Below are 144,179 nucleotides of genomic sequence, written 5' to 3' on the forward strand. Positions count from 1 at the left end.
CTCCCTGTGGGCTTGACCCCTAAGAATAATAATAACTAGAAATGCACTCTGTCGAGGTGCCAACTTGCGCTTTGCACACAAGTAGGCCATACATGGCCTACTTGTGCGCAAGCAGAGCGCGCAAGTATACTGCTACTAGCAAATGTCTATTACAACTGCTGTTCTAAATCCTTTAGACCCGTTATTGACCTTATAAACTCATTCGTCTCACACCTTGCGCACAAGTAGGCCATGTACGGCCTATTTGTGCGCAAGCAGAGCACGCCATGAGGTGCGCTCACCACTGGCATTGACCTTATACCAACCTTGAAATGTACCTTAGTTACGTCACCAAGAATGGGGGTCCCTTATTGGCTGTTGATGGTGACGTAACCAAATCTGTTTCAATTATTAATCCTATTGGGATTGAAGTAGAGACGTCCGAAGCTAATGTGAGTAGCCTAGATCGGATGAAAACATGTATAAAACTGAATTAATGTAACTTACGTGTATTGGTGGTCGGCCAGGCTAATCAATTAACGTAGCTTACGTTTATTGGTGCTTTATGGGTTAATAATGACGTTGCCAGAGATGCTTGTCCCTGATTGGACGAGAGAGGACACCGACATACATACCCTGACATACATACATATTGTATTGTATTGTATCCAGACGCTGATCTGAGACCAGACAAGAGGTTCAGGCCAGGGACAACCTTAATTATTTTTGATTGATTGATTGATTGATTGATTGATTGATTGATTGATTGATTGAATACTTTATTAGTCATAAATGTAAACAACATGTGGTACAGTAATACATAATTAAGGCTAAAAATATAACACACAAAAAAAAGATCCTGGGGACTTGTTTCCATTGTGATTCCATGTGTATTCAATTCAAAAATGTACACGAGTACATTTCCTCAACAATACAAACACTGTCTATTACATGTACAAAACAGATGGGATTCAGGGACAACCTTGAACGTTATTCATTTCCTTGCACTGAAACAGGTGTGGTGTCTGGTGAGACTGCTGCAGCAGAGGAGTGCTATCTATCCTGGCCATGCATACCGTTACATGCAGCCAGGTACAGTATACTGTACTCTGACTGCTATTTGTGATGTATTTTCTGCAGATGAGGCATTCATCATCGGCACCGTGAGTGTGCGCTCGCTCGCACGTGTGTGTGTGTGTGTGTGTGTGTGTGTGTGTGTTACTTTACTATACTATACTTTTGAGGACCAAATGCCATGTCATGACCAAAGTATGATAGACTCTGACAAATAGTCCTTGTGAGGGATTTCCTTGCCCCCCAAAAAGTCTGTTTTACGGTTGAACAAATATTTTGTAGAGATACATTTACGATTTAGAAAAAATATCCAGTTGGGATTGGAGTAAGGCGTTTTAGAGGTTATATATGCTTAGGGGTTGGAATAAAGAGTTAAACATGATCTATGCTTAGTTGCATCAGAGTGCCAGTTTCATGCAATGCACCCAAAAATAGCTGATCTGCTGTGAACATCAACTCTTTTTCGGCTTCGGGATGTAATAAAGATGGCATTTCGCTGTCCTAAAATGTTCATGTCCTCACAACTACGGTAATACAAATGTGTGTGTGTGTTTGTGTTTGTGTTTGTGTGTGTGTGTGTGTGTGTGTGTGTGTGTGTGTGTGTGTGTGTGTGTGTGTGTGTGTGTGTGTGTGTGTGTGTGTGTGTGCGTGCGTGCGTGCGTGCGTGCGTGCGTGCGTGCGTGAGAGCAGGCAGCCAGAGCAGGCTGAGCAACAGCAGGGAGAAGTCAAGCTGATCAGGAATTCCATTTCTCTCTCTCTCTCTCTCTCTCTCTCTCTCTACAGGAATTGGAAAGTGTAGCACAGACTCGTGTTCCTTGGGGGGAATCTAGGTATTTTTAACAATGTGTTTGGATATATATATATAATTATATATATATATTTCTCCATCCATCTTTTGGCAGAGGCCCAGCGTTATCCAAAATTCCTGAACGCAACCCCCAAACCCCACCCTCCCCTATGCACGCACGCACGCACGCACGCACGCACGCACGCACGCACGCACACACACACACACACACACACACACACAGATGCTGTACAGAATTAACACAAATGCACACTTGCAGCCATGTTTGTGCAGGCTTGTGCACTTTGGTGTCATGGATGTGCTTGCAGTACACACACACACACACACACACACACACACACACACACAAACATGAGGAGCTTCATTACTATGACCCCAGTCTCCCTTTGATATCCCCAAGGGGGGGTTGTGTGTGTGTGTGTGTGTGTGTGTGTGTGTGTGTGTGTGTGTGTGTGTGTGTGTGTGTGTGTGTGTGTGTGTGTGTGTGTGTGTGTTTAATTGGAAATATCTGATTATTTTTGGAATGCACTGCATGTGCAGGACGTGTACACTCTGAATCAATGTGTGGCCACTGTACAGTGTGTATGTGGGTAATATGTGTACATATTCGGTGTGTGTGTGTGTGTGTGTGTGTGTGTGTGTGTGTGTGTGTGTGTGTGTGTGTGTGCACGCACGTGCGTGCGTGCGTGCGTGCGTGCGTGCGTGCGTGCGTGCGTGCGTGCGTGCGTGCGTGTGTGTGTGTGTACAGTAAGGGTGTGCATGTATGTGTGCGTGCGTGTGAGACTTCCCAGCCAATTACCACATCTCCCAGACAGACTCAGACTGCCTGGGCCTGGCCAGCCAATCGGAGGCGGGCTGCGCACTACTTGCCGGGCCCGGAGGTGGTTGCCATGGTAACCGGGGAGGCCTGTTTGCATGGTGGTAGGCTTGATGGAAAGAGTGATGGATTACAGTAATGGGATGGAGGGAGGAGGGGTGGGGGTGGTTGGGGGAGAGGGGCGGGTCGGTAGGGGGGTGCAAAAAAGGAGAGAGGGAGAGAATAGTTGGTTGGAGGAGGAGGGGGAGGAGGAGGAGGAAGGGGAGACAGACTCATACATAAAGATATTGGGAATGTGTGAATGCTTCTGAAATAAAGAGACTCCTAAAGATGAAGAAGAGAAAGGGAAAAAAAGGAATGGTGGCGAGGAGGAGACTGATATTGGATAATGGGGTTCTCTATATCTTTTTTTATTTTATTATTTGGGGGGGGGGGGGGGGGGGGGGGGTGTTGAATTGTCAGTTTATCCCCCCCCCATCTAATTTTCTTATTCTGTCTGGGGTGACCTGCCTCTGTCTGTCTGTCTGTCTGTCTGTCTGTCTGTCTGTCTGTCTGTCTGTCTGTCTGTCTGTCTGTCTGTCTGTCTGCCTGCCTGCCTGCCTGCCTGCCTGCCTGCCTGTCTGTCTGCCTGCCTGCCTGCCTGCCTGCCTGCCTGCCTGCCTGCCTGCCTGCCTGCCTGCCTGCCTGCCTGCCTGTCTGTCTGCCTGCCTGCCTGTCTGCCTGTCTGCCTGTCTGCCTGTCCTTGGAGCAGAGACGAGAGATCAGCATGAGGAATACATATCGTTGCTGTCGGGCAGAAACCTTGTATTTCCACATTTCAACGTTTTTATTTCTATTTCAATGATTAATGCATGCCCTCCATCATACCACGGCTTCATGCGAAAGATAATGAAAACAGCAGATCTGCAAGCTCTCAACATGTCGCATTGCGGATTTGCCGTTTTCACTATTTGAAGGAAATAATAATAATAATAATAGTAGGACATACAAGGTTTCCACCCACTACAACATATCCACTAAAGCCTCACCTTTTGTCTCCTTTCTAGCGCCACTGCAGTGGAGGAGATGGCCTCCTCTGTCTGTGGAGGAGATGGCCTCCTCTGTCTGTGGAGGAGATGGCCTCCTCTGTCTGTGGAGGAGATGGCCTCCTCTGTCTGTGGAGGAGATGGCCTCCTCTGTCTGTGGAGGAGATGGCCTCCTCTGTCTGTGGAGGAGATGGCCTCCTCTGTCTGTGGAGGAGATGGCCTCCTACTCTGTCTGTGGAGGAGATGGCCTCCTCCTCTGTCTGTGGAGGAGATGGCCTCCTCCACTGCAGTGGAGGAGATGGCCTCCTCTGTCTGTGGAGGAGATGGCCTCCTCTGTCTGTGGAGGAGATGGCCTCCTCTGTCAGTGGAGGAGATGGCCTCCTCTGTCAGTGGAGGAGATGGCCTCCTACTCTGTCTGTGGAGGAGATGGCCTCCTCCACTGCAGTGGAGGAGATGGCCTCCTCTGTCTGTGGAGGAGATGGCCTCCTCTGTCTGTGGAGGAGATGGCCTCCTCTGTCTGTGGAGGAGATGGCCTCCTCTGTCTGTGGAGGAGATGGCCTCCTACTCTGTCAGTGGAGGAGATGGCCTCCTCCTCTGTCTGTGGAGGAGATGGCCTCCTACTCTGTCAGTGGAGGAGATGGCCTCCTCCTCTGTCTGTGGAGGAGATGGCCTCCTCTGTCTGTGGAGGAGATGGCCTCCTCCACTGCAGTGGAGGAGATGGCCTCCTACTCTGTCTGTGGAGGAGATGGCCTCCTCTGTCTGTGGAGGAGATGGCCTCCTCTGTCTGTGGAGGAGATGGCCTCCTACTCTGTCTGTGGAGGAGATGGCCTCCTCTGTCTGTGGAGGAGATGGCCTCCTCCACTGCAGTGGAGGAGATGGCCTCCTACTCTGTCTGTGGAGGAGATGGCCTCCTCTGTCTGTGGAGGAGATGGCCTCCTACTCTGTCTGTGGAGGAGATGGCCTCCTACTCTGTCTGTGGAGGAGATGGCCTCCTACTCTGTCTGTGGAGGAGATGGCCTCCTACTCTGTCTGTGGAGGAGATGGCCTCCTCTGTCTGTGGAGGAGATGGCCTCCTACTCTGTCTGTGGAGGAGATGGCCTCCTACTCTGTCTGTGGAGGAGATGGCCTCCTACTCTGTCTGTGGAGGAGATGGCCTCCTACTCTGTCTGTGGAGGAGATGGCCTCCTCTGTCTGTGGAGGAGATGGCCTCCTCCACTGCAGTGGAGGAGATGGCCTCCTACTCTGTCTGTGGAGGAGATGGCCTCCTCTGTCTGTGGAGGAGATGGCCTCCTCTGTCTGTGGAGGAGATGGCCTCCTACTCTGTCTGTGGAGGAGATGGCCTCCTCTGTCTGTGGAGGAGATGGCCTACTCTGTCTGTGGAGGAGATGGCCTCCTACTCTGCAGTGGAGGAGATGGCCTCCTCTGTCTGTGGAGGAGATGGCCTCCTCCACTGCAGTGGAGGAGATGGCCTCCTCTGTCTGTGGAGGAGATGGCCTACTCTGTCTGTGGAGGAGATGGCCTCCTCCACTGCAGTGGAGGAGATGGCCTCCTCTGTCTGTGGAGGAGATGGCCTCCTCCACTGCAGTGGAGGAGATGGCCTCCTCTGTCAGTGGAGGAGATGGCCTCCTCTGTCAGTGGAGGAGATGGCCTCCTCTGTCTGTGGAGGAGATGGCCTCCTCCTCCACTACAGGGATCTTCTAATGTACTTTACTGTCTCACACAGCGACCCTAATGTGGTTAGCTTCTAACAAAATAAAAAATAAAAAACCTATATCATATAGCCATATTGCCTGTCTATAATCCACATAGGCAATAAGTCATACAGTATGTATTCTTTCGCCGGCTCTGCTGCGCACACTGCTCTCAGACCTGGTCGTGACCTGAGAGATCTTTGTTTGGACCCACAGGTTTAGAAAGGCTGAAATTGATTGATTGATTGATTGATTGATTGATTGATTGATTGATTGATTCAGACCAAGACAAAAATGAAAACTCATTTCTACACCTCTTTGGTCACCAGGGTTCTAAAACGATTCACTCAAGGGTACTAGAGTGCTTAATCTCAATGTGTTGTGCAGGGCATTCCATGTGGCATTCTGGACAGAAGCTAAATGCATATCTACCAAGTTCAGACTTCAGAGCGGACCTGGGCACCTCGAGTGTGAGGGCAGGCCGACTTGATCGGACGCGATAGGGTCCAGAGGTGAACCGGATCCAACATTGAGGAACTGGAATAGGTTCTATCAGAACCGTTTCCGGGAACCGGTTTAAATCATACCGTCAGAGAGCTGGTATGCTGACTTCATGTCTGCTATACAATTACAATATCGGTGGTTATTTTTATTTTATATTTTTTTATTTTAATTTCAAGGACCACACTAACTCCGAGAGTGTTGCAAATCTACCCTCACGCAGGGTTCCTACACATTTGGAATTTCAAAATACTTTTTCCAGACTCTAATTCCGGGCCCATGTGTGTGCTCGAGGTGTCAAAAGTGGACGGTTCAGAGGCCCCTGGGTCCTTGCCCGGTCGGTTCAGAGGCCCCTGGGTCCTTGCCCGGTCCGTGATTCCAGCTCGTGCTGCCTTAGGTGCCTGGGGTGTCTGTACTCCCAAGGGGGCGAAACTCACGTGCAAAGGCCAACTGGTGCCAGAAGGTACTGGCCGCCCTGGGAGTACGGACACTCCAGGTTGAGCATGAGCTGGAATCATCGACCGGGCAGGGACCATACTTTTTCAGACCTGGAAAAGTCTAAAATGAAATTCCATACTTTTCCATACTTTCCATACTTGTGTAGGAACTAGGAACCCTGTCATGGGTCCATTTGGTTCCATTTGTACACTCTCAGACAGTATTATGCGTGTCTTAAGTACCAGGTCTTATGACTTAACTTAAGACCTGGAGGCGTGGTCAATGCTGTTTGGCCACTCAGAATAGCCAAATGGCATTGATCACGCCTCCGGGTCTTAAGTTAAGTAATAAGACCTGGTACTTAAGACACGCATAATACTGCCCTGAGTCACAGGCCTGTAAGTAACCCAAAGGGAACCCCTTTTGGAACCAGATCAAAGGATGTTAGGACACAAGAAACACTTTCCTGGGGTTTTTCTGTGTGTCATACGTGTTTTTAGATATTTTAGTCATGATGCCATGCTCATGACCAACATTTGTCATGAAAATGTGATCTCACTTCCTTCCTGGACTACAAGTCCAAGACTACAAGGAGGGGCAGTGCAACAAAGCATTATGGTCATTGTAGGAATTCAGCTATCTAGTCAAACCCTAGTCAAACACACATGTGACTTCATTATTTTTATGGCCATAGGGTGCAAATTTTCAATTGTGCTACTACAAATATTATAACATTGAATGACTGCAGCTTCTTCCAGCGGTGAAATGGCATTTTGAACGCTCTTTCATGGAAACAGAATGACTAGTTTTGTTGACAACACCATACTAATGAGCAACAATGGGTTGCTATTGTACACCAACCCACCACAAGACCGCATCCGCAGCCCACTCAATCAGGGTTTAAGTGACATCTATTGAACAATAATAATGATCTAGAATTCACCTAGTCGGATTAATCAGCATTATCCAAGCCTGAATCTATGCGATTAGGGAACCCAGGGGCAATTAACAATCTGGTTTTCGTGATTAACGTTCCAAGCGGCAAAGATCAATCAAGGGAACGAGATCAATGTGTAGATCAAACCACCGTGGTTTCCTGGACACTTATGAGACCACTCAGGATTGGATTTGCTGGGGGTGGACAGTAACTAAAGTACATTTACTTGAGTACTGTTAGTTACTTAAGTAAATGTTCTGGAGTATTATTTTTTTTGTATAGAAATATAGTACTTTTGACTACACTGCATTTCTAGGAAGGGACTGCTGGGAGCCAAACTGAATTAACCACTTATACCCAATTTCAAATATAGTGGAAATAGCCGATCTACAAGCTCACAACGTGCTCCAGCACAACGTGTTGTGAGCTTGTAGATCTGCTATTTTCACAATTTCTGAAGATATCTGAAAAATTCTGATAATGTACCTCGTAATTTGTACTTTTGAACACTTGAGTATTAACTTGAGTATACTGCCTGGGGGTGAAGGAGGTAAAACCCATGCCAATGCCTCTGGTCATTCCGTTTTCTGACCAGTGAGGATATGTTTTATGGAAGTAGCACATAACACGTCTACGGTGGATTTTTTATGAAACAAACACTTTGCAGATAGTAAGACGATAATTAAAGCTTTTCGTACAGCTGCATTAAATTACGTTATTGAATACAATTAGATAGGATTTTTCTGTTTAGATGAATGGGCTGTCCATGGGAAGTTGTACCTAGTTAGCACCTTGCTGGCAAGATGGCAGCCGTGTGCATATCGTCCAAGAGGCCAATAGCAAGAGGGGCCAACTTTGCATTACTTCCTGTATCATGAGGAAGTGGAGACACCTGGCCAGTGTCTCCTCAAACACTATAAAATACCATGCTATTTCTCCTCATTTCTCCTCATGAAGAGATGCTGCAGGAGCAGCCACAGAAGAGCACCTTTGTTTTTGCTGCATTTTGTCAGTGGGCAGCATGTTTGATGTTTCCATGCCAGTCCAAGTTGGAAACTTAAATGAATTGCTTTATCTTTATTTTTTCACCATTTATCTCTTATTTGCTTAACCTCTTGGCAGCCCTTTCTAGTTGTGGCCTTGGAGCGAGGCCATACCACCATGTTATTATAAGAAAAAAAAATAGTCCCCAGTTCTTTCCAAAAAATTCACACCTGTGTGAAGTGAGGGGCGCTCTTATCATTGTACATCATCCAATAAAAAAATGACCTACATAACATTCTAACATTCTAACATTCTCCGCCGACCTCCTCCACAAACATGCCCTAGTTCTTTCACATCAGTGAGATAAGGCATTACACAATGCCCCACACTATACCACTTCTCGGTCATGTTATACCAACGCAAATAATTTATCGAGAATTGGCCGATTTGCTCAGACACATGACGTAAATTCTCCTTTCATTGTCAATGGCATTTCATGTTTGTGTTTAGCACAAAAAGCCGATTTGCTCAGACACATATGACGTAAATTCTGCTTTCATTGTCAATGGCAAATGTGACACGAGTTAGGACAAAGAGGAGGGGGCTAGCGCCCCTCAAAATAGTGAACATGGCAACTCTACAAGCTGCCTGCTGTGTATTTGGAGACCCTGACACAGAAAAGCCTGCCGTCTCAAAACAAGTGTACTGACACCGAACAGCCAGCCTCAAAACAAGTGTAATATAGTTGCTTACCATATGGGCTTGCTTCCAGATTAAATCGGTGGCTCTCAAGCCTTTTCATGTCAAGAACCGCCCAAATGAATAATGTCTTTGTCCGCAGACTCCCATCTGAAAATATCTTTTGCCAGGAAAATGTTTCAAAGATGTAGTCTTATTATGTAACTTTTTGGGGGTTGTTTTCATAGACCTGGTTGCTTATTTCTCTCGCAACACCCGGCAACACTGGTCATGCATGACGTGACTATGGAATTACACAGAGCTGACGCTCGTTGACAGGCAGGCTTTTGAACCGAGGATTAAAGCTTAAAAACTACATCTGGAGAACCAGGCTCTGTGATCTCAGAGGAGCATTTTCCCAAGTGACAACTCTTTTTAAGTCTATTAAAGAGGTCAGTTCACTCAAATTAAATTCTAGGCCCAAACAAAGAAGCTATATAGGCCTACTGTTGGAAGTGGTTAGCATGTCACCGGTGGTCTTGTAAAGTAAAATGATCAGGGTACCGTGTGTGTGTGTGTGTGTGTGTGTGTGTGTGTGTGTGTGTGTGTGTGTGTGTGTGTGTGTGTCAGAAAATGACAATTTAGTCTTTGTGTACATTAACTGCATGCTTAAGTGTAGTTGTGACTCAGTTTGCTGAGTGGTTACTCTCTGGATAGATGCCTGTAGGCCACTGTTTGTAATGACAGTGATCAGCAGAGCATAGTGTAGCAGACCTCAAATGGAACTTGAAATAATGATTCAATACTGCAGCCTAGAGGTGACTGTTAGCAATAACACCTTTCCTTTAGTGTAATCTAACTATAAATGCGTGCGTGTGTGTGTGTAATGCACGTAACTCGAGAACCGTTTGACTCACCGACTTTATAGAGTCGGTCGGACCCACAGTTCTCCAGAACCACCACAAAAGGCTCTGGTCAGGCTCTGCCAGTGGGCCTAATGAGGCCAACTCCTTTCACCTGGGCCAGGCTCTGCCAGTGGGCCTAATGAGGCCAACTCCTTTCACCTGTGCAATTTCCAGCTCTGCCTCAGCCAATTGAGGCTCAACCAATCAGGCTCTGCTGCCAGTGGGCCGAATTGATTGCCTGTACACTTTTCACAGTCATTTTGCCCACTTCTCACAGTCCAAGTTGCACTCTTCAGACACAGGCACACAGCCACAGAGATCTCCAGCTATGTGCTGTATCAAATGCATCCAGGCTGATGTCAACGTATATCATTGGTTCCCAAGTTGCATCGTTCCCGTAGGCCGGTGGCCGACTGCGACGGGCACGTACAGGTCTAGTAGTAATACAAATAATTTGTATTGCACTTTTCATTCACAAGGAATCTCATAGTGCTACATGGTTAAAAAAAGGCTGAGGTTGAACACAACAGTTCAACACGAAAAGGCCTTCCGTCTGCGGTACTCTCAAGTCCCCACAGGTGCGTTGAATCTACTGTCTTCAGCATATAGCTGCTGCCGCCGCCGAGTGGAAACCTCATTTTGTCCAAAGCAAAAAAAACGTGATCGGGACATCCCTAGTATCAATATTAAATCCATATCAAGATATTAGAATGGATATTGTCTGTGATTTTGGATATTGTACTATTGTGATTATCACAATAGTACAATATCCAAAATCACAGACATATCACAATGTGATATGGCATATGTGTCAAGGTCTGTCTCCCCACAGACCATGTCAGCCCTGGCCACTCCCACTTTCCATTCCACTCTGGACATTCACTCACCTGTCTCCAACTCCCTCGTCAGCCCACCTGTGAACACTTTTGACAAATGACCTGCTCACTATATAACTGGACTCTTTACAAACACTCACTGTCAGAACATTCATCATTGTCCCTGAGCGGTACCCTGAAGTTCCTGGTTCTCAGTTTTGTTCATCTTGTAAGGTTTGCTTTACAAAGGTTTTGGACTCTTAACTACTGCCTTGTAGAGTTTTGCCCTTTGGACTTCTTAGTATTATTTGTACATTTGAAAAGTTTGGCCTTTGGGCTCTCCTGAGTTTCCTGAGATTACAGCTACTACTTGTTTGTTACCCATTTCTGCCTTGGATTTAAATAAATACTTTGATTTTGAACCTTCCTGTTTGTTGGGTTCAGTCATCAGTTATCCTCAGTGTTGGGTATATTACTTTATATTTGGAATATATTTCTTATTACTTATTACCTTAATTTTAAAGTAATATATTGTATTACATATTATTGTCTGAGCAAGAGTAATATATTAATATTACTGTTACATATTACTTTTTTTTTTTAATGCTCAAATTGAACAATTAAATAGTATAATTATAAATGATATATTGCGTAGACCAGTGGCGTATGTACAATAAGGCGAGGCCAAACGGCCGCCTAGCCAAATTCCGTGGGGTGCATACTTAGTTTAGACTAGTCATTGGTTAGACATGGGTTAAGGTTAGGTTTAGGTGTGCTGCCCCTTGGGAGGTTAGGTTTAGGGTGAGGGTTTGAGATATGTTGTAGTTGTAGGACGAATGACTGGTCTAACCAATGACTAAGTCTAAACCAAAACTAAGTACTGCACCCTTCAAGGAATACATTTAGCTCCTGTCCATAGCTGAGTAGGATGGGGTAGGTCTACGCCAGTAGCGTTTTTAGGAATTACATTTTGGGCAGGCAAGATGTGGCCAATCCGCTGCCCACTAATAGTTCTCAGGTCTGGTGTTTGTCCTCTCTTTTTTGTCAGTCGTGTTTTCAAATGGATTTGGGTGCAGTACTTAGTTTAGACATGTATTCCTTGAATTCATGGAAGCCAATAAATAATTTGATGACAAATTATAAAAAAAATAAGTAAATCTTTAACTTCTGCAGTTGTCACATAATGTCACAAGACAGAGCCACGGGCAACGAGACAGACAGACAGAAAGTAATACAGAAAGTAATGCAGTAATACAGAAAGATTTTTATAATATATTATTTTTTTGTTAAGTAATGTATTATATTACAAGTTACCGCATTTCGGTAATATATTACGTAATATATTAAGTTACGTAGTGTTAGTTACCCAACACTGGTTATCCTGACAGAATGTTCTGACCGAAAATATGAACCCAGCAGAGCTACAGAGTTTTCAGAGGAAGGTTACAAAATTTGAAAATGTGGTGGCTCGGCTCATGGTCTCTAGGTTGTTATTAGACAAAGTAAAAGATGAGTTTCTTTTTTTCATTTGCTGCTTTCTTTCGTTTTAGGGATTTTAGCTGTTTTTGACAGGGGGCGGGGGCATTCGAGCATGGGGCTAAATATGTATTGTTTTTAATTATTTACTATAGTCCTAATAAACCCCAGGAAATTTCATCTGACCACAAAACATCACGAGATCTACTGAATGTGTCAAAAAATGAAGAGAAAAGAACACTCGTCTTTTACTTTCTCTAATAACATCCTAAAACATGAACATTGGTTGAAAAAAACTAAAGTTGTCCTTTAAGGATTTTTAGATACCAGTGTCATTTCCCAGTGCTTCCCAGCCAGCTCACTCTATTAGGGTTGGAGTGTTCAGCCTGCGTCCCACTAGCCCTGATGCTAACCGGCAGAAGACCCATTATATGGATTTATTTCCCTGCAACGAAGGAGTTCCTGTTTATTCAGATCAACTCAGAATCCTTTTTATGGCACCCGTCTGGCTCGGGGAGGTCCCCGTTGTGTCAACAGGCGGGGGGATGTCTCCCTGGGTATCTCAGCCACCAAGTCCAGCCGGCCAGCCTGTCCTGACAGTGTGGGGAACCGTGGGCCTGCTAAGAGAAGGCGTGGTCGCCATGGCCGCCAACAACACCAGGAACCTCCGCCGCCCAGCCTGCCCAGCTCTCCACGGTCCAGTTCTCCACGGCTCAGCCTGCCCAGCTCTCCTCCGTCCAGTTCTCCAAGGCCCAGCCTGCCCAGCTCTCAGCATCCCTGGCGTCGCCTTCATCTGCAGCATCCCTGGTGCCACTTACACGGTCGTCCGCCTCGTCTCGGCCTCCTGGCAGTCCGCCGGAAGACGCCTCCGCTGCCTCGTCTCGGCGTCCAGGCCGCCCTCCTGACGGCGCCTCCGCTGCCATGTCTCGACCTCTGGGCCGTCCTCCAGACGACGCCTCTGCTCCCTCGTCTCGGCCTCCAGGCCACCCTCCAGATAACGTCCCTGCCTCATCTCGGCCTCCAGGCCGTCCTCCAGACGACGGCACCGCTGCCTCGCCTCGGTCTCCAGACGACGCCTCTCCTGCCTCGTCTTGGCCTCCTGGCCGTCCACCCGATGGCGTCCGTTCTGCCTCATCCCAGTGGCCTGGCCGTCCACCCGATGGTGTCCGTTCTGCCACCTCCCAGCCTCCTGGACGTCCCCCTGAAGTCACCAGCCTTGCCTCTGGCCATTGTCCTGGCCGCCCACCTGAAGGTCCCCTTTGCTCTGGTCCTTTCCCCCCCGTTTCCCTCCTCCAGGCCCCCTCCACCCGCCCTGCTCGTCCCTCGTCAATGTTGTTGGACGTCTGGTATCCGTCCCTTGAGGGGGGGGTATTGTGAGGGTCTGTCTCCCCACAGACCATGTCAGCCCTGGCCACTCCCACTTTCCATTCCACTCTGCAGTCCCAGTCACTCACCTGTCTCCAACTCCCTCGTCAGCCCACCTGTGAACACTTTGACAATTGACCTGCTCCCTTTATAACTGGACTCTTTACAAACACTCACTGTCAGAACATTCGTCATTGTCTCTGAGCGGTACCCTGAAGTTCCTGGTTCTCAGTTTTGTTCATCTTGTAAGGTTTGCTTTTTGGACTCTTAACTACTGCCTTGTACTCTGTGGAGTTTTGCCCTTTGGACTTCTTAGTATTATTTGAAAAGTTTGGCCTTTGGGCTCTCCTGAGATTACAGCTACTACTCATTTTGTTTGTTACCCATTTCTGCCTTGGATTTAAATGAATACTTTGATTTTGAACCTTCCTGTTTGTGGCTTGCATATTGGGTTCAGTCATCCTGTTATCCTGACAATAAGTGTTATAAATATTGGATCGGGAAAAATTGTTATCGCTAGATACTCTAAATCAAATGATCGGAATCGTATCGGGAGCAGAAAATCGTAACCGGGACATCGCTAACAAATCACAAAAAATGCTATATTTTTATTATTTAAATAGTTTACATTTTTTGATGGGATTTAATAACAGATACAAGCTCTCAACGCATCACGCTGTGACATATTGTGAGCTTGTAGACCGGCTAGTCTTTTAATGGTGACGTTTTTTAAGAGAAGAGAAATGGGACAGTTGCATCAACAGTATTACGGTCAGTCTGGGTCATATTCACATGTGCCCATGGGAAAAAAACAGCACATTCACAGATGTGTCAGACAGTGTTATGTAACCAAACACCTGACCTGTGGTCAGTCACACAGAGCTGCTGTCTTTCAAACATTCTGATCAACATATTCCTGATCTAAGTGTTAAAAGACAAAAATAGGTAGTGATTAGTAATTTTCCTGGTCCTCACAAAATAGATAGTTATAAATAAATGTTAGACTTTCAGTATTGGGAACATTTTCAGGTTGGGTTATAGGATTTCTGTTGCTGGCAGGCAAGAAAGCACGCACACGAACACACACACACACACACACACACACACACACACACACACACACACACACACACACACACACACACACACACACACACACACACACACACAATTGAATTAATTTAATTCCATTGGTATAGCAGTGCAATAACATAGGCCTACTAGTGCTGAATCTATGTATTAGAAGAAGCTTACTGTATAGTTCACATAGATTATTCTCATAGTTATAATGACCTTGACCTGTATGACATACAGTATACTGTGGACTAGTTGTTCTCAAGCAGTGGTCCTTGAAGGGTTTCCAGGTGGTCCCCACTCCCAGCTATATAGAGTAGGTAACCAAACGGACCCTATATAAATCTTTAACTCTCGAGAACGTAAAATGAAACCAAATGGACAATCTTATCAACAACAAGTTTTGGGTCTGAGAGGCTAAATCTCATCAAATGTTCATGTAACTATTCATGTCACTTCTGTAGTCGTCTCTCTCGAACGCATGCACGCACGCACGCGCAGACACACGCACACACAGGCTGTCCCTCAGCAGTGCAAACCTTCCTCGCCGCACAAACATCACGTGTGATGCATAGAGATATGAGGGGAGCACAGAAGAAGGTCAAAGTTGAAGAGAGGAGGCGTATATAAGGCAGGGTACGTCTGCTCCAGGCCTACGCTGAGATGGTATAAGGTGCGTATAGACGCGCGTGCACACACACGCATACACATATACACACACACACACACACACACACACACACACACACACACACACACACACACACACACACACACACAGTTGTGGCAGACTGCATGTGCCTGCTGGTTAAATACCTACTGGTTGTATATTACCTGCATCATTCTATTCCCTTCTCTTCTATTGACCACATACAGAACAATTCAAGCTATAGAAGTGTTCAACAAGGATGCCGGCCTCACCACTCCTCTTCACTCTCCTCTCCCTCCTCTCTCTGGTGCAAGCAGATGTTGTGACCCGCTTCCAGGTGAGTGTCTGCTGTCAATACCTTCAAATGCTTTTATTTGAGGAAATATATTCAATATTAATATCAGACGATATTAATATATGGGTAGTTTCACATAAAGAGGAAGACACTGGAGTACACGCACACGTATGCATATTTCAATTTTAAAGAAGGTTCAAATTCATTGTAAAAAAAAATAAAGTACTTGTTTGGACAACAAGCAGCTTTATCTGTGTGCTCCAGTGACTTATCAGGGTTAGTCCTGCATGCAAAGTTACCCAGAGACTATAGTCTATGACTCTATGTTGATGTGAATGGCTATATATACGCGCTGTGAACTTGGACATCTGCTATTTTTAATAGCCAATGCAAAAATCTAATGTTATGTCATTTTATGTTATATCATATAACTTGAATAAATATAAATAAATATGACATCATATAAAACAAACACATTTGGCCAAAGTGAATGATCACGCAGGGTGACATAAGACAAGTCAGTTTACTTTATTATTCCATATGCCGTACACAAGAACATGCGTTTCGGCTATCACTCTGACGAAGGCTGGATAGCATAATCAGTGTTGGAAAGTAACTTATTATATTTAAAGCAATATTGTTACTTTTTTCTAGTAACTAGTACGCTATTATAACTAATTACTTTACATTTTGAGTAATTTAGTACTAATATGTTACTATTTTCCAAAAGTAACTTGTTACTATTTTCACGAGACTTGGTGGTACTGTGGGCTCGAGTGTTAATGAATGGTATAGACTGGATTGGGATGGACTGTCTTTGCAGGCTGCTGCTGATCCATCTGGATCTATAGACTATAGAGTGGATACGGAAACAATGCTCACTTGTCTGTACGTCTGAATTATCGGATGCAGAAGGGCGAGCCTTAAACCATCTGGAACAAACTGGGTAGTGTAACTAGTTACTTTAGTCAGGTTAGTAATATGTAATGCAATAATACATATTTTTAAGTAACTATAGTGATAGGTAATATGTTACCATTTTTGAGTAACCTTTCCGATCGACCCTTCTATTTTGCCAAATGCCTCAAAAATAAGAGCCATATGCTTTTAAAAGGAATGCTATTTCAATGTGGCAAACGGTTCGCAAAATGCATACGCTTACCGACCAACTCAAACTCCAAGGCCTATAGAAAAGAGGAGGGTGCTCCCTGATTTACCCATATCAGCCGTGGTTACCCCAAATGTGCACACTTGTAATATCGGCTAATGAACGTAACCGATGACATCAAAAGAATCCATTAATTAAACACTTTTGCTACCACACTGTAACAAAACGTAATATAGCACAATAAAAACAAAAACAATAACTAAAGGGCAATCTTCTTCAGCTCTAATAGCCCAGAATGGTACAGTATCACATTTGACATAATATACTAATATTTTGTATGACACGGCTGTGGATGTGTGTGCCAAGATGTACCCATATAATTCAGTCAACCGTCTATTCATGTAGGATGTGCCAGAGTGTATGGAGTTCTTCTACAAAGGTAAGGTACCAGAGTGGGGGGATGCTGCATCTGATGCTGCCCACATCTGCCAGAGATTCACCAACAGGTGATTAATACAGTATCTCCCTTTATACATGCTGGTGAACTGCTGCTGCTGTAGCCAACAGTTAGACACAGTCTGTGTTAAAGCTATGTAACTTAATTAATTAGAGAATACATTTTATTTTGAATATATCTATAGTGTCTGACCACTACTGGTTGATAAATGTTATGGGCTATACTGCCTGTTGGTCAAAATACAATTTATCCCTTGAGTTTACAAAAGTGTGTTCTGTTCGCTCAGTGGTTCAAAAAGAAAGAAAGAAAAAACAGGACCTGGGTTCGAATCTTAGGTAGGACCAGAACGTTTCAGAGAGTGCAGCTTTAAAGGGCCGTTCACACTAACTAGCAACTAGAACTACGTCCCGATCACGTCTTTTGCTCCAGATCCGATTCCAATCATTTGAAAATGACGTGATCTGCCCTGATTTCCGATCACCTGATTGGATCGGGACAACCATAACTATACAAATATAGTTTAAAATGTTTTTCTATTACTGTTAAGTCAAGTGGATGACAGAGTTCAAACCACAACTATAAATACAATGGTGAACAATATAGATAGTTATCATTATAGTTGTAGTGCTCAGTCTGAACCTCTGAGTTCAATTTGGGTCATTGGCTCATTACATTCAGAGTTCTTCCAGGCTTCAGTATTTTGCACTGTGCAGTTGCAACGCTTCCACTGTTTTCCTTAACTACTTGACCACTCCCAGCATGCCTCTCTGTCAACCACCAGGTATCACTTTGCTACCCTGTATGACACCAAGCACCGCATCGCTGTCTACTCTGCATACCGCTTCCAGCCCAGCGATGGAGGCGGCAGGGAGAAACGATGGTTTGTGGAGCCTCAGGTTGGTACAATATATAGTCAGTACTTCGTGTGTGTGTGTGTGTGTGTGTGTGTGTGTGTGTGTGTGTGTGTGTGTGTGTGTGTGTGTGTGTGTGTGTGTGTGTGTGTGTGTGTGTGTGTGTGTGTGTGTGTGTGTGTGTGTGTGTGTGTGTGTGTGTGTGTGTGTGTGTGTGTGTGTGTGTGTGTGTGTGTGACTCATGCATGTACAGTATTATGATACTAGAATCTTGCACGCCGTCTAAGGCTAAGCAGTCCGTGTTGTTATTGTTTCAACGTGAATATCGTGTCTGAGTGAGAGACACACACACAAACCGTACATTTTCAACGAAGGTAGACAGCGATGTGTCTTTGGCCACTGGCACTGACCGTGTTGTTCCGTGTTGTTGTGCGAGCGAGAGAACTGCAAAAGCTGGGTGTAGGAAAGCCATACTGGGATTGGCCAGTAGTCGCAGACTCCACAACGCTGGGTTGAAGACGCAGAGGTCAAGACAGTGACTTATCACGGCGACAAAGCACGGGCGCGAACGGCACTTCTGCATATGTCATGTTGTATGACTTGGCCACCTGAACGGGCACACTTCCCTGTGTATTTGGTTTCTTCCTGGAGGCTGAAACCTTGACAGTCAAATGTGCCAATGAAAAAAACAGTGATGTAATGACATCACAATATCATCTCCTCCCTTAACCTCAACTTCAGTTCAGGTGGATCACCACCCATCACCACCCACCAGGCAAACCAGGCATACTGGTGGATGTGTCCACATAAAAACGACATTTTAACAAATCTTCTTCCTTATATAATAATAATACCTGATTATCATGTTATAGGGTGGAAATAAATCACGGCACTCCATCTTTAAGTGGTTTTGCCCACTCAATTCATAATTAACGCTCCAATTTTGGGAACGGAACCGGTTCAACCCTGGTGGAAAAGGAGCTAGAGTGTGATGTGTGTTTAATATGTTATCTCTGTTCTTCATCCCTCTAGCTGGTGAACCCATCCTGGCAAGCAGAAATGAAGGATGGCTACTGGCTGGGAAAAGACAACCCTGGGGTCTTCCTAGGAGAGAGACAGGCTCTCAATGAGGACTACACACACTCTGGCTTCGATCGCGGACACCTCAATCCCAATGGACACCATGCCGGTAGTTCAATTTAGAAAAATGTATCTCTCTCTTTCAATCACTCCCTTCCTTACACTCTCACCCACATCCACCTGATGGATTCCATAAAGCCATCTTGAGCCATTTGAATCCAAACAAATTCATTAATCAGACCCATATCCTATATGGATCTTTATAGTTTCATCTCAGACATTTGTACATGTCTTTAAAAACTGATAAAGAAGAAGGGTGAACCTGGGGGTGAATCCTGGGGGCTCATGCCCTGTTTCGCATGTCAGATGTCCTCTCAGTGTCACTTGTAATAACCAAGTCCTTCTTTCTTGGAAGCTTGCATTTTTCAATGCACCTTTAGTACATTACCTATAGTTTCTTTGGCACTGCAGGGATTTCACTCCTGGGATCAATTAAAAGTGATCTGATCTAACCTAATACAGTGGCGTGCACAGACATTTTGAGGGGCAGGTGCAGAAGTGAAAAAAGGGCACCTTGTGCAGAGCGTGGAACCGCCGGCTGCCTTAATAGTGTGTGAAATGTATTGATATAATAATATATCACAAGCATTTAATCCAGAATTGATCAATGTCACCACGGGCCATCATACTGTATACACTGTACAAAACAAAATAAAATTAACAAGCTGTTCAAAAAAAGAACGTTCAAAAGGGCACATTTGCTGTCCAGAGGCCAGCAAATTACCTTTATCTTTCATTCTGCCTCTCTCTCTCTCTCTCTCTCTCTCTCTCTCTCTCTCTCTCTCTCTCTCCAGTCCCTAGCCGTAATGCCACCTTCACCCTGACCAACGTAGTTCCCCAGAACCGCAAGATGAACCAGGATGCATGGAGGATCCATGAGGAACAGCTCACCGGGCTGTTCCGGGCCCAGTGCTCCGAGGCATATGTTCTGGTGGGGGCCATTCCGTCCGAGGACAACTGGATCGTCAAGAACAACGTAAAGCGAGTCAACATCCCTGATTACCTGTGGAAAGCCTACTGCTGTGTGGACAACAACGGGCGGCCTGTAAAGAGTGGCGCTGCCACGGCCAGGAACACAGAGCAGAACTTGGTGGAGAAGATCTCTCTGGGCGAACTGGGGGAGTTCTTCCAGCAGTTCACCAACCAGCCAGTAGGGGAGCTGTTCTACAACAACTGCAGAGCTTAAGGAAACATTATTCTGTCAGATCTGTTGTCCTATTAAATGCCCTGAAATCTTTGCTTTATTTGGACTATCAGTGTAGTCACAGAATAAAAGAATTAAACTGGTTTCATGTTGATAATATGTAACTATTAATGTTTTAGAGAGAAACATCACTGCTTGTAACAAATAAACCCCAAAAGCCTTATTTGATATTGTTGTGCTAACACAAACACAGTGTGGGGGTCCCCTGATGATTTGGAAACATAGTTTTAACACTCAGTAAGAGTACACAAAGAGCAAACAAACCAACATACAGTATAGGCAATACGTGTACAAAAGTGACTTTTTTAAATGCAACTGAAATAGTAATAAGACCATACTATATACTATACTACCAGTAAGACGCCCTGAGGGCGAGAAGCGACCTCGTCCTGAAACAACAGGTCTGGGAATGCCCATATATGGACCTTTTTTTGGGGCCCCTCCTATATCCAGCTTTTAGTGTATGTATGTCCTATACACAAACATTACATTCCCATTGGTAATGAATGCAGAATTGTACGTCATAGTGTCTGAGCAAATGGGCATAGTGTCTGTTTTACGCCATGATGATGTACGATGATAAGAGCGCCCCTCACTTCACACGGGTGTGATTTTTTTTAATTGACGTTTTCGGGCCGGGTAGGACGTAAAATGTGTGCTAATTAATTAGTAAGGCCAGGCGGAACCTCTGCCCAGCCCAGTTAGGGCCGGGCATTCATTTTCGGGCCTGTTGCACTAATAACTTTGGGGCGGGCCCTTCTAGAGTTTGAATGGACAGGTATCAGTTCACATCGAAGAGGAAGGACGGATCAACATATGGAATGTCAGAACAGGTCAGCTCCATACAGTATGTGCGTGTAACAGCCGGGAATTGAACCCTGGTCTCCCACATGGAAAGCCAACATCTTAACCACTAAGACAAGTCAATGGCAATTGCCTATGACTCGGGGGAGACATTAGAGTTTTGAGGTCGTCAGGCTGAGGCTGTGAGCCACTGCTAAAATAGCCGTCAGTTAATAAAGCTGAATAACTCTAGCATTAAACGTTAGGGAGACTGGGATTTGAACATGAACTCTCTGTGCTGAGAGTCTGTCTGATCATCAGCCCCTACTATACCATCACTCAGTAACAACTGCCTCTTTGTACTTTAGAAGCGATCTTTTGTATGTTAGCCTTGAGTTAGTAAAGTTGAAAGAATGAAGCCTTGAATTGGGATTTGACCACAGAATCACACAAGAGTTGTTTTGTATGCTGGTGTAACACCTGGGAATCGAACCCGGGTCCCCCGCACGGAAGGCCAACATCTTGACCAATAAGCCAACGCAATTGCCTATGGCTCAGGGGAGATATGAGACTTTTGACGTCATCAGGCTGAGGCTGTGAGCCACTGCTACAATTTGAGCCTTCAGTTAATACAGCTCTACATGTACAAATCCCTGTTCTCCTCCTATAGTTTAATGCTGGAGTGTTTCAACTTTACTAACTGAAGGCTAACACACAAAATTACCAGGAGATTTTGTCTGAGTGTGTCTGACTGATGGTGCAGTGGTCTAATGATCAGACTCTCTGTACAGACATTCCGTGTTCAAGTCCCATTGCTCATATATATAGCTCAATGCTGTAGTACTTTGAACTTTTCAAGGCTTGAAAAAAAGAAGAAAAAAAAAAAACTCAAAAGCACCAGGAGAAATCTGCTGAGTGCCCAAAGGTGCCTTGGTTCAATGGTGTGGTGCGCTTGATCGATTGCCTCTGCTACAGACAGTTGGCAGGTTCAAGTCCCATGTCATCAAGGTGCTGGAGGACCATCGGGAGGGGTGCTCTCTCCCCCTGTTTCTTGAGAAGTAACAGTTGGGGCTTATGTCTGAAAGAACCCTGTTCACCTAACATTTTACAGATAAGAATTAGGTCAAACGTTTAAAAAAAAATCACACCCGTGTGAACTGTAGTGGCAATTTTAGAATGTCAATTATAACTATTAAATATATAAGTAGTACCTTGTCTTCCATTCAGTCAAATAGGATGGACTATCACAAATACGCATTCGGACTGACCGACAGCTGTCACCTGACAGCTGAATTAGTTTCCAAGCCAGGCAGAAGGTGTTACTATTGCCAAATAGATCTCATCTTTCCATCCTACTGTAAAACACCATGTCAGCAAATATACATTGGGATAACTATTCCTGTCAGAGCAAAAAGGAGACTACCAATACAGCTGTCAAATCTGACAGCTGGAGTTCCCATGCTCACGAAGACCATTGTCAACAAAGGTGTTGCTAGTGGTGTGCTCTCTCATCTTAGCTTGGATGAGAATAGCATGTTGTTTCCTGCTTGCTTAACTCCGACCATAAACGGAGATGTAGTGAGATCACCTGTTATTATCTATCCATGTCCTGTTGTATTTGAATAAAACACCTGTCACTGACTGTCAATTTGGGGGTGTGTGGTTGGGAAATAAAGGGGAGGGAAAGGAACAACTTGGGGAGGAACGGGGTGAGACTCACTTTTGACTGTACTACGATGAGCAACCATGCTACCATTCTGCTGTACTGAGATGATCGGAACGAATAAAGAACGATGATTGACAATATGCCGGACTCCTTGATGCTGTGTCATGCCTTCACCTCCCTCTGCTGATTGCCAATGATGGGACCTCATAATTTCCTTAACAAATGACGCTATGTGAGCAGGGTATTTCAGACAAATGGCATCAGCGTTGGCCAGACGGGTCACTAACAAATGACGCAGTGACGCAGGGCCGATATCTTGTCTTCACCATAGATGAGTACTTGGTACAAAAAAACCGACAATTTTAAAGATGGGGGCAAAGCAGAGCCGAAAGAGACTTCGACAAGAAATGAGCGACGCACAGCAAAGGGAGGCGATACTTCGACTCCAACTAGAGGACCAGAAAAAGCTAATGGACCAGGCAGAGTCACGTGTGACACTCCTGGAACAAGAACTTCAAACTGCGGTGTTACTACTACACGCCAACACAACCAACCACCCGGACCAAGCCAACTACGCCGAAACAACCAACTACAACGATGAAGCCAGCGCAGCCAACACCATTCCTGTCAACGATGAAGATGATAGCTACTACAACGACCAAAGAAGAGACACACAACTCCACGTGTCCCTACCAAACAACAACTATTATGCCGACCGCAACCACAACAGAGACCAGCCAGAACCAGACTTTCAAATGACCAAACACAGAGGAAAAGAAATAACCAATCAACTGAGCGGCTTCCAGCTAGACCACATCAGCGAGCCTACCCCAAGACCAAGACAACACCCACCGCCGTGGGAAGCCTGGCGTAACCAGCCTGGCAACCCAGGACCATACCACAGCCGACCAGTGAGAGGACAAGTACATACCCGAGCCAGGGTTGAGGCTGTACTCCAGGAAAGGAAGGACAGAAGAAGACGGCAACTAAACCACGCACGCCACATGGGAGAGGACTTGTGCTATTACTGCGGCCAGACAGGTCATATGAAACGTTGGTGTCCACTGAACCATGCTGCTGTATTACGCCGCACAGCAACGACGGGCCAGCAAATCAATTTTGGCTAAAGAAAACAAACTACGAAAGGGTAAATACAATTGAAAATAACTAGATCTTTAGTTTGTAATTTACCCTATGTGATTTAATCTATTTAGTCTTACATGTGCAAGTAGTGAACTACAAAAGTTTTGATAAACTACTAAAAATCTAATCTAAATTTTAATCTAACTAGACTCCAATCTAAAATTTGTAAAAGTGTAGGCAAGAACAACAATGTTAGAAAATCCTAAAATAGGATGATAAGATATTGGAATTCATTTCCACGCACATATACTGTACTAAAGGAACTCCTCATTTAACACCCCGTCCCCAAAATGGCAAGAGGGGGAGGGGTCATTGGTACAGCCTATGTGTGGGTTAGTTAAAAGGAATACATTTATAGTTTTGCAAATAAATTAATATGGATCTAAGTAATTATTCAAAAGTGAGTGTTTCAAGGTGTTAAAATCAATAGTGTGAAATCAATCATTTATGATGGTTTAACAAGGTTAAACGTCTAATATTATTTTATCTCCTGTCAATTATTCTGGTATTTACTAGGTAGCACTAGGCCTTTAGTATAGAAAACAGAGAGAAAGGATTTATTTTCGGGTGAGATCTGCAAAAAATCGAATCTAGTGAGCTTACGAAAGTTAAATAGTTCCTTTCTCTTAAATACTCCGAGCTGGTGACAGTCCCTCGTCAATATTTGAAAGTGTATGGTAAATACTCCGAGCTGGTGACAGTCCCTCGTCAATATTTATTTAACGCTAACTTAAGTAATATAATACAGAAAATGTTGAACGAATGGAGATAATATTTAGACCTCACCTTGTTCACATTAGCAACAGTTTAATTTGAATTAATTCGATATTGGAAAAAACAAATGTCTGATTTACAGCCTTCCTTTCTCTCTCTTTCTCTGTCCAGCTGGCAGAATGGGGGGGGGAGGAAAGGTATTTGTGTGTTTGTGGGTGACTGAGTTAAAAGTAGCAGAGAGCCTAAACTACAGGATTTGGTCACGGTCAGTTTATTTATTTATTTATTTTCGGGTGTGAAAACAGCCTGAGAGGGGGACTAACAGTGGCCATATTCAATTATTTTAATTGTTGAGTGTTTAAATTCTATCCTAATAGAATCCATTTTAAGTCTTTCCATTTGAATGTAAATCCTACCTTAATTGTAAGTTTAATCATTTCAGTAAAATTTTGTTCTTAACTAAACTATTATAGGTACGTGTAGTGTGGAATTACACTTTACCAACAAATAGTATTGGGAACGGAGCAAGAAATAACTACCTTTCCTAAAATTAGCAGATCTACAAGATCTTTCTAGATGTGCGTATCTTCCTAAATTTAACTAGATGTGTTCACTATCTCCTAATTTAACTATAGATGTGTTTTTTTTTTTTCTTGATTCTAGATGTGTCCAGTAATTTTTAAAGTTCTTAGAAGTGTAATTTTTAAAGTTCTTAGAAGTGCAATTTTTAAAAGTCTTAAAGTGAAAATAGATAATAATTTTAGAATGTCAATTATAACTATTAAATATATAAGTAGTACCTTGTCTTCCATTCAGTCAAATAGGATGGACTATCACAAATACGCATTCGGACTGACCGACAGCTGTCACCTGACAGCTGAATTAGTTTCCAAGCCAGGCAGAAGGTGTTACTATTGCCAAATAGATCTCATCTTTCCATCCTACTGTAAAACACCATGTCAGCAAATATACATTGGGATAACTATTCCTGTCAGAGCAAAAAGGAGACTACCAATACAGCTGTCAAATCTGACAGCTGGAGTTCCCATGCTCACGAAGACCATTGTCAACAAAGGTGTTGCTAGTGGTGTGCTCTCTCATCTTAGCTTGGATGAGAATAGCATGTTGTTTCCTGCTTGCTTAACTCCGACCATAAACGGAGATGTAGTGAGACCACCTGTTATTATCTATCCATGTCCTGTTGTATTTGAATAAAACACCTGTCACTGACTGTCAATTTGGGGGTGTGTGGTTGGGAAATAAAGGGGAGGGAAAGGAACAACTTGGGGAGGAACGGGGTGAGACTCACTTTTGACTGTACTACGATGAGCAACCATGCTACCATTCTGCTGTACTGAGATGATCGGAACGAATAAAGAACGATGATTGACAATATGCCGGACTCCTTGATGCTGTGTCATGCCTTCACCTCCCTCTGCTGATTGCCAATAATGGGACCTCATAATTTCCTTAACAGAACTGAGTGGTGTAAGGTTTTATATAGCATGATCAGCTGTGGTCTGACGTAATGTCTGACGTAATGAAATCATTATTATTATATAAGGTAAGGTATTATATAGCCTGATCAGCTCTGATCTGACGTAATGAAATCACACCCGGATGTGATTTCACAACTGGCCTTTTTTGTGCAGAAAAAATGAGCATGGTTGCTACGGTCATCCAGTTCACCCGGGTGTGATTTAATTACGTCAGAAATTATTTTGAACATAGCAACCATGCTCATTTTTTTCTGCACACAAAAGCCAGTTGTAGGAGTGGTTTACACCACTCAAAAAAATAGCAATGCATTTTGGCCCATCATCCGACAGAATAGTGTATGTGTATTTGCATACTGGGCCCTGATTATAATCGTCGGCAATGGCATACTGTCATAGTATGTCATTTTTCTTGATTTTCAACGATAACAAAAATTACTATAGTGTGTAATTTTTATATCATTTTCATATTTTTTTTTAAAATTTTGAAAACAAATGAAAAAACTACATACTAAATAGTTAATGGTTTTGGCTCATCATCTGACAGAATAGTCTGTGTATTTGCATACTGGGCCCTGATTGGTGCCCCAAAACTTGGTGGGAAAGTCCCTCTTTTATGTCTGGCTTCCAGGCCAGTTGGAAAAGGGCACACTGAGAGGTGGTAAGAGTATGATAAATTGGACATTTTCATGGTAAAAGTTTAGCTGGACAGAGTTCTTTCAGACATAAGCCCCAACCGTTACTTCTCAGACATAAGCCCCAATCGTTACTTCTCAGGAAACAGGGGGAGAGTGCACCCCTCCCGATGGTCTCCAGCACCTTGATGACATGGGACTTGAACCTGCCAACTGTCTGCAGCAGAGGCAAACGATCAAGCGCACCACACCATTGAGCCAAGGCACCTTTGGGCATTCAGCAGATGTCTCCTGGTGCTTTTGAGTTTTTATTTTTTATTCGAGCCTTGAAAAGTTCAAAGTCTCCTGGTAATTTTGAAGTGATCTTTTTTTGTTAGCCTTCAGTTAGTGCAGTTAAAATAACACAGATAACACATATTAATCAGAAGTTTCTTAGCGCTGTTGAGGTCTTTTTTTGTACAGTATATGGAGATCTACGGGTTTGAGGTCAGATGTAGAGTTGCTGGCCGGCTCCATACAGTATATGCAGATCTAGGTGATGATCCAGTCTTCTCCATGTATGGCTATTCAGGGTTTGATGAGGTCAGTGTTGTGATCTTCATATATGGAGACAGCCATATATGGAGTGTGTCACGACTCGAGGCGTGAGTGGTGACGGACTGGCGGCCATATATGGTGGCGTTTCAGACGGTGTGGATTGCGTGTGTCGAAATTGAAGTCGGTGGGGCGAATGGTTCTCAAGTTACGTGACGTGTTGAGGTTATGCATGCACCCATCCGTGACACATCTCAAATAAAGTTGTTTAATTTATATACAAGAATAAAACAGTCAGTAAACCACAGTTCACTGGCCGGGGAGAACACTAAAGACTTATAATGTGTTGAGTAGACAGTGTAGTAGACTTTAGCAGCATGGTATTCTATCAAGGCAAGCATACAAGGTGCAAGACAGGCTGAAGGCCACATGAGGTCCACATGTAGCCATGGATGCTATCAGTTCTCATCTTGTTTTGTTCTTTTCATTATTTCTTTTAGTGGTCTTAATTTGTTTATAGTGGTGAGCCCAGAGAGTCATTGTATTTTAGTGGGCTACAGTTGGAGGCCATCGATATTGTCCTTTTCTTTTTGCTGAGGTTTGCGTGATCTGCGCAAAAGGACAGTTAACCCATTTTGGGCGGGAACCCCTTTTGGTGTTTTAAACATTGTTATAATTTAGCTATTGAAAAATAGCAGATCTACAAGCTCATAGCGCGCCACCGAGTGGCGCGCTACGAGCTTGTAGGTCTGCTATTTTTGAAAAATCGTGAAAATATTTATTTCAGAAAACTGGAGGATTTAGAAGGATTTTTTTAAATTTTGAGGTCAGGCCTAAATGGGTCAAATGATAAGGGACAATATCGGTGGCACCCAACTGTATGCTTCTTTGTCTCTGTTGCTGTTCATTGTCATGGCTGCTAGTGCCCACCTGATGTTGTGTGGGAGTGGGAGTCTCGGCTGCTGCAGGCCATACTGAAAAACAGGCAGCTTACAAAAAGTCTTCAGACTTGGATGTAATTCTAACATGTTCAGGTCATCAGATTTCATTCCAAAGAGGATACTATGATCTCTCTCCATCTTATAATACATTTAACATAGATCTTTTCCCTCAACCTTCTTCCAGGAGGAAGGAAGTTCCGGTTTGAATTTCCACAGAGTATTACTTGCGCAAGCAGAGCGTGCAAGTACTGCGATCGGCTGGGTATGTATGTCGGTGTTGTAGACCGTCCTATAAGGGGCCACCATTCTTGATGACGTAACTAAGGTGCGTTTGGTGATCAGCTGGGTATGTATGTATGTATGTATGTATGTATGTATGTATGTATGTATGTATGTATGTATGTATGTATGTATGTATGTATGTATGTATGTATGTAGCCTATGTATGGATGTCGGGGTAGGAATGGTGGTCCCTTAATGGCTGTTGATGGTGACGTAAATAAGGTACGTTTCAAGGTTGGTATAAGGTCAATAACGGGTCTACAGTTGTAATAGACAGTATTACTATAGTATGTTGTTGAAAAGCACCTCCTATATACAGCTTTGACAATGAAAGGAGCATTTACGTCATGTGTGGAGGAGCAAATCGGCTTTTCTAAACACAGTGCAACTGTTTCAATTCAGCTCGGGGCTTATATATACTGTATACACACACACACACATGAATTTATGTATATATATATATATATATATATATATATATATTTACACACACACACACACACACACCATATATATCACATAAATTCAGTTGTCATCTTACATGATCATGGTGAGAAGATGAGTTTTTTAAAAACATTGTATCATGGTTAAAAGATAATAACATAAGTTGACAAATTAATTCATGAAGAAGTACATACATTTTTTATTGGATGATGTACGACAACAAGAGCGCCCCTCACTTCACACGGGTGTGATTTTTTTTTTAAACCATGAAAAACGACATACTACAGTATGTCAGGTTTTTTTGTATAATAATATGACCCTTCCACATACAGTAGTCGATTTTGTTTTTACACTGGAATTAAATATGCTATTAGCTTTAGATCTTATACACACAGGTATCATTTATATCAGTGGTTCCCAAAGTGGGGACCAGCTAAATGATAGTTTGGAACCAAATGGGTCTGTAACTCAGAGAGTATACAAATGGAACCAAATGGGTCTGTAACTCAGAGAGTATACAAATGGAACCAAATGGGTCTGTAACTCAGAGAGTATACAAATGGAACCAAATGGGTCTGTAACTCAGAGAGTATACAAATGGAACCAAATGGGTCTGTAACTCAGAGAGTATACAAATGGAACCAAATGGACAATGGGTCTGTAACTCAGAGAGTATACAAATGGAACCAAATGGACAATGGGTCTGTAACTCAGAGAGTATACAAATGGAACCAAATGGACAATGGGTCTGTAACTCAGAGAGTATACAAATGGAACCAAATGGACAATGGGTCTGTAACTCAGAGAGTATACAAATTGAACCAAATGGACAATGGGTCTGTAACTCAGAGAGCATACAAATGGAACCAAATGGACAATGGGTCTGTAACTCAGAGAGTATACAAATGGAACCAAATGGACAATGGGTCTGTAACTCAGAGAGTATACAAATGGAACCAAATGGACAATGGGTCTGTAACTCAGAGAGTATACAAATGGAACCAAATGGACAATGGGTCTGTAACTCAGAGAGTATACAAATGGAACCAAATGGACAATGGGTCTGTAACTCAGAGAGTATACAAATGGAACCAAATGGACAATGGGTCTGTAACTCAGAGAGTATACAAATGGAACCAAATGGACAATGGGTCTGTAACTCAGAGAGTATACAAATGGAACCAAATGGACAATGGGTCTGTAACTCAGAGAGTATACAAATGGAACCAAATGGACAATGGGTCTGTAACTCAGAGAGTATACAAATGGAACCAAATGGACAATGGGTCTGTAACTCAGAGAGTATACAAATGGAACCAAATGGACAATGGGTCTGTAACTCAGAGAGTATACAAATGGAACCAAATGGACAATGGGTCTGTAACTCAGAGAGTATACAAATGGAACCAAATGGACAATGGGTCTGTAACTCAGAGAGTATACAAATGGAACCAAATGGACAATGGGTCTGTAACTCAGAGAGTATACAAATGGAACCAAATGGACAATGGGTCTGTAACTCAGAGAGTATACAAATGGAACCAAATGGACAATGGGTCTGTAACTCAGAGAGTATACAAATGGAACCAAATGGACAATGGGTCTGTAACTCAGAGAGTATACAAATGGAACCAAATGGACAATGGGTCTGTAACTCAGAGAGTATACAAATGGAACCTTTTTTTTGGGTTCCATTTGTACACTCTCAGAGTTAAAATAACATGGATTTTACAATATGAATTGGGGGTCCCAGAGATAGAAATACCATTAAATGGGGGTCAGTAGACTAATGCATGTCAAACTGGGGGTCCTTGAAATTAAACGGGTTGAGAATCACTGCTAGAGACGTAAAAATCTTCTCTTAGGGGGGTCCCTGGCATGTCTTTTCAAATGGGGGTCCGTGGGCTAATTAGTGTCAATTTGGGGGTCCTTGACATGAAAAAGATTGGGAAGCACTGGTTTATATAATGCCAGATGATGAGCCAGATCAGGACAGAGCTTTGTTATTTCCCTAACAGAAACTACCAGTTTAACATAACGGAATAAAGACATATTGCGTAATACCTCATATTAGGGTACGGTTTAAGACTGATTTTACCACCATTCACTCATTAGAAGTTCAGATATTTCAAAACAAAGCTTTGTCCAATAATGACATGGCTTCAAGTGGATCTCAGACTTCATGTGTCCAGTTCCTGAAATAATCTAGCTGATAACATCGTTTGTGCCCAAATTTGGACAATCCCAGTCCCATTGACTCTCATTATGAACTAGATTTAAAAAAAACTTTCTAAAAGTATAGAACATATGTGAACAAAAATGTGTAGGATTCTGTTAGCCTATAGTGACAGACACGGATGTGCACAAGAAATTGCACCCTGGACAGCTATGCATCCTCCATTGTAGCACTTTCATTCTAAACTGAAGGGGGCGAAGGTGTTGACTCTCGCAGGAACAGCGACAGCTTCATTTCTACTTAGTTCTACCCCGCTCTCTCGCTGACCCTTCAAGTCAACAGTAGCTGTGTCACTGATCAAGGTCATCAGGCTTCTTAGTGACATGAGTTCTTCTTGCTTCATTTGTTCCCATGTTTTCCACATTTGTTCACTCTGCTCATTCCAGGCTTTCTCTTTGTCGTTCAGACTCCTGTGGTACTCCGCCGCTTGAATCCGGAATACCCTTTGAAGGTGGGTGATCTCTCCTTCCTTCTTCTCCAAAGTCTTCTTGAGTTGTAGGATGGTGTCATCTCTCTCCTGCAACTGGTTTGCTACAGTTCTCAGCTCTTCTTCTATGGCTTTAAACTTCTGTTCTGCAGAGAGTAATTTATCACGTTCCATAGAGCATATTTCCTTCCATTTATTATTCTGTTGCTCCATGGTGTTAGGCTTCTGCTCTGCAGAGGGGAACATGTCCTCATCCTCCACAAACACCAGGATATCCTCTGTAACAGAATTCATGGTTGCTTTTGGGGCTGACTGATGTTCCTTTAGCGCTGTGATGGAGGCCGACTGATATTCCTGAAACTCGGTGATGGAAGCAGCTGTGGTCTCCTGGTGTGGAAGGCCTAGGGAACAGTCCATCAGGTCAACAACAGCGCTATCACTGGGGATCAGTTTTCTTAGTGACGTGTGTTCTTTTTTCCTCATCTGTTCCCATGTTTTCCACAGGTCTTCCATTTGTTCACATTGCTCACTCCAGGTTCTCTCTTTCTCATTCAGACTCCTGTTGTACTCCTCCGTCTGAATGCAGAGTCTCTGTTGAAGGCCGGCGATCTCGTCCTTTTTCCTCTCCAGTGTCTTTCTGAGTTGCAGGATGGTCTCATCCCTCGCCTGCAACTGTTTTTTTGCAATATGCAGCTCTTCGTCTGAGGCTTTAAGCTTCAGTTCTTCAAAGAGGATCTTTTCCACAGCCTCCAGATCCACCAAAAGGCCCCATGTAAGTTCATGCATGGTTGCTTTGGGGGTTGACTGATGACTTTCTTGAAGGCTAGCTATCTCTTCTTCCTTCCCCATCATCTTTTGAAGTTCTATGATGGTGTCGTTCCTCATCTGCAACTTATTTGTTGCCGTTTTCAGCTCTTCTTCTGTGACTGTAAGTTTCTGTTCTTCAAAGAGGATCTTTTCTACAGCCTCCAGATGCACCAAAAGGCCCTGTGTAAGAGCATGCATGTTTGATTTGGGGGTTGAATGATGACTTTCTTGAAGGCTGGTGATCTCTTCCTCTTTCCCCATCATGTGTTGACGTTGGATAATGGTTTTCTCCATCACCTTCAACTGGTTTGTTGCCGTTTTCAGCTCTGCCTCATGCCAGCTGTGCTCCTTGACAGCCATGTCATTCCTGAAGTGCAATTGATCGTGTTTCATAAAGCATGTTTCCTTCCATTTTTTCTCCTGTTCCTCCTCCATGGGATTAATATTCGGCTCGACACCGATTAAATTGTCGTCAGCCTCCAGAAGCACCAGCAGGTCCTCTGTAAGATCATTCATGGTTGTTTTGGGGGCTGACCGATGTTTAACTTGAAGTCCAGTGATAGCTTCATCCTTCTCCAATGTCTTCTGGAGTGCTAAGATTGTTTCATCCCTTGCATGCAACTGGTTTGGTGTTTTCAAATTCTCTGGGGCTTTATGCTTCTGCTCTGCAAAGATGAACTTCTCAGCTAAATCCTCCTTTTCTCCAGGCAGTGTTTTTATCTCCTTGTGCCAGCTGTTCTCTATGGCAGCCATCTCATTCCTGGAGTGCGACCGATCACGTTCCATTAAGATGTTGCATGTTTCCTTCCATTCATTCAGTTGGCCAGCCAAAGCCTCCTTTTCTCTAAGCAGTTCATTTCTCTCCACATGCCAGCTGTGCTCCTTGGCAGCCTTAAGATTCTGTTCTGCAGAGAGGATCTTTTCCAGAGCCTCTAGATCGACCAGAAGGTCCTCATAGGTTCTCCCTTGAGGGCCGGTAACCTGTCCCTCCTTCTTCTCCCACATCTTTTGGAGTAGCACGATGGTCTCATCCTTTGCTGGCAACTGGTCTGTTGCAGTCTTCATCTCTTCTCTTGTGGCTTTCTGGATATCAGCTAAAGTCTTTTTTCCAAGCAGTTCCTTTCTCTCCTCAGGCCGGCTGTGCACCCTGGCACCCATGTAATTCCTGAAGTGCAATTGATCATGTTCCATAAAAAAGCATTCGTCCCATTCATTCTTCTGTTCCTTCTCCATGGTTTCAGGCTTCTGCTGCTCTACAGAGAGGCACTTTTCATCCTCCTCCTCCTCCAAGTCCACCAGAATGTCCTCTGTAAGATAATCTATGCTTGCTTTTGGGGTTGATTGATGTTCCTGAAGCTTCTTGGTGAGGGAGGCTGCTGTGGTGTACTGATGTAGAATTGCTTGCAGCACATCCATCTCCTTATCCGTTGAGGCACTGACCTCTGACATCTGTCAGTCAGATTGTAGCGTAATGTGAAAATATAAATAATAGAGTCTCGTAGTAAAGGTGTGAGGATAAGTCCGGCCGCTGCCAAGTCAACTTCTGACACCACCCTCACCCTACAACACCTTAAAGGCATTGGTTCTGGTCTGACGTCAACACAGAGCATTGCATAACAATGCAGATTTGCGCAGGTGAAAGAACATATAAATTAGACTGTAGAATTTAATAACAATCACACCCGTGTGAACTGAGTGGTGCAGTGACGTCACACACAAACCATATAGCAACCATGCTCCTTTTTTGAGTGGACAGGTACACGAACATACAGACAAAGCTGGTTGTTGGAGTGGTTTGCACCACTAAAAAAAAATGGATCAAACTTTCAGATGTTGTTTTTATCCCAGTGTGGAGGAAGAATGATTAGGATTTTTATTGTGATCTCTCAACCCTTGAAATATATAATCCTTGGTTTCTGTTGTGTTTGAACAATAATAGCAATTTAGTCTAGTATCCAGCCCATAGAGCCCCATTGTGAACCCGGACATGTTGAGTACACCAAAGTTTTATGTTAGAAATGTTTTTGAAAAAAAGGACAAAAATCACTCCGATACCATGGGCTATAGTCCATGGTCTCGGAAATGATGAAAAACGGCATGCTATAGTATGCCGTCCGAGACCATGGTCTATAGCCACTCCAAGACCATGGATGAAAAACGGCATGCTACAGTATGCTGTCCGAGACCATGGACTATAGACCATGGTCTCGGGGTGATTTTCGTCTTTTTTTCAAATCCTTCTTTTTCATCATTTATAGCCCATGGTCTTGGACGGCATACTATAGCATGCCGTTTTTCATCATTTTTTAGGATTTGAAAAAAAGACGAAAATCACTCCGAGACCAAAAGCGTGACGAGAAAGCGTTACGGAAAAGCATGACGCATTTTCTGTAGCATATTTTGGAGAATAACATCCAGAAGAACACTGGAAAGAGATGGAAAGCTGAGGAGATTCTCAGAGAGCATGGTGGCACTCTGTGATAAGCTGCTGTCTATGTGAGCCACAGGTTGTGGGTTCACAAGTCTAGCTGAATTCCTTCCACTCTTAACTGTGGACCACATTTTGGAGAATAACACCCAGAAGAACAATGGAAAGCTGAGGAGATTCTCAGAGAGCATGGTGGCACTCTATTAAGCTGCTGTCTATGTGAGCCACAGCTCATGGGTTCAAGTTCATCCAAAGGTCTCGGAAGGCATACTATAACATGCCGTTTTTCATCATTTTTGAGGATTTGAAAAAAATAAGAAAATCACTCCGATACCATGGACTATAGGACATGTTCTCGGACGGCATACTTTAGCATGCAGTTTTTCATCATTTTTGAGGATTTGAAAAAAAGACGAAATTCACTCCGAGACCATGGACTATAGCCCATGGTCTTTTCATCATTTTTGAGAATTTGAAAAAAAGGCGAAAATCACTCCGAGACCATGGACTATAGCCCATGGTGGGATTTGAACCGACAATGTCTGGATCACGTGGACAGCCACTTAACACATTGAGCTACCAGGCTTTCATTGTTCTGTCATGGTTTCTCCTCTATATTATGTGATTAAAATCCATGATAACACCTAAAAGCACTAAAAGACGCCTTTGATGCACAGCAAACACCATTAAAATGCTCTTACATGATCCCAAGGCCCCATTTGAAAAGTGACACCAAGAAGAACAACTTAATAACAGAGGGCTCAGTGGCACCCTTGTTAAGACGACATCCCTATGAGCCAGAGGTTGTGAGTTCAAATCCAGCTGAGTTCCTCCTACATTCACTCTGCAGCATGTTTTGGAGAATAACATCCAGAAGAACACTAGAAAGAGATGGTAACCTGAGAAGATTTTCAGAGAGCATGGTGGCACTCTGTTAAGCTGCTGTCTATGTGAACCACAGCTCATGGGTTCAAGTTCATCCCATGGTCTCGGACGGCATACTATAGCATGCCGTTTTTCATCATTTTTGAGGATTTGAAAAAAAGACGAAAATTACTCCGAGACCATGGACTATAGCCCATGGTCTCGGACGGCATACTTTAGCATGCCGTTTTTCATCATTTTTGAGGATTTGAAAAAAAAGACGAAAATCACTCCGAGACCATGGACTATAGCCCATGGTCTTTTCATCATTTTTGAGAATTTGAAAAAAAGGCGAAAATCACTCCGAGACCATGGACTATAGCCCATGGTCTCGGACGGCATACTTTAGCATGCCGTTTTTCATCATTTTTGAGGATTTGAAAAAAAGACGAAATTCACTCCGAGAACATGGACTATAGCCCATGGTAGGATTTGAACCCACAATGTCTGGATCACGTGGACAGCCACTTAACACATTGAGCTACCAGGCTTTCTTTGTTCTGTCATGGTTTCTCCTCTATATTATGTGATTGAAATCCATGATACCACTTAAAAGCACTAACAGACACCTTTGATGCACAGCAAAAAACATTAAAATGCTCTGTACATGATCCCAAGGCCCCATTTGAAAAGTGACACCAAGAAGAACAACTTAATCACAGAGGGCTCAGTGGCACCCTTATTAAGACGACATCCATATGAGCCAGAGGTTCAAATCCAGCTGAGTTCCTCCTACTTTCACTCTGCAGCATGTTTTGGAGAATAACATCCAGAAGAACACTAGAAAGCGATGGTAAGCTGAGAAGACTTTCAGAGAGCATGGTGGCACTCTGTTAAGCTGCTGTCTATGTGAGCCACAGCTCATGGGTTCAAGTTCATCCCATGGTCTCGGACGGCATACTATAGCATGCCGTTTTTCATCATTTTTGAGGATTTGAAAAAAAGACGAAAATCACTCCGAGACCATGGACTATAGCCCATGTTCTCGGACGGCATACTATAGCATGCCGTTTTTCATCATTTTTGAGGATTTGAAAAAAATACGAAATTCACTCCGAGACCATGGACTATAGCCCATGGTCTTTTCATCATTTTTGAGAATTTGAAAAAAAGGCGAAAATCACTCCGAGACCATGGACTATAGCCCATGGTGGGATTTGAACCCACAATGTCTGGATCACGTGGACAGCCACTTAACACATTGAGCTACCAGGCTTTCATTGTTCTGTCATGGTTTCTCCTCTATATTATGTGATTAAAATCCATGATAACACCTAAAAGCACTAAAAGACACCTTTGATGCACAGCAAACACCATTAAAATGCTCTTACATGATCCCAAGGCCCCATTTGAAAAGTGACACCAAGAAGAACAACTTAATAACAGAGGGCTCAGTACCACCCTTGTTAAGAAGACATCCCTATGAGCCAGAGGTTGTGAGTTCAAATCCAGCTGAGTTCCTCCTACTTTCACTCTGCAGCATGTTTTGGAGAATAACATCCAGAAGAACACTAGAAAGAGATGGTAACCTGAGAAGATTTTCAGAGAGCATGGTGGCACTCTGTTAAGCTGCTGTCTATGTGAGCCACAGCTCATGGGTTCAAGTTCATCCCATGGTCTCGGACGGCATACTATAACATGCCGTTTTTCATCATTTTTGAGGATTTGAAAAAAAGACGAAATTCACTCCGAGACCATGGACTATAGCCCATGGTGGGATTTGAACCCACAATGTCTGGATCACGTGGACAGCCACTTAACACATTGAGCTACCAGGCTTTCTTTGTTCTGTCATGGTTTCTCCTCTATATTATGTGATTGAAATCCATGATACCACTTAAAAGCACTAACAGACACCTTTGATGCACAGCAAAAAAAAACATTAAAATGCTCTGTACATGATCCCAAGGCCCCATTTGAAAAGTGACACCAAGAAGAACAACTTAATCACAGAGGGCTCAGTGGCACCCTTGTTAAGACGACATCCATATGAGCCAGAGGTTCAAATCCAGCTGAGTTCCTCCTACTTTCACTCTGCAGCATGTTTTGGAGAATAACATCCAGAAGAACACTAGAAAGCGATGGTAAGCTGAGAAGACTTTCAGAGAGCATGGTGGCACTCTGTTAAGCTGCTGTCTATGTGAGCCACAGCTCATGGGTTCAAGTTCATCCCATGGTCTCGGACGGCATACTATAGCATGCCGTTTTTCATCATTTTTGAGGATTTGAAAAAAAAGACGAAAATCACTCCGAGACCATGGACTAAAGCCCATGGTCTCGGACGGCATACTTTAGCATGCCGTTTTTCATCATTTTTGAGGATTTGAAAAAAAGACGAAATTCACTCCGAGACCATGGACTATAGCCCATGGTGGGATTTGAACCCACAATGTCTGGATCACGTGGACAGCCACTTAACACATTGAGCTACCAGGCTTTCTTTGTTCTGTCATGGTTTCTCCTCTATATTATGTGATTGAAATCCATGATACCACTTAAAAGCACTAACAGACACCTTTGATGCACAGCAAAAAAAAACATTAAAATGCTCTGTACATGATCCCAAGGCCCCATTTGAAAAGTGACACCAAGAAGAACAACTTAATCACAGAGGGCTCAGTGGCACCCTTGTTAAGACGACATCCATATGAGCCAGGGGTTCAAATCCAGCTGAGTTCCTCCTACTTTCACTCTGCAGCATGTTTTGGAGAATAACATCCAGAAGAACACTAGAAAGCGATGGTAAGCTGAGAAGACTTTCAGAGAGCATGGTGGCACTCTGTTAAGCTGCTGTCTATGTGAGCCACAGCTCATGGGTTCAAGTTCATCCCATGGTCTCGGACGGCATACTATAGCATGCCGTTTTTCATCATTTTTGAGGATTTGAAAAAAAGACGAAAATCACTCCGAGACCATGGACTATAGCCCATGTTCTCGGACGGCATACTATAGCATGCCGTTTTTCATCATTTTTGAGGATTTGAAAAAAATACGAAATTCACTCCGAGACCATGGACTATAGCCCATGGTCTTTTCATCATTTTTGAGAATTTGAAAAAAAGGCGAAAATCACTCCGAGACCATGGACTATAGCCCATGGTGGGATTTGAACCCACAATGTCTGGATCACGTGGACAGCCACTTAACACATTGAGCTACCAGGCTTTCATTGTTCTGTCATGGTTTCTCCTCTATATTATGTGATTAAAATCCATGATAACACCTAAAAGCACTAAAAGACACCTTTGATGCACAGCAAACACCATTAAAATGCTCTTACATGATCCCAAGGCCCCATTTGAAAAGTGACACCAAGAAGAACAACTTAATAACAGAGGGCTCAGTACCACCCTTGTTAAGAAGACATCCCTATGAGCCAGAGGTTGTGAGTTCAAATCCAGCTGAGTTCCTCCTACTTTCACTCTGCAGCATGTTTTGGAGAATAACATCCAGAAGAACACTAGAAAGAGATGGTAACCTGAGAAGATTTTCAGAGAGCATGGTGGCACTCTGTTAAGCTGCTGTCTATGTGAGCCACAGCTCATGGGTTCAAGTTCATCCCATGGTCTCGGACGGCATACTATAACATGCCGTTTTTCATCATTTTTGAGGATTTGAAAAAAAGACGAAATTCACTCCGAGACCATGGACTATAGCCCATGGTGGGATTTGAACCCACAATGTCTGGATCACGTGGACAGCCACTTAACACATTGAGCTACCAGGCTTTCTTTGTTCTGTCATGGTTTCTCCTCTATATTATGTGATTGAAATCCATGATACCACTTAAAAGCACTAACAGACACCTTTGATGCACAGCAAAAAAAAACATTAAAATGCTCTGTACATGATCCCAAGGCCCCATTTGAAAAGTGACACCAAGAAGAACAACTTAATCACAGAGGGCTCAGTGGCACCCTTGTTAAGACAACATCCATATGAGCCAGAGGTTCAAATCCAGCTGAGTTCCTCCTACTTTCACTCTGCAGCATGTTTTGGAGAATAACATCCAGAAGAACACTAGAAAGCGATGGTAAGCTGAGAAGACTTTCAGAGAGCATGGTGGCACTCTGTTAAGCTGCTGTCTATGTGAGCCACAGCTCATGGGTTCAAGTTCATCCCATGGTCTCGGACGGCATACTATAGCATGCCGTTTTTCATCATTTTTGAGGATTTGAAAAAAAAGACGAAAATCACTCCGAGACCATGGACTAAAGCCCATGGTCTCGGACGGCATACTTTAGCATGCCGTTTTTCATCATTTTTGAGGATTTGAAAAAAAGACGAAATTCACTCCGAGACCATGGACTATAGCCCATGGTGGGATTTGAACCCACAATGTCTGGATCACGTGGACAGCCACTTAACACATTGAGCTACCAGGCTTTCTTTGTTCTGTCATGGTTTCTCCTCTATATTATGTGATTGAAATCCATGATACCACTTAAAAGCACTAACAGACACCTTTGATGCACAGCAAAAAAAAACATTAAAATGCTCTGTACATGATCCCAAGGCCCCATTTGAAAAGTGACACCAAGAAGAACAACTTAATCACAGAGGGCTCAGTGGCACCCTTGTTAAGACGACATCCATATGAGCCAGGGGTTCAAATCCAGCTGAGTTCCTCCTACTTTCACTCTGCAGCATGTTTTGGAGAATAACATCCAGAAGAACACTAGAAAGCGATGGTAAGCTGAGAAGACTTTCAGAGAGCATGGTGGCACTCTGTTAAGCTGCTGTCTATGTGAGCCACAGCTCATGGGTTCAAGTTCATCCCATGGTCTCGGACGGCATACTATAGCATGCCGTTTTTCATCATTTTTGAGGATTTGAAAAAAAAGACGAAAATCACTCCGATACCATGGACTATAGCCCATGTTCTCGGACGGCATACTATAGCATGCCGTTTTTCATCATTTTTGAGGATTTGAAAAAAAGACGAAAATAACTCCGAGACCATGGACTATAGCCCATGGTCTCAGACGGCATACTATAACATGCTGTTTTTCATCATTTTTGAGGATTTGAAAAAAAAGATGAAATTCACTCCGAGACCATGGACTATAGCCCATGGTGGGATTTGAACCCACAATGTCTGGATCACGTGGACAGCACCCTTCATGGCTGAGGGAAGTAGGGGTGCTGGGGGGGCTGTAGCACCCCCTCCCCCCAGACACAGCCCCCCCTCGAACAGGAGGGGAAGAAAAAAAAAAGATAAATAAATATGCTGTATCACAGTATTGGCACCTTATACTGGTTAATTGCCTGTGTCAGTTCGTTCATATAACTTGCGTGTGGAGAGGGAAAGTAAAGGCCACGTTTGCGCGTGAAAATGCGCAAAAATGCGCGTGCATGATGCGCGTGCACGCGCATTTTTGCGGCGCGCGCTACGCGCGCGCACCCCCTACTAGACGCTCAGCCCCTGCGAGTGTAAAGTACTTCCCGCGGGCCTGGCACCCTTAACACATTGAGCTACCAGGCTTTCTTTGTTCTGTCATGGTTTCTCCTCTATATTATGTGATTGAAATCCATGATACTACTTAAAAGCACTAACAGACACCTTTGATGCACAGCAAAAAAACATTAAAATGCTCTGTACATGATCCCAAGGCCCCATTTGAAAAGTGACACCAAGAAGAACAACTTAATCACAGAGGGCTCAGTGGCACCCTTGTTAAGACGACATCCATATGAGCCAGAGGTTGTGAGTTCAAATCCAGCTGAGTTCCTCCTACTTTCACTCTGCAGCATTTTTGAAAAAAAGGCGAAAATCACTCCGAGATCATGGACTATAGCCCATGGTCTCGGAGTGATTTTCGTCTTTTTTCAAATTCTCGTTTTTCATCATGTTTGACCATGGTCTCGGACGGCATACTATAGCACGCCGTTTTTCATCATTTTTGAGAATTTGAAAAAAAGACGAAAATAACTCCAGTTATATTCCAGCATGTGTCTCCATAGTCAGCTGAATTATAAAAAAGTATGAATGGAGTTTCTAGGTGAAAGTGACTTTTTGACGTGCCACTATCTGCCATTGAGCCACATTATACATTTCTCAAATTTGAAAGCACTATATTTCTAAAACTATGAAACATTTCAAAGATTCCTTTTCAGGCAAACATGTCCACCGTAAGATGAACCTAAATAGGTTTGCATGGGGTTTCTAGGTGTAAGTATGTAAGACTAGTAGCATGCCAAAGTTTGTGCTATTGCCATTGAAAATGCATTGGGCGTTTAAGTTAAATTACTCAGAAACTACAAAACATTTCAAAGCTAAAAGTTCCAGCATGTGTGCCCACAGTAAGCTGAATCATAAAACATGTGAATGGAGTTTCTAGGTGAAAGTGACTTTTTGACGTGCCATAGAGCTGCCATTGAGCCCCATTATAAATGTCTCAAATTTGAAAGCACTATATTTCTATAACTATGAAACATTTCAAAGATTCCTTTTCAGGCAAACATGTCCACCATAAGATGAACCTAAATAGGTTTGAATGGGGTTTCTAGGTGTAAGTATGTAGGACTAGTAGCATGCCAAAGTTTGTGCTATTGCCATTGAGAATGCATTGGGCGTTTAAGTTAAATAACTCAGAAACTACAAAACATTTCAACGTAAAAGTTCCAGTATGTGTGCCCACAGTAAGCTGAATCATAAAAAGTGTGAATGGAGTTTCTAGGTGAAAGTGACTTTTTGACGTGCCATAGAGCTGCCATTGAGCCCCATTATACATTTCTCAAATTTGAAAGCACTATATTTCTAAAACTATGAAACATTTCAAAGATTCATTTTCAGGCAAACATGTCCACCATAAGATGAACCTAAATAGGTTTGAATGGGGTTTCTAGGTGTAAGTATGTAGGACTAGTAGCATGCCAAAGTTTGTGCTATTGCCATTGAGAATGCATTGGGCGTTTAAGTTAAATAACTCAGAAACTACAAAACATTTCAACGTAAAAAGTTCCAGTATGTGTGCCCACAGTAAGCTGAATCATAAAAAGTGTGAATGGAGTTTCTAGGTGAAAGTGATTTTTTGACTTCAAGGTCCTTTTCTGTACCAACTGCACCAACACTATACCTGACTGAGTGAGATTTCCATGTGCTTTCATCTTCTTTTTTCTTCAAAGTAAAGTTTCAGAGTAAAGACCAGAGTGGGATTTGAACCCACAATGTCTGGATCATGTGGACCGCCACACATTGAGCTACCAGGCTTTCTTTGTTCTGTCATGGTTTCTCCTCTATATTATGTGATTAAAATCCATGATAACACTTAAAAGCACTAAAACACACCTTTGATGCACAGCAAACACCATTACAATGCTCTGTACATGATCCCAAGGCCCCATTTGAAAAGTGACACCAAGAAGAACAACTTAATCACAGAGGGCTCATTGGCACCCTTGTTAAGACGACATCCATGTTTATTGTTTATTGTTTATTGAATGGATCCCCATTAGCTGACGCCGGGGCGACAGCTAATCTTCCTGGGGTCCATATAAAATACATACAAAAAGTACATAATTACATAATTACAAATACATTCAACAAGATTAAATACATGAAAATACATAATTACAATTTATTCTATAAAATTAAATGCAACATAAGAATAACATTATGGTCATGTGGTCAGCTGTAACAAGTGTTCCTTTAAAGCACATTTGAAAGATAATTTATTTTGTGTTATATTAATGTGAGGTGGTAACATATGTGAGCCAGAGGTTGTGAGTTCAAATCCAGCTGAGTTCCTCCTACTTTCACTCTGCAGCACATTTTGGAGAATAACATCCAGAAGAACACTAGAAAGAGATGGTAAGCTGAGAAGATTTTCAGAGAGCATGGTGGCACTCTGTTAAGCTGCTGTCTATGTGAGCCACAGCTCATGGGTTCAAGGTCATCCCATGGCCTAGGGACGGCATACTGTAGCACACCGGTTTTCTACATTTTTGAGGATTTGAAAAAAAGACAAAAATCACTCCGATACCATGGGCTATAGTCCATGGTCTCGGAGTGATTTTTTTATTTTTGCCAAATCCTCAAAAATGATGAAAAACGGCATGCTATAGTATGCCGTCCGAGACCATGGTCTATAGCCACTCCGAGACCATGGATGAAAAACGGCATGCTATAGTATGCTGTCCGAGACCATGGACTATAGACCATGGTCTCGGAGTGATTTTTTTATTTTTGCCAAATCCTCAAAAATGATGAAAAACGGCATGCTATAGTATGCCGTCCGAGACCATGGTCTATAGCCACTCCGAGACCATGGATGAAAAACGGCATGCTATAGTATGCTGTCCGAGACCATGGACTATAGACCATGGTCTCGGAGTGATTTTCGTCTTTTTTTCAAATCCTTCTTTTTCATCATTTATAGCCCATGGTCTTGGACGGCATACTATAGCATGCCGTTTTTCATCATTTTTTAGGATTTGAAAAAAAGACGAAAATCACTCCGAGACCAAAAGCGTGACGGAAAAGCGTGACGAGAAAGCGTGACGGAAAAGCGTGACACATTTTCTGTAGCATATTTTGGAGAATAACATCCAGAAGAACACTGGAAAGAGATGGAAAGCTGAGGAGATTCTCAGAGAGCATGGTGGCACTCTGTGATAAGCTGCTGTCTATGTGAGCCACAGGTTGTGGGTTCAAGTCTAGCTGAATTCCTTCCACTCTTAACTGTGGACCACATTTTGGAGAATAACACCCAGAAGAACAATGGAAAGCTAAGGAGATTCTCAGAGAGCATGGTGGCTCTCTGTGATAAGTTGCTGTCTATGTGAGCCACAGGTTGTGGGTTCAAGTTCAGCCCATGGCCTCGGACAGCATACTATAGCATGCAGTTTTTCATCATTTTTGAGGATTTGAAAAAAATACGAAAATCACTCCGAGACCATGGGCTATAGCCCATGATTTCGGACGGCATAGCATGCCGTTTTTCATCATTTTTGAGGATTTGAAAAAATACGAAAATCACTCCGAGACCATGGTCTCCGACGGCATACTATAGCATGCCATTTTTCATCATTTTTGAGGATTTGACAAAAATACGAAAATCACTCCGAGACCATGGTCTCCGACGGCATACTATAGCATGCAGTTTTTCATCATTTTTGAGGATTTGACAACAAAAAAAAAAAAAGTAAAAAAAAAAAAAGTGTACTGGCACACCCGAAATCACTATATATACTGTTAATATGTGCGTGTGTTTGTGTGTGTGTTAGGTTGCGCACAGGTGGTGAAAAACAACCATGCTGTTTTCGTGCTCAGACACATAGTCACTTAACTCTTTGAGAGTTTCAAGGATTTCTATATAGTTTTTAGACTTCTCTATGGCAGAATGGCGTTTTTGAATGATTTATTGAAAATTCTCTGTTGTGAATGTGTGACAACGAAAGACCTTCAGAGAAAGCTTGGCTTGTCTGCTTCCAGGAAAAAAATTAACTGAGTTGATAAAATGTTTAGTTTTGGTGTTGGAAGCCATTTAAAAGAGCCTGCATTTACACTGGGTAGTGTTTCTAGGACAACAAAAAAAGTTATGCCCGGTTGAAGTTTTATTTTCTAAATAACTTTTTTTCTGCTGGGCGTACATAGCCATGCAATATCTCATTTTAAAGGGTGAGTTGTCTAGTTCAATTAGAATAAAATAAAAAGTTTCTCACATGTACCACTGTAGATATTTTGCCATCTATAAATAGCATGGTCAGTCATGATCAATCTGACCTATCCAGCTAAAAGTCCCCCTAGCTCTGAAATGGAACATCATATAAACTCAATTCTTTTTTGGGGTAAAATTAGACATTCTAACGCACATTTTGATATATACCATGTTTACATAGTCTTACCAGTACCTTGTCTATTCATGCATGTATCTCAAAAACCTGTTGTGAAGAAACAGTTTTGATAAAAAAACACATCCAAGGACATTGTTTTGATATGACTTTGTGCCCATGATATGTATCAAAATATAGACTTGAATGTATACTGTATTATAACAAAAAATTGGGTTCTTACCATCTACCGTTACAGAGTAAATCACAGTTGAAACTCGCTTAGTCAAACCATAAACCTCAGAATAGTGAACAAAATAGCCATGACAGGTCTAACTCATTGTAAAAGCGTATTTTATTTTTTATGACTACTAACATAATACAATTATAATAAATATTACAGAAAATAAATAGGCCTACATACAAAACAGTTGTCCCCAAACTCCCCAGTGTCCCCAAACCACTGCATTCCAGTTGTTCTTGACGGTGTGTGTGTGTGTAGGCTAAATTTAAAAAAAACAACTGAAATGAATGAATGCATCCGGTTCAGTGTCGGATAACTCCATCGCAGTCTTGACTCTTCGTCTTCATCATCATCATCCTCATCCTCCTCCTCCTCCTCCTCCTCCTCCTCATCTGATGCCAGTTCTAAATATATAAAAATAAACATTTAGCTGTAGTCAGCCCGGCCAATAGCCAGTTGGGGGGGGGGACGGGGACGTAGGCTATCTGACATCATCGTCATCATCATCATCACACGGAGACACACTAAACAATGTACAATCATGATTGTATACAATATACAATGAATGCGATTATCATCAGACGTCAATGAAACGTCATACAGATCTTATATAATACGCTACTGTTAGCTTCACTCCCCGTCCCCCCTCCGATCCTTGTAGCAAGGTCATCATAAACACGCGTTGCTTCAGTAAACGATGCATGTTTGTTCTCCGTCTTTGTAGACAGTAAATAAAAGGAGCGAACATTACTCTAAAGATCAGATCGCCTATAAGGCACGCTACAATATAAAATACTTGTACTGCCATGCGTGCATGCCTGCTACGATCGACACCAACCCCCCCTCCAACTATTAGCCAGCACCAATGCACCAACCCCCCCATTAGCCAGCACCTTTGGTGCTGGCTAATGGCTGGGGGCCATCGTGGTGAGTCATTCTGGCGTCATGATCTGACTAGTAGTAGTAATTATCCAAGCATCTATTTGTAGCGATCATCTTATGATTTCTGATCACTATAGAAGGGCATTTTCTACAATAAGATTACCTCAAAACATTCCGGGTTGATCGTCTTCTTCAATGGTTTCCCGGTATAGCTCATCGGACGACGATGGGGAGACAATGAAAAAAGGAGGGAGGGAGCAGCGAGTCTCGCTGTAAGCACTGGACCAGGGCTACTCCGCCTGGAGAAGGCGACTGGGACGCGTATGGATCAATACTACTACCACAAAACTCGCTCAAATAAATAGTACTGCTTTCAACTTTTTCTGCTAGAAAATCGCTCGGGCGAGACGGCAAAACAGGCAAAACAATAAACTATGAAGACTCCCTCTGCCCCCACTGTTTACAGGGGTTGGGACCAGCTTCCAATGGCAACACGTACACGTGTGTCACGTGACACGGGTTTTCTGGGTAATGTAGTTGGAATATAAGCTCAGGAATTTAAACAGCGCTTCGGAGCATATTAATATGTTTAGATTAATCAAAAACTCTGAAGACGCCAATTGGCGTCATTGATCATTTACGGAATTCTGATGAAGACGCCAATTGGCGTCTTTCACCTTCTAAGGGTTAAGGAAGTGGTTTGCACCACTTAAAAAAATCACAGCACCCTCTTTAAAGCTTAAACCTGTCTTGCTCTGATGGCATTTACTTGTGATACCGGTATGTCCTCTGGATTTTATTATGAAATAAATAAATAAACAAGATATAATTATTTATTGGGTTGTGGCCTTTTTTCCCCAGTGTGACAACTGACCACTTTGTTTTTAACCCTGTTAAACATACTTTTTTGTATTGCCAAAGACCATCTAAAATACATCCAGAGCTGAAACAGATCTCGCTTTTTGAGCGGTGCTAGCCGCTCCAACATTTGACCATGTGAGTTTTGGTGTCTATTTCATGCGAGACTGGGTGTCTATTTCAGCACGGTTACTATGGTTACTGTGTCTTTAATTAGTCTATTTCAGTGACGTAACGATTATGTAATCCAAGGCACCGCTCACAGATTTTTCTTTCATAATATGATGTGTGAAAACTGGAAAGCCATCAGGATTTTAACACCTTTATTTGTAAATTAACATACTATTTAATTATTTTTGAGGGGAGCTTATAGCCCCTCCTATGTCCAGCTTTGAGGGTTTGTGTAAACACAAACATTGAAGACAAAAGTGTGTAAACACAAACATTGAAGACAAATGTCAGGACGCAAATTGTGATTGACCAGAATGAGATGATGTATGATGACGTATGATGATAAGAGCTCCCCTCGATTCACACGGGTGTGATTTTATCAATTACCGTTATTCCACCCATCGAGCCATGCAGACAGACGTCAATGTCAGCAGTACCATTAACAGTTCGTTATTGGGAGGGAAGCTGTTCTACGATCAATTCACTCGTGTAACTCGTGAATGGGAGGGGAAAGTGTTAATGCAGTGCATACACGGAATGGCCAGTTACATGGAAAGGGGTGCTGTGTTTAGTCAGAGTTGAGGCACAGACAGACGCCTTCCAGCACCCAGTGGGAGATGTGCTTGGTGGTAAACAGGTCAGCCTCAAACACCAGCCCCACGCCCATCGCATTCCTCCGCATGGATGTGGTGTACACTGGTGTCCGCAATGTGTTCTGTGGGACAAAACATCCACAACATACACAACAACACTTTGAATTTCTCCGAAGGAGAGGAAAATCACGAACAAACAACAATATAGAAATATAAATAAATCTCTCTATATATAGTGAGTGCTTGTGGTCTGCACCTGTAATTTGAGCCGGTGTGCCTCTATGGGTATGACCTTGAGGATGGGCAGCTGGACTACCAGAGCTTTGGGCTTACTCCTTACCAGACAGCCTTTCTCCATGTCCCAATCTGCTCCCTCCAGATACAAACCAGATACAAAGCAACCTAGAAACAAAGCAAAACCAAACTTTCAGTGATATTTTTCTTTATTTGTTTTACCCCTTTCTCTCCCCAACTTTGTTTTACTTCCCGTATCTGCGTGAGGTGGGCGGACACATTATTAGGAGACGGGAAGAATGTTGAAGTCTATTCATTTCCAATGGGAGAGTGAACGTGAACACAGCTTATGAACTTATGGTCACTGAAGTAAATACTGGACCCAATCATCACAAGGCACACAATATTTCCAAGATATTCATACTAAAATGACTTTTAGCGAGACAAATCAGGCGAAAATGTACTTTGTTATCGACCTTTCTTTATCCCAGCAACAAACTCTGCTCGGGGAGGTCGGGGAGGAGAATGAAGTTCGACCATCTTTATACATTAACACTTTGATTGCTACAGGATCTCGGCAGGCCTATTTTGATGTTGCTACCGTTTAACATTGCACAAAGGCCTTGTTCGGGGGCCCACAGCAAAATGTTCTCTTATAGCGAGAATCACACGCATACATCAAAAGAAAGCTGAACTTGTCCACTTCAATTTAAAAAATACATTTTGATTTTACCATGTTCCATTCTGGAGATATTGACCTTTTTGCAACACCTGCATTTGCCTGGAAGTGGTTATCTTGAACAGCGAGCAGAGTTATGGATGGTTTAAAGTCAGAGACATTGACAGGCAGATATAAAATTGAACCCAATAAATATCCTATACATCCTATACACCGAATGAAAGCCCTGAATGTGTACTTTTACGAGGAAAACAGTATACATTGATCCCATCTACAGTTAGACAGTAATTGGTTATTGAATGCAGCTTGTGCCCACCAGATAACTTCAGAGAAGACATGGACGTGAACTCCTCAATATTCACAAAATAAGGCCTATAGCGACATATAAATACTATATACCGTATGAAACAGAAGACTCTCTGCTTTCATAAGAAAAAAATCACACCCGTGTGAACTGAGTGGTGTAAGGTTTTATATAGCATGATCAGCTGTGGTCTGACGTAATGTCTGACGTAATGAAATCACACCCGGGTGAACTGAGTGACCACTTTCCTAGATCTAGGCTATTGAGTTCAGCATTCAGCATCTCTGTTTCTCTGGTGGTTAGTTGAAAAAAAAATATGTTAAGAGTTTTTGTCCGATGTGAGGTATTATATAAGGTAAGGTATTATATAGCCTGATCAGCTCTGATCTGACGTAATGAAATCACACCCGGATGTGATTTCACAACTGGCTTTTTTTGTGCAGAAAAAATGAGCATGGTTGCTACGGTCATCCAGTTCACCCGGGTGTGATTTAATTACGTCAGAAATTATTTTGAACATAGCAACCATGCTCATTTTTTCTGCACACAAAAGCCAGTTGTAGGAGTGGTTTACACCACTCAAAAAGCCAGTTGTAGGAGTGGTTTACACCACTCAAAAACTTCTACTGTAGTAATAATAAAAATCACACCCATGTGAAGTGAGTGGTGCAACTCTGTCCCATATTCTGTTCTCTGCTTATTCAATACAGCTCGCTATATACGGACTGAGGCAGAAAGTCATGTAAACCTTTTATTTACAGTTTGGTCTGTAAACTTCTACTGTAATAATAAAAATCACACCCCTGTGAAGTGAGCGTTGCAACTGTTCTGTACTTATTCACTACAGCTCGCTATATACGGACTGAGACAGAAAGTCATGTAAACCTTTTATTGAGCGGTGCAACTGTTCTCTACAGTTGCACGGTGCAACTGTAGAGAACAGTTGCACCGCTCACTTCACAGGGGTGTGATTTTTATTATTACAGTAGAAGTTTACAGACCAAACTGTAAATAAAAGGTTTACATGACTTTCTGTCTCAGTCCGTATATAGCGAGCTGTAGTGAATAAGTACAGAACAGTTGCAACGCTCACTTCACAGGGGTGTGATTTTTATTATTACAGTAGAAGTTTACAGACCAAACTGTAAATAAAAGGTTTACATGACTTTCTGCCTCAGTCCGTATATAGCGAGCTGTATTGAATAAGCAGAGAACAGAATATGGGACAGAGTTGCACCACTCACTTCACATGGGTGTGATTTTTATTATTACTACAGTAGAAGTTTTTTTCTTATGAAAGCAGAGAGTCTTCTGTTTCATACGGTATATAGTATTTATATGTCGCTATAGGCCTTATTTTGTGAATATTGAGTTCGGGTCCATGTCTTCTCTGCAGTTATATCTGGTGGGCGCAATGTGCATCCACCCAGTAACCAATTTATGACAAACTGTACATGGGATCAATGTTTACTCTTTTCCTCGTAAAAGTACACATTCAGGGCTTTCATTCGGTGTATAGGATGTATAGCATATTTATTGTGTTTATTGTTATATCTGCCTGTCAATGTCTGACTATAAACCTTCATAACTCTGCTTTCTTTAGATGATGATGATGATTCACTGCTTTCATTGTTTTGATCGCAGTAACATGGGGGGGGGGGGGGGGGGGGGGGGGGGTCATGGGCACATTGGGCAGCAAAAGTCTTGATCCGTACGGCTATAAAAAGTCCCATTCCACCGTTCGGTTCAGAACTATAGTATAACGGTGAGACGCGTTGTCATCATCAGCTGATTTTGTTTTTCAAGCTAGTATAGGGGAACATGCCCGGGCATGCATCACAACACCACGGTTTAGGACGAGGAAAAGTTCGTTATACATTACACCCGGGTCGATTACGTCCCCGACGCGTTCATTGCGGTCTTATCACTACAATTATAATGAATAAAAAAGCGTTACAATCACACGTCCGAGCGATCTCCGATTATGACGGCTCTGCATGGCGATACGTGATCCCCCAACGGTAGACTGTCTTTTGTCATGGCGGCCCCTCTCGATACTGTAGTTCGTTTGTTAGTTCGTAGTATTGTAGGCTCGGGGATCGTTTGGTCGCTACAGTATGAAGAAGTAAACATGCATCTGTCCATGTGTGTTGCAGACGTTGTGCAATGCCGATCAGATCATGTGTTAGGCAGCGTAACAGCGTTCCGTTCATCACGTTTTTTTCCGAGACAGAGTACAGAGCCCCCATCTCGCAAGGCCCTCCTCCTGCAGGAGAAACAGGAGGGGAGGGGGGAATCGAGTATTATAGTGTTGGGTGAAAGCCAATAGGTGGAGGAAAGCCTGGTGAGGCGAGGTTAGGTGAAATTTGATTCTTTTCACACACCGACTAGATCATTCCATGGGCGCGTCCATTTTACACTGGCTTCTACACGTAAAGCGGCCCGCCCTCCTGTTTTCAGGAGGGCGGGACTAAGCAGCAATGACAGTGGGATGGTTCTTCATTGTCCGGGTGGGTAAAAAGATGAATGAAAGTATGCTATAAAAAAGTGATTAAAACGTATGGATACGTGGTTCGCACCGGACGTTTGATTAATTGATAACGTATTGATACGCGATTAGCGTTCGCTGTGTTAAATGTATAATCTTTTGGTGGATTTTCAGCAATATTAATAGCATCATTAAATCTACATTATCTTCTTACCCTGTCCGGGTCTCTCGTTGACTTGGTCCTCACTACGGTACTGGGTGACCTGTGTGTAGAGCGTGGATCTGTCCAGTGGCCAGCCGTTCTTCCGGCATGTGGCTTGGACCAGGGCGGTCAGGTAGGACTCTGGGATTTGGAGCCCTGACAGCCACATCACATTTGGCTCTCCCTCGTCCACCTCACAGACAAAAACAGAACATACACCTATATATATACTACTACATATATCTACTGTGAGCCACAGGTTGTGGGTTCAAGTTCAGCCCACAGCCTCGGATGGCATATTATAGCATGCTGTTTTTCATCATTTCTGAGGATTTGAAAAAAAGACGAAAATCACTGCGAGACAGCCCATGGCCTCGGACGGCATACTATAGCATGCCGTTTTTCATCATTTTTGAGGATTTGAAAAAAAAAGCCGAAAATCACTGCGAAACGGCATACGCATGCCGTTTTTCATCATTTTTGAGGATTTGAAAAAAAGATGAAAATCACTCCGAGACCATGGGCTACAGCCCATGGTCTCGGACCCATGGTCTCGGACGGCTTACTATAGCATGCCGTTTTTCATCATTTTCGAGGATTAAAAAAAAAAAGCCGAAAATCACTCCGAGACCATGGGCTATAGCCCATGGCCTCGGACGGCATACTATAGCATGCCGTTTTTCATCATTTTTGAGGATTTGAAAAAAAAAGCCGAAAATCACTGCGAAACGGCATACGCATGCCGTTTTTCATCATTTTTGAGGATTTGAAAAAAAGATGAAAATCACTCCGAGACCATGGGCTACAGCCCATGGTCTCGGACCCATGGTCTCGGACGGCTTACTATAGCATGCCGTTTTTCATCATTTTCGAGGATTAAAAAAAAAAAGCCGAAAATCACTCCGAGACCATGGGCTATAGCCCATGGCCTCGGACGGCATACTATAGCATGCCGTTTTTCATCATTTTCGAGGATTTGAAAAAAAAGCCGAAAATCACTCCGAGACCACGGGCTATAGCCCATGGCCTGGGACGGCATACTATAGCACGCCGGTTTTCATCATTTTTGAGGATTTGAAAAAATAACTCTACTCTACTACAAAACATTTCATGCCAAAGTTTGTGCTATTGCCATTTGGAAGGATCTCTCACACTTAAAGGACCACTTCACCACTTTTCAACATCTCTTCATATAATTGGTCCTCACTAATGTTCATGATAAAACACCACAATCTTTTCCTACTCAGTCTGTGTCTCATAAGAGGGCTTTGGGCAGTTCGGACACCCGTCCACCAGTGACATCATCATTAGGCAGATTTTTTTTAGAAAGAAAAGTAACGAGTGTGTGTTCTGGTCCTGTTGATTGAGCTGAGCAGGAGCCAGGTTTCTAGTTCCTGCTCAGCTCAATCAACAGGACCAGAACACACTTGGGCTGGCTGCCAGGATCACATCCACCAATGGGAAGGTCAGCTGCATGGATGTATGCAGTGGTGGAAAGTAACTAAGTACTTTTACTTAAGTAATGTACTTAAGTACAATTTTGAGGTATTTGTACTTTACTTGAGTATTTCCAATTTCCATAAAAAAACAACTGCACCATCACTATCATATAACCTGACTGAGTGAGACTTCCAGGCATTTTTATCTTCTTCTTTATTCAAAGTAAAGTTACAGAGTAAAGACCAGAGTGGGATTTGAACCCACAACGTCGTAGACAGCCACTTAACACGTTGCACTACCAGGTTGTCTGTGTTCTGTCATGGCTTCTCCTCTGTATTATCTGATTAACATCCACGATAACACTTAGGCCTCACTCAGACCTTTACTGCATTGCTGTATGCTTGTTGGATGAATGTTGTGTAGTGTCATGGCCGCCCCAATGCATTTCCAATGGAAGTCACATGGTTTGTAGTCCACATTTTGGACTACAAGCTGTTGTATGGCTTTCGGCTGTGTTTCGACTGCGCCCCTCCCCCCCATACAACACAAATGTTGTGTCAAACTATGTGACTCCCATTGGAAATGCATTGGGGCGGCCATGACACTACACAACATTCATCCAACAAGCATACAGCAATGCAGTAAAGGTCTGAGTGAGGCCTTAAAAGCACTAAAGACACCTTTGATGCACAGCAAACAGCATTCAAATGCTCTGTACATGATCCCAAGGCCCCATTTGTAAAGTGACACCAAGAAGAACAACTTACAACTTGAAATCACAGTGAGCTCAGTGGCACCCTTGTTAAGATGACATCCATGTGAGCCAGAGTTTGTGAGTTCAAATCCAGCTTAGTTACTCCTACTTTAACTCTGCAGCATGTTTTGGAGAATAACATCCAGAAGAACACAAGAAAGAGATGGAAAGCTGAGGAGACCCTCAGAGAGCATGGTGGCACTCTGTGATAAGCTGCTGTCTACTGTATATATACAATTGAGAGAATTCCACAGGCACATTCCTCTGTGGCGTGCACATTTTGTGGATGATTCTTCTGTGGCAGAAGCGCACATTTTGTGCGCGCACGCGCGCGCGCGTGTGTGTGTGTGTGTGTCAGATCGCACTGCGATAGCCTGCCATGTCTAATATCACTGTGTAGATATTAGTCTGGAACTTCAGTGTGGAAGATTTATTTCCAAGCAACAAACAGATTCTAACGTCACAGCTAAAAAGTCTCACCTTGAAAGGTGGGCTCTGATTGGTCACCCACAACTCTGGAGTGAGCCAAATGCAATTCAAACTGAGGAGCGCCAGACCAATCTCCCAGGGATTTTGTTTTCCTGTGGCAGATTTGTCTGGTTTCCAGGCTAGTACTGCGACACACGCATGGAATGCGTGGTGTTAGACTGTTATACTGTCATACGACAAAGTATAAAATCTGGTATTAATAAATGAAAAAACATGAAATATGGAGGTTTTTGCCCAACAGTGTCAATATGAAAACATACAGAATAAGAGTGGGTCTAGCCTGGACACCCAAACAGTGCTTGGGTGCTTGCTAGTTATAGATTAAAGCTTCACTCCATGACCCAAATGGTAAGGTAAGTGTCAAACTGTTTCAAACGTATTTTGGGTCACCAGTGTTAGAGTGAGTCCTGCCTTACCCAGGAGCTGTACTGCTTGTGGCGTCTGTCAAAATGGATCATCCAGTTGCCCAGGGACATGAGAGTCTCAGGTGCCAACTTCCTCCAGATGGCAGGGATCTGCCCATTGAAGAGGGCTCGTGCCACCTCATCCAGCTCACTGCTCATCCCCACCTCACCTGCCAGGGCCTGGGAGACACATTAAGTTAACAATTTGGCTGATTTTGACGGAGTATTCCGTCAAACACTGACCCGGTTGCTAGGCAACACCTTCGTCACCCCCAGCACCAGGAAACTTGCAGGCGCATCCCATAGGGTCCCATTAAAAGTAGGATATTCTTTGGCTCTTCTCTCTGAAACTACGAGCGCTGTGCGTGGTGATCATCATCAACTATTACTAACTATTATTAACGTTTCGGCGAATAAACAGTGTGAGCCAATGCTAACATAAGCCGTTTCTTACAATGGAGGTCTGCGAGCGAGGAAACCGGATGTGAAAACATTGTAAGCTGCCCAATTCTGTCTGGCACAGCTAATTACCCTCGATCGCCACAAGGTGGCAGTTAACTTGTTAAGACCAGTCTAAAGCTCTAGAATGCGTGTTCCGTAGCATCCTTTGTTATCTCTTTCTTCGCTCCACTGTCCGTTCTCCTCACCCTCTGCAGCTCAGCCAGGGAGCTCCTCATGCGGACCACTAGCTTGTTGAAGCGTTCCAGCTCCTGCAGCAGAACCACAGAGGTGGGCGAGACGTCCTGGCCGAGCGCCTTGCGGATCACGTCCAGGTCGAACACCTTGGGCATTTTGTTCTGGATGTCCCGGGCCACCTGGCTGATGTACTCCTCCCTGCTAACGCCGCCACCTGACTCACCTGAAGGAATCAAGGACGGATTGATGGAGAGAGTATGGAGTTAATGAAGAAGCAAAGACAGGAAAGATATCAGGTGCCAGTAAATATGAACCCATTCAGGGCGGGAACCCCTTTTGGTGTTAGCATTATGTTATGCTTTAGCTATTGAAAAATAGCAGATCTACAAGCTCATAGCGCGCCACCGAGTGGCGCGCTACGAGCTTGTAGGTCTGCTATTTTTGAAAAATCGAAGAACCACTGACATAGAAACATAGCTTTTTCAGAAAACTGTCAGGATGTAGAAGACATTTTTAGAATCTGATCTCAGGTCAAAATGGGTGAACGAGGAACATTACCAGTCTGTGGCTGCAGCTCCATGAGATGGCTCCACATGTCTCTAGTTGCTTGTGTGTAGTATCCTATCTCAGCATTGCGGTGCAGGCCCATTACCTCTGGTGTGTTCGTCAAGGGGAGGGATTCAATCTCCCCTGTGTTGCAGAAAGAAAAGAAAAAGGCCACACAGATGGCGATGGCGTTGGAAATCAAATGACTGATTTACACTGCTGACTATACTCCTCATAACAAGTAAGACGCGTGAACGCGGGAAGCGAACGCAGCTGTTGTGGCAGTCTGACACACATACACATACACACACAGAGCTTTTTTTCCTCTTAATCTTTTATTTTTATTTTTTTTATTATGTTTAAATTTTTAATTATTTTTAATTTATTATTATTTATTTATTTTTAAGGTTTTTTTGCGTGCGTGCGATGCACGTGCGTGCGTGCACGTGTGTGTGTGTGTGTGTGTGTGTGTGTTTTTGTGTGTGATACAGCTGCGCCCTCTGGTGGCGGGCGGGTGGTGTTACAGCGTGACACACAGACAGACACACACACAGACAGACATGATCTGCTGGGTCTCATAGTAAATGCTCACTGCGTTCGCAAGTTTAAGTTATAAACTGAATTTCCCCCTACAGGACTAACAAGGGAATCTACAACGGCAACTGACCAATGTATGTTTCCTTGAGTCCAGTGGGAGGGATCCTGTAGTCCACCTCTCTGTTGTGGAAGAAGTGAAACGGCTGGAAGGAGTCAAAGATGAAGTCGCCAAAATATTCATTCATGTAGACCGTCAGGATTCTGCGGTCAAAGCTGTCTATAGCTCGCCCTCCGTACATCACCTATAGGGAAAGCAGACCAAAAAACCCAGATATTGAATACCAGAGAAACTGGATACAACAAGAATTATTGTTTAAACTGGTCAGAATTTATTGAGAGGACAGCCCCTTGAGATGCAGCATCTCATTCATGTTAGAGGGGGTCCTATGCACAGATAAAACAGTACACACAATACAGAGCAAATACACAATACACAACAAGACACAGTACACGATACACAATAGAGGGTATGCGCGTGACATCATCATCAAACCAGGAAGTTATGTAGGGACGCCTACTGAGTGGCAAAAAACTACTTTCTGTCCTTCACAGCCCATACATCCACACAGAAAAGTCCTATCTGATTGCATTAAACGACATTAAACAATGTTAAACTCACTTTGCATGTTGCTTTGCCACTCGATTTGCCACTCGATTTGCCACTCGATGTGCCATGTGCCATTCACTTGCCACGTGCCATTCAGCATGCGCATACTCTCTATACACAATTGATTTAAACGAACCTCGCCAACCAGGTATTTCAGACTCTCCCAGGGTATCTTGGCGTCTCCTTGGTTGTGTGCTGTAGTCAGGTACGTGTCCAGGATCTCCATACACACCTATAGAGAATATTTATACATTTTCAACACGCACAGAACAGTGACGTACAGTATATCAGACAGTAAAGTCAGTTCCAATACTGTACCTTACACATTACAGTTGGGTGCCACCGATATTGTCCCTTATCATTTGACCCATTTAGGCCAGATTTTTCAATAGCTAAATTATAACATAATGTTTAAAACACCAAAAGGGGTTCCCGCCCAAAATGGGTTAACTGTCCTTTTGCGCAGATCACGCAAACCTCAGCAAAAAGAAAAGGACAATATCGATGGCCTCCAACTGTAGTTCTCAACCTTTTCAGGCTACGACCACCCAAGACAATCATACGTGAACTGGAGACCCCCACCCTGACAAGCACTTGGAATTGTAAGAGTTGAGGCAGTTTGACCCGGTTCCACAGATAGATATTGTGAAAATAGCTGATCTACAAGGTCACAACGCCTTGCAACGATAGTATTTGACAATTTGGCCAACGTTTGACCATGTTTTATATAGTTTGTTGATTACTTTTGAAACAATTAAAAGTTCATTTCAGAGTTAAAAAGGTGTTCAAAGTCCTTATTTGACTCATTTTAGAAATGTGCAGATACCCTGTATACCCTTATACTGTATGTTGGTTTGTCTACTGTTGAGTGAGAAAACAATGTGGAGCGGGAACCCCTTTTGGTGTTTTAAGCATTATGTTATACTTTAGCTATTGCAAAATAGCAGATCTGTAGATCTGCTATTTTTGAAAAATCGTAAAAATGTGGTGCAAATCTTTGAATATATATTCTTTCAGAGCAGAGGTCTAAATGGTTTAAGCTAATCATCCCGACCTTAGAGTATATATGAATAGAGACGGCACCTGGAGGAAACCCTGAGGCGCAATGGACATAGTGGTCGAATTTGGTATTGCAGCGTGGGCCAAACACATGAACGCGCTGGTCCGTTGACTATCATGATGACACGTGAACGCGGTTTCAGTGCAATGGCAGCGCGTTCATGTGTTTGGCCCAATCAATCCCAGAATGCACTCTGTTCCTACAAGGAAGGAGGAGTGAAATCGCCTCATGCGCTTTTGAGCAACTTAATGCAAGTGGATGGGAGGAGAACTCGGGTGACGTCTCTATTCATATATACTCTAAGATCCCGACCCACAGATCGAGAAGCACTGCCTTACCAGGAAGTCTGACTCGTTGAAATCGTAAGAGACATTCCAGCCGATCTTTCCGTACTTGCGCCGCTCTTGCACCACAGCATGGAAGAAGGCCAGCACATAGACCAGGCTACGGAAGGCAGGGTGTGGGCATGTCATGAGCCTTTCATGGGGTATCTTGGTATACGTTGCTCTCATGTTCAACTTCAGACCATTAGGAGGCTCTGTCACCACCTGTGCATTTAAAAAAAAATCACACCCGTGTGAACTGAGTGGTGTAAGGTCTTATATAGACTGATCAGCTGTGGTCTGACGTAATGTCTGACGTAATGAAATCACACCCGTGTGAACTGGGTGACCATAGCAACCGTGCTAATTTTTTGAGCACAGACAGACAGACTAACAAAGCCAGTTGTAGGAGTGGTTTACACCACTCAAAAATAAATAGAATGATGCCATTATCAAAGACAAAACATGCTCCTTGATGATTTTTCAAAGCAAATGTTTAGTTGTTTATTTGTTCAGTGACATAGAGACCTATTGGATACTAAAGGCCACCCCTTACCTCTCATCCCTAAACTTATTTGCAATTTTTTACTTACTTTTAAAATAGTTCAAATAGCCGATCTACAAGCTCACGTGTCGATGTAGATCGGCTAGTTGAACTATTTCAAAATGTTTTCTTTTTTTTAAATAGTAAAACATGATGGTAGCACTTCAAAATGTTTTCTTTTTTTTTAAATAGTAAAAAATGACAAATACGTTTAGGGATAAGGGGTAATGGGTGGTGCAAGATACAGTAGGGCCCTAAATGTATAGATCATAGTACTGGTTTCTATGTGATGCATCATATGGAGTGGGGTTTCACCTTAAAGCCCAAACCACACCAAAGGGACAAAACGCTTTAAATGCAAACCACACCAATGCAACTCATTGAGTTGCAAGGAGTTGCATTGGTGTGGTTGACCTTAAAAAAACGTTTTGTCCCGACCCTTTGGTGTGGTTTGGGCTTAAGTTTAGAGACATCAAAGTAAAAAGAAAGAAAGAAAAAAACCTAAACATGTAAAAGATGCCTATGTTTGCAGTGCAGAAGTATCATTGTTTCAGCTATCCAGGTTTCAACAGTGTTACCTTTAGAGACTTCTGCAGTATGCCGATGGGGAAGTCCTTGATGGGGTCGGTGGTGAGCCACAGGCGGAAGTCGGGGTGGGGTTTAGTGATTCTCTCCAGGGACTTCTCCAGCTCCTTCAGCCACTTGGCCAACAGGTGGCAGTTCTGCAGCATCAGCCACTGGCCACGGGACACTGCTGTCTCCAGCAGCTGCAGTGCCACCTTGGATCACACAAACGGACGCAACGCTGCTGTGAAAACTGAAGGGTTCAACTCAGACTTCAAAAACACCTTGACTTATTGATGATTTATACAAAGATAGTTCTTCGTTACCTTCTCTTGGCCTTGCCCCATAGCAAGGAACCTAAGCCTGTTGCCCCCGAAGGACGACCTCTCGGCCAGTTTCATTAGGTCACTGGCTGGGTCAGAGCCTGGACTCAGGATGAACACGATGGGGGAGTTTGGTGTGCTCTGCTCATAGATGGCCTCAAAGCTGATCTCTGGAGGCTGCACAAATCTGAATAGAACAAGCAGTTAACAGAAAAAATAAATATTTCTGACATCTAATCCCTAATTAGAACCTGAAGAACCAAACATTTCTCACTTCTCGCCCATGGTGACAGTGACGTAGTCTGTGACGGCTCTGTAGACTCTATCGAGACGGAAGCAGCGCAGCAACAACAGCTCCTGGAAGGCTGTCAGGTTGTCTTTGTACATCATGGGAAAGGGAGCCTGCTCTGGCCTGTCTAGGTCAAACCACTAGGGACACGATGAAGGAACAGGTTAGTCAGTCATGCCATTCAATTCAATCAAAAACTTGCTATTTCCTGTGAGCGCGATCACCTACAGCCATCCACTCATTGGGATTGTTCTCCACATCATCCGGCAGAGAGCCAAACCGCTCAGGGAAGAGCTCCGCTAGCTTCATGATGTCCTCCCACCCCTGGTCTGGAAGCCACTCGCATGGTTTCTTACGCTTGCTCTTCTCCAGAGACAGATTACCTTGAACAGAAGGGCGAAGAAAATTGAATCGTGTGGATCTTGGGATCCACATAGGAACGGCATGGCTCTAATGTAGATCTGGGACTTCATGTGGCCAGCCTGTGACTTTAGTCATGTATGACTCAAGGTTTCAACCCGATCACAAATGTAAGTTCAATATTTTAAGTATAAAACATACAGTAGCCTATATATAAAAGTTGTGTTGCTCAAACAGCGTTAATGCTGGGTCGTAAACGTATTATGTGTGAGTGGAGAGCTCCCTCTGCCCCCTCTGTGAATGTTTGGTTTAGTCAACTTGGTCAAGTGGCAGCGTTGGAAAAACTGTCTTTCAGACTTCTTAACAAAGTAGACAACTATTTGTTGAAATGGGATAAGTGGGAGGCGCACACTGGAGGCACTGTCTAATTGTAATCTGAGCAGACTATTATATGAACTGTATTTTAATTTCAATGAATATCCATCGCCTTATTATTTCTATTGTTTTTCTTTTTCTTTCATTTTATGTATGTATGTTTTTTCTTGTATTTTTACTTTACTGTTCACTTTTGCATTCTGTTTTTCCTTTGTTCCTGCTTTAATTGTTACTGCACTGTTGTGAAGATTTCTTTCTGTATCCTGTGATTGAAAATAATAAAAAATATTAATCATAAAAAATAAAAAATAAAGTTGTGTTGTAGTGCTAGTGGAGGTACTGCCTACTGGCAGAGTGCATACAAGGGTTGGCTCTGAGTGGTTTGCGAGTGTCTGGACACACACAGTAGCCTACATAAAAAGCATAGGGGAGTCTAGTCAACATTTGACATGTATTATATATACAGTATTACAGATGCTATACTGTCTGTGTCATCTCACCCTTTAAGAAGAACTCCAGCTCATCCTGAGGGGCCCTTCCCTCCGGCTGCTCAATCTTTATGATCATATTGAAGGAGAAGAGCAGCTTGTGTCTCTCAAACAGACCTGGAAAAACAGGATAGAAAAACAGGCAGGTAGTGCTTCAGCTGCCTAAGGTCGTCTAAAATGCTGATGTATGTACTGAACCATTGCCTTGACGTGTGGGTTCACCTGTGCAGCCGTAGTTGTAAACATTATGAGTCAGGGTGTCCATGATGTTCTTCAGTCTCTTAGGCAGGGTGAAATCAGGCAGAGACTTGCGCAGTGAGAAGTCAAACACCTCCAGGTAGGACGCTAGGGAGTACTGGTACATGCTGTTCACTAGAGCCATTTCGGACAGCACAAAGAACAGGATGGCTCCGCGCTTGGCAGCAGGACGGTAGCCGTCTCTCAGCTTGTCGATGTCCGCCGAGGTCATCTCTGCCAATTTGAGCTTCTCTGACACCTGAGGGGGCACATTTTTTCAGAGATAGAAAGGTAGGATTCCAGGTAGTAGCTGACCCTCTGCCCCAAGTATGAACCGTGTGAATATGGTACTGCACATGAAGACTAGGGCAGGGCGATATGGCTTCAAATCAATTAGGCTACTTTTTCCTTGATTACGATTAATGAACGATTTGTTTTTTAATAGCATATCTACAAGCTCACAGTGCATCACATCACTTGTAGATCGGCATGTACAATGAAGTATACACATGGTTAATCATAATCAGACTAGTATAGAGCCATGGGGGACTCCGCACAACAACGTATGATGTTTAAGTCATGAATTAGCCCCATGCAGACCTAATGAGATGAGATGAGAGATGAGATATACTTTATTAATCCCTGAGGGGAAATTGAAGCGTTACAACAGCATAATGTGACACATAGAAAGCTAAAACTACTGGACAGACAGAAGAACACAAAACAGACACAAATGGACATAAACCACACAAGACCAGTACCACCAAGGACCATATGCCATTTGGGGGGGAGGAAGTTCTTATGCATTCGCATTGTATAGTCTGATAGCACAAGACTCATCACCTCGCTGGTCTTTGCCTTGGTCTCCTCCAGTGTCAGGACCAGCTCAGTGTTGTCCAGGATGTTGCCCGTGGAGCTGGCCAGCTCTCTGAGCAGAGAGTCCTCCAGGTCCTTCAGCAGCTTCCTGTTCTCGCTGGTGTCTCGGACCAGACGCTCACGCTGCTCCTCCAGCTCGCTCCTCTCGAAGCCCACGATCACGCTCAGCAGCTGGTCCTCCAAGCCCTTCAGTGTCACTGTGACAAACGCATGTGTAATAATGGACATAGATCAGTGGCTTCCAAACGTTTCTGGTCTAGGGCCCACTTGGAAATCTTGAAAGCTTTCGCATAAACCCATAAAGTTTATTAAATATAGAGTGTTTAAAGGTGTAAGTAAGTCTTGCCGAGCCATGAGGCCCATAGGGCAGGAGCCTATCTCCTGTTTCTGTAGTGTGAGGTAGCTTGGCGTACAAATACACCCCCTGGACATGATGTACAAGTACACCCCCTGGACATGATGTACAAGTACACCCCCTGGACATGATGTACAAGTACACCCCCTGGACATGACGCTAGTATTGCTATATATTCTACTATAGTAGTCGCAGGGACTTACCCCCAATCCAACCCTTGATGCTGAGTGCCAAGCAGGGAGGCACTGGGTCCCATTTTCTTCAGAGTCTTTAGTACGACCCGGCCGGGGATCGAACCCCGACCTCTCAGTCCCAGGGCGTACACTCTAACCACAGGACCACTGAGCTGGTTTAAAGGAGTAGTTCACCCAAAAAATTACTTATTTAGTTCTAATTACACATACACACCCCATGAAGCCTTGAATTCATGGAGAGTGTTTTGTTTTGGTATCACATTCCTAAGCCAATAATTTGATGTCATCGGTCAATAGGAGGTCCAACCAGAGACTGACTGCTCATCAACTTATTATGGGGTGTGTAATTGATAGAAAATTAGTACTTTTGAGGGGGGTGAAGCGAACTAATGATACGTAGCTTGCAGAGTTAGTTCAGTCAGATATACTGTACAAGACCCACATGTCATTTGCTGACGTGGCAGTTGACCAATTGGGCGGAGTATTTAAGCTCACCTAGGGCCTGACTCACACCTTCGCAACAGATTGATGTATGCTTGTTGTATGAGACTTATTGACTGATGCAAGCTCACAATGCATTTCCAATGGGAGTCACATGGTTTGACACAACATTTGTGTTGTATGAGGGGGTGGGGGGCAGTCGAAACACAGCCGAAAGCTGTACAACACAAATGTTGTGTCAAACCATGTGACTCCCATTGGAAATGCATTGTGAGCTTGCATCAGTCAATAAGTCTCATGCATCTAGCATGCATCAAAGTTGTATGCTAGATCGAAAGGTGTGAGTCGGGCCTAAGACTGCATTCTTCCTGCGTTCCTTCTGCATATGTATGGTTCCTGGTTGTTGTTATGCTCTGTTTGCTCCCACCGTCACCCCAGCACCACCGGTGGGCTCTGCTATATTCCTGTCCCCCATGGGGGGATTGTTATTGTATATCTATCTCCCTGCTCTTAATGGTTAATGAATCAATGATGGTTGTATAATTGTGCCGAGCAGGGAGAAAATGTAGCAGAGCCGAACGCCAAGTATATATTATTATATTTGTTCAATCTATTCGTGAGTTATCTGACTGAACTTAATGCATAATGGATGGATAATGGATTCTTGGTTAATGGATTCTTGATGAATAGTTTTACCCCTCGCGGACATAAACGTCCGTTTGGCATGGCTGAGGCTCACTCACCGGTGTAGTTAATGACCATGGCTTTTCCAAACACGGAGGGGGAGTACTTGGGGTTGGCCAGCTTGGTGTTGAGGTAGAGTTTAAAGTTGGGGTCGTAGTCCACCTCCTTGTCTCCGAGCACGATGACCTGTCTGCCCTCTGCCCCTTTAACGTTCTTCTCCAGCACGGTGTCAATCACAGGGTCAATGTACTCGTCCACATCCTGGAACAGGAAGGGGAAGCCATACTTGATGGCCATCTCCAGCTGCTTCAGGAAGTCTGGATCACTGAAGGAGGAGATCTATAGGCAAACGGATGGGTATGCCAATCGGTGTTTAGAGATACTGGCACTGCTGTCAGATTATTAAGAATCTGTAAAAACACAAGTAGGAAAAGTTTTATGACTGTTTTCTGTACTTTGAGGTTATTCTTCTCCTCCATTTTCTTGATCCAGTTGAGTGCTTGCTGTTGCGGGTCGATGCACATGGGGAAACGGCTGGCTCTGGTGGTGAGGATTCCATTCTGGACTGACAGCTCATCTGGAGGCAAGCCCTCCGATCCCCACCTGTCAAAAAGGTTTCATTCAATATATACAGTACAATAAAACAACCAGCGGTCTGGGGACCACCAGTGGTCCTTGAGGGGGTTCCAGGTGGAGTGGACCCCAGCTGAATGATGCAAAGTCGGTAAACACATGGACCCTTATAGATCTTTAACTCTTGAGAGTGTAAAATAAAACCAAATGGACCCACATGGGTCCATGTGGGTCCATGTGGGTCACACACACACGGACTCACACACACACGGACGGAGTAAAAAAACATACTCTCTCCCCATGCCTTCGGCCTGGTGGAGACAATAATGGGCCTTGATATGGGTTGAAAACCACTGAAATAGAATACCGTATACTGAGTGTAAATTTGACTGTGAGTGTAAAAATGGATGTGTATCCATTCCACACACACACACACACACACACACACACACGCACACACACGCACGCGCACGCACACACACACACACACACACACACACACACACACACACACACACACACACACACACACACGCGCGCACACACACACGCACACACACACACACACGCACACACACCTGCTGACTTCCACCTCGTCGGTCAGCAGCTTCTCCACCCTGAAGGGCTGGCTCAGAGGGATTCCTCTCTCCAGCAGGTCCTTCTCCCACACCTCGTGGACCATCTGGTTCCTGAAGTCCCAGTTGAACGCCCCCTCGTAGCTCAGGAACGCAGCGCACATCAGACAGTCGCCCAGGAGGAGGGAGCGCCGCTGCTTCAGCTCCTCTAGATCCACTGCCCAGCTGAGAAAGGGAGGGAGCAGTGGTGGAATAAGTACTCCATTTTATTTTATTTTTTGTCCATCTTTGAGGGTTTGTGTAAACACAAACAGTGTCCTAACCCATTTTGGGCGGGAACCCCTTTTGGTGTTAGCATTATGTTATGCTTTAGCTATTGAAAAATAGCAGATCTACAAGCTCATAGCGCGCCACCGAGTGGCGCGCTACGAGCTTGTAGGTCTGCTATTTTTGAAAAATCGAAGAACCACTGACATAGAAACATAGCTTTTTCAGAAAACTGTCAGGATGTAGAAGACATTTTTAGAATCTGATCTCAGGTCAAAATGGGCTAACACAAACATTGAATGCCATTGATAATGAAATGACAGCGTTGAGTGTTTGTGTCCTAACACAAACATTGCGTAAACACAAACATCGAAGACGAAGGCGAGGACGCAAATTCTAATTGGCCGGAATGACACGATGTATGATGATGTATGATGATAAGAGCGCCCCTCACTTCACACGGGTGTGATTTTTTTATTAAGTAAAAGTATCAATAGAAAATTAGAAATACATCGCACTATACTAAGTAAAAGTCCGAGAGGCTAAATCTCATCCGTGGCTCAAATGCCAAATAAATAATGGACCTTGATATGAAAAGGGTTGAAAACCAGTGCTTTTTACACCACTGGGGAGGAGGATGAAGATGTGGACATAAGGAAGACCAGGAGAAGCCAGACCGCGGGGGACACATTCTGTTGAGCGTATGATCCATCCGCTCGGCTCACCGCTTGTTCTCGGAGCCCAGGCCAGAGATGAGTTTGTCGGCAGCCGTCAACCTCCTCTGCATGATCTCAGCCTCCTCCTGCAGCACCTGCTGCTCCCCCATGGCACCATCGTACTTCTGTCTCAGAGAGCCCAGCTCCTTCTGGATGGCACTGAGCTCATTCTGAATGCGCTGCAGCTCCCGTTTGCTCTCGAAGAAGTTCCGCTCCAGGCGTGCTACCTAAAGAATTCAATGCACATCATCCACAGTGTTCATCACGCGATGTGTATTGTGCCTTATATCTAAAAGGCAAGAGTTTTACCTTTTCTCTTTTGGGCTTGATCTCCCTGGCAACCTCACAGTATCCCATGACCGCCTCCACAAATTTCAGCATTCCTGAGCCAGCCTTGCTGATAACCTGCATTTCCTCAGAACTAGTGTTGAGGTTCTTTAGAAAGCCTAAGGACAATGGCATTCATCATTATTTAAAACCAGTGTCAAATTATAGGATTGTATGCAACATGAACGTTAACATTCGCAATGCGTTTGTTATCAGATCCTTTCTTAGTTAACCAATAACCGGGGGAAAGCTACATACCTCTTACAGTCTTGACCTGGCTGGAATTGATGCCATCACAGTCCATTTCCATCAGTGAGCGCAGGAAGTTAGCCTCTGACATCATCCCTCTAGCCGCCTTCCAACTGATCTCCTTGTGGCCACGTATTACCAGGATGCACTCACACACAACCTGCACCTGTTTGGGCGGCTTGGCAAAGGACCTGAAGAGGAGGACAGGGCGTCAACAAGCAAGCAACACAGGTATAGGGAGGAATGGGACACAGAGGAAAATATTAATAAAAATGTAAAAACGTCCATAACCACTTGCCCAAATGTGATAACCATCACATTTGTGATGATAGCTATGGCCGTTATTAGCCCAAGTAGTGTTTTTCGGGCATAACAAATGCTTGCAATGGATTCAGAATCATGAAAACCCCCTAGTTTTACACATCACATGCTACTTTACAGAATGAAATGTTGAAAATGTTGCCTTATATAGATTACCATCACCTACCACTGGGATTTCTTAGGACTTTTGATATGTTGTTACTAACATATGAAACAAAAAAAGTTAAAAGAGTTTGTTTGCAGAGTTGTTGCAATTTGTTTGAGGTTAACCCACACAATGACTATACTATTTGGAATCATTTACTGATGTAGCAGTATATCCTATAAAACCATGTCCAAAAAGGAAGTCTTTACATCTTCCTACTCATTTTTGAACTTCAGGTGGAAAATCAATGATCACATTGTTGTCGTCGTGTTTTTTTCTTATTTAATTTAAAAAAAAGAAATATATACATTGTGTTTTTTTCAAATCAAATCAAATCAAATCAAATCAAATCAAATCAAATCAAATCAAATCAAATCAAATCAAATCAAATCAAATCAAATCAAATCAAATCAAATCAAAAGATATTACCAACTAGATAAAGCAACTTTTGACAAGTAATAAAAACACAAAACATACAATTCCTATAATTATTTCACCCACACAGCTAAGTTGATGTTCAGAACAAGAAGGAGCATTGAACCAACACCTGATCTCAGTGACGTCAGACTTTTCCAAGCCTTGTAAGGCAGTCCGGGCGGCCTCCAGGGCTGGCAGAGCCTCGGCCAGGGAACTCTCTGCGTCTCTCTTCTCCACGGCGATGACCTTATTCTGCTCCTCAACCTCCTTGGCTTTTTCTTCTGCCAGCCCCTTCTTCTCCTCAGCTGGAAGGAGGGAAAGTGTCAATATGAATTGCCGCGCCAATAGCCAAAGATGTTGCGCGTGTCTGTGCATGCGTGTGTGTCAAAGTGTGCACGTGTTCACACTTTGATTGACATTTTTATTTCACAGTAAGTGACAGTATGCAGAATGGGTACACGTCAAACGAAAGTATACAGGTCAATACAAAACTACAAAGACTGCTACTTGAGGACAGAACCAAAAAGCACAAAGACTTGTTTACATAAGGGTCCTCCATTTTCATTTTCATTTAATGACGCACAAATATACACTTCTATGAAAAAGGTAAATCACCATATAGTTAAAAAAGGGAAAAGATGTACAGTGTGGAAAGGATAAACTTGGCCAGTTTCAAATTGCAGACGCCCGTACAGTAGGTGCTCTTAGTGTCATGGCCGCCCCAATGCATTTCCAATGGAAGTCACATGGTTTGTAGTCCACATTTTGGACTACAAGCTGTTGTATGGCTTTCGGCTGTGTTTCGACTGCGCTCCTCCTCCTCATACAACACAAATGTTGTGTCAAACCATGTGACTCCTATTGGAAATGCATTGGGGCGGCCATGACACTACACAACATTCATCCAACAAGCATACAGCAATGCAGTAAAGGTCTGAGTGAGGCCTAGGGATTCACAGAAGAACACTGACCCGCAGTGGTGTTGGTGGAGATCTCTTCCAACATGAGCTCACAGGCTGAAGACTTTTCCGCCAGCACCACCTTCTGCTCTGCCAGCTTGTCATTGAGCTGAGCCAGCTGCACGCTGGTCTTCTCCAGCTTGTCCAGACCCCCCTCCAGGCGCTTGCACTGAGCTGCATGAGAGATCAAACATGAAACCAAATAGAAACATGATTTTACTCATATAAATGCAGTGGTGGGGGGAAAAGTACTCATTTGTTTTACTTAAGTAAAAGTATCAATACCACAATGTAGAAATACTCCATTACAATAATTCAAAATTTACTTGAGTAAAATTACAAAGGTAATGGTATCAAAATGTACTTTTAGTAACAAAAGTAGAAAGTAGTCATTGTGCAGTATGTCCCATTTCACAAGTTTTCAAATATCTTTTGAAAATAGCAGATCTACAAGCTCACAATCGCATTGCGACGCATTGTGAGCTTGTAGGTCGGCTATTTTCAAATGGCAGAAAGGTATATAGGGCTTAATGTATGTTTTGTAATAAGAATCAAAATCTACAAAGTAACTAGTAACTAACGTTTTCAAATAAATGTAGTGGAGTAAAAGTTTAATATTTGCCTCTGAGATGTAGTGGAGTAGATAAAGTACAAATACCTCAAAAGTGTATTTAAGTACAGTACTTAAGTAAATGTACTTAGTTACTTTCCCACTGAAACATGCATTCAATTTGTCCTTTATATTTGCACTGATTTACATTTCGAGTAGGTCTCGCGTTGCCAGACTGTTGCCTCTCACAATTTTCAAATGCTTCCGTCACACTGCACTGGAAGATCGTCATGAGTAAGCGATAAAGTGATAAAGTGAAGCCTACTGCCCACTTCCGTTTCGTCTTTACAGTCACGCAAATGTAACCTAATATAAATAGAAATCACCTAAGCATATATAGCTTGCTGCTTAGCAGGAATGGAAATGAAAAAGTTAAATGTAAACATATTTTAAAATATATTTTCGTGAACGAAAACTCGGATTTCGGGAGGTGTAGTTCCAGACACTATATAGCATTGGGAGATCGTAGAATAGTTGTCTGTCTATGTGAGACTATCAGCTGATCTACCACGCACCCAGGATGTATCGGTCCTTGTCCTCCAGCAGCTTGGCGCAGGTGCTGAGGAAGTCCAGGTAGTTCTTGGGAGTGACGTAGTTGCTGCGTCTGAGTTTCTGCAGGAACATTCTGCTGTACTCTCCCACAGAGCGGTGGACCATGCACACGTGGGCTATCACTGCCTCCAAATGGGACTTGGGGATCATTGGACTCTTTCCTGCAGCAATTCATGGGATGCAACTCGTTTAGGCCTGACTCACACCTTCGCATCTAGCATACAACATTGATGCATGCTAGATGTATACAAAGGGTTTGTTTACATCTTGCCCCAATGCATTTCCAATGGAAGTCACATGGTTTGACACAACATTTGTGTTGTACGGCTTTCGGCTGTGTTTCGACTGCCCCCCACCCCCTCATACAACCCAAATGTTGTGTCAAACCATGTGACTCCCATTGGAAATGCATTGTGAGCTTGCATCAGTCAATACGTCTCATGCATCTAGCATGCATCAATTTTGTTGCGAAGGTGTGAGTCAGGCCTTAGCATGCATAAAACAACTCCATTCAACAGTAGTAGTGGAAAGCATGCATGGTGGTGTGATTTACAGACCAAGGAATGACTGGGCCACGGCGTGTAATGCCTGCGGAGGCCACGGCAGGAACCAATCTATCCCAGTGTTGTTCACCAGTCCTATGAAATTAAGAGAAAAACATGTGATACAAAATTTTTTGAGTGGCGCTAGCCTCTCCTATGCACAGCTTTCTGTGTATGTCTGTCCGTATGAGCATTTGATTGGCTGATGTCTGATGATGTTCTCATCATCATACGTCGATCATCATCATGATGAAATTCGATATATGATATGATAATTCAAATGATATTTGGGTATAATTCTCAGGTCCATAATTACTCAACACGTAGCTCAAATCACCTCAGACCTCCAAAGGCCTGTACGTCACAAACTAATATAGTTTAATATAGGCTTCAGAGGGTCTAAATGGAATTATCTACCTTTACATCTGTGGGAATTGTCTTATCTTCAATTCAAGAAGGTTCTAAAATCACTTCTCTTAACCACCAAATACTTCCTTTACGGACTGCCAATTTAACCAGTTTTGTGACTTTGATTTTATTGTGATTTGTTCTGCTATTTTCTTGTTATTTTGTCCATATATATATATTTTCTTTTCCCCCCCTTTGAGTGATATGTGTTTTTAATTGAAATAGATCTGCATATTCAATGTTGATGTAGTTTTTGTCCTGTGAATGTACAGATGTTCTTGGAGAATGCCACATGTTTTATTGACTATTTTTTAAGTGAAAAACAAACAAACAAACAAAATGCACAGCTTTGTGTATATGTCTGTCTGTATGACGTATGATGATGAGAACATCATCATACATCAGCCAATCAAAGTCATCGATTCCGTGCTCACTGCTCATACAGACAGACAAACATACACATAAAGCTGTGCATAGGATTAGGATAGCCCCTCATCATTGTGATGAAAGGTGCCGCTCACTTCACACAAGTGTGTTTTTTTACTTAGATCATGCATGCAATAAAGGTCTATCTATTCATAGTACAGTTTTTGGTGAAGAGGTGACCACAGAGAGATATGTTGTGTGAGCGGTGGTCACCGCGGCGTGACGTCATGTTGTTGTTTTAGGTGGTCACCTCTTCACCGAAAACCCATAGGCCTTAAGAATTGCAGACAGATTGTGGCACGATATCTCACCTGGAAAATTCCTGCAGCGTGTTCTGAGGGCGTCCCCCACTGGGGACATGCACAGGACGATGTGCAGGTTGCTGGCACTCTTGTCGACAAAGTACTGCCACATGCTGTCCTTGGAAGGGCCTGCGCCCTTCTTCATGGCTTCATCACGCAGCTGATTGATGACAGACTCCTTCTCATCGTCCAGGAACAACGCAGGAACGATGCCTGTGAATGGAGATTGAATTGAGAGCAGTTCTATCGCAGTGAGAGAAAATCCCGAAATCACCATATATACAGTTAATATGTGCGTGTGTTTGTGTGTGTGTTAGGTTGCGCACAGGTGGTGAAAAACAACCATGCTGTTTTCGTGCTCAGACGCACCCAGCCAGCCAGCCAGCCACCCACCCACCCACACACACACACATAGTCACTTAAGGAAGTGGTTGCACCACTTAAAAATGATGAATGAGAGTATAAGCCAGGATGTTCTATGTTTTTCAGACCGGAGGTGAGCATGTTGTTGATGAGTTCAAGGAAGCCCTCCTCGACGACATGGCCGTCAGTGAACAGGAACACCGTCTTCTTGTTTTCGATGCCCAGCTTCAGGTACAGGCTTTTCAGATCCTCGCGGAAGTTCGACTCAGCATAGCCTCTGCTTAGGGTGATCTCAAACACCTGAGGGCATATTATACAGTAGGTTTACACAGCGACTGTTACAAAATGGAGATTTCTCACTGCAACCTTTGTCTTTAATTATGATGTTCTACTCTACTGTACCTCACAGCCAGCGGTGAAAGCAGCCAGCTTGGCTAAGGACTGCCTGCCGGAGCCTCCCACGCCGACCAACAGAGCGTGGCCGCGGTCCATACGGAGGATCCTATGCACTCGGGTCAGATGCTCAAGGGCGTCATTGAACAGAACCAGATTCATTCTAGACTTGGTCTCGTTGTACTCCTCTAGAATCTCCTGCAGAGTAAACCATGACCTTTAGATATCTTATAATTGTAGATTATACTGTATGTTGCAATGTGACAAAGTATCATGACAAATACTTGTATAGTAGTTGTACTATAGCATCACATCAGACTGAGGCCAACCTTAACTGGAACAGTACCTGGAACAAGGCTTTAGAAGCTTCATAGTCGCATATGTCCTCATAAACTCTGGCTTCAGACTCACAGAGGGCTGACTTGTAGTCTCCATATATGATAGGGTCCTTCATGGCTGACTCTAGGTCTGACTTGAAATGCTCTTCAATTAAGTTCTTTATATGATCTTGTACCTAGAGGCAAAAAAATAATAAATACAATTTTCAAGGGATTAAATGTAATATCCATGGAGTGAACATTGATAACAAGAACACGTATTTGAAATTGCAATGAGAGGTGTAATTGCAATGAGAGGTGTAATTGCAATGAGAGGTGTAATTGCAGAGAGGTGTAATTGCAATGAGAGGTGTAATTGCAATGAGAGGTGTAATTGCAGAGAGGTGTAATTGCAATGAGAGGTGTAATTGCAATGAGAGGTGTAATTGCAATGAGAGGTGTAATTGCAGAGAGGTGTAATTGCAATGAGAGGTGTAATTGCAATGAGAGGTGTAATTGCAATGAGAGGTGTAATTGCAGAGAGGTGTAATTGCAATGAGAGGTGTAATTGCAATGAGAGGTGTAATTGCAGAGAGGTGTAATTGCAATGAGAGGTGTAATTGCAAAAAACGTCACTTGTTCCTTCAGTCAATATAAAAAGTGACTACAGTGTGTATAACTACCAGGGTTTTATCAGTTTCATTGATGAGTCTATCGTGGAATACTCTCAGGCATTCATTCCTCCAAACACGTACAAACTGGGAGACAGTCAAAAACCTGTCAAAGAAACACACAGAGACAGAGAAACTTAAACAAGCCAAAGTGAAAAGGGACATTACGTCGTAATAACGTTAACCTGCTGCGTCATACCTCTCAGAGTTTGTGGCGGTCAGTCCATTGTAAACCCTTGAGAGGTCCCTCAGGTTGAAAATGTAGTGGAACTTGGAGGGCGTGGGCGGCAGCTCTCTGATGATGTTCTTATACAACGCCAGTGTGCACAAGGTCACCGTGTCACACACCTTCCGTATGGCCTCTTCAAAAGACTGAAACATTTAATCATGCTTAATACCTGGCTCATGTTTATTTTTGTTGATAATCAAAGATCAAAGAGACTTCACAACCAAACAAACAGTCTGCCAAGCAGACATAATTATCCAAGCATGTAACAACAATGTGGAATTCATTCTATGAATTGTGTGTACATAAATTAGAATATATTTGATACCTGCACTTGTCTTTCAACTTAAAGAGGTTATGCCGTGATTTCCCCCCCCCTAAAACATGATCATTAGGTACTATGATTATACTAGGAGAAAGATTTTTTTTAAAGAAAGTGTTAAAAATAATTATGTGTAGTGGCCACACCCACCAGTTCATTAAGTATGCTTGGTTTTCAGGTGGGTGGTGATCCACCTGAACACCCACAGCTGTTGTTGTATGTCAATGTATGAAAGGGGGAGGGATTAGGGGAGGGGATGATATTGTGATGCCACTCACAATATTCATGTGTATTCACTCACTTCAGTGTGGCCTTTGATAATGGAGGCGTAGATACGGTGGAGGGACTCCTCCTCCGGGAAAGGGATGTTGAACACGCTGAAGAGGGAGATGAAGCGAGGATCCACCTCATTCCTGCCGCCTCCTGCTTTCCCCATGGCCGCTATGAAGCCCAGGTCTTTGAGGACCTTATAGTTGAGCTCCTTCTCTCTGTTGTACATGCCTCCTCGGTCCAACAGCAGCTTCAGCAGCGCAATAGGCTGCTGTGTGCCATACTCGTCCACCTAGAGCGTAACGTGGAACGTAAATAAGCTTGAGTTCGAGAATAGTTCCGGTGGAACATAATATGAACAAACATTCAAGCAATTGCAGGCTTGGTCAAAAGGGACCAGCGAATACCCGTGGCATGTTCAGGTCATCCATAAAGACCAGTAATCGCTTCCCCATTGGGGGGCCGTAAATCTCTTTGGTCCTTTTCTCCACATTGGCCTCCAGGTTCCTCTGCAGGTCCATGGAGGTGGTTCTCGATGAGAAGTTAATTGTCAGAGTTATCTGGAAATAGGGGGAAATGGTTAAAGTTGCAATCCATAACATATTTTGTGTGTGAACAAAAACGAAAACGAAATTTAGATCCCGTTGTTGGGTAGGATCACTCACTACTACTGGTTGACAAGTCTGAAGGTCAACATTCTATTTCTCAGGCCTCATACACACATATGAAACGAATGTTCTGTGTTCCGTCTGTGATTAATGGCTGCCACAATGCAATTCCAATGGGAGTCACATGGTTTGACCAAACATTTGTGTTTGATGGGGCAGCAATCAGCAATCAAACACAAATGTTTGGTCAAACCATGTGACTCCCATTAGAATTGCATTATGGCAGCCATTAATCACAGACGGAACACGGAACATTTGTTTGATACGTGTGTATGAGGCCTCAGCCAGCACACATGCAGTATAGATTTATTAGATTAGTAGTTAATTTGGGCACTTGTGCAGGGGACCCGGGTTTAATCTGACGTTTTAATGGATGTATCAAAACAACTGCCAGTAGTAGCCATTACATATATGAATGGTTAAACAGTAAACTCACAGTAGTGTCCACTTTCAGGTTCTTCAGGAAGTTCAGAGTGGTGGCGGTTTTCGACGTCCCAGACTCTCCCACCAGAACCACCGGTCTCTTTATCTTCACCATTTGTTCCAACATCCAGCTGGCTCTGGTAGTGTCCACGGTTGGGACTGGAAGGACAAGAACGAAGGGTTCAGGCAGTAAATACATTTAAAATCCAAGTCATTGTTTATTTTCTTATGTCGCAGTCAAAAAATCTTATGTCACGGTCAAAAAGGTTAAACTTTACCAAGAATTTCAATAAACTTTTTGTCAGGATCATGGACATATTTGGAGACCAGGGAACTCCAGGGAACCCATTTGTTCTTTGAACCATCAAAATGGAAATCATACAGAGTGGGCAGGTAACCTGTGTGGAGTCAGGACATATTTATCAATATTATCTGTATTACACCAATTAAATGCTCTGATAATCATCTTATATGTAATGTAATACCATTCTGTTTTTTTTTCTAACCTGGGATCTCTCCAGGCCCAGTGGTGGCTTTCTCATCGTTCCCCACAGTTAAGCAGGACCGTTTCTTGATGAAGTCATCAAACCTTTTCCTGCTGTTGTCCAACAAGGTAGCCCCTAGAGAGCAGTACAGAGCTTCCAGGAAGTAACACTCCAGGACCTCCGCGGTGTATACCTCAGCCACCAGCAGGGCATCCAGCATCATGGACAACTGCTTCACCTGAACACACCACCCACAAAGAACAGCATCATGGACAACTGCTTCACCTGAACACAGCACCCACAAAGAACAGCATCATGGACAACTGCTTCACCTGAACACACCACCCACAAAGAACCACCACGTCAACCAAAGCACTTTCTGCTGGATTGCAATACAACAGTGATTTGCAGCGTTTGAGAAGGACAGGATGAACCAACCATGTTCAGATCCGTCTGAGGGAGGATGGTCCTCAGTTTCTGTCCCTGCTTGCCGTCCACAACACCGTCCACTATCAAGCCAATGGCGCTGGGTACATATTTCTCAAACAGCATGTTCAGGTCTTGCTGCACCTGGAGAAGAACAAAGGCAGATGGAGTTGAGACATGCTTATAATTACACATTGTCACTAGAGAATCTTACATCAATACGTACAGTATTATGTTTCTCAAACCTTAAGTGGTCTGCCGCTAACCCATTTCTGCCAGTATGGGGCAAAGCGAAGATTTTTGGGGTCGACAAACACCATGCCACAGCGTGACACGGTGGCAGGAGAGGCATACTGCAGATCTCCAACCTGTTAAGTGTAAAACCATACAATCAGTGGTGTAAAGCAGAGGTTCCCAAGATTTTATGAACTGTCAGCTGGTCCGTGGTAATAGAAAGGTTGGGAACCTGCAATTACTAGTTACTTTGTAGATTTTGATTATTATTACAAAAAATGCGACACATTGTGAGCTTGTAGATCTGCTATTTTCAAAAGATTTGATACATTTGAAAACTTGAAATGGGACACTATGCATAGTTATAGTACTTTCTACTATTGGTACTGATTTCAATACTTTTATACTTTTACTCAAGTACATTTTGAATTCAAGACTTTTACATAAAAGTAGTTCTACATTGCAGTATTGATAATTTTACAAAAAACATACTTATATAATACATACTTTTAAGTAAAACATTTGAGTACTTTTTCCACCACTGCATATACAATGAGAACTGCACAACGCTGCATACAGGAACGGAGAACTGTGGAAATTCCAACCAACCTCAAAGAGCAGAGCACAGTGTCCCTGTAAACGGATCCTCTCTCCGTTGGCCAGGGTGAGCAGCTTGTTGTCGTCCATCACAGAATTCATGTTCTCTACCCACAGTGCATCCACGTCCCCATCAAACAGGATGTACCTGAGGATTGAAATGTATATAGGCTACCTTTACGCAAGATTTATGAGAGTTAATTTACGATACGATACAACTTTATTGTCAGCTTACACTGAAATTTGCTTTGCGTCCATGATGTCACCGTTCAAGAAACAGACAAGACATAGAAGTACATTACAAAATGGTAGACATTACAGGACAAAAATCACAGAAACAATCAGGAAACGAGAACATATCCACTGGTTTAGCGATTTTGGTTTGACAGACTGATGTACAAATTAGTTCTTTAGTCTGTTTTTCTTAAATGTGGGGACTCTAAACCGCCTCATGGAGGGCAACAGTTGATGGCAACATTTTGAGATTCCCCCATGTGTATGTGATACACACTAAAAGTATATATCCATATTTTTGTGATCAACACATTTTGTTGATCACCAGTAGGAGCACTGCCAGTAGGAGGCAGTGTGAGGCAGTATGTATGTGGTATTTCTTCCTCATTTCCAATGAGAGCAGCATCATGTTAATTTAGTCTCATCTGTCTTCCACTTTTAGGAGACATTACAACTGTAGACACTATTCACCTGTTTCCTAGTGTGTTTTCCACTTCCTGTCGATTTCATTGGATATCATTGGTCATCTGACCAGTTTCATTGGATTTAATTGGATCAAATCGACAGGAAGTGGAAAACACACAGCCTAGGAAACAGGTGAATAGTGCCCAGCGCCCGGGACGTGTTGCATAAATATCATGCCACATCGTATGGTGAAATATCAGGAGCGATTTCTTGAAAATCAATTTTTTTTGTACCTCCTCTCTTTTTTGTCTGTGGGCTTGTTGATGTCGCGGAAGATGTTGGACAGGATGCCGTCGGTCCAGTCTCGAGTGTCAGGATCCAGGATGCCGTACAGCTCGATGACACTCATGGCCTTAGGGTTCAGGCAGTACACCTTAGTCTGCAAGCCTAATCTGTTGCGTGTGGACATGACAAGATACAGCATTATACCACAGTGAGAGAGCTACTCCACAAAATCGAGATCACTGAATGAATGTCAAACTGTGCACAGCAGAACTAACTTGGACTGGGCCTGACATAATGTGCTGATCACGACAGATTTCCCTCCTCCGGTAGGACCCACCACCATGGTAGTGTGTCTGGTCATCATGGTCTCATACATCTGCACCACTTTATCCACCTGAAAGCACACAAAGTATGGTCACCATGGTCTCTTTATACATCTGTACCCCTACAGTGCAGCTCAAACGGTCACAGACATCAGTACATTAAAACAATTTAGATCTGAGATCAGATTCTAAAAATGTCTTCTACATCCTGACAGTTTTCTGAAAAAGCTATGTTTCTATGTCAGTGGTTCTTCGATTTTTCAAAAATAGCAGACCTACAAGCTCGTAGCGCGCCACTCGGTGGCGCGCTATGAGCTTGTAGATCTGCTATTTTTCAATAGCTAAAGGGGTTCCCGCCCAAAATGGGTTAAAACAATTTATGACTAAAAAAAATACTGTCCTTTTATGTTCACTCTTTAATGTTTTCTGTTAAATGGATCCCTAGTTTATAAACCAAATACTGTATGTCTTAATACATTATAATTTCCCTCTATAACTATTTTATTTGAATTAAAACCACTTTAAATATTTTTCTTAGTTAGCACATGGATTCCATATTCCATACATAGGGCTGTACCACACATGGACATAAGTATGACATCATCAACTTGCAACGGGAGTATATTCGTCTATTCGTATATTTTAATAAATCCCCCTGTCCTGGCCCTGATGTTGTATTGTTGTACTGATAACTGCTTTGTGTGTGTTTGTATTGTATTGTATTGTATTGTATTGTATTGTATTGTATTGTATTGTATTGTATTGTATTGTATTGTATTGTATTGTATTGTATTTCATGATTGTTATAAATAAAGATTTAAAAAATGATTCTGCAAGTGCCTTCTAAATCAGTAGTTCTCACACTTTCAAGATTAAAAGAAAATCAAAAATAGCAGATGTACAAGCTCGACACGCTGTGAGCTTGTATATCTGCTATTTTTTGAATAGCCAACTCTAAAATCTAAAATGACATATATGTTTTCCCAGTTTTACTGGGTTAAAGGAGCATTCAGTGATTTGGGTGATTTGGAAAACCACCCAGTCCGCCCCGGTAACAAAATGTGCACATGCACCCCTCTACAGTGGGGGGAAGTGCAACAGGCCAACAGCATGTGCACCAAGGCCCGCCCCCACTCGATCATGATTGGAGGAAGGCCCCTCTCATCCTGATTGGATGAAGGCTTTGCCACCCGCCACCAAAACTGAAACTAGGGTTTTTTGACCCCAGGGGCTCACTGGGGACAGGGAGGAACTCCTTATATGGTCAGCACACTCTATAGTAGGGAGGATTATCCAGAAAAAAAGAAAAAATAAGTGATATTTGAATTAAGTCAAATCACTGAATATACCTTTAAGTTCAAATATATATATTTTAGTATTTAGATGAAGCCTTTATGAATATGAATAAACTTATTTCACACAGAATACCTGATCAGACAGCAGGGTGTACTTCTTCTCCTGGAAGCTGTGCTCTACAGCATCATTGAACTTGGGGTAGCGAACACGGGGACAGTCCAGCCCAGGGAACAGGTCTGTGATCAGCCCCAGAAACAGAGGCACGTCCTCAAACACAAACTTTGGCAGGTTCATGTCTCGTAGGGCACGCATGAGCACCACGTCCTGACAGGGAAGGGGGGAAATGACAGGGACAGAGAGTGAAAATAGAACTTGAGATATTAAAACACTTGCTGAATAGAAGAAAACGTAGGACTTACAGTATGACCTTTAACAAAACCAAGAGCGATTTGTTCATGCAATGTCTTTATTTTCCCTTGCATATCAAGGAGAAAGAAGGAACACCCGCACACCGCCACTTGCCAGGTTCAAGAGCATTTATTTTTAAAGAGCAACGTTTCGGTCTTGTGACCTTCCTCAGGCCCTTGCATATCAACAAAGAGATTTCAATGAAATAAATTGTGACTTTTTTTTTTAGAACCAAAGTCGATTTTCTAGCAGAATAACTAAAGCATTAAAGGACCACTTCACCGCACAATTTATTTCTACTCAATCTGTGTCTCATAGGAGGGCTGTGGGCAGTTTAGAAACCGTCCTCCAGTGACATCATCATTAGGCAGATTTTCTTTTAAACAAGATTTTTTTTAGAAAAAAGTTTAGATTTTCATTATCGTGAGAACGATGGCTACCATTTTCGCATTGCAACTTTTCAGGACTAGAAAGCCTGCAGTTTCTATTAGCTTGTATTCCCCATCGATGGTGTCACTGGAGGACGGTTTCTGAACTGCCCACAGCCCTCCTATGAGACACAGACAGAGTAGAAAAAAATTGCGCCATTTTTTCATGATTATTAGTGAGGACCTATTATATGAAGATAGGTTGAAAAGTGGTGAAGTGGTCCTTTAAGTCATTTTAAATTGTCTTTTGCAGTAATGTTTGCATACTGCAACCACAGAGACAGGGCCATAGGACACTAGTAATGTCACATCTACAAACTTGAGTAATAATCTGTCAGTTATAGAATTAGACCAAGTGACTCGCTCTTCAGCCATAGCAAAGTTTGTGTTGTATATTCATGTTGCTCTTGATGTGTAACGACCAATAGAACAAGCCAAAAAGAAACACATTTTCCTTTGTCGGGACAGTTTATTTTTATTTCCTTTACCTCATTGAGGTCTGGTGAACCTCTCTTCAGTTCTCCTGCCATCACCAACACAGATTTGAGGGCTCGCAGGCCGAAGTCATAATGTGACTGCTTGGACAGTTGCCCACGCGCCAGTTTATACAGCACTGTCATCTTCTTTGCTAGATTCTGCATTAAACAACAAGTCAGATTAGTTACTGAATCTGTGACTGCCAAAACGTAGGTGTGTGTGTGCGTGCGTGCGTGCGTGCGTGCGTGCGTGCGTGCGTGCGTGAGTGCGTGCGTGCGTGCGTGCGTGCGTGCGTGCGTGCGTGCGTGCGTGCGTGCGTGCGTGCGTGCGTGCGTGCGTGCATAAAAATACACACTAGTAGTGAGTAACGGTACATTTAACATAACTTTGATCTAAGCAAATACAGTATATCATGCCTATGACACGCTGGGTGTCAGCAGATACAAACAATCAGCAGATGAAACATAATTATTTTGCAGAACTGCAAGCATATGAACATAATAAATAAAGAATATATATATACAATACATTATCGGCACTATTAATTATGTTATTGGATTTATCGGGATGATGTCATAATTCCTGATATTGGGCCGATAATTATCGGGTTGATAATTATCGCTCATCCCTATAGCATGAGTGCATGAGTGCGTGCGTTCACCTTGGCCATGAGGAAGCCTTCGGAGAAGAGCATGATCTCACAGATCTGCTGCAGGTCAGGAACAATGACGACCACCGGTCTGAAGAGAGCTTTGACTGACTCTGGCAGCTCAGTGCGCCCAGCGTACCCTGGGTTCATCGTGATGAAGATCCCCATGCGGTCGTCCATACTGATCTCCTGGCCCTCAAACTGAAACACGCGAGAGGTAGGATCAGGTCGGGGTTTTGAGCAATGGAAAAAACAAGCCTTTCACGTGAATAAGTCTTGTGCCTTTTGCAGATAAGGCTCAAACTGAATGACTGGGTAATATCCACTGTATCATTTGGATTTGACTTACGCGGAACCTTTTGAGGTGTCTAATAAGAGCATTGCGGATAGTCTGTATCTGGGAGGAGATGACAGACAGCACTGACGCATCGATACGATTGAACTCATCAAAGCAGCCCCAGGCTCCACACTGGGCGAGACCAGAGAAGATCTTCCCTACCGCCTACACACACACACACACAGGACAGGAACAAGATAAAAGGTGTTGAATTAACCCATTTTGGGCGGGAACCCCTTTTGGTGTTAGCATTATGTTATGCTTTAGCTATTGAAAAATAGCAGATCTACAAGCTCATAGCGCGCCACCAAGTGGCGCGCTACGAGCTTGTAGGTCTGCTATTTTTGAAAAATCGAAGAACATAGCTTTTTCAGAAAACTGTCAGGATGTAGAACACATTTTTAGAATCTGATCTCAGGTCAAAACGCAGGAGAACAGTAGATATGTGTTAGTTCTTGGTCGGGGTCAGAGGTCTCTCACCATGTAGTCCATGCCCTCTCCACAGTTGGTCACCACACAGAGGAGGCCCAAAGCCTTGGCCAGGTCTTTAGTGGATTCCGTCTTTCCTGTACCGGCCGGTCCAGCGGGCGCTCCACCCAGGTACATGGAAAGGGCCTGAGTAAATGAATCATAATTTGAAATGTGTATTTGCCGGTATGTGCACATAAACAGAAGTAAACAGAAAGATCCGTTGTACAAAAGGATTATAAACACTGCCAGTGCAGTTAGACAATAGGAGAACACTGCCAGTGCGTTCAGACAATAGAAGAACAAGTGCATAGACGAAAGAACATTGTTACATACAGTATAGTTGACATACTTACAGCAGACATAATTCACATAAATCATGTCTGCTATGGATAAAGTAAACAACGCCTCCTCCAAATTGAGTGGTTTGCCTTCCTACAATGGCTGATACTGAGCAGTACTTTGGCCCTCCTTTTGGAGAGGCCGGCCATTTTGTAGGCCCCTCACAACCAACTTGTACACACACACACACACACACACACACACACACACACACACACACACACACACACACACACACACACACACACACACACACACACACAGACCTGTGTGAGTGTGAGGTAGATGCGGTCCGTAAGGGGGGTGATAACCAGACGACCGTTCAGCCCCATGTACTCGTAGCCGTAGGAGAAGGCAGCGCTGCACTGGCGCACAAACAGATCATCGGGCTCCCGGTCCCAGTAGAACCTCAGCTGGCTCTGCCACTCAAACCCACGGGCGTCCATAATGCTGGAGAAAAGGAGAGGTGAAAGGACCATACCAGTTGATGTGTTGAGCCCGTAAGGGTCCATTTGGTTTAAGAAAAACTTCTACATTCTCTCTAAATGTGTAGACTTCTTGTAAATTAAGTAATGCAACTAAAGCGACTAAAGACCTGGCCAAAAACCTGACTAAAAAACAAATGGACCCTTACCCATTTGGTTTCATTTTACGCTCTCAAGAGTTAAAGATCTATAAGGGTCCATTTGGTTACCAACTGTCCATCATTTAACTGGGGACCACCTGGAACCCCCTCAAGGACCACTGGTGGTCCCCGAATCACTGGTTTAGACTACAAAAGTATCTACTCACAGTTTCATAAACATAGTCCATTTTACCATTAACCACATAAACCCTCTATTATTAGTAAAAACAAAAAGACCTGAGTTGCAACTGAAATTGGTACGCCCTTTTTCTTTCACAGTACCAAAGTATAACCACCATAGTCAGTTAGTCATCATAGTCATACCAACTTTGATGATGGAGAGACTGTATTATATTTGCTGGCCGTGACAGTGGCCAGACCTTCAATGATCTGTGGAAATTCAATCCAGAGGCCTTCTCCTGGAAGAGGGGGGAAAGGCCTGTGTTGTTCAGGGATGGCTGGTATGTGCTGTTGCATGATGCGATACACCATTATCATGCTCTTTGGAGGGTATAAAACCTCCAATGACCTGACCTGTACGTCTTAGCCTCTGCCAGGCCAGGTTGCCTACTGGTTGATATAGCAGCAAACGTGTGTTGTGAAGAAGACACCATGACAGAAAATCTAGTCTTGAACAAATGGCCACGGTCTACGTACATATTATGCAGGGAGTTCCGTCGTGATCCAAGGACAATTGAAGTTGCAAACAGAACAATGGAGTAAGTGAGCTTGACGATGATGCTCACCTGTCAAAGCTGTCCACGATGTCTCGGGCGTGGACGTCAATGATGAGGGCGGTGTTGATCTTCCGCCTGTCGTTCTTCGTCATGGGCAGCACGATGCGTGTCACCAGCTCGTCGATCTGCCGGTGCATTTTTGTGGCGTAGTTCTTCAGGACCTGCTTGTCTCCCTTCTTCAGCTTGTCGAAGACATCCTCCACCTCCCAGGTCCACCACACCTGGCTCCCGGCCAGCACCACCATGCCCTGGTACTGTGTCATCCAGTCAACCCTGAGAGACACGCCCCCGCCGGGAGGATTATTACAACCTTGTACGACGGTGTTTCCCAAACAGTGGGTCGAGTCGCAAGTTAACGTTCCATTACTTTTTGCTTTTTTCCTACAAAAACAAATTCAAACATTTTTCGAAATAATTTCATGAATAAATTGAAATACGGTAGTATCAAAGACATTCCATAAAAAAATAATTAAAACAAGTTGTGAAAATAGCCAATCTACAAGCTCAAAACGTACCACAATGTGACACGTTGTGAACTTTTAGAATAGATCATATATTTTCACTAGTTTGAGTCCTGGGGAGTAGTAGTGGGTTTGGTCTGCAACCTCATGATAGATATGTATCACGATACAGAGGCCACGATACGATATATATACGATATTATATGTTGATTCAAAATAATGACTATGTATTTACTACAAGAGCTCTTCTTTCTAATTCTGTAGCAAAGGCAAAGCCTTTAAATATTGGACAAATACAATAAAACATTTTCAGGCCCACAGAGATCTTAACAAAAAAAAGACACTTTGTGGCTTTATTGTGCATTGCACCTATACCATTTTATGTCAAAACTGCATTGCCCACACAATCGATATAGCAGGCAGCCTCTGTACTCTGTATCGATTCACATATCGTCTGGACACGCACACACACACACACACACACACACACACACACACACACACACACACACACACACACACACACACACACACACACACACACACACACACACACACACACACACACACACACACACACACACACACACACACACACACACCTGCTCCTTTTGTCGCAGTAGTAGAAGATAGCTTCCTTGGTGATGAGTCGATTGGTCCTCCTCATCTCCAATAACACTCCAGTCATCCATTCCTCCACTCTGCCCTCAACTGGAACAGGCTTTTTAAAGTCCATCACCTCGCCTTCTGCAGACACAAGGGCGCCAGCCACAGTCTCTCCACTGCTCCCAACGTCAAACCTCAGAGACGCAATGTTGTCGTACATCTGTGAGTGAGGAATAAGACGTTTGCAAATTCGCAATTTGCATTTCATGTCCGTTCCTTCTAGAGGTGCTCCAATCAGGTTTTTTGGGACCGAACCTGATTGTTTTTCTCACGATCGGCCAATAACGATACCGATCTTGGGCTTAAGGGGAAAGTTTTAATATTTCCAAAATGATTATGTCGAAACCCACGTCAAAACTGTTCCTGTGTGTGTGGGGGAAGAAGGGGAGAATGTTTAGGCCTGTCACAAATATGCAAAACGATATTATACTATACAGTATATCTGATTGACTTTTATACCACTTAAATGGTAAAAACAAAAAAAAGATCGGTTTCTCCAGATCACTGATCGAGTCATTTGGAGTGAATATCGGCCGATCACTGATCGGTGGCCGATCGATCAGAGCACCTCTAGTTCCTTCTGGGAAGGATAATGAATTGCATGTGTCTTTCTGAACAGTTGGCCTGATACCTTAATCATGTGCTCCTGGACACAGGCAGGGTCACTGCTACCCAGGATGCTGAGCAGCTCGTCGTCAGAGATGAAGAAGAAGCGAGGGAAGGCGTTGCGTTTTGAATCCAGGTAGTCGTTGAGGCTCTTCTGGCACCTCTCCAGACCGTCACTCAGGCCCTGCAGGTCTGTCAGCCGGTTGGGAACCAGGCAACAGCGCTTAATGCCCGGATCCTTCACCGTGTCATTCATTAGCTACAACAGGAAAGACAAAAAAAGGACATTATAGATTGTGCGCCTGCATGCCGCGACGTTGTCTCGATGCAGTTGTTTTGCCCTCATCGTGTGAAGATAACGTGGGCTGCGCTCACTTTTTTAAACAATCTGTCAATGTCGTCAAACTTCTCGGCTTCACCCGGTAACTGAGAACGGATATCACCACCGATGAAGATGCTTTCCAGGTACATCCATTTACGCTGCACCAGCATCCACACCTGTGAGGAAATAAATAGAAAAGAGTAGATATTGATAAGAGTAATGTGGTACGTGAGCTAAGCAATATTTTTAAGGTTAAAATAAAGAAGGATCCGGGAGCTTTCATCTCGGGTCTCCCTTCAAAAGAGATGAATTTGACAGCTTCACAATTTAAGTTACTTGATAAAGTTGTGGGTAGGCTACACACTGCTAGATCATTTCCACACCGAAATCTCTCGGATGCCTCTAAAAGGTTGCCGAATGCCCTACCAACTGAAATAAAAAGACAAACTGATCTTAAAATATGTAATGAAAAGGTGTTTAACCGTAATTTGGGAATGTTATTGTTTTTGTACTTGCGATTAGAGCTTCTTGCATGTCCTTTTTGTAAATGAATTGCTTTTATTGGATATATAGAAAGGCCTAACAAGGGACTCCTGTCGCAAATTAGCCGCGGCTATAAACCCCATTATATATACACACAATGCGGTGTAATAACTTTTTTTTATTGTCCCTGTTAAGTAAACGTCTAATAATAAATAAATATATTAATAAATAAATATATAAAATGTAAAAAAGGTAAGAGTTAGATGCGTAATAAATGTTCCAGCCATGACTGACCTCTATGACCTCACTGATGAGGGACAGGCTTTTCTCCCACTGCTGGACGGTGTCCAGGAAGGGCCCTATGAAGCGGCTGCCCGCCATGCTCTGGAGGCTCATGGCGTTGTCGTCCAGGCCCTGCAGGATGTCATCCACGGCCCCCAGGATGGAGCCTCGCTCCTGGGAGCCTTTAAAGTAGCGCTGCACGTTGAACTTCATCTTTTCCCAGGTCTCCACCACTTCCTTTACTCCCTGCGCACGCACACGCACACGCACACAGTGTACATTCACTTTCTGAGCAGCATTTTGCCACAAGCATGTATTTATTGCTTCAGTCATGCTTGGATACAACATTGCATAAAGTTGGAAGAAGACATAATAACAAAACCAGTATTCACCTTCTCAATACTGAGCTCTTTGACAGCGGACGTGACAATGTCACCTATGATGGTGGCATGCTTGTGTAGCTCCATAGCAAACATATTGTCCAGAGTGAAGGTGTCGGGGTTTATCTCAAAGCTAGTGCTGGTCCTCTGCATCAGTTCGCTCCAGTGTCTGTGACGAAATAAATTACACCACACCACACATTTCAGAGCAGATACCCCATATGTGACACATCCTATCATAATGCCTTTTAGTGTTCCATTTGCTGTTTTGAGGGCTTATTGGTTCTAGAGCACTTCTTCCGAAACACTGATTCGGGACCCATTTGTGGGTCGCTTACTTTTTTGTTTCCCACAGTTTGTTTTTAATTATTATTATAATTTAAAAACATTTTCAAAAAACACCCCCCCCCCCCCCCAAAAAAAAAGCAAAATGATTCATGATTTCAAAACAAATTTTTTTTTTTTCCAGTAATTTCATGAAGAAATGAAATAAAAATCAAAGAAATTCCATAAATTAGAAAACAAATTTAAAAAGTAGTGAAAATAGTGGTTCTACAAGCTCATAACGTGACATGAAGCGACGCGTTGTGAGCTTGTAGATCTACTATTTTCACTAGTTTGGCTCGCAGGCTCATTTCTTTTTTGGGAGTTGAGCTAAAAGGTTTGGGAACCACTGTTCTACAGTATACCTGTCTCTGAGGGCTTCGTTCTTCAAGTCCAGCAGCAGAGGGAGGGACTCTTTGAACTCTTTCATGTGTCCCTCTAGGAAGAAGGCGCCTGGCAGCGCTCGGACATCTTTCGGCACCTTCCTCAGGTTTCTGATGAAAGTCTCGACGCCTTCTTGCAGCAGCTCAATGTTTAGGTTCACCCACAGTGTCTGAGACCACTCCGCCTTGGCAGCCTGAGCAACAGACAGAGCCTCAAAAATAAAATGCACGAACGCACACGCACGCACGCACGCACACGCACGCACGCACGCACGCACGCACCCACACACGCACGCACGCACGCAAACAGCCATTATTAACCTTCATGAGACAGTCAACCAACTCTGACCTTCTGAGCATTGTGGATCTCATAAATCAGCCGCAGGCCCTTCATTTCATGCTGTACTTTGAGAAGCTCTGGGTACATGGTGATGGACAGGTCAAACAGCTTCTCGGCGTTGGCCAGCTCTTGCCGTAAAGACTCCATTTTAACAAGCTCAGGCTCATATGTATCCATGACCAGCGCACCTACAAAAAGAAAATAAGAAGCATAAACATAATCTCCTATTTCAAAAACAATATTGGCGTAAAGTAACTAAGTACATTTGTACTTTACTTGGGTATTTCCAATTTCCAATACTTTTACTTCTACTCCACTACAACTCAGGAAAATATAGTACTTTTGCTCCACTACATGTATTTGACAGCTTTAGTTACTAGTTACTTTGTAAATGTGGATTATTACAAAACATACAGTAACCACTTCAGCTCTATTTTGGCCATTCGAAAATAGCCGATCTGCTATTTTGACTTTTACTCAAGTATACATTTCGAATTCCAGACTTTTACTTGTAACAGAGTATTTTTACACTGAGTATTACTTAAGTACAAAATGTGAGTACTTTTTCCACCACTGTTCAAAAGTGAGACTTAACAGTACAGTGACATATATTTCGGTCGTGCAGTACCTTTCTCTAAATCGTCTCCAACAGCTCCAGGTCCGTGCATGTTGAAGCTTTCTGTGAAGATGTACAGCTCCTGTTTGAACTCCTCGATCTGTTCCTTAGTTATCTGTGTGTGGACATTATGGCAGCGGATGTTTTTCAGAGATGTCCTGAATATGATCTTACAGGGAGATGTACAGTAGACGTGGCAGCATATTGTTATAGTGCTCAATTCCTTTAAATTACAATGACAGTTTTCTGAAAAAGCTATGTTTCTATGTCAGTCGTTCTTCGATTTTTCAAAAATAGCAGACCTACAAGCTCGTAGCGCGCCACTCGGTGGCGCGCTATGAGCTTGTAGATCTGCTATTTTTCAATAGCTAAAGCATAACATAATGCTAACACCAAAAGGGGTTCCCGCCCAAAATGGGTTAAGGAACTCACCGCACATTACACCTTACAAAAATAGTAGCCTGGGTTCAATACGATTTCCAGGTTTCTGATCCGGTCGGAGCGGAAATAATCCATCATCACGTGACTGGAATCAGTGACCGGAACCACGGGCAGTGGGCACATGCATCACCAAAATAATTCCCGTAGTTTAAAACCTTGTTTAGTTTGGTATAATCTTTTTTTTTTTGTATAATAATCGTGTGGTATGTCCATTTTCTATTCTAACTCGTAGCGCAACTAACAAGACTAAACTAATAGATTTGCATTATGTGGGGAACAAAAACAATGCGACCAACAACCGGAACCAACTACCGGAACCACCGTTTTTTATTTTATATTTTTTCTAAACCGGACCACATCTCTAGTTTTAGAACAAATACCAGGCTTTCCTCCGAGGTGGAAAGTCTGGTGACGTGAGGTTACTAAAATAGTATTACTGTTGAGCTTTGAAGTAATAGGAACCTCCAGGACTTTTATGACCTGATGCTTTTCTAGTTACTTTTCTGCAGTTCTTCAGGGTGACAGGTTAAGCTTTCTCACCTCTGTGAAGGTTTTCTTGACCTGCCCCAGACGTCTATCTACTTGTCTGGACTCTGAAAACAGGTCATCCCACAACTTGCCAATGGTTGCCACCAGTTCCAGTTCTTCCTCTTTGGCCTATACACAAACAATGCAAAATATTAAGATATTTCCACACAAAACAGTATTAACTTGCTTTTCTATGGAGAATGGTCAGATTCTTACAGAAACTGCTACCGATATGGCATTACCTCCAATTTGTACATGGCTAGGGTCCTGTAACGCTCCTGGACATCAGTGAACCTCAACTCCACAGCCAGAGACATGTCCCTGATGTCTGAGATAGTGCCTAGGACAAACTTCAAGTCCTCAAGTGTGTCCGGGCTCCGCTTTAGATTCTCAGAAAGATGCTGTTTACAAAAAAACACAAATAAGGGTAGAATAGGCTCACATGAAACAAAATCTACAGTAGGCTTCAACAAAAACTCAAATACCATACAGTTTAGTTGTTGATAATCAGGTGCTGTACTGTATGGTTTTACAATATCGATTTTAATTTCGACAATCGAAGTATATCCATGTATGTGTAAACACTCACAGCAACATATCGTATCGTTTGCAATGCAAATAATCGATTGTATCATTACGTCATTGTGCATTGTATTTAGCAATTTTAAGAAGAAAAAAAGAAAGAGGGGGTTAATTACTTTTTCATTGCTTATAGCAACTTGGTCCATCGATAAATGTGTGTATTCACTGTGTTCATGTCAAGGTGCGGGTTTGGCCATATGTGTTCAAATACAATGTCCATGTATTTGCCAGAGAATAAGAATACGTATTTTATCCATAACAATAAATGTTTACGGTAAAAACCTGGACTATCCACATGTTTCACACATATTTAATTTCTTTGTTAAATAGTTGCTGCGTCAATTTGAAATAACTGAATCGTATCGTATCGCCATGAATGAACCAATATCGCCCATGTGTCGTATCGTCAACCATGTATCATGATGTGTATCGTATCACTGTTAAAATGTATCGTTAGGGGTCGGCCGATTATCGGGCATATGTGCTCCTCTCTGCCTCTAGTGCAGTTGAATGGGAGGAGTCGACTATATATATATACTATACTGTTATTGGTGCCAGGGTGGGACATTTGTGCTTTACAACCTGGTGTTGCTGAATTGAACAGACCAGCTTGATTTTTACAGTGCAAAGAAAATGCTGTTAAATAGGAGCTCCCTGCACTTATAATATATATTCTAATATTCTTAAATGCATTTAAAGAACGCCGTTTTGTGTTACTGTAAATGTTGACAATTAAGAAAATTATCATTTTAATTAATTAATTATTTTTAATCGTCTTTTAATATCGGCTATCGACCATGAAAAACCCATATCGGTCGATCCCTAAGTACCATTAGTTCATCTCTGACATTGAAGAGGTCCTCCCTGGCAGACTCATTGAGCAACCTGCCCAGTGAACTGATCCAGGCCTGGGCATTCTCCTGCACAGTTTGGGCCAGAGGATGCAGCTTCAGGCGGATGATGTGCTCGTCCTTGACCAGTGGCTGTGCCGCCACCTCCTGGCTGACTCGGGCGTAGAACTGCAGCTTGTCGTCGTACATGACATACGACGGCTTCTTGGCTGCAAATTTTCCCACGACAATGGCCTTGTCGAGCTTCCAAAGGGGCCGATAACGTTTCCAGCGATTGAGGTAGTTCCCGATGGAGGCGAGGAGCCGCTGGGCGTTCTGGGACACGGCCAAGGCTTGCTCGTTGATTTGGGGAAGCTGGCACATGTCAGTGTAGAAGCTGATCGTCACCAACTCATCTTCTCCCTCAACGCGTTGTGGAGGGCACTCGATGCAGGTCCCACGCATCCAGCGCACAAACCACTGAGGCAAGAAGGGGACAAGGATTTCAATTGTTGAAATATTACATACAAAAATCACACCTGTGTGAAGTGAGGGGCGCTCTAATGTATACTTAGATAGCATTTTATACAGACGTATAGCATGTTACTGCACGTAGACAGCACTAGAATTGCATTTTATGTAGTCATAGCACTTTATAGTATATATGTATAGTATAGTATCGTATGTATAGTTTAAATGTATAGTTTCATTATATAGATACTCCACTGTTATGTGCTTAGCTTACGCATGTTTCATGATAACTACTTTTAATGTATGTGATGTATTGCCATGCTTTTTGTTCATGCTTAATGTAAATCGGTCTGGATTAAGAGAGTCTACTAAATGCCCAAATTGTAAATTGTCTAATCATCGTACATCATCTCATTCCGGCATTTAATGTTTGTGTTAGAACAAAACTTGGGTTACACACACCAAAAGCTGGACATAGGAGGGGCTACTGCCCCTTAAAAATACAGAAAATTATGCAGGAGAGGGAAGTAATTCACACCTTGGGGCTTTCTACACACTCTCTGACACAATGCATGATCAGTCTGTAGACTTCAATGCTCTTGGGGTGCAACACAATCTCAGGTGCAGACAGTATGGCGTCAATTTGGAATAGAGGAATGTTCCCCATCAACGCCGTGTTAAAAGCTTGGATGTTCCTAAACAACATGAAATAGACAAACATTCAAATGAAAATATCACTGATTATTTGCACTGGTGCGTTAAAATGTTGTACATGTTGATAGGTTATCCCAAAATACCACTATAAAAAGTATTTTAATTTGGATGGGACAGTGCATATTAATGAACAAGTTACAACACATACAGTACATGATGTAATGATGTAAATATACCGGATTTAGCAAGAATGCTAATTTACATCAGTAGTCTCCATACATAAAAACAAGCAAACAAAAACAAACACGAGTACAAAAAAAGAGGAAAACAATAAACAGTGAAAACGTATGTAAAATGTACATGTTGACAGGTGATCCCAAATACCTTAGCACCATCTTTGTGAGGGAGTCGAACACCTTCCGCTCCCAGTAAGTGTAATACTGGGCCATGCTCTTGGCTTTACCAGTGCTGGTTTGCATGATCAAACTCTCCATTTTGGTGAGAAGAGGCGGGATAGCCTTGTACTTCCTACTCAGCAAAGTCAAATCCTTATCCCTCTGCCGCTCAATAAGATCACAGAACTCTTGCACACCTTGAGACAACAATATTGCATGTAAGAAAGGTCAAAATGTTCCTATATTCTTCCATTTGGTGACATTCATTTTTACTTCCTACCTGGCAAGTCATCTGACTCATCTGAGACTGGAAATTTGAATAAGTTGGCCGTCTCCATGGATTGCAACTTGGAATCAATGTCGCTTTCATTTTTCTGGATTTGATTCACAAGCGACTCAAATTTACATGAAGCCTGGGTTCCTTGGTTTATAAACTCAGGGATCCCTACAATCAAACAAACAGATTGTTAGAACGGCTTTTCACTTTGTTTAACAGAAGACTTTCCTGGTCACTGAGTGCACTCATATCACTTCATGACTGGGAGTCTGTGATTGTGTGTGTACTGTACCCAGGGCATTCCAGTTCAGTCGCTTGCATCCCATGCGCATTACTTTCCGCAGCTCTTGGATCTGCTCAGCCAATAGGAAGAATTCTGCATCGTTCAGGTTGTCCATTAGGGACTGGTAGTGGCTTACAAGCCTCTTCAAACCATCCACATATCTAAAAGCAGGATGCAATCCAAGATGAAGTGAAATTGTTCCTGTCAAATACCTATTTATACACAATATATTGTGTGTTATTTGGGTGGTGTATCATCACCTGAGGAATTTGTCCTCCTGCAGAGCAACCTTTTCAGCCAACTCGGGCACATTGTAGCCCAATAGCTCAATGTACTTTGTCTCTGAAATGATCTCCTTGAGCTCTGCAGCAAAGTTCACAACGTATCGAACATTTCTTTCCAACTCACCTTCAGCTGCCGTGGGTGCCATCTTGATAATGACAAATGATAAAATAAACAGGAGGGAAGAGGTCAGTTTTGGAAGTCAACAAATAGTAGTTCATGTATTTGAGTGAAATGTTGTCTGACAGTGATTGACAGTATGTCATTAAGTGGGAGAGGTGGAGACAACCTCGGTCTGAGCTTGGCTTCCAGTGACAATGCCCATACCGGTCTCCATGACCAGAAGGTGTCTCTTCATCAGCAAGGGCAGGCTCTGTTCAGTCTCTTCTCGCCAGCGCTCGTACTTCTTCACCTCGTAGTCCCTCATGCGCATCCCCACTTCCAGATATTTGGCCTTAGCCTGACGAAGAAGAAAAGTTACAGCCACTTCACATACATAACATGATTTTATTGCCCAAATGTTTCACTGGATGATGAGTTACTGCAGTGGTTCTCAACCAGTGGCCCATGGACCACCACTGGTCCTTGAGGCGGTTCCAGGTGGTCCCCAGCTAAATGATGGAGAGTTGGTAAACAAATGGACTCTTATAGATCTTCAACTCTTGAAGCGTAAAATGAAACAAAATCCATTTGGTTTCATTTTACGCCATTGTCAAACATCTGCATTACTTACGTTAATTTACAAGAAGTCTACACAACTAGAGAATGTAGAAGAATTGTTATTTTGATCAACGTTTGCCTGTTATCTCTCCTATGGTACCACATCATGGAATTGTGAACACGATATTCTATGTTTTGGGTCTGAGAGGCTAAATCTCATCAAATGGTGGTCTGTGGCCTTTTGAAAACCACTGATCTACTGTACTACTGTACTGTGTTGTATAGTAGCTGCTCTGACCTCTTTCCCCTGCTCACTCTCCAGCATCTCCGGCACTTCCAGAAAGCGAGACATGGTGTGTTTGATGCGGTGGAGGAGAGAACGCTCCCAGTAGATGCTCCCAGCCACAGGAGGTTGGTTCTTAATCAGAGGAGGTTTGTCCTTGTTCACCTCAAAGATCTCATTCATGGTGTCTACCTACAATCCAATGGAAAGAAGACGCTTCTAGCATTTACATTGCAAAGTAGCGCAATATACCTAAAATATGAGGACAAAATCATATTCCGTTTCACCCGTAAAAGTCAAACTCATTTATTATTGACACATTGCATTTGTGTAGTGACTTAACCCATTCTAGACGGGAACCCCTTTTGGTGTTTTAACTAAGCATTATGTTATACTTTAGCTATTGAAAAATAGCAGATCTACGAGCTTGTAGGTCTGCTATTTTTGAAAAATCTTAAAAATGCGGCACAAATCTTTGAATATATATTCTTTCAGAGCGAACATTTTTTTTATTTCAACGTCAGGCCTAACACATAAGCTACCTCTTTGCGGTACTGAGCAAGGATGTCATTAAATTTCTTCATCAGTTGGTTGTTGATGGCTTCTCTGGAGCGGATGTGTTTGAACCTCAGCAGCATGTCAAAGGCAGCAGTAGCAGATCGCAATGTCTTGAAAGACTGGTCAATGAAGTTAATGGCCTCTCCTTCGATAGCCTAAAACAGAGTGTTTCAACCAAGGAATGAATGAGAAAAAGATAGATGAAGATGAAGAGGGCAGGCGGGACATTTTGAAATGCTTTCTACATGTGCTTGAGCTCACCTTAACCTTGTTCTTGAAGTCGTACATGATAATTTTCCAGCTGCTCATCTTACAAATGCTGAACAGGTCAAAGTTGACCTCTTCAATGGGCACAACAAGGCTGTCTACCCGCCGCAGCACGTCATCGATGCGCTTCGGATCACCTGTTACTGCTTTCAGCTCTGAACCAAAGATATTATAGAACTCCTCCAGAGTCTGCAAGGACAAGGTTACAGTGAACCTGTCATCATAACATCTCTCTCTCACTCACACTCGACGACGGTGTTTCCCAAACAGTGGGTCGAGTCGCAAGTTAACGTTCCATTACTTTTTGTTTCCTACAAAAACAAATTCAAACATTTTTCGAAATAATTTCATGAATAAATTGAAATACGGTAGTATCAAAGACATTCCATAAAAAAATTATTAAAACAAGTTGTGAAAATAGCCAATCTACAAGCTCAAAACGCACCACAATGTGACACGTTGTGAACTTTTAGAATAGATCATATATTTTCACTAGTTTGAGTCCTGGGGAGTAGTAGTGGGTATTGCCTGCAACCTATATCACCATACAGAGGCCACGATACGATATATATACGATATTATATGTTGATTCCAAATAATGACTATGTATTTACTACAAGAGCTCTTCTTTCTAATTCTGTAGCAAAGGCAAAGCTTTTCAATATTGGACAAATACAATAAAACATTTTCAGGCCCACAGAGATCGTAACAAAAAAAAGCCACTTTGTGGCTTTATTGTGCATTGCACCTATACCATTTTATGTCAAAACTGCATTGCCCACACAATCGATATAGCAGGCAGCCTCTGTATCGATTCACATATCGTCTGGACACACACACACACACACACACACACACACACACACACACACACACACACACACACACACACACACACACACACACACACACACACACACACACACACACACACACACACACACACACACACACACACACACACACACACACACACACACACACACACAGTCTTCTAGACGCCTTGCCCCTTAGGAGGAGTGTCCAGTAGTTGTTAGGCGAGTTCTTTCTACTGACCTGCAGGACATTGTAGAGATCCTGGCATATTGAAGCCATATAATCGGTCTTCTCGAACAGCCTCTTACGGTCAAACTCCCAGCGGGGATCCCTGGCAGTCGTCTCAATCTTGGCACGCATCTCAAAGTAGCATGCTTTCCACTGGTCCAGCACCTGTTTACCATCCTGTACCTTGGCTTTTGCCACCTCCCTCTTATCTCTGTGTACAGAACCAAATCGATTGACTGCTGGATCAAAATTGCATTGCAATAAGATATGAAACTACATCCTAATACCTGAAGCTCCAGTATAATATTTCAGAGGTGAGCCACTTACTTAAACAGTACACGGACATTGACAACACGAGCCACGCGCTCAGACAGCTCCCAGGCAATACGCTCCATGAGAGGAATCATGCGCTCATCCGTATTGTAGTGGCTGGAGAGAATCCACACCAAGCGAAGTCCATTCATCATCGGAGGAATGGTGTCCAAGATGACACCAAAGTCAACTCCTGTTGCTAGGTTCTAGAACAGGGAACGTTCAATTCTGGGGTCACTCGAGTGGACCACTGGTTTCTGGTCGTCGTCCTCCCTCCCCCCACATGGAAATCTCATGCATTTGCATTTTGATTAAATGCTATTTCAAGGGCGAGTGGTTAACCCATTTAGGCCTGACCTCAAAATTTAAAGAAATTCTTCTAAATCCTCCAGTTTTCTGAAATAAATATTTTCACGACTTTTCAAAAATAGCAGACCTACAAGCTCGTAGCGCGCCACTCGGTGGCGCGCTATGAGCTTGTAGATCTGCTATTTTCCAATAGCTAAATTATAACATAATGTTTAAAACACCAAAAGGGGTTCCCGTCCCAAAATGGGTTAAACCAGGCTAATACTTTGTTGCGTGCGGTAGAAATAGCTATAAGAACCCATGTTCTAGAACAGATTAGTTATATTCTCACCTGAGATTCAACAATACTGCATCAACAGTATAAGCAGTTCCATCTTTGGAAAGCGTTAGTGATGATTGCTTACCTTAAGGTGTCTCTCCAGTGTGCTGAGGAAGCGTACATTCTCCACCGACTCCACATAATACTTGTTGAGCTCAGCCACGGCCAGTTCCAGGTTCTGGACAATGACAGCATCTGCTTTGGCCATCACCTCCAACACTTTCGTCACCGCAGGTAATTTGAGCTGCTCGTTCATCGCACTCAGGGCGGCAGTACGCTCCCGCCAAAACTCTATCTCTGCCAAAGGCCCGGGACTCTGAAACAAACACGAGATTTCAATGTTACAAATGGCTTGATTTTGTCATTGGTACAAAACAGTTGGATTATTCTCAACTCATACCAAATCTATACGTCTACAAGTGGACTTTCTAACCTGCGGCTTCTTCTTCTGCTGCTCCTCAATGACAATAGTAATCTGAGCCTGCCAGCTCATCACAGAGAGCTCCAGCTCTATGACCAGTTCTTGGGCAGACAGCAGCATGTCCACATCTGGCTGCAGATCCACTTCAGGGATGTGTAGCTTAATCTCACCTGCAAGGGAGATATGCACTATTAAAATGTGTTTTATGAACATAAATAAACTGACATAATTCCTGACAGACTGAAAACTGGGCAAACACACCCTCAAGCTGCTGCCGAGTCCTGTTGATGGAGTTTAAGAACCTGTAATTGGTACTAAGCAACTCATCACGAATCGCGAGTGCCCCTCTGGACTGTGCAGGCCTGTCCTCCTTGCCCTCCATCTCTCCTCCACTAGCCATATTCTCATCCTGAGAGGATCCCGAATCCAGCCGATAACCTCCATCAGTTATTCTCAACTGATGGGTGGAGAACATGGGGATATATACCTGAGAGACAGACAGAACAAATGTACATGCAGAAGGAAAAAAAATCATCATACGTCATCATACATCATCTCATTCTGGCCAATCACAATTTGCATCCTCACCTTTGTATTCAATGTTTGTGTTTACACAGAAAGCTGGACATAGGAGGGGCTAGCACCCCTCCAAAATATGTATGATGACTCTTGATGAGTATTTGTCCAATTAATAAATATGTATGGGTTTATAGGGGTTTCCTACATACATGGTTGAGTATGTCCATCAGCGAGTCAAGGGGGTTTCCATTCAGCATCCCGGTCTCCATCACCCTCAGCATCCGATTATTGGCCTCGTTCATGTCAACAGGTTCAACAATTGGCTCTAGGCAGAAGACGAAGAATAAATAACTTGATTAGTTATTTCAAACATGACATACATGATAAATGCTGCAACTTCATTTTCATCTCTACACTAATAAGGGCTCACTCACCATTTGTGTTTCTGAGAAAGTAGAAGATACTGGATTTCGTAAATCCCTCTGGGATATTGTTCACCGCTACATACAGCTCATTGTGATAAACCATTTGATACTCAGTTCTCTGGAAACACAGACACAAACAGTACAGCTTATTATGCATGCTCTCCCTTACTAGAACAACAGTAATCACAGTTCAGTAGGTTATTAGTCCACGGTTACTCGGATGTATAAAAAAAGATCACGTTGCATTCATTCTGGCGAATAACAAATGCACATATAATTAAAGAAATCACACCCGTGTGAAGTGAGGGGCGCTAATATATTAAAGTCTAACTCATGTTGATTAGGTGATTATTAGGTGATTATGTAATGGTGATGTAAAACTAACGGTGCCAACACAAACATTAAATGCCATTAACAATAAAGAGACAATATGACGTAATGAGGGACAATACAGTGGCGTTTCCAGGAATTACATTTTGGGCAGGCAAGATGTGTTAATTGTCGTCTCCCCGCGCACAATCGTAGCACTAAAGGTGGCCTTACACTAGCCGATAATCGGGCATTTTTGACGCTCGGGGGGTGCCCGACTCAATCGGGCCGCTCAAAGCGCGATCGGGATCGGCCCGATCAACATCAAGAATGTTTGATATTTGCTCTGCCCCGCTCCGATTATCCTGTAGTGTGTGGTGCTATCAGATTTCAGATTGAAAAAAATCGGCTAGTGTAAGGCCACCTTAAGGCCACCTTAAAGGTTTTCAAAGAGATATACCTGCCAGATGAGTAGGATACAAAGGCTGAAAGGCATGCATTTACATTCTACAACGGCCAATCAGCTGTCCACTAATAGTTCTCAGGTCTTGTTTTTGTCATCTCTTTTTGAGTGGTGCAAAGTTGCAAACCACTCCAACAACCAGCTTTGTCTGTATGTTTGTGTACCTGTATACCTACGTGTCCGTGCAGAGGTGAGCATGGTTACTATGGTTAGTGTGTGACGTCACTGACATAGCTGATCAGACTATATAAGACCTTGCACCACTCAGTTCACACGGTGTGATTTTTTCTCATTGTATGGCTTTTGGCCAGGCCAGAAATGGATTTGGACAGGCGGACAAATGGCGTAAATTTCCCGTCATTGTCAATGGCGTTTTTAAAACAAACATTGAACTAAAAACAAACATTAAACCTGTATATAGGCTAGCGCCCCTCAAAAATAATAATTAGATGATATGAATAACGAGACGGTAAGAAAACTGTATAGCTCCTATCCACCATGTAAGCAAATTCAACTGACACATGTACAGAACGATACTGTTAAAGGACCACTTCACCACTTTTCAACATCTCTTCATATAATTGGTCCTCACTAATGTTCATGATAAAACACCACGATATTTTTCCTACTCAGTCTGTGTCTCATAGGAGGGCTTTGGGCAATTCGGACACCCGTCCACCAGGGACATCATCATTAGGCAGATTTTTTTTAAACAAGATTTGTTTTTTAAATATATTTAGATTTGTATTATCGTGAGAACGATGGCTTCTACTTTTGCATTGCAACTTTTCAGGAAAAGAAAGCCTGCCGTTTCTATTAGCTTGGATTCACCATCGATGATGTCACTGGTGGACGGGTTTCTGAACTGCCCACAGGCTTCCTATGAGACACAGACTGAGTAGGAAAGAATTTTGGTATTTTATCATGAACATTAGTTAGGACCAATTATAGGAAGAGAAGTTGAAAAGTGGTGAAGTGGTCCTTTAACGGTAAAACAAGACATTCAGAACATCCAGAACAGTACTTCTAATTCTATTAAAGGACCACTTCACCAATTTTCAACATATCTTCATATTATTGATGTTGCCTCTTCACTAATACTCATTATAAGATGGCAGGTCCATTTCTGTCTACGACAGAACAGAAACCTGTCTAAAGAAGATTTAAAACGAATATATTTTATTATTATCAATACATTAATGAAGATAAGGTTGAAAAAGGACAAAGTCTATTCTTTAACAATACATTGCGATGAAATAATTTCAAGTGGTAAAGCCCAACAGACCAACAGCTATTTACATGCACTTTAACAATCACACATACCCTGGCTTTTGGATTTAACAGCCTGTGAACTACATACCCACCATAATATTTAACTATTAAACAAACACAAAATATTGTTGCTAAAAAATAAAGATTTAAAATTAGAGTTCAATCTTACATAGGATGGTGGCTGATAGGTTTCCTCTGAATCTGGGGTGTGGTCACCGTCATTAGCTTGTGGCTGGGGGCTGTCATCAGGTTTAGAGAAGGAGCTCGGTGTACTTTCTGTGGTTATAAAATAGTTTAGTTTAGCACACATGCATTCCACTTCCACAACCCTGTACCACTTGGGAATTATTATTATATATATTTTTTCCTTTTTCTTTCATTTTCTGTTTTTAATTGTTGTTCTTATATATATTATTGTATATTACTTTTGTTTAAGTAACTGTCTTGTATTGTCTTGTACTGTAAGTCTGTGTTGTCTTTGTGTCTATGTAAAAAAGAAGAAAATCCTCAAAATAAATGATGATAAAAAAAAATATATATATAGTTTAGTCAACACTGCTTGGATGTGTGCACTCACAAAATAAAGCATGACTTAAATTAACCTATCATAATTTGATCAACACGCATCGTCAACAAACTGGCAGGACAGCAGACATGGCAATTATATACAGTATAAGCCGATCTTGTGCAACACTCCAAGCAGTTCAAGCTGTCTCTCACTCCTCAAACCTTCTTGACCAATTGCAGAATTTGACAGTCAACTGTCAACGACCAGCACTGTATTTCTTATTTTGGTATCACTGGGAAGGTTCAAGGTATAGCCATGTGGTTTTCCTGACAGGTTCCTGACAGCTGATTTCATGGGGAGGTTTGCTTTCATTCCCCCAGTACCCTCTTGATTAGATTAGAGTAACCCAGGAGTCTATACTTTACACCAGATCCCTTGGCCCTGTCATATCGGCTCACAGGTTCTGCTAAAATGTTTCTCATGTTCACTGAAGTGCATATGGCTATATAATATGCATTTTTTTACATAGTAATATGGTATATAAATTAATATTACTCTTTTGTCAGAGTAATACCTTACACACTATAGGCCTAATATTACAGTAATAGGCTACGTTGTTTATACTACCCAACACTGTTTGTAGTGGTGACATTCTCTTAATTCACTTTTTCAGACTTACCTATTGGAATTTTAACTTCTAACTGTTCTTCTCTGACACCTCTGGAAAACAGCAGGATCGACGCCGACTGTTCTTCGGTAACGTCATCTAAAAATCCTATTATTTTCTGCTCATCTTCTCCATCACCTCGGATGAGCAGCTCGTCGAAACAACCAGGACCCGGCAGATAAAAAGCAGAGCACACTCTGTTTCGGATCCATTCTACCCGCAGGTCCTCGTGGACCATTGTTTTTTTCAGTTTACAAACAGAAAAAGTTAAAGCTTTGCCCGCTGGTTAATTCTTATTAGACATAATTAGTTTCGACCCGTTACCGTTGTTCAACTTTTTGTCATTGTGGTGCATTTGTGTTGCTGTGGAAACCTGTCAACTTCCGTCAGGCTGCCCGTCTAGATGTGCACGCGCTGCGCATGATTGCATTTGCACGTGCCTACTGCACCCACGTGCATCTTAACAACACTAAAATGTGCCAGAGCCCCAGGTTAAGGTTAAACAGTATTCTACAGTAGTAAACAGTACACCTTTTTTTTTTAATAAAGAGCAGCTGATAAAACAACAAAGATCATACACAAATACTCAAAATTGTCCATTAATTGTCAATGGCATTTTAATAGTTGTGTAGGACAATTTAAAGTTTGCGCACACACCAAAAGGGGAAAGAAATAGGCAAAAGGTCTATGAGATGCACTTACGCTGTAGGCTAGAGGTAAACTTTAAAATGTAGCCTATATTTTTAGGCTATTCCAGTGTAATGTATATTTAGCCTAATAAAACAAGGTGTGGCCTATATGTGGCCAATAATGTCAGTCTTGTGTTTGTATAGCTTTTTGAGACATGCATTGTTGATGACAAAGTCCATTGACATTATTGTCAGCATAAAATAATCTTCAATAGGTGTTTGTTCTGTATGAGGGTATACCGATGGGAGTAGGCCTACTATGCTTTTTTTTGCTACTACTACCCTTCATTGTATAGACCTTTACCGACTCACTGCTGTCATTGTTCAACATGACTATATTTTCTGCACACAGAAGTTGTGAACTACATACCTCCAGAGGGAGTTTTCGTATTGCATCCAGATCCTAGCTGTTAGTTTATAGTTACTGAACACATTAATGGCAGCGGTGGCCGAACGGTTTGCGGAGCGGTCTTGATACCGGAAGGTCGCCAGTTCGAATCCCCGGACCGGCACGTTAAAATTACCACCGCTGAAGTGCCCTTGAGCAAGGCATTGAACCCCAACCATGAAATGTTCTATGAGCAGGGTGTGGCTGTAAACAAGCATCTCGAGCTTAGTCCACTTACCCTGGGTATAAACAAAGAACTTTGCTTTTTTGGCATCCTATGGAAAATTGGCACCAATAAAGGTGACAGAATAGGATGAAGGCTGTGCTCCTAATGTTGACTATACTATGGGCCATATAGAAACTGCACATAATTGAGAAACTCGCAAGTTGATCATAAAAAATTTGACCAAAGACAGTGTAATTAATATATATAATAACGTCCGACTGCAGAGCAAGACTCACAAGGTTGAAGTATGCATTGTGTCCTGTGAAGGATACACATAATGGGTGTGTTGTTCTTTTATAACATCCACATTTCATACAAGTCCTCAGAATAAAATGTTCATTTGAATGGTTACCGTAGTAACTTAGTAATAAATAAATAACCCTATTCAAATGAGGCATCTATCAACCAAAGTGTATTCTATGGAAAACTGACATTACCAGTATTTCTGAGCTGTGTTCATTCTATTTCCCCCTGAAGAGAAGGTATTTTTACTGTGTCCATCACTGCTTGATATTGTCCTTCTAATGCATGAGGGGGACTGTTTCTTTTTAAGGGACCTTAAAACAGATGAGTGAGCAGATGCTTGCTGAAGTAACAGTACTGAAACTCAGGGGCAATGAGTGAACAGGCGTTTCCTTAAAAAAAAAAACATTATACAGTTTAGACCTACTTAAATTGATTAAAAAAATAAAAGCTTATCCAACTGAATTTTCTTATCCTAAAGTGTGGCAGAATCAATAAACTCAGAGCAGTGAAATGAACTTTTCAGTAAGCAAACACATTTTTGTATATTTGAATGTATCAAAAATGTTTATTAAATTATCATGTGTAAAGTGCTTCTGCTTATCAATACTTGACCAATGTGGGAAGGAACCATTGTGTCATCCAGAGAATTCACACACAAACAAACAATTATGAGTTAAGTTAAAATAAATGTAGACAATTTAGACTCAGCTGTTATGTATTCAACAGTATCTGAAATAAAAACATTTTCTCCAAAAATAAATACAAAAATAAAATAAAAATACATGTACAATTAGAATGTTTCTTTAAAAAGGTCAAATACAAAACAATGATATCCGTCATTCCAGGGTCTTCTTAGCTCGGAGTTTCTGTAAGGTTTTCTGTGGAGAAATAGATAGCAGCGTAATTCTTATTGACCCTTTACACAGCAGCCATTTTACATGAAATAGAAAAGACTTTCTCATAATGACAGACAATATTTGGATTTAGCTACAGTACACAACTCAAGGTTATACCAAAGTTCAACATAGATTTAACAAGAGTTTACCTGGTGGAACTCCTTGGCCTTCAGTCGATTTTTAGTACAGGCGTCCTGCCTACCCTTGAACTCCTTCTGGCGTTTCACTTCCTCCAGACGGTCATACAACCTGGAGATAGATGGAAAACCATACAGAGGTGAATAAGAGTTCATCATGCGTCATCCAACAAGGAATGGTTGGATCAGGTACTTCTTTGGCATACTTATTACAGGCATTTAATTGCATCGTACTAACCCAAATTAAATGAGGTGCATAGCTAGCCCTAATAGCAAGACAAAGTCTAAATGTATAAACAATTAGATCTTTGTCTCTGGATTCATATCACTATAGGATTAAATTACTGCATACTTCTTAAATGACTTTCAGTCCATCAGTCACATATTTCAAGGAGCATAACCCCACATAAACCCTGAGAAAACCTAATTTATATGGTTCAGATTAAGATGCTGATGTTTTATTAATGTGATCCAACAATTATCATTAAAAGTGATAAAAGCCGTCTTTACGGCTCTGGCAACCAGTGCATAATTAGATCCATCTAGTCTTAACGTCCTTGGCACTTAAGCTGTTTTAAGGGTGGAAAGTGCACTCCCAACAGGTCCATAAGCATATAGAACCTTAACTTTTTTTAATCACATCACCATCTCTGGGTACAAATAGGTATCTCAGCAGTCTGTACCTCTGTGTTCTCTGGTGCATCTCTGAAGCGTCAAGTTTCCTCTGCTCAGGCGTACAGATCTTCACCTCACCCACCTTCTTCAGCCTCAAATCACTCACTGGTTGAAAGAAAGAGATGGGACCCAAGTTACAGTACATGTAGATTGAACATGGACTGTTCACTGTTGTATCCGTCTTTGAGGTTATTATTTACCAATGTTATTTAACTATCACTTGTGCTTTCTCAGCACCTGTAGGATTACTGGATTACCCATTATTAGATGGGTTTTTAATCCTTTTAGCAGACCTTGTATTGAACTGTACTTTTGTGCTTTTTTTCTGCAAACTGTTACTAAAAAATCTCACCCGGGTGAACTAGGTGACCGTAGCAACCATGCTCATTTTTTCTGCACAGACAGACAGACAGACAGACAGACAGACTAACAAAGCCAGTTGTAGGAGTGGTTTACACCACTCAAAAAAATGTACGTATGTAGACATACACCCTAGATATATGCAATCTTTCATATTCATTGGGCAGATTTTGTGTAAATTAAATTACCTTCAATGGCCACTTCAGTAAAACTTTGTTCTTACCTGGAATAGAAAGTTCTGGCTTCTTGTGTGTGGAACCTGGAATAGAAAGTTCTGGCTTCTTGTGTGTGGAATCCACTAAAGTGACATGAGAAGTGTCAGTGGTCCTGTCCTCAGCCCGTCCTGGGATGGACCTGGCTCTGCACGACAAGGAAAAAATGTCCTTGGCTTTAGGCTGTTCTTCAGGTTGGACGTGGACCTTAGTCTGGGCCAAAGTTTGGTTTCTTTTAGCCTTGATTTCTTCCACCCTTCTAGTAGATCTTTGAAGCAGAGCCCTACGTTTCTGTTGGAAGTCCTCCTGTAATCCCGAAGTGGCATTCCACTGGAACTCCGGGAGTATCTCTGTAAATCAAGGAGACAAACAAATAATGTCCTGCACATTATCAGTCACATCTATTTGTTTGTTTTATCTCCACAACACAGAATTAGATTTGTCTTTATCAGGAGTGGACAAAAAGACAATTGACAAAAAAATGTGATGCCAATGTGATCAAATAGACCAAGCTTTATGAATTTCACCTGTGTGCGGCTGGGTTCTCTCCTCCTCAAAGTTAACAACACTCTCCTCTTTTGGTTCCACCTGCTAAAAAGAATACCAGTGTTGTAGTGAGACTCGTCAAAAAGAATAGGGGCAAAATGTAATTCCAAAATCTTACCAAATAGATGACTAGAAAATAAGATTATCTAAAGAAAATCATTTTAACCATAAGCAATGCTGGTGAAATAGTATTTTGATTTAGGATAACAAAAATCAGCATTTTGGAAATACTGAACAGATTTGTTCCAGATGTATAATACTAAATTTACTTTTTGGACAACTGAAATGTAGTCAGTGAAAGTCTACAGCGGGGGAAAGGTTTCATTTCAAACACAATATTTGCCAGACCTCTTCTATTTGGCCTTTCTGTAATTCCATCCTTTCCTCTTCTCTGAGCTCTCCTTCGTGTTCCTTCTCGTCAGTGGTGGTTGTATCTTGGTCCTCCAGTGTGGTGTCTGCCAGGCTCACCAATGTTAACTGAGATTCTTCCAGGATCCCCTTCTCATTACCGACACGGCCCTGATTGGAAGGGGAAAGTATTGCTCGGCAAACTGCACCAACTGGGAATGGGTCAATTCAGACGTGATTGCGTTGCGAATCATTGGTGTGGGCTGGGATTAAGAGTTCAACCGATCATATGAATGCAAACCATAAAAAAACACACTCCCAAATGAGAAAAAGTATTAATAACACAACACCGAGTCAGTGGAATAAAAAAATATATTCATATTCCACTTTCTCATGAACTACAATGTAAATTTAACACTTACCACTATTTGCTCCCAGATGTTTTCATGGTTGTATTCTTTCTGATTTTGAACATTTGACTCTCTCTCTAGCAGTGATGCTTTTGGGGTTGGTGGACAATCACCACTAGGCAGGCTGAGAGCTACTAGCTCCCCCTCCTGGTCAATGGGAGAGACAAAGTCTACAGATGTGTGAGGATGACACGGGGATATGTTGAGCTGATCGAATGATTCCTGGAGGGCTCTGTGGCCAGTTTGGGAGAGAGAAGGTTCTTCTGCTCGAAGACGGTCTGGGGACGGGTCAGACATGACTGAAGGTTCAGCAACTGATCCCATCTCATCTTCCTCCGTTGAATATGTCAAGATATTGCACACTTCAATAGCCGACTGTTCACTTCCTTCAGGTGAGGTAGAGGGCGTTTCCTGTTCAGGAAGGTGAAATGTCATGGAAGGGTCTACTGTCTCGTTGTGAGTGACCTCCGCCAGGAGAGGGTGGAAAGAGTCTGAGGCTGGAAACACTGAAGGAGAGTGAGGAGAACTGTTAATATGGCTCCCCTATCGGTGATACACCCACTAATACAAATGTTATTGAAGCACTTTTCAAAATCAATTGCAAAATTGTAACAATAAAAAACAGGGTAAAAGTGCAGTGCCCACATAGTTTTAGTTACCATACAAAGACTGTTTATAGAATATAATAGTTTAATAATTTAAACATTGTAGTTAAATGCATGGTATGTATGGTATTAGCCAACTGTGAGATGTTTCTTTGTTACAGAAATATGTCACTTAATTTTGCTGTGTTTCCCCCTTGTTGAAACAATAATGTTACTTAATTTTGCTGTGTTTCCCCCTTGTTGAAACAATAATGTTACTTAATTTTGCTGTGTTTCCCCCTTGTTGAAACAATAAAGTATAAATTATATTATATTCAAATGGTCTGACATTAAAGATTACTAGACTATCAAACCATTGGTAATTACTGAATAAAGATCTTTTGAATCTGGACCTGAATTAAATAAATTCAGTACAATTTCAGGTCAGCTGAACATGAATGTAAAAGTGACTCGCCTTCACTTCTTTCTGGGTCCAGTTCTGATGCACGGGTAGTGGCTTGCAAGCCGAGATCCTGTGGATCCAGCCCAGAGACAGGGGGACCGAGAGACTGAGCATCAGGACCTACAACTGGGGCAGATGTCACAGTGACCGAGGCTGCAAGATCCACGCTGGTTCTCTCACCTACGCACAAAATTACTTTGTTTCAGAAACTTAAAATATGATCTCATATCAACTCTCACAAAGACAAACATTAGGTCTCACATGTGCAACTACCACTGTCAGGCACTTTGTGTTGTGTTTTTCACTTGTCACAATGAATAAATAAAATAATTCTACCAGTTTAACTTATTGATTTGAAACTTGTTTTTAGAATGGGAACTTCAAAAACATTTTCAAGGGTTGCTGTTAATTTCACCCCTGTAAGGAGGTGCAGAGAAGCTATAAGGAAAGTAAATATTATACAGCCATAAATATAAATATACCACCCATCCTTTACCTGAACTTCCACTCCTCTGGACAGAAGACTCGTCCAACTCCGCTAACAGTGGTCTCATGTGGCTCTCCTGCCCTTCATCCGACCACACAGATGACTGCCCCAACTCCATCTGACCAGTCAGCTGGCCAGCAGCATAGACTTTCTGTGCTCCACTCAGGCCATGATGGGAGAGACTGGAGAGTCTGCCCATGATACGACTCAAAGTGGAGTCCCATCCACCTTGGTCCGTGCTGCTTACAGAGACTGATTGACCCGGCGGTGGACCAATCATGGATGAATGTGCCGTCGGTTGACCTGGGGATGGACCAATCATGGTTGAATGCGCTGATGGTTGACCTGGCGGTGGAGCAACCATTGACGAATGAGCTGATGGTTGATGCAGGGGAGGAGGACCTATCATGGATGAAAGAGATGACTGTTGGCCAGTAAGTTGCTCCATGGTCGAGTCTCTCTGGTCTGAGGCTAGGCAGGATGATTGATCTGCCAGCTGGCCAATGAGTGGCATGAAAGATAGGCAGGATGACTGATCTGCAAGCTGGCCAATGAGTGGCCTGAAAGAAGTGTCCTGCTCTTGGTTATCGGCCAGCGAAGAGGCATCATGGCCTGAGAAGCGAGCCAAGATTTGGTTGACTGTGTTGTCCCATTCCTGAAAGACAGGGAAAAGGACATGCTATCAAATGTTACATTCGATAAATATCCCATGAAACAATATGACTAAATCGGCTGTGAGTGACTCATGAGGGGAAATAAAAACACACCAAGACATGTCTCTGTGCAACTGAAGGCGTTTCTGAGGGGACAGACTGAGAGTCTACAGGCCTCTCCTCGTTGTATCCGCTGTCTGGAACTCCCGTCCATGACTGCTGGACCAGCGAGGAGCCGTTTTCCTCCACATTGTATCCGCTGTCTGGAACTCCCACCCATGACTGCTGGACCACCGAGAAGCCGTTTTCCTCCACATTGTATCCACTGTCTGGAACTCCCGTCCATGACTGCTGGACCACCGAGGAGCCGTTTTCCTCCACATAGGAGCCACCTCTGTCTGGAGAGGACACTGGAGATGGAAGCAAGAGGAACACTTGCGTTCATTATGGTACAACGAATACACAAACATTCAATGAGGTAAATGCGCTTTTATCCATTGATCGTTCCCAACCTTTTTTCCTTGGAGCCCCATTCTTACATCTGACAAAAGCTGAGACCCCCACCTCCCAGACACACATTTGTTGTATTTTAACACATTGACTCCCAAGCATGACTTTCCTGACCTAATTGATAAAGACCTCTTTCCCTGCCGAACCCGACTTCCCCGATTTATGTTTTATTTGTTTTATCGGCAGATTTTGATAACTTTTAAGACATACATGGTTTTCCACGGACACTGTGTGATACGTCACACGTTTGGATCACGTGGAAAAAAAAACTGACGCTCGCTTCCCAGGGCTTCTGGGTAATCGAGCCACAATGCAATCCTATGGACAATGGCGCCAGCCTGTGGGTCGCTCTGTTCTTCCTTCTTGTTTTGGATGGCTGTGCTAATTAAACCAAAATAGTGTAAATAATTGGTAGGCAGAAATTTGGCATCGGTCAAGACTCTAGTAAATGGCAATCAAGCATTCCCACCTGTGCTGAAGGAGAAGTCGAGCTCCCTGGTGTATTTATCTATGATACGATGGATGTTGCTGTCATGGAACAGGGCGTCTGTGGCTGGACGAGGAGTGGCTAATGCAGACTCCTCCTGAGATGAAAAGCTTTCTCTGGACATAGGGGTGAAATGTAGTGAGTCTGCAGCACCCGCTCCTCTTTCAGCACCAGACCTGGTGGCTAGATGCTGGGAGCCATCTGTAGGGAGGTGGAAGGAAAGAAGAAAACAATGCATTTACAAGTGGAGCAAGACAAACAAGCAAGCATTGCCACAGATTCGTTTCCCTCACCTGAATGGGCAGAGCTTTGTTCAGGATCGGAGGTGACGTAGCTGCCAGTGGAGATGGTGGTGGAGAAGTCAGGGTCAGGCGGTCTATAAGTAGACTGAAGATACAGGTTTAGTAAGGGGGGGGGGGGGGGGGATAATGGTTCTTTTGGTGTCATTCTAAGGTTTAGTAAACATGCAATTTTACAGACTGAGCTCAGTTCAAGTGTAGAAACCCTCACAAAGTGTATTTTAAATACACTTCAGGTGCTTATGTTTGCATCATCGCTCAGCATACACACTCTCTCTCCAAAGATACACACAGACTTTATACACAGACACACACCAACAGGCGCACACATGCATGTAAACACTTAACACACACACTATGCTCCTCAAGCATAATCATGGACCAGTGTCAAGTCCTCAGATTTGGCTAATTTTCATCATTGATCCACACAGTGGCGAACCTCAGAGGGAGACAATACATGAACTACAATGTGTGCAACTCAGCACACAGATAAAGGTGTTGTTTTAGTTGGTGAACTAACCTCTATGGGGGATTTGCAGCAGTCGATAGCAGGACCCATATAAGAAGTACCTCCTCTGCCTGAGTCAGAGGAGGACTGAGAGATGTTTGGAGGGAGTGATTCTGAAACACAAATGTTTAGGAGTGAGTGGCAACTTCCCTGCATGTGTACAAATAACATGTAAATCATGTTTATTTGGACAAGTACAACACATATACTGTAAATACATTTGCAGTGGCGACACTAGTACAGATCCATTGATGCAGGGTTTCACAGCACATACATTTAAGAGCCATCCAGAGATATTATCTGATATTTCCACACCTTATTATAGATCACATAGATCAGGGGTTCTCAACGTTTTTGCCTGGGGACCCCCAGAAATGCTTTGGCAATGTCTCGGGACCCCCGTCCCGCCCCCTCCCGACCCCCAATATAAATTGACTGCTACAATAACCTTAATAATAGAGACAATACACCATAAATAAATACTGAAACCAGATATAATCATTAGGGAAGGTGTATGCATGTACTATGTGTACTATATGTAAACTCTTCATTTCCACTTTCCAGCCATTCAGTTGCATTAAAAAAAAAGAAAAAACCCATTTTTAAAAAAAAATAATTTGGGGACCCCCCAAAATAATTTGGCGACCCCCCGAGGGGTCGCGACCCACGGGTTGAGAACCCCTGACATAGATAACCTATTGGGACAAGTCCGCGTTTAACATCAACTATATACAGTACCAGATTCTGGGGAGGTCCCTGCCTCCATCAGCAGTCTCTCTCGCCAGGAAATCTTGCTGGAACTTCCTTCCCCCGAGGCCAACTCAGAGTCAGTCCCTCTCCCAGCAGACAGATCCCCTCGGCTCGAAACAGAGGAAGTATGGAAAGACCAGTGAGAAACCACTGAGGTCTCTGGTTCTTCCTCTGGGTATGCGACACTGTCTACAATACATGGCGGCACATTTACACTGTCCTCTGGACCTGTGGACAAAATGGAATATTAAACTCATATAGTACCTTTCAATGGTTTAAATAAGTTCACAAAAGAAAAACCCATGCAATGCACACTGATCGTGGGTTTGGTAAAGGTTCTGCGAAGTGCCCAACCCAGGAATACATTCTGTGTGCTTATACCGGTAATACTCACAACACAGTAGTTGAAGTTGTGTTATGGAAATACAAGTCATTGCTTCCCTTAGAACCGGGAAGCTAATTAATCTGTTTGTTGTGTTGTTTTTTTGTCACACACTACCTGGATGTCTCTGCCCCAAAATTTCCAGTTATAGCGCCACCAGGAGGCCGACTTTTGTAAAACACAAATTTGATATTACTCCTACAGATTATGTCCAAAAATCCTGCAAATCGTTACACAGTATCTCTATAGTCAATCTCAAGTATTCTTTTCTACAACAACTGAGCACCTCACCTCTCTAAACTATGACTTTTATATAATGCAGCACCTTGTCTCAACAGTTTCTGCAAAAAAAACAGTAGGCCTCTCTTGGCTCACCAATGACTATGCTGGTATTGACTGGAGTCTCCACTTCCTGAATGGCACTGAGCTCATGTTGTGATGTGATCTCTATGGTGCCCAGCCTGACCCGGGCCACTGGGGGTTTGGTTGGCCGAGGAGCGAGGTGCAGTGGTGGGGCAGCTGTATCAGCCACGGTGGTGGGAGCTAAAGAAAATGAGAAAAATCAATACAATTATGCAATATTTAAAAGGTGACCTGGGCCGTGGCTCAGTGGTCCAGGCTGGTAATCCCAGTCTGGCAGTGTGCCACGGGTTCGACTCGCGATCCCGACGGCCTTTACTGCATGTCACCCCCCCCCCCCCATCTCTCTCCCCATTTCCTGTCAGCCTACTGTCTATCACTCCATAAAAAAAATAAAGGCGAAAGCCACAAAAAAACATTTAGAAATTTCAATGAAACAATTAACTTTCTGGCATGGGAATTTAAGGGAAACCAGCAGAAAGAAAGACACTATTTGCTTACCACTGGTGGGTGGCTGGCTGTGTGTAGTACCGTCTTCTTGTAGATGTGACAAAGAGCCTCCACTAGCCTCCTCCATTGCTTTGAGCAGGGATGACAGAAGTTTGAGGCGCATGGCACCAATGTCCTCTGAAACTTCGTCAACAGCCTCTGGAGCAGGCTATGGGGAATGGATAAAATAGTGGAAAAAAAACAATAAGCTTCAAATGAAACTAGGCCCTAAAACAGACGTTTTCTCAACAGAAGTTGAGAAAAGTTAAACTTTTCCACTGCCGCACTGTGACAGGTGGTGGTCTGAAAAGGGCATGGACTACTTAGGCAGTAGGAATATACACAAAGGTGACTTGGGTGTTTCAGACATTTAGTTTTCCGACATTTTGCAGCGGTAGAAATCACTACCGCTGCCGTTTAGAATTCGGAATAACATGCTTTCATTGCCTTGCATGGATGCCTCTTCCGTTGGCGTGTGAATGGTTGTGTGAATGGATAAAGTGTATTGCACAATGTACAGTAAAGCGCTTTGGATAAGACGCAATGCATGGTACAGTGAAGAAATCAACTTTTTCAATTTGCAAATGAGCCCTGCTCTGGAGAAGAGCCTGGCCAATGCCAGATGATCAATTACCAATAATTTGACCAATATTGTCGTAGAATCGACAATGATGTCATCAATAAAGTCAAACCAATATATCTGTCTGGCTCTTTCAGTTCATGAAATCACCTGATGTTACGCATTGTTGGGGAAAATGTAGCAACCTGTACAATTTTAAACATGTTGATGAAAAACAGCCAAAATTTGTCCCAGGACCCAGTCACCTGTGCATCACTGTTGAATAGAGTCTGCAGGGCCTCCCTTTGCCTTCTCATCTGGTCCCTTTCCTCCTCTTGCCTCCGTCTCGCCTCCTCCCGCTCCCTCTGCTGCTGTGAAACATTCTCCCTCTGCCGTAGCACCTGGCTATGAGCCTCCTTCAGCTCTTGCCTCAGCCTTTGCAGATCACCCTCCCTGGGCAGCAGTGATGTTGGCTGGGGAAAGCTTTGCTCACAAATCCCAGCAGGCTTCTCTGAACCCCGTGTTGGTGGACGTGTAATACCTTGGTTAATGACTTGGACAGGAGGGAGGGTAGGTGGGAGAGGGGTGCCGCGATCTGCTGGCTGGATTGTGAGTAGACTATGGTCTGGGTAGGCTGTGGTGACTGAAGAAGGTCTTAGTCTCTCAGGACGAAGTTCCCGTTCCCTCTGCTGTGCCTCCCTCTGTGCTAGCGCACGACTATGAGCCTCATGTAGCTCTTGCCGCTGCCTCTCCAGATCACACACCCTGGTCACCATTGACATCGCCCGGGGGAAGGCCGGTGTTGGTGGATTTGTAATACCTTGGTTAATGTCTTGTACAAAAGGGAGAGTAGGTGGGGAAGGAATACTGCAAGCTGATGGATGGATTGTGAGTGGTCTGTAGTCTGGGGAGGCTCTTAGTCGCTCAGGGAGATGTTCTGTCACTCTCTCCCTTGTGTTGATAGTCAGACAAACAGCATCCAGGGCTATTTGGTCCCTGAGAGTCACTGCTGCAGATTCCAATAGCATTGATCTGGCTCTGGAGTCAACAACTTCACCAGGTCCTGAATTCCAACCAGGACCTGAGAGTGGGGGAGGCAATGGCACAGCAGTTGACTCTCTGGTAGGGATTATCACTGGGACCTGGGTTTTACCATTTGCTTCAGCAATGAAGGGTAGCATTGTGCAGCCACTGAGAGGCTGCAAATGGGGTACTAGAGGTACAGTTTGGTCAATGCTATGGGTGGGAGGGAGAACAAGGCCTGGAGGTACAGCTAGGGGCATTGCTGATCTGGCGATGGCCATGTTACGAATTTGAAGACTTCGCTGGTATTCTTGCAGTCGCTGGCGAGCCACTTCCAGTGATCGTTTGTGAACTCTAAACTCAAGACACACAACATTCAGAACATTGTATACAAATAGACAATCTACTTTTGATAGATGTGATTACCTTTTCTATACCAGCCACTTTGTCCAATAACCCTTTATTACTCAGCTCATTTACTTTCTATAAATTATTTAGCTGGGGGAAAAAAAGAAAAAAAAACCCTGATGATAATTGATAACACTAGCCAGTAGATTTAAAACACACTTATTCTGGTCCAGGAGTCGCTGCTGGTATTCTCTGATCCTTGTGGTGCGGTCATTTTCAGCTGCTGTAGGCATAGACTGCAGGAAAACAAAGTAAAACAATTTAAGTGTGCTATACCGATTTTGACACATGAAAAAATGATCCTTACTTAGTGCCCAAATAAACATTTTGGCTGACTTATATGGTTACTTCACAACTAAGGTAGATACCAAATCCGATAATAGCACATATTGCCAAAGGTCTACTTAGCCCTTTAGTCCTTTCCAATGAAAAGGATGTAAGGGGTGTGTGTGTGTGTGTGTGTGTGTGTGTGTGTGTGTGTGTGTGTGTGTGTGTGTGTGTGTGTGTGTGTGTGTGTGTCATGGACACTCACGGGTACTTCCGCTTGGCAGACAGGTAGGTCCTGGGTTACAGCAGCCTTCAGGGTCTCTCTCTCCTGCTGGGCTTTTAGCAGTTCCTGCTCCAGCCTGGCCTTCTGCTCCTCTAGTTTCTGGAGTAAGGATATCTGCTGCTGCTTCTCCCTCTCTAGCTCTTCTTCCTGGAGGACATTAATGCTTCCTATTTATCTCAACATTATCTTAGATTGCTGGTGGTAACAAATTAATCAGTCTGTAATGTTGACGGTTATAAAGCGAGATACTGGCAGAAATGTTCGCCAGTACATCAACAGATAGCAATCAGTGCAAGCCTGTGGCTCTGAATGGGTACATACCCTTTCCTGTCGCTCCAATTCAAATTCCTGCATCTTGTTAGCCAGCATGTCAGGAAGAACCAATGTCCCTGCCACAACCGTCTCCTCTGTAGTCTCCAGTGCTGGTTAGATTAAAAAACAAAAACACATTCGCTGTCACCAAAGAACAGTTACAAAGTTACTTGACCAACAGGAAATAAAAGGAAGATAAGATAAGATTTTAAAAAGTATATATTAACAAAAAGATTTGATTCTAGCAGATGTACCTGGTGGCGAGTGGGAAGGCTGAAGGAGCTTGTGGCTGGCAGTGCATGGTCGCACTCTCTCCTCACTAGTCAAAGAGCCTGTGTCGATAGTCGAGTCATGTTCGGGTACCTGATCCTCAGTGGTGGTTGGTGGCGGGTGGCCAGTGGGAACGAGGCTTGCTTCGCTGCTCCACTGGTGGTCTCTTTGGGTCCTGATGCGGTTCAGGAGCCTCTTCAATGCCCGTCTGGGAGCAGGCCTCGCTGGCAGGGAGGACTCCACTACAACAACAAAAAGTCAGGACTGATTACACATATATTATACACATTATTGTTGATATGTCAGGAGAGAACATCGTTTTCAGAGTAGCTGTGTATGCATTTTAGTATGGTTATCGTACAGTTTGGACAAAACGCCCAAAACCCATGGACAAAAATTAAATCACTTTTCCTTGCATGTTGTTGACATGTTATTTTAACAACAATGCTGATATTTCGGTATAGATCCTAAAGCTACCATGTGTACCACTTCCTTAACTTGCTATGGGGGAGGAGCCAAGCTCTTTACCCGTTTCTTGCCCCAGGTGTCCCATCTGCTCTTGATCAGGGCCTGTCTCTTCTGCTGTGGTGACATCGTCCAGGGTCAGGTCCAGGTCTTCATTCTGGCTGTCTGTGGACTGGGCCGGTAGAGGCTCTGGCACCAGCTGGAGTAACAGGTCACCTTTCACCCCTATGTGGATACATACAGGGAAAGGCAAGGCTCAATAGAATACCACAGAAGCAGGGTAAACCCCAGTTTCCCCATGTGTTATCCGGGCCTTGTAGACATTAGTTAGTTTGTAGGTGAACTAAATCCAGACCACAATATTGTATTATACATCTGTAGTGTTATTATGCATTAATTTCAATTGTCAACAGACTATAAAATGGTAAGAAAAACCTAAAGACAACTAGTTACTATAGCGAGCTGTAAACCCAAACTTCCTGGGTAACATGTATTCTTACTCCTCTCCCCTGTGTACATGTCCTCGAAAGCGAACTCCATCTCCCTCTGGCAGTCCACCATGAACTCTTGTCTCTTGTACAGAGGCTGGAAGATCTGAGCAGGCATCTGGGACACTTGGCGTCTTCTTCTCAGTAGGTCTGTCTGCTGCATGTGTTCCAGCTCGGTGAGGAAACGATCACGGTCCTAGAGAAGAAAAGGGCATTTGCATGTATTTACATAGGTAACGCAAGACAGTAATGAAATATACACAACATAATACTGGATTTTAATGAAATAAAAAGAACAAACTAAATGTATACAACGACAAGACCGAAGTACGGTTTAAAAGGAAAGGCAAGACCCACAAACTTCTGTAAAAGGAATGTTTGCAGCCAAACAAAACCTTAGCAGCAGTGGGTATGCCATTTGTTAGAAATCCCCTACCTAAATGGTACATTATATATTATGTATTATTATATTCTGATGATACCTGAGTGAGGCGTTCTCTCCTCAGGGCGTGCTTTCCTCTCAGACGAGCCTTCTCCAGCTGCTCCTCTCTCCCCCTTTCAGCCTCCATCCCCAACTCCTGCAGCCTCTGTGCCTCCTGTTCTGCCATCTCATGGGCATTGGGCTGTAGAATCATCAACAATGCACATATCAAGTGGAGAACATTTTTGGGATATCTTTCTACCTCTGGTTCTCTAGATGCTTTATTTTCTAGATCTAGACTTAAAAGGGAACAGTCCATTCTACAATAGTAAAAAGTATTGCTTTAAAATAAATTGTGGTCTGTAAGATAAAAGCCTTTTCCATGTTGATTCATCTTAACAGTACAGACAGTGAATAACAAATAATCCATTATAATAAAATAAACCATTTTCAAAAGTCACGATGTGATGCGTTGTGAGCCGTGTTAACAATGCATAACGTTGCAGCGCATTGTGAGCTTGTAGATCGGCTAAAACATTTTATTATCCCTTCTTGAATATTTGATTTATACAGTACGGTACATTGCAACAGACATTTCAAATGTGATGCCAGCTTCAGGATTACGGAAAGACGTACCTGTGTTGACTCAACTTCCCTATCCACTGTGGTCTCAGGCATGTGGTGGTAGGTTGCAGAGAAGGAGTTCACATCTGATTTCTTCACTACATGCTGTTTCTTGGGGTCTATATTCTGTTTGAACAATAAAGAGTAATTTTAATAATACCAAACAAACAAACAAATGTCCTACAATAATCTGTTCTAGCAAAGTAGAATTAATAACACCATATCCACATTAATAATGCTGCAAAACATATTCTGAAAACAACAATAGTCACCCCCAAAATAATCAGACCAAATGATTGTGAGATTTGTTTTGTCCAATATCATTCAGCCCTATTCTAAATTTAAATGTAATATTGTTTGTTTGCCACATTCACTTAACAAATGTCATTATCCAATATTGTCGGTTAACAGTAGGCTTGGGGCAGATTCACACTATGGTCCCGGGTGGGGGCTCGGGACCACTTGGCAGATGTTGAGGTTGTGTGAATGCTGCGTACCGTTCCCGGGAGCGGATCACCCAACCATTCCCGGGACCACATGGGGGTATAGTCTCGAGACCAATTGAAGTGTACTCGTGAAGTCAAGTGAAAGCATTGAATACAGTTGAATGAAGTGTACTTGGATACGGATCGCTGCAATGTGAATGCATTGAATACAGTTGAATGAAGTGTACTCGGATACGGATCGCTGCAATGTGAATGCATTGAATACAGTTGAATGAAGTGTACTCGGGCGGAAGAATCAAGGCCAATGTGAATCATGGACAGCGGGGACCAGGCAATCGTATTCGGGAACAGTTTAAATCAAACGGACTGCAGTGTGAATCTGCTCTTAGTCTACTATGTCATTCTAAATTGTGTTTTGACAATTGGGAGGCTTGTGAGCCTGGCATATCACCTCAATGGGGCGCAGTGGAGGTGGTGGGAGGCTGGCCACTTTTGTTGCCCTCTCCTTTTCTGCCTGCAGCGCCTTCTTCCTTGCTGTGATGAAACTGTAAAAGTGGAGAGCATTAGACTGAAATGCAGTCAGACATGTCATGTCATGAAATAACCCTCTTCTGGACTGTAATGCTCACCGAGTTTGCTCCTCATGGTCTTTTAGCCTCTGTGATTTGAGCTCTTGCAGGGCCTCTCTGTAACGCTCTTCTGCTTTTGCTTGGTTCTCCTCTTCTCTCTGAGCTATCGCTGCCCAGTCAGGTTCCTGGCTCAAAAATAATTAAAAATAAATGCACAGTTGAGGGATCTAATCATAAGTAAATCATAAATCATTTTTCATATTCTATGATGGCATAATGCAGCATGGTTTACTTTCTACTGATGATTATTACACAGTAAAATATGTTAATTTATCCATTCGTATCTCCAAGAACAAGAAATGTAACCTGTTTGGTTACATTATGCATGCTCTCAAGAGTTAAATTAAATTAACACTGAGGATTTGAGCCGTGTACTATATGATAATATATATAGGCACAATGTTTACATTTTCTTTTGCACTCCTGTGGCCCTGTCCAAGCTGTTCCAGGCTTTGCTGGTATAACTTCTGCAGGGTCTCTATCCTCTCTCTCTTCTGACGCTCCCAGTCGCTCCTCAGCTGATCCTCGAGGTTCTGCAGCTCTCTCTCCCGTCTCCGCTGCACCTCGCTGCGGATGTGCAGCGCGATGTTCCGCTGCTGTTCACGCACCTGCGTGGACATTCAACAAACATCAGCCCATGGATGGACATCCACTCATGAGAAATGGTTGAAGAAGCTGCACATTTATAAACATGGTTTTCAAAACATGGGTGTCCAGCCCAGGGGAACGCCAGGGGTCCTTGAGGGAGGTTCAAGACCGTCCTCTGGACCTAGGCCTTGACCTAGACAGGAGATAGGGTCCTCAGACCCCTATCGTTTGTTTCATAAAAAAATCACCGTAGACATGTTATGAGCTACTTTCTGTCAAGACATTCTCTGCAGGTGATTCTTTTTCTACGTGGAGTTTGGAAGACGAAGTCACTCAACGGCCCTGCGTACAGCCCGTTTCGCATTTGCACATAATGCAGGAGGCAGCAGCGCAACCTGTTAATAAAAACGAGTGTTTCCAAACGCCAACACTTCACCTGCAGAGAAATTCTTGACAGAAAGTAGCTCATAACATGTCTACGGTGGATTTTTATGAAACAAAAGCTCGGCAGATTGAAAAAGGATAATTCAAGCTTGGCCTAGAGATGCGATGTTGGAGAGTTTAATTGGATGAATGGGGAGTCAATGGAGGGTATTGCAACTCTAGATTCATCCCATTATAAAAATAATATAGAGTTGCAAATTGCGGCTATGACAACCACTGCTTTAGAGGCAGTCAGACGTGCAAGATTATGAGTCAATAATTGCAACAAAGGGGGTAAAGAAGTGCAAATGAGATCTTTGCACTCTAAAGAAAATAATTTTACGGTTTTATCATCCTTATTATTGTTGTTATAATCTATTTATGCTGCTGTCTTGTCTTAAGGAAGCCAAACAAAAATACAGGTTACTCTTATGTACACAAAACAAAATGTTAACATTAACAATATAAAGTATAACTTTGGCTTGAACCATAACCTATTGTATTGAGTTTGTGCTTGAAATGTACTGTAATTCTGCAAACTGTTAATAAATATTTCAATCAATCAATCAAAACATACACCCAGAGTCAGAGAGCATATACCTGTTGTATTCGTAGTTTTCTCCTCCTGTCATGTTCCTCTCGTATGAGTTGAGCCTCTTCGTTGGGACTGAGTCTCAATCTGACCACTTTTCTCTTCATGTTCAACACATTCTTCTTACAGACCTTTAGTTTGGGTTAGGGTTCAAAACAAAGACCTCTACTGCAGTTAGTTAGCTGGTTAGCCTTATGTTCCTGTCGGGCCAGCAGCTGGTGCAGTCACACACACATTTGTTTCTACGACACACATGACGTGCATTGTTAATATATTATAAAATAGTAAAACGCGAGTTTAAAAAAACATGTAAAACATATAAAGTGCAAATGGGAGACAAACGAACTTTGGTTTGTCACTAGTCTAGTACCATGCCAACATCAAGTGACGGTTTGTTATTTGGGCATCATGTGATGCGTCACATCCGGTCGTTTAAACGACCCGCCCTCAAGAGGCGACACTCTGGTCCTTTATTGACAACACCGCTAGATGGCGCTGCGGTAGCGCTACTGCCATAGATATATATAAATATCTATGGCTACTGCTGCTGCCGCCATATTGGAGTGAAAGCTGCGGCGCAAGAACGCTGAACGGACAACAAACAGTGTCAGTGTCGTCTCTTTAGCTAATATACTCCTTTTCCGTGGTCTGTTTTTTGGACAAGGCTATGGTGTTGTGATCTTTTTACCACTCGCCCCGGTTCGGATTGGACCCAGCATTATAATCCTAGTGTTGGATCGGCGCTATAGTGTCTACTCTATTGCTGAAATAAGGTGAGCCTAAAATATCCCATTACTTTTATCACTGAACCAGATCGCGAGGAAGGCGCTAACGTTAGCCAGATAGTTTCGTGGCTAGCCAGTCATAACTATTATGATGCTAGCAACTACAATAGTTACTGCAACAGATGTTAACGTTATTTCAATGTACAGTTCTAACGCTAGATAAACAACAACAACAAGCCAAGCCCATTTAGCAAGCGTCTAGGTATAATAGGACCCCAACCACATCAAAACGTGTGACTCCAGTCCTTGCACTCCTTCACAAGCGCCATAAAAGAGCATCTTTGTCTGGTCTGCAATTCGTAACTCTTCCTACAAAAGTAGGTAGTACTGTTTACTGTACATATGATATACGTTATCAAATGGACCCATTTGGTCCCTTCCATATGTACACTCTCAGAGTTAAATTAACATTGATTTTACAATATGAATTGGGGTCCCAGAAATAGAAATGCCATTAAATGGGGGTCTCTAGACTAATTAAACGGGTTGAGAATCACTGCTAGAGCCGTAAAAGCATTCTCTAAGAGGGGTCCCTGGCATAGCTATTCAAATGGGGGTCCGCGGGCTGATTAGTGTCAATTTTGGGGTCCTTGACATGAATACGTTTGGGAACCACTGGTGTTGATAATGGCGTGTTGAATTAAATGCACAGGACCACAATGGAAAAGGTTTTAATAGGGCTTTTTGTTATGCTTTTTAACATCTTTGTATAATCGTACCACTGTACTTTTTGCAAACTGTTAATAAAGTATTCAATCAACCAGCTAGTTTTGCCGTTTCAGTTCAGGTGTGATTAATAATTTGTTTATTCCAGTATCAGCATCACCATCATCATGTCGGGTGGTCCACCATCAGCGGTGCAAGTCAGCATCGAGTCCTCGTGCGAGAAGCAGGTTCAGGAAGTCTCTCTGGACGGGACAGAGACGTATGTCCCCCCTCTCTCCATGTCCCAGAACCTTGCCAAGTTGGCCCAGAGAATTGACTTCGGCCAGGGTTCAGAGTCGGACGAGGAAGGGACTGATGGAGAGCCCCGGAAAAGTGACTGGGGGAAGCAGGAGCCAGAGGAGGAGGAAGGTGTGTACTGGCATCAGGAATTCAGTGTGGAAGATGTGATGTAAAATGTGTGTTTGAGGCCACACTGCCTCATCAATGGAGAGTATGGAGCATGCCAGTGGTTCCAAAGCTGGGGGTCGGTCCCCAAATTATATTTGGGGGGTCTCCAGATGAGAGTAGCATAATGTGCAACATTGTTTTCTAACTCGACAGTAAACGTAAACGAACCAACAGACAGTATAAGTGCATGCAGGATATCTACACTTTTCTAAGGCTATAATTTAATGACTTTAAACTTTAAGCCCTTTTTAATACCAATTGTCAAATATTATGTAAGAAAGAGGCAAACATTGTCCAAATAGCCGATCTACAAGCTATATCATCACCTCGCACTGCAAGGCGTTGTGAGTTAAGTTGTGACTGTGAGCTTGTAGTTTGGCTATTTTCACAATATTTATCTGTGTGCTTGTCAGGGTGAGGGAGGGTAGAGGGTGAGGGGGGTACCCAGTTTAAATATGATTATTTTTTGGCATTTTAGACAAATTAAAAAGAAGTTATATCTATTCTAGGCACTGTGAAGTTCCAACCATCCCTTTGGCCATGGGACTCTGTGCGCAACAACCTACGCAGTTCCCTGACAGAGATGTGTGTGCTCTATGATGTTCTCAACGTGGTCAAGGAGAAGAAATACATGGCCTTAGACCCCGTCTCTGCAGATCCTGCAGCTGGAAAGGTAAAGCCAGCATTTGTGGATAAATACACATAGGCATAAAGGGATACCAAACAACTCGCCCCTTTACCAACTATCTCCCTCCCTCGCCCTGCTGAAATCTTTAATTATATTGTATAAAGATTGAATTGATTGTATTGATCTCTGTACCATGTAAAAGCAAGAAAGAATAACATGAGACAGAGACGGTGACTGCTTTCTTTCAGTGCTGTGTAAACAATCCACATAGTTTTATTAAATACATTTCTTCCATGTAGCCCATGTTTTGTAATTGCATCATCATGCTATTATTATGTCCATGGATATACAGAGTGAACTCAACAATTATAAATGAATATGATAATTAATATGATACCTTTTAGATAATCACCAACATGAATTATGTTTGTTATGTACAGCTAGGTAGAGTAGTGGGGCGAGATGGAAAAGGGGCGACTGTACCTGTTGCATAAGCACACATGGGTCTTGAAATATATACTGTAGTATTTCTAAATTAAAAAAGGTAGTGGAAACCGAGTGGAAATTAAAGTTTCTAAGATGACATATCCTCTCTTAGACGCCTCAGGTGTTCCAGTTAATCAGTAAGAAGAAGTCTCTGGCTACAGCAGCTCAGATGCTGCTGAAAGGAGCAGAGAAGCTCAATAAGTCTCTGGCTGAGAACCTGGAGAACAGACGGCAGAGGGACTTTAACTCAGAGCTGCTGAGACTCCGTTCACAGTGGAAGCTTCGCAAAGTAGGAGATAAGATCCTGGGAGACCTCAGTTACAGGAGTGCAGGTATGTGTGAGACTGAGTAACATTATTAAATGTTTGCATTAGCAATTTGTTTTCAACCAGATTATGAAAGATGACTGACCAGTTATTAATCCAAGTCATATCCATGTGTTCACATTATTATCAGTTGGTCTGATTTTGATCTTTTCTCTGTGCAGGTTCCCTGTTTCCTCACCAAGGTACCTTTGAAGTGATTAAGAACACAGACATTGATCTGGACAAGAAGATTCCAGAGGACTACTGCCCTCTGAATGTACAAATCCCCAGCGACCTGGAGGGTTCTGCTTATATCAAAGTGAGGAAGATGAATTGCATGAAATATTGAAATAAATTCAAAACTCAAGGGCCCACCACGGCAAGAATGAAAGAAAAAGATCACTGGCAAGTGAACAAATAAATGGTATATTGTATGCTCCCAGGTGTCTATCCAGAAGCAAGCATCAGACATTGGCGATCTAGGAACAGTAAACCTCTTCAGGAGACAGCCCAAAACCAAAGCAGGTATTATTCAGCACCCAGGCTTGAATTGTAGCTCTAATGCTAAGTGATGCATTTAACAAAATCTTTACCCCCATTTTGAATCAGTACTGCAGCATTTATTATCATGCTTACCACCAGCGTCTCACATTTACTCATTACTCTACACTGGTAGTTTAACCTCTTGATTTGTCTGGTTTGTAAATTCTTATAAATTACTTACAATCAGCATTCAGCTTGGCATGTTCTGCTATCTCTCCCATGATGACCCCACAATCTTTTAATGAATCTATCTATTGATGATTATCTTATGTTGTCCATATCTGTTCTCTCTTGCCATCATCCATTACCAATCCTCTCACCCGGCCTCTCGTCCCTTCCTCTCTCCTGCCAGGTACCCAGCTGTGGCATGTGAAGCTGGAGGCAGCGCAAAATGTTCTGCTGTGTAAAGAGATCTTTGCTCAGCTGTCCAGGGAGGCGGTCCAGATCAAGTCCCAGATTCCACACATTGTCGTCAAGAACCAGATCATCTCCCAGCCGTTCCCAGGTAAGTGGCACTAGTTTGTAGCACAATAATAGAAGTACAATATTTCTCCCTCCGTTGGAGTTTTGTCTTACATAATAATCATTCATAATAAACCATGTATTTTTCTACCTCTGTTTCCACCCTTCAGGTCTGCAGCTGTCCATTAACTTGTGCCACTCTATGGGAGAAAAGAAGAACCAGCGTGCGTCTCCAGAGAAATCCAAACCAGATGACCACCTCTACGTTCTAGAACACAACCTGCATCAGCTGATGAGAGAGGTCCGAATAAAAAATATATAATTCTTGTGCTTTTTGTGGCTGCATAGTATTTACAGCATCAGGGCAATTTCAGCAGTGTCAGTTGCTGGTCATAAATATGAAATATTGTCGTAAAATGCCACCTATTTGGTACCTACCAGAGTAGTATAAAAGAGAGTAATGACACTCCCGTTGACTCTCATTGTAACAATGGAATGCGGAAGTGCTCATTCTATCTCAATGGAATAGTTCCAGCCATAGGAGCAATGTTTGGAACTATCGCCCATAGGCACCCGCTTTGCGGTGAGATCAAAGCGTGTCACCACTCTCTTACTACATTACTCTGGTACCTACCTAAGACAGCCCATGCAGATATTGTAGTTAAAGGCTCCATCTCTGCTCCTGGTGTTACTGCATGTTATAAACGCACACAACCTTACTTGCTTTTGCTTTAACAGTTCCATAAGCAGCAGCTGAGCTCCGTAGTGATGCCTCACCCTGCTAGCTCCCCCTTTGGACACAAACGGATACGTCTGGCTGGCCCCATGGCTTATGACAAGGCCGAGATCTCCAGCCTACAGCAGAGCGAGGGCCTCCTGGAGAAAATCATCAAGCAAGCAAAGCACATCTTCTTACGCAGCAGGTAGGCCTCAGTCCATGTGTTTGTGTTTTGTCTCTGTCGGGTCGGGTGGAAACCGAAAAGCTTGTATATACAAGCTCACGAGGTGTTGCGATAGACAACCTTTGGGTGACTCTCTTGTATGATACTATTACTCTCATGTTACAAGAACATGTTCTCAGCCACAAGGAGATAATTGCTTGTGTGTGTGCGTGTTTCAGGACGGCGCGCACCATTGACAGCCTGGCCAGCCGTATTGAGGACCCCCAGATCCAAGCGCACTGGTCTAACATCAATGATGTGTATGAGTCTAGTGTCAAGGTCCTCATCACCTCACAGGGCTACGAGCAGATCTGCAAGTGAGTAAGAGTACAAAAGTAAAAATTTCACATGTCCCAAAAAGGGAAGTTGGAAGTTGCAGTAACACACAGTAAGTCTACTCAAATAGCTCACAGAGTAAAATTATATTATCACTATAAAGTGCATTTGCAACCATATAGTGCGAGCTTGTAGATTGTCTGTTTCCGCTATTTGATGTACAACAAATCGTTTAGGGTTAAAGTGGTGACTTGGCTAACGGTGACTGTGGACTGAATAATGTATGTGTGCTCAGGTCGATTCAGCTGCAACTGAACATCGGCGTAGAGCAGATCAGAGTGGTGCACAGGGACGGACGCGTCATCACCCTGTCACATCAGGAGCAGGAACTTCAGGACTTCCTCCTCTCACAGGTAGTGCAAGTTGCAACACAGGCTGATTCTACAAATGCCTTCTAAATCAGTAGTTCTCAAACGTTAAATAATAATAGCAGATGCACTACTTACTGTTGGGTCATTTGTAGTCTCGTGTAGCCAGACAACTATTCCACAATCTTCAAATGCTATATAGAGTCTGGAACTACACCTCCCGAAATCTGAGTAAGGAAGCTTGCAAACTAGGTTGTTTGAAATGTAGTTGACCAAACTAGAGCAAACAAGGTAACGGGCTGCAATTTCTTTGAAGTTGAAAAGTGCATCAGCTAAATGACGCCAATGTACATTTAAACTCTTATCTGTGTCTTGTGTTACTGCAGATGTCCCAGCACCAGGTGCACGCGGTTCAGCAGCTGGCTAAGGTGATGGGCTGGCATGTCCTCAGCTTCAGCAACCATGTAGGGCTGGGACCTGTGGAGAGCATTGGGAACGCATCTGCCATCACCGTAGCCTCCGCCAATGGAGAATATGCAATCTCAGGTAAATGAGGCCGGTTGAGTCACACCATGACAAATCTTTGGTATTTTTTTATATGGGGATGTGACTCCTGAATCACGGTTTTGCCAAGGAAAATGATTGTTTTCATTCAAATAAGCGTACGAGAGAAAAAATGTTCAACCCTGTGTCATCGGTCTAAAATTTCCCAAGGTAATAGATATTTGGAAGCATACTACTAAAGACATTTTGTTGCAGGTTAATTTGAAATTACACTACACTTTCTTAAACAGCATTTTCTGTCTTTACATCTGCTTCGTCCAGTGCGTAATGGTCCGGAGAGTGGCTGCAAGGTCCTTGTCCAGTTTCCTCGCAACCAGAGCAAAGAGCTGCCCAAGAGCGACGCCATCCAGGACGGCAAGTGGAGCCACCTCCGAGGGCCCTATAAGGAGGTCCATTGGAGCAAGATGGAGGGACGCAACTTTGTTTACAAGATGGAGCTTCTCATGGCAGCACTTACTCCATGTCCTTAACCACTTGAACCATGTCCTTAACCACTTGAACCCTAGTGTCCCAATTCTAGGGTGAAAGAATCTGCGACGAGTTTTGGCATAGAGAGGGAAAGGAGTGGACCTAGTATAGAGCCCTATAGTTAGGTAAAGTTACCTTAAGTTGTGGCAAATCTGGGAAAAAATGCTTACCACTAGCTTTCTTCACAGATGTGTTCATAAAGGTGTCTACTATCACAGAACAATTTGTTCCAACCCAACTCCCTTGGGAAATTTTGTGACAGCTGCTGAAAGTTGGGGTACCATACAATACATTTGGCCATAGACTCCCTAGTTTGGCCATAGCCACTTGCCCAAATGTGCTGATTTCATCACATTTGTGATGACGGCTATGGCCATTTTTAGCCCAAGGAGTGTTTTTTGTGCAAAACTAATGCTTGGAATGGATTCAGAATGATGAAAAACCCCTAGTTTGACACGTCACATGCTACTTAAAGCATAATGAAATTTATAACATTTTGCCTTATAATGGTTGTATGGTACCCCAACTTTCAGCACCTGTCACAAAGTTTCCCAAGGGAGTTGGGTTGGAACAATTCTTTCTGTGATAGTAGACACCTTTATGAACACATCTGTGAAGAAAGCTAGTGGTAAGCATTTTTTTCCCAGATTTGCCACAACTTAAGGTAACTTTACCTAACTACTAGGAGACTTCAGTCATATAGTATATCATGTAAGTGGTCAAATACTGCTACAAACGGAATCAGACAGACAGACTCCTGAGATCTGTGAGAACACATCCATGTAAACATGGAACTGGTTTTGCTGGTAACGTGTTGTAGTACAATCTAGAGACAGCACATGGACACTGCAGAATTCAGATTTTCCTTTCACTGGTTTGCAGTGCTAGAAATAATACCATGTGAAACATGTTTTCAGGTTCCGTTCAGAGCCGCATGACGCATGTGCTGATTTATGGTTCATCATGTGATTCCTCATGTGACTCTTCCCGCCTTCGAAAGATTCTGTGCGACAACCCCCCCACTGGACTTTTGGAATACTGCCAAGTACTGTACATGCATAACTCATGCACAACTCATAACTCATTTGTAGCAGTCCTCCCCCAGCTCACCATTTACTGTTGTGAACATTGCAATGCATTACTGTTGATTCCATGTGTACTTTTCACATCTATCTAAATTCATAAAAGATGACTTTTCAGTTTATTTTGTTTGCTGTTTTTCAAGATATAATGGTAATACTTTTTCACAATGTCCTCATCTCTGGACCAACCTGTTGACTATGGCAAAAAATATGAATACAGTATACAAAGAAAAGTATGAAAATCTCTCATAATTTTCTTGCAATCATTGTGTAACACACAGCCCTCCTTGTAACTTCACCCCTCGGCCAACTTTGGAATGTCAGGCGATGTGTGTGGTTACAGGTGAGGCTAGTTACTGACCGTATTATTGTGTTTAGTTTAGAATATTTTTCTGTAGGTTTATATTTGAATACACTCAGATGAGGCTATTGTGAATTAGTGTTTACCACATTCAGACAAGAATCTCTCCTCTCCCTCTCCTCCTCTCCCCTTGTGCAGTTTAGTCAGTCAAACTTGATTTGATTACTTTCAATCAAATAAACTGACGATGGCAAATGTACTTGGAAGTTATTAACGTGGCTTATTGTCTTCATGGCTGAGCATAACACCAACATTCTTAATATTCCCCATGGAATATTAAGTTTGACACCCCAACTGTTACTTTTCAGGATTCAAATAAAAAAATAGCAAAAGTAGCAGATCTAGCAGGTGTTTTGAGCTTGTTGTGGATCTGCATCTTTTGATGGTTTTGTATGATGCTGTAGTGTAGTATGATCAAGTACGGTATTATTAAAAAAGAAACACAATGTTAGTTGGAGGTTTCTGCCTGACAGCAACAATATAATGTGATTCTGAATACTTCACTGTACATAGGTTCTGTGTCTGAAGACCAGCTGTATAGATTTTTCTTTTTGTATGTGTATCAGAGGAAGATGGTGACAAAACACAACCTCATATTGCCTTGAAAATAAATATGTAATTTTATGCTCAGTGTCATGATTAATTCTATACTGTACAGTGTACATTCAATCCAGTGGCATCAGCAGTGCTGTACATTCAGTATATCCACAGTGTAAACATGCAGTGTAAAAGGCAACTTGCTCAGAGTTGACAGTCCTTAACGTTTCTCAAGCCATGCTACTTTATGTAATTTAAAAAATAATTTCATAGAAGACATGGCAAGTTTGTAGAACAAGTCTTGAGCTTCTGGATACCAGGTGCAGTCTGTTGTCCATCAACGAAGCTGCAGCTCAGTTTCATCATTTTCTGCAGATGAAAGATTACATTATGTTAGTTTGATTATTATTATGTTTAACTTGCTAAAGCCCCTTCCTTTCTCACCTGGACTTATTTCTGTCTTAATAATTGTTCCATTTTGTAGCCTACTGTTTAAATTGAGCGAACCAAAAAATAAGACTATCCAGTAGAAGCTAGTGGCTGGTCATAGCCGTGGCGGTCATTTTTTGGTTACATCAATACAGAGCTCATTTTTCCTAAAATATTTATATCAATAATTTAAAGGCCTAGAATCAGGATCCTGGTGAATGATGACCATAAAACCATGAATTTGATTATGTGGAAAAAAATTATTGAGAACCACAAAACAAAGGGTATTTAGTATATCATATAATTCAGTATAATACCCACCCACCCACACACAGAATCAAAATGGGTTATGGTCATGATTCACCGGGTCCTGGATGGCTTGATTCTAGGCTTTTCTGGATCGATGGAGGATCCAGAAAATGGCCACCACTGCTATGCCCTATAGAGTATGTCCAGTGTAACTATCCTATAATGGAATTTGCAGACCTTTGCACAACCACACGCCTGATTTCTACTACTCGTCTCTCATCGATGCAAAAGATGGCTGTGAACGATAATTAGTGAGCATCACAGCAAACAACTAGCCATGTCAAATAGCCATGTTAAAATAAAACATTCAAAAATGTCAAGTAACGCCCCCCAACATCGTTGTCAGCATTAATCTTTTCCCCAGTGGCCTCAAAATATACTAAGTTGCCAAAGAATTCCATAGTCTCGCATTCTCTCAAAATCTGGCTCTCAATACGAAGGCATTTCGGTTTGCACCCGGGTTCTGTGCGCGCACCACTGGTCGCTAACCATGCTTTTTCACCTTCCCTTTCTGACTCATTGTTTAAAGTGTGGCATAGAAATGGTATTCACTCCTTCAAAGATCTTTATATTGATGGGTTATTTCCGACCTTTGAACAAATACGACGCAAATTTAATTTACCCCAATCACATTTTTTTAGATTTCTACAGATACGACATTTTTTAACACAGCACACTGCTTCATTTCCAAACATACCTACCAACTCATCAATGGAATCTATATTTCTACCTGACCCATTGGTCAAAGGAGGTGTTTCTATTATTTATAATTCTCTCTCATGTTTAGATAGTAATGCCTCCTTGGATTATTTAAAAACTGCTTGGGAAAACTATTTAGGAATATCTATCACTGACGAGCAATGGTCTACATCTCAAAAATTAGTGCACTCTTCTTCAGTATGCGGCAGGCACGGTCTTCTACAATTTAAAATATTACACAGGTTACATTTGTCAAAGGAAAAACTCAACAGAATGTATCCAAATGTGAATCCAGCCTGTGACAGATGTGGCCAGTCGCCGGCCACTCTAGCTCATATGTTCTGGCACTGCACTAAACTAACATCATATTGGCAAAGTATATTTAAATCACTGTCAGACATTGTTGGAAAACCTTTTGACCCGGATCCACTGACAGCAGTTCTAGGAGTCAAAAGCCCCGGGGTCAAATTGTCTACTTTCCAACATGGTAAAATATGTGACTCTACTGGCTCGCAGACTGATACTGTTGAATTGGAAGCAAGCACAGGTTCCGACTCACACTACACTTATGAAAGATGTTATGCACTATTTGCAATTGGAAAAGATAAAGTTTGAATTGAGAGGGAGTGAAGATAGATTTTACCAGACATGGCAACCCTTCATTGACTATTTCAATGGGTGCACGCTAACCCCTCCTACACAATAGATAACAAAATAAAAAATTGGAAAGAAAAAAAAAAAAAAAAGGAACTGAGTGTTTTTTCTTATTTTTTTTTCTCATTTAAAAAGAATAATGTCGTGTTGGGAAAGTTTGAGAGCAAGAGTGTCTGTCCTGTTGTCTTTATTTTGTTTGTCTGTTCACATTTGTCACTGTTTAACTGTTTTTTGTTTTTTCTTGTTTATCACATTTATGTACCTTTTTTATTATGTATTGTATGTCACTTAATTACTCATTATCTGTCAATGATATTCTGAAGTTATGTCATAATACAAAATGCCTAATAAAAACAGTATTAAAAAAAAAAAAAAAAAAGTCAAGTAACTTACATGACCCTGATGATATTTACGATATCAAAGATATCACATTGAAATCACAAGTGGGTAAAGTGGTTTCACGTGTCCCCTTATCTGTTTATGAACATTGTCAATTATTGCTGGTTGTGTAAATTGAAAGCAGTGCATTTAAAAATCAAAGCCACTGAACATACAACATACACTAGAGGAAGAGTCAGTAAGGCTTAGTTATATAGTTATGTTTGATCCATTGATTACCACAGTATTTCTTCCTTTATCTTGAAATGAACCAATGTATTACTTTGTTTGATCAAATATTTTACTTTTCTCACAGGAGTGATAAAAGCAGTAATTATCCAAGGTCCTCTGTCCCCGATTTGATTTCTTATTTTAAAACTGGCCTATTAACTGGAAAGCATTTCAGGCAACTTATTACTATCTATATTAGTAGATAGACAATATATACAATATTCATACTTATTGCACATATTTGCACCCTACAGTATATAACACCAAATTATAACTAAACTTATAACTTAACAAGATATGTTATATTTGTTTGCACTTCCCGTTGCAGTCAGAACTGCAGCATCACTCCCAATCTTCCGCCATAGTCTGAAAACCCACCTTTTCAGACTCCATCATGGCCCATAGCACTTACCCTACCCCCTTAGATAGCACTTTTGTAGACATAGATAGCATTTGATACAGACTTATAGCATGTTATGTAGACAGCACTATAATTGCATTGTATGTAGTCATAGCACGTCATAGTACATATGTATAGCATAGTATAGTATATATGTATAGTTTATATGTATAGTTTCATTATATAGATATTCCACTGTTACGTTCTTAGCTTACGCATGTTTCATGATAAATGCTTTTTATATATGTGATGTATTCCCACGCTTTTTTGTTCTTGTAAGTTCTTGTAAGTTAATGTAAGTCGCTCTGGATTAAGAGCGTCTGCTAAATGCCTAAATTGTAAATTGTAATTAGAGGGTCACTCAGTTAGTTCGGCTTACATTACCCTGCATTTTTTGCCTGTGTCTCCGTGCTTTGATCTTCCTGTAGGCCTTGTTCAGGAGCCACATAGTGAGCATGAGGATGCCTGCCATACCGGCCATCACCAAAGCAGAAACAGACAGGTACTGAAGATCCTCATAGAGAACCTCTGTGGGGAATAGACAGGAATGATATAGATTATAGAAGAATATTTGGCAGCAAATTTACACATAGCAATGTTTGCATATCAGTAGAAGTTAGATTAGTGTTGCGTGTTGCCTGCAAAGCAGTGCAGTAAGTTTGAGGTTCCGTGCCTTGCTCAAGGGCTGAAGGGCACATTCTTAATTGTTCATGATTACTACCGGTATATATGATATCATACACCTCGCACTCAAACAGCTTACAGCAGTAATACTACACAGAAAATGGTCAGCCAATCTAGCTCTATACCAACCTGTTGCACAGTATTGATACTGTATATAGCTTGAATCTTATATAATCTACAAATGTACAATTTACTTAGACCCACTTATCGACGTAGGTGTGAGTGCCACGTAGCAGCCTGATCCTCTAGTTTTGTCAAATGTTTTGAGGGGCGCTAGCCACTCCTATGTCCAGCTTTCCGGGTTTGTGTAAACACAAACATTGGCTTGTGATTGGCTTATCAACCCATAGCGATGATTTGATTGGCTGAGCACAGTACATATTAAAGATAAAAGTGAGGGCAGAAAAGTGAAGACGGAAAAGTGAGGGCACAAATTGTGATTGGCCAGAATGAGATGATGTATTATAAGAGCGCTCACTTCACACGGGTGTAATTTCTTGTAAAATGTTTCCATCAAAATGTGGCATGCATTCAAGGTGTTTTGTCCCAAATTTTACCTGTAGCATATTTGCCAAACTTGCTTGTAAAAGCAAAAGCAAAGTTCTTTGTTTACCCAGGGTAAGTGGACTAAGCTCGAGATGCTTGTTTACAGCCACGCCCTGCTCATAGAACATTTCATGGTTGGGGTTCAATGCCTTGCTCAAGGGAACTTCAGCGGTGGTCATTTTAACGTGCCGGTCCGGGGATTCAAACTGGCGACCTTCCGGTATCAAGACCGCTCCGCAAACCGTTCGGCCACCGCTGCCACAGATAAAACTATACATTCTTATACATAGCACATACATATATAAAACATGAACAACAAATTAAAAGCACATTGACACATACTTACAGTGTAGGCACGGTGCAAACCCAAGTTGAACTCACCATTCACTTTGAGGACAAAGCCAGCATCCTTGCTGTTGCCTGCTGCATCTGTGACAGTCAGCACGTAGAACCCAGTATCCTGCAGCCGCAGGTCTGACAGGCCCATAGATCCATTGATGTAAGTCTGTACTCTGTCCGTATAGTCAATGGTTATATTGGTGTACACCCCAGGCATCCAAGTCCCTATGCTCCGGCTCACCGCCCCCGACATGAAGGTCCACTGCATCGTGGGGATCCCACGGCACGCAACTTCCACTGAGAAAATCACATCCTCCTGTATTGACCTGGTGAGGCTCCTCTGTGGGGTGTGGATGGAGATGGCTCCAACTGGAGGAGGACATGAGGGGGGGGGGGGGGGGGGGGGGGGGTAGGTTAATTTATCTATTATGACTAATCTATGACTGTATTTTAGCGTTATTCAAATCATCCTGTTGAGTTTTTTGATTGATTGATTGATTGAAATATTTATTAACAGAATTACAGTACATTTCAAGCACAAACTCAATACAAAGGCTGTTAACTGTGAGTGGACGACCCAATTAAGCATTACACTTGTTTACAAGAGGGTCCACCATGTTCAATTCATCAAAACATTTAGAGACGTACAAATAGACACTTCTATATAGACAAAGAACAGGAAGTTGGAAGTACAAAAATGTCACTTCCTATAATGCTGCTATTGTAGATGAGTGCATTTTAATAAACAACGCTGAACCTCGACCAAAGATATATTATGTCATGTGCTTGTTTTTCTTTGTGCGACTTTAGTCTTGAAATGTCAACTGTGGCCGAGAGACAATGATAACAGTCATTCACTGCAATAAAGCTCTGCTTGACCCTACATGCCACAGAGCAGGTGTGTAACTGTAACTAAGAAAACGCTGATTGTGCTTTCAGTTCTGTCACACAGCAAATTTATGTTTGTCACATGACAGTCATGGCTTTTAGGACATTCTATAGTAGTGTTTCCCAAACAATGCGTAATAAAAATGACCCATTTATGGCGTATAGTGAAAAGAGCTTGTAGTTGCAGATCGGCTAGGCCTATTTTCACTATTTTTGAAATTGTGCTTAAGTCATCAATTAAATTAATTCATCAACGTGTTTGTTTGGCTGCCGGGGAGACACAAAATGTCTATTTTGGGTCTTGAGCTGAAATGTTTGGGTTTCTATAGAACAGGTTCATCTTGACATGCTTTAATATTTTCTTCTTTGTTCAATAACAAGTTGGTCATAGGCGGACTAGAACCTGCCCAACAAGCAGAAAAGGTTTCTAAATTGAGCAATGCTTGTGGTTTTGAGCACATGTTTTCAGTTTCTTTTCCATTGTAAGAGTTCCAAGAGTTAAGCAACAGATTATTCCAGTTCATCTGGAGGTGTGTATATTTGATGAGGCAGACAGTAGCCAAAGAAATCCTCCCAAGAATACCAACACAAACAGAAAAAAGCCAGGAAGCGGTAGATTTCGGTCTCTTTGTATAAGAGTGTCTGTAAATATTAACCATGATCCTGCATTGTGTGTTAATCTTTTTCACCCTGCATTGCCGTCAGAATCTCCCCCCTGAGAAAATGTTGAGGTTGCATAATTCTATCAGCGGTATGTACTTCTATTTGAGTTTTCATTGAAAGGTTCTGGCACTCCTCCCCATGGGAATTCACTGAGCAAACATAGGCAAGGCTTAAAGCTCACAACACATATAAACCAATACATGTATCCTTGCTGTATAGGCCTACAATAAACTCTGAAAGGTCATTCAGACCACTGAAATTGTATGCTCCGTTGTAGCCTATACAATGCTGTCGTACGCTGACAATAGCAGATCTACAAGCTCAAATCAAACATAGTATAAATTGGGCTTACATTGTTTCGTTCTTTGGTTGAAGTTAACTATACTGCAGGCTATAGATTCATCATATAAACAATATCATTTAGTTAGAGAAATGCATCGTTAACCAGCGTGACCTGTGTGGGATACATACCTCGATGGTACAGAGTAAAACATAATGTGATGCTGAGAAACAGGGTGACATCCGGCATACACAAGACCTTGAAAAGCCACATCAGAGTCCCAGACCCATTGGTCAATACACTGCTACAGAACATCTACAGGGTTACTCCACATTCCTGAATGTTCCATTTGTCCTTCCTCCCGCCAAAAACGTTTTTCCACCCAGTTCCCAATTCTTATTCCTCCATTTTTCCTACTGCATGTTAGTCCCAGTGTGTATGCATGTGTGAAATGTAATGGCACTCCTTCTGTGAGGAATCCGTTTGTGTTTGTCATAGAAACCTCTGGATGAGATATTCCCCTCCCTCTGGCCTTGGCTTCATGCTGGTTGGGCTGACACATAGTGTACCTGCCAGTCAGTGCAGCCAGAGCCAGCCCACACCTATCAGACAGGTTCAGCAGGAGATTACAGAGCACGCGCGCACACACACACTGGAGGAGAGAGAAAAATAATGTGTGAAAGACCAAGGCTATAGTGGAAACCCATTATTTTTCACAAATGCAACACAGCCTGACACGGAACAAGCCCACCTGGGCTCAAATGACAGTCGAGCTTTGAACCGCCTGGTACGCCAAACAGGAAGTGTGAACACACGCACGCACACACACGCACACACACACACACACACACACGCACACACGACATAATGTTGAAACCGTTTTAGAAGCCACTTTTAGGCCTGTGCAATGAATAGAGCATACCGTTCCTTTTGCCTTTTTTAAATCACTTCCATTCTATATGAATAGGTGACAAACAAGTCCTGACATGCCTGCTACAATTGAGTGCAAACATGTCCTATAAAGTTACTAGGTGGTAGTGAACTTGATTGTACCTGTCCTGTACACCACACAGTGCCAAAACAATGTTAAATGAGCTGGCATGCATGTGGTCCTAGCAACCTCTAGATGGCAGTGTTATTCTTTTCCATCACACTAAGACTCCTTTGTTGTTACTACTGTACTACCAGTGCTGTATCTATTGGGTCATGGATGAATGGCAATACAACCATTAGCAATGAGGAAATAAAGTTTATGGTTAGATGTGTTTATGTAGCGTGTTACTGTTGATTGACTAGACTTTATCATTTGGATCTGAGACATACCGATTCGAAAACTGGCCCACATAAAAGTCTGAGTCCCCCCACCCCCCTTTTCCCCTCACTGTATATATTTTTTACGTCCTTTAATGATGATGTCCTATTTTTGGTTATATAAAAGTGTATATTTGTACGTCTCTAAATGTTCTGATGAATTGAAAATGGTGGACCCTTATTGTAAACAAGTGTAATGCTTTATGGTGTCGTCCACAGTTAAAGCTGCTATAACCAATAAAATGTCAACATTTGAGAATGTTTGAAAGATCTTGCTTATAGCACCTTTAACAGTTTTTGTATTGAGTTATGCTTGAAATGTAACTATTCTGCAAACTGTTAATAACTGTTAATCAATCAATCAATGAAAAAGATGATCCTTCTTCTCGGACATCATTGATTGTAAGGGATGAAATGGTGTGCTACGGTTGAAAGGCTAACACACCTGTGTCCGTGGTCTTTGAACGTGTATCCAGAGTCTGCAATATTAATGAATGAATTCATGACACGGTTTTATCTGATCAACAATGACAATGTGAAGCACATTATGAAATCCTCCTCCTGCCTTGATATGCTGCCAACGTGCTTTTTCAAAAATGGAATCAAATTACATGGCCTCAGATGATCTTCTATCCATGTCATCTCTTCTGTCAGGTTGCTTGCCACAGGCCCTGAAAACGGTATCTATCAAGCCACTCTTACAAAAATAATAAATTACACATGTCACCAATTAACTCATTTTTAAGTGAAATGATTGAAAAAGCTACATGTTTTTCAACAACTGAACAACTTCTTGGCACTAAACGACAGCTTTGATATCTTCCAGACAGGAATTCCAACACACCATAGCATAGGACAAAATGAAATGAAATGAAATGAAATGAAATCTATATTTACCCAGGGTATCTGGGCTAAGCTCAAGAACTTGTTTCCAGCCAGGCCCTGCTCATAGAAAACATTTCATCGTAGTGGTTGATGCCTTGTTCAAGGGCATTTCAGCGGTGGTAATTTTAACGTGTCGGACGGCTGATTCGAACTGGGAACCTTCCGGTATCTAGACCGCGCCGCTATCCGTTCGGCCACCGCTGCCACAAGCAGCCTGGCAGCTCTTCCCTGGCAGGTGAGTCAGTAGGATACAACAGCAGCGACAACACAGAAATGTGTGTGGGGAGGAATGAATTGTCATGGCGACTAAAATGGGGAGGAAAAAGGTAAAAAGTGATTGGCTACTAATGCCTTAATTGCCCCAGTTTGCCTGGAGAAAACCAGTTAGTTTGCCTGGAGAGAACCACATTTTTGGACAAAACATTTAGCTTATTAGTTCCGAGTGCACCGAAACAAAACCTGTATTACTAGTTATTTTCTTGCTTAAGTGCTCCTTTGCATGTCAGTATTCAAACAATTAACTGTAATTAACAATCATAAATATACTGTGATTGTTAGCCTTCTTGAAGACAATGAGGTACAGCATGGGCCAGTTGTCAATGACTTCATATCGTGGTGTGACAAGTCATTCTTACAGTTAAATGTGACCAAAACAAAAGACATGATCATCAGCTTTAGAAGGACTCCTTCCAGTCCTGCTCCTACACTCATTAAGGGCACAGAAATTGAAATTGTAGAGAGCTATAAATATTTGGGTGTCGTTCTTGACAACAAACTCTCCTTTGACTCTCATGTTGCCTCTACATCAAAAAAAGTCCAGCAGCGTCTTTCTTTTCTGAGGAAAATGCGTTATTTTAATGTCTCGTCTGTGATGATGACTCTTTTCTATAGAAGTTTTATTGAATCTGTTCTCATGTTTTGTATGGTTGCCTGGTACGGTAATCTGACCCTGGCAAACAAGAACAGGCTCAGCAGCCTCGTCAAAGTGGCCAGTAAGATTTCTGGGAGAACCCAAGCCCAACTCATAGAACTGTACAAGAGGCAGATGCTTAAGAGAGCCTCCTCCCTCCTGGAGGTCTCGGATCACCCACTTCGGTCTGAGTTTGAACTGTTGCCCTCAGGTTGTCGGCTGAGGGTGCTCCACTACAAAGACTAATCGGTTCAAACTATCCTTTGTCCCGGCTGCTATTCAACTGCTGAACAGCAGATAGCACTTTATTCTTGCCTCTTTGCACATACTGCCCACTAATGCACTTTTGCTGACTTTGCTACTTTGAATGTCATGAATTCTCTGTCTCTAGTGCCCTGTTCTTAGATCTCAGTCTTGTATTGAATGTTGTTGTGTGTATTTCTTTACTATGATCTGGCTGCAAACCAATTTCCCGCAAGGGACAATAAAGCTAACCTTGAACCTTGAACCTTGTACTGTATAGGGTAGCCTATAGTCAAGACTAGCTCTGTCAGCTAAGTCAAGACAAGCAGGGAACAATATTTCTGGGTCATTGTTGAAAACGTTGCCTGATCTAGCATGCCATTTAAAATGTTATATCAATTATTGTTGTATTAATGCAATCAGAAATGTTCCCATAAATGTTCCCCCTTTGAACACAGACCGCAGGTTTGTTTTTCACTGGCGGGACAATTAAATGACAATGTAAATATGCAATGCCTAAATAAATCAACCAATCAATCAAGAAAATAATGGGTAATGACTTAAATTGCCCTTGAGGTTTAGGATAGTTCCCCAAATGAGTGTGTAGTTGTGTAGTCTACATTTTAAAGTTTGCTGTTGCCTGCCTTAATTTGTGTAGAAGGGCCATTCCTTACCACTACCCAAAACCCTTTAATATTATTTATTTTTCTGGAAACAGGTTTCATCTGCACAATTAATGCATATCTGCAACAGACTACCAGTATGTGGGGATATTAACATGTTCTTTTCAAATTGAATTCAGGTAACTATAATAATCACAAATGAATGTAACTATATGGTTGAATGGCAAGAATTATCCCTGGGCTACTTAGAGGGGAGGGATAAGTCCCTCTCAATATGTCAAAGGGTCAAATGTTGACAGAAGATTACCTACTTTCATCTATAGAATACACTCTAATATATATCTTGAGAGAAAGGTCTACTATGAAGTTCTAGAAAGACAACAAACAGATCAAGGCCCATATATGCCAATATTTTCTTTTCCTTGATAATGCAGTGCAGGGGAATGCACCTGCGTAAAAAAAAAAACTGAGTTAACCGAGTTAATTTGTGAAATTAATTAGATTAAAATGTTAACTACATTAATGCATGCTTGGATGACCCGCCCCATACATCCCATAATCCTATCGAATCTGCACTATATAGCCCTATAGCCCTATCTGGGTGGGGGAAAAAACACAAATCGATTATTGCCTTAAAAGGCTGCACAATTTACATAGGCAGTGGCTCAAATCACATACAGTAGCACGACAACGGGGTGAGAGACAGAGACACACCATACTACCACACTGTATTTGTTAAACAATCTGCCTTCTGTCATTTATCTTTCCATTCCCACAACACATGGCATATTTTGGACATAGTTTGTTAGTTAGTTAGTTACATAGGACATAGTTAGGACATAGTTTGAATGGTGATTAATCATGACAAATTTTTAAGCGGTAATTAATCCGTTTGACAGCCCTAATATATAGTGAAAGAGGAAAGATGGTAGGCCTATATCTGCACACAGTTTAGCTTGAAATTAATTTTAGGCTACAACGTTTCAACCTACATAAACCTTGTTTTCTATTTCTATTTTCTATTTTCTTTCACTTTGATAAGAAATACGGTGTGCAGCCTAGTTAACGTTTTCCTTTAAATACTATAATAAAGTTGAGAGTGATTTACAAACTGTACTGGATTAATTTTGAGATTGGGTACCAGGACAATAATGGTATCATCACTGGACAGTGGACACCATCAATAGATGCTGATTCAATTTAATTATATTTTCAGTTTGTATATCAGAATAGCAGTTGTTTACTGACTTGATCTCATATTACTCTCACTCAGTGATGGTAACTCAATGACGTCAGCATCAGCTGAGCGTTGTACCAAGCCGAATCCCCATCACATCATATGTCCATGGAACGCCCTCATGAGATACTATGCCATTACTGTGAACATTCTCTACTCTATGGTCCTGTGGCAGGGGAATGTGATCTCGCTGGTTAGACCGGCCTGCGTTTAAGCTTCTCATCATTTCCCGGAGACAGGGTTATATTAAATTAACCTTTTGACCTCAGGGACAAGAGAAATAATCATACTTACCCATTAAATGAACTATTATAAAAATATATATATAATATTTTAAAGCAGGGCAGTGCAGTGGGTACAGAGAGAGGATTGGATCAGCAGGATGTTGATCCTGACAACTGCCAATATGTGTCCTTATTACCACTTAAACTCTATATACGTCATTGGCCGAAGTCACCCAGGGGTCTATACTAAGCCCGCTCCTTCCAAAAATAGATCTACAACACATTGCAACTTGGTGCATTCTGAGCTTGAAGATCTGCTATTTTCGCTGAATGTTTGCCCCCGAATAGGGATGCTATAGGGTTCATCTATCTATAAATGTGCAAAGTCTCTGTATGTACAGTATGTATGTACGTACTTACGTACAGACGTACGTGTGTGTGTACGTCTGTAATCCACGTAACTCGAGAACAGACTTCAAATTCGACAAAAGCGTTCCACACCACCACAGGGAGTGCTGTGCCCGGTGTCGAGTCGGTCGGATACAGCGTTGTCCAGAATCAGCACAGAATTCCATATATAGGAATAAAGGGACACAGAGAGACACATAAAGAAATCTCCATATATGGGTATAAAACGGGTATTGCATAGCCGGGTGGGGCATGGATCTCCAACTTCCATCGTTACCGACTCTGTGCTCTACAGCCGGGCACCGGTCTAGTATGGTTAATTATCATTGTGTTCTATCAAAGTGTGTGAGATCCTGAATCCCTAAAAGGTTAATTGTCTCCACCAGGCCGAAGGCATGGGGAGAGAGTATGTTTTGCACTCCGTCCGTCCGTGTGTCCGTCCGTCCGTCCGTCGGTCCGTCTGTGACCAGCTAATCTCCGGCACCGTTAACCCGGTCAATGCCAAATTTTGCACACACACTCCCTGGATGCCAACGATGAACCTCTGCCCCAAAATTTCCAGAACGGTCTGTTATAGCGCCACCAGGAGGCCGCTTTGTGCAAAACAAGTTTTTGGACAGTACACCTACAGATTTTGTCCAAACATCACGCAAATTGGTACACAGTCTCTCTAGAGCCATTCAACAAAACAGGTCTTTCAGATTTCTCAGACTCCATCCTGATTGGCTAAGATTGGCTTCCAAAGTTCGCAGGAGTGTTCAGTTTCAAACAAAATGCTGCAAATCATGAACATATTGTGTGATTTCCGTGAAATTGTGCACGCACATTCCCACTAGGCTGAGGAAGAAATGCCACATGAACATTTTCAACTCAGCCTCATGGTGGCGCTATAACTGGCCGAAAAGTGTTTTTACCTCTAACTGCACGGATCTGTGGATAACTTTGTATGCCAACTCCCTAGAGGCCAAGGAAAAACCTTTTCCTGGAATTTTTCACATCTGCTCTTTATAGCGCCACCAGGAGGCCGACATATGTAAAACACATTTTCTAATATTACTCCTTCAGATTTTATCCAAATTTCACGCAAATCGGTACACATGCTCTCCATAGTCATGTGATCAAGACGGGTTTGTTTGATTTCTCATAATCCACCCTCATTGGCTACGATTGGCTTCTAAACTTTTCAGGAGTAGCCCGCTTTGTACCCGTTTTGTACAAATCGCCACAACTACTCAACGCAGCGTCCAATTGTGGTGAAACTGTGCATGCGTATTCCCACTAGGCTTTGGAAGAAATACCACTTGACAGTTTTCAAATCAGCCTCATGGTGGCGCTACAACAGGCCAAGCCACGTCACACACACACACACACACACACACACACACACACACACACACACACACACACACACACACACACACACACACACACACACACACACACACACACACACACACACACACACACACACACACACACACACGTTTATATTGCTCCTAAACATTTTGCCAAACATCACACTCACACTCC

At 42.7% G+C, this 144,179-nt stretch overlaps 5 protein-coding genes across 8 annotated transcripts; 2 read left to right on the plus strand and 3 right to left on the minus strand.

Moving 5' to 3' along the window:
* The first annotated feature begins 13,714 nt into the window (after positions 1-13,714).
* On the plus strand, positions 13,715-20,422 carry LOC306931875 (endonuclease domain-containing 1 protein). Its single transcript, XM_079513534.1, has 7 exons — positions 13,715-13,738; positions 15,032-15,240; positions 15,444-15,553; positions 17,025-17,125; positions 17,858-17,972; positions 18,960-19,116; positions 19,862-20,422. Exons 3-7 carry the CDS (start codon positions 15,476-15,478, stop codon positions 20,251-20,253), a joined length of 843 nt encoding a protein of 280 aa, XP_079369660.1. The 5' UTR covers positions 13,715-13,738; positions 15,032-15,240; positions 15,444-15,475; the 3' UTR covers positions 20,254-20,422.
* Positions 20,423-48,228: 27,806 nt separating this feature from the next.
* dnah10 (dynein axonemal heavy chain 10) lies at positions 48,229-102,724 on the minus strand (the record flags this gene model as incomplete). Its single annotated transcript, XM_079513866.1, has 78 exons — positions 48,229-48,375; positions 48,510-48,655; positions 52,173-52,353; positions 55,260-55,427; positions 55,895-56,106; positions 56,442-56,573; positions 57,097-57,268; positions 57,770-57,865; positions 59,032-59,241; positions 60,139-60,339; positions 60,451-60,634; positions 60,722-60,876; positions 60,965-61,119; positions 61,972-62,076; positions 62,182-62,455; positions 63,040-63,269; positions 64,806-65,085; positions 65,202-65,349; positions 65,898-66,119; positions 66,887-67,104; positions 67,187-67,323; positions 67,463-67,644; positions 68,467-68,641; positions 69,308-69,469; positions 70,421-70,618; positions 71,015-71,095; positions 72,145-72,348; positions 72,627-72,798; positions 72,901-73,089; positions 73,238-73,405; positions 73,892-73,985; positions 74,079-74,251; positions 74,729-74,989; positions 75,105-75,257; positions 75,802-75,947; positions 76,067-76,186; positions 76,295-76,511; positions 76,712-76,843; positions 76,945-77,067; positions 77,543-77,678; positions 78,463-78,621; positions 78,730-78,848; positions 80,206-80,397; positions 81,398-81,544; positions 82,048-82,236; positions 82,385-82,537; positions 82,853-82,987; positions 83,449-83,632; positions 84,554-84,817; positions 85,608-85,831; positions 86,303-86,536; positions 86,653-86,775; positions 87,377-87,610; positions 87,757-87,913; positions 88,434-88,645; positions 88,801-88,979; positions 89,420-89,522; positions 90,389-90,505; positions 90,619-90,777; positions 91,789-92,268; positions 92,798-92,954; positions 93,298-93,505; positions 93,589-93,753; positions 93,878-94,029; positions 94,129-94,298; positions 94,440-94,610; positions 95,109-95,285; positions 95,636-95,806; positions 95,913-96,107; positions 96,975-97,173; positions 97,290-97,480; positions 97,988-98,218; positions 98,336-98,493; positions 98,585-98,780; positions 99,052-99,167; positions 99,277-99,385; positions 101,481-101,587; positions 102,499-102,724. The coding sequence occupies 78 exons, from the start codon at positions 102,722-102,724 to the stop codon at positions 48,229-48,231; spliced, it is 13,722 nt and encodes a 4,573-aa protein (XP_079369992.1).
* A 1,854-nt stretch (positions 102,725-104,578) lies between these two features.
* Positions 104,579-121,811, minus strand: cep295 (centrosomal protein 295). Of its 3 annotated transcripts, none has more exons than XM_079514688.1 (29): positions 121,398-121,811; positions 120,194-120,394; positions 119,787-119,911; positions 119,609-119,702; positions 118,724-118,837; positions 118,149-118,289; positions 117,679-117,862; positions 117,242-117,403; positions 116,698-116,955; positions 116,453-116,553; positions 116,114-116,278; positions 115,741-115,817; positions 114,417-115,527; positions 113,604-113,760; positions 113,118-113,285; positions 112,349-112,588; positions 111,623-111,723; positions 111,097-111,190; positions 110,786-111,004; positions 109,921-110,216; positions 109,163-109,808; positions 108,679-108,792; positions 107,632-108,125; positions 107,210-107,380; positions 106,843-106,906; positions 106,327-106,665; positions 105,752-105,848; positions 105,081-105,180; positions 104,579-104,913 (listed from the first exon to the last, which is right to left on the minus strand). In XM_079514688.1, the coding sequence occupies exons 1-29, from the start codon at positions 121,494-121,496 to the stop codon at positions 104,872-104,874; spliced, it is 6,174 nt and encodes a 2,057-aa protein (XP_079370814.1). In that variant the 5' UTR covers positions 121,497-121,811; the 3' UTR covers positions 104,579-104,871. The 3 variants fall into 3 exon arrangements, with proteins under 3 accessions (XP_079370814.1, XP_079370813.1, XP_079370812.1); XM_079514687.1 differs by having other exon boundaries at positions 106,843-106,903; positions 108,679-108,846; XM_079514686.1 differs by having other exon boundaries at positions 108,679-108,846.
* Positions 121,812-121,919: 108 nt separating this feature from the next.
* Positions 121,920-130,395, plus strand: med17 (mediator complex subunit 17). The gene is made up of 13 exons (XM_079514674.1): positions 121,920-122,162; positions 122,989-123,248; positions 123,797-123,960; positions 124,514-124,733; positions 124,889-125,025; positions 125,150-125,231; positions 125,602-125,754; positions 125,882-126,012; positions 126,450-126,634; positions 126,832-126,969; positions 127,224-127,341; positions 127,683-127,842; positions 128,122-130,395. The coding sequence occupies exons 2-13, from the start codon at positions 123,008-123,010 to the stop codon at positions 128,328-128,330; spliced, it is 1,938 nt and encodes a 645-aa protein (XP_079370800.1). The 5' UTR covers positions 121,920-122,162; positions 122,989-123,007; the 3' UTR covers positions 128,331-130,395.
* Positions 129,584-137,274, minus strand: vstm5 (V-set and transmembrane domain containing 5). 2 transcript variants are annotated; one of them, XM_079514675.1, is made up of 4 exons: positions 137,000-137,274; positions 135,020-135,346; positions 133,788-133,936; positions 129,584-130,677 (listed from the first exon to the last, which is right to left on the minus strand). In XM_079514675.1, the coding sequence occupies exons 1-4, from the start codon at positions 137,121-137,123 to the stop codon at positions 130,576-130,578; spliced, it is 702 nt and encodes a 233-aa protein (XP_079370801.1). In that variant the 5' UTR covers positions 137,124-137,274; the 3' UTR covers positions 129,584-130,575. The 2 variants fall into 2 exon arrangements, with proteins under 2 accessions (XP_079370801.1, XP_079370802.1); XM_079514676.1 differs by having other exon boundaries at positions 133,793-133,936; positions 137,000-137,273.
* Positions 137,275-144,179: the final 6,905 nt, after the last annotated feature.

Source organism: Electrona antarctica (assembly GCF_951216825.1).
Source record: "Electrona antarctica genome assembly, chromosome: 11".
In the NCBI taxonomy this organism is placed as follows: Eukaryota; Metazoa; Chordata; class Actinopteri; order Myctophiformes; family Myctophidae; genus Electrona; species Electrona antarctica.

What these genes read in the sequence shown, in the direction of transcription:
- LOC306931875 (XM_079513534.1), top strand. Translation starts at nt 15,476, where the DNA reads ATGCCGGCCTCACCACTCCTCTTCACTCTCCTCTCCCTCCTCTCTCTG. An exon ending in ATGTTGTGACCCGCTTCCAG is followed by an intron (nt 15,554 to 17,024) that starts GTGAGTGTCTGC and finishes CTATTCATGTAG; the next exon opens with GATGTGCCAGAGTGTATGGA. An exon ending in TCCCAATGGACACCATGCCG is followed by an intron (nt 19,117 to 19,861) that starts GTAGTTCAATTT and finishes CTCTCTCTCCAG; the next exon opens with TCCCTAGCCGTAATGCCACC.
- cep295 (XM_079514686.1), bottom strand. Translation starts at nt 121,496, where the DNA reads ATGAAGAGAAAAGTGGTCAGATTGAGACTCAGTCCCAACGAAGAGGCT. An exon ending in CAATACCAGCATAGTCATTG is followed by an intron (nt 112,589 to 113,117) that starts GTGAGCCAAGAG and finishes TTTTGTCCACAG; the next exon opens with GTCCAGAGGACAGTGTAAAT. An exon ending in AGGCCAAGGAGTTCCACCAG is followed by an intron (nt 104,914 to 105,080) that starts GTAAACTCTTGT and finishes ATTTCTCCACAG; the next exon opens with AAAACCTTACAGAAACTCCG.
- med17 (XM_079514674.1), top strand. Translation starts at nt 123,008, where the DNA reads ATGTCGGGTGGTCCACCATCAGCGGTGCAAGTCAGCATCGAGTCCTCG. An exon ending in GGAGCCAGAGGAGGAGGAAG is followed by an intron (nt 123,249 to 123,796) that starts GTGTGTACTGGC and finishes TATCTATTCTAG; the next exon opens with GCACTGTGAAGTTCCAACCA. An exon ending in TGCATCAGCTGATGAGAGAG is followed by an intron (nt 126,013 to 126,449) that starts GTCCGAATAAAA and finishes TTGCTTTAACAG; the next exon opens with TTCCATAAGCAGCAGCTGAG.
- vstm5 (XM_079514675.1), bottom strand. Translation starts at nt 137,123, where the DNA reads ATGTTCTGTAGCAGTGTATTGACCAATGGGTCTGGGACTCTGATGTGG. An exon ending in CTTTGTCCTCAAAGTGAATG is followed by an intron (nt 133,937 to 135,019) that starts GTGAGTTCAACT and finishes TATTCCCCACAG; the next exon opens with AGGTTCTCTATGAGGATCTT. An exon ending in GGCAAAAAATGCAGGGTAAT is followed by an intron (nt 130,678 to 133,787) that starts GTAAGCCGAACT and finishes TTTCATCTGCAG; the next exon opens with AAAATGATGAAACTGAGCTG.